This window comes from Myotis nattereri (assembly GCF_964212035.1).
Source record: "Myotis nattereri genome assembly, chromosome: 9".
In the NCBI taxonomy this organism is placed as follows: Eukaryota; Metazoa; Chordata; class Mammalia; order Chiroptera; family Vespertilionidae; genus Myotis; species Myotis nattereri.
Genome location: NC_138084.1, coordinates 66,838,235 through 66,982,413, shown reverse-complemented (window position 1 = coordinate 66,982,413; position 144,179 = coordinate 66,838,235). Strand labels below are relative to the sequence as shown.

At 41.1% G+C, this 144,179-nt stretch overlaps 3 protein-coding genes, 1 long non-coding RNA gene and 1 pseudogene across 6 annotated transcripts; 3 read left to right on the top strand and 2 right to left on the bottom strand.

Annotated features, from left to right (window-relative positions):
* Window positions 1-22,379: 22,379 nt before the first annotated feature.
* TMEM123 (transmembrane protein 123) lies at window positions 22,380-71,525 on the top strand. Its single transcript, XM_081098360.1, has 5 exons — window positions 22,380-22,667; window positions 26,464-26,520; window positions 65,207-65,548; window positions 66,918-67,071; window positions 69,197-71,525. The coding sequence occupies exons 1-5, from the start codon at window positions 22,568-22,570 to the stop codon at window positions 69,219-69,221; spliced, it is 678 nt and encodes a 225-aa protein (XP_080954486.1). The 5' UTR covers window positions 22,380-22,567; the 3' UTR covers window positions 69,222-71,525.
* LOC308524702 (E3 ubiquitin-protein ligase RNF130-like) lies at window positions 35,022-41,026 on the top strand (annotated as a pseudogene). Its single transcript has 2 exons — window positions 35,022-35,028; window positions 40,151-41,026. The product of its transcript is annotated as an E3 ubiquitin-protein ligase RNF130-like (transcript).
* An 18,803-nt stretch (window positions 71,526-90,328) lies between the features above and the next one.
* Window positions 90,329-114,100, bottom strand: BIRC2 (baculoviral IAP repeat containing 2). Of its 2 annotated transcripts, XM_081098753.1 has the most exons (9): window positions 113,711-114,100; window positions 110,428-112,579; window positions 110,233-110,332; window positions 106,157-106,235; window positions 105,270-105,318; window positions 95,299-95,538; window positions 91,463-91,717; window positions 91,145-91,186; window positions 90,329-91,036 (listed from the first exon to the last, which is right to left on the bottom strand). In XM_081098753.1, the coding sequence occupies exons 2-9, from the start codon at window positions 111,320-111,322 to the stop codon at window positions 90,843-90,845; spliced, it is 1,854 nt and encodes a 617-aa protein (XP_080954879.1). In that variant the 5' UTR covers window positions 111,323-112,579; window positions 113,711-114,100; the 3' UTR covers window positions 90,329-90,842. The 2 variants fall into 2 exon arrangements, with proteins under 2 accessions (XP_080954879.1, XP_080954880.1); XM_081098754.1 differs by lacking the exon at window positions 113,711-114,100 and having other exon boundaries at window positions 110,428-113,394.
* On the top strand, window positions 114,092-136,572 carry LOC308524369. The gene is made up of 3 exons (XR_013996403.1): window positions 114,092-114,380; window positions 136,068-136,183; window positions 136,433-136,572. It is a non-coding gene; the product is annotated as an uncharacterized lncRNA (long non-coding RNA).
* BIRC3 (baculoviral IAP repeat containing 3) lies at window positions 125,450-137,478 on the bottom strand. The gene is made up of 8 exons (XM_081098755.1): window positions 135,442-137,478; window positions 135,257-135,356; window positions 133,669-133,747; window positions 132,340-132,388; window positions 130,503-130,745; window positions 126,538-126,792; window positions 126,235-126,276; window positions 125,450-126,119 (listed from the first exon to the last, which is right to left on the bottom strand). Exons 1-8 carry the CDS (start codon window positions 136,289-136,291, stop codon window positions 125,926-125,928), a joined length of 1,812 nt encoding a protein of 603 aa, XP_080954881.1. The 5' UTR covers window positions 136,292-137,478; the 3' UTR covers window positions 125,450-125,925.
* Window positions 137,479-144,179: the final 6,701 nt, after the last annotated feature.

The window sequence follows — 144,179 nt, the reverse complement described above, 5'->3', positions numbered from 1 at the left end:
AAAAATTGACAGGTTTACTTGTTTTTACTTGTGTAAACATGTTTGTGTAATTAAAGTTAAGTGTGGATGAAAAGTTTAATTTCACAGAAAAGTTTTCTGTATGTATTACTGTAATTTTAAATTTATACCAAATATGCATTCACTAGTTACGTCAAACAAATGCACACGGCTGGGGCGTGGCTTAGCCCATGTGGGAATATCCGCGTTTAAAACTGCTGCAGAAAGTCACACCAGGCAACAGCAGCAACATGTGATCACACCGCATTATGCTGGTGGTGATTCTTGTAATATTTATTTATGTCGGCGAAATCACCACAGTGTTTTTTCCAACATATGGCCTATTTGCTAAATTTTGTTAAAAATAACAATGAATTAATAACCCCCCAAAAAAACCCTGTTGATTTAATTTTAAGCAAATCTTGGTTAAAAGCATTTACATTTAACACTCTGTTAATTTTAATAGACATACGGACCAGAAGTTTTGTCTATTAAATCCAATGTCTGCAAAATCGAGGGTTTACTATAATCCAGCTGAAGAGCTGTTTTTCTAACCAAATTTTCTAAAATGGATTTGCCTCTTGGTAATTGGGAACCACCTGGAATATGGACAATACACACATAAATTGTATTTTTATGTTAATTACAAACAATTTGCACAAATTGTTTTGGAGAGAATCTTCCTATGAGAACTTCCCCCTCCAACATTGGTGATCTAAAACAGGAAAATGCATGGTGTCGTCCAGTATTAGAATTGCATCCAAGTGTCACCAGAAGAATGCCCTGGATTTTTTTACCTTGGAGATTGCAGCTAACTACAATAGATCTTTCTTCCCCTGTAATCACCTGCACCTTTGGTACCTCATTTGCCAGGAAGTCAGTCGTTTTCAAAGTGTGGCCTGACTGCATCAGCAACACCTGGGAACTGGTTAGAAAGGCGAATCCTTCAGCCCCACCCAAGACCTAATGAATCGGAAACCCTGGGGTTGGGGCCCAGCACTCCGCGTCTTCCTTAGCCCGTCAGGTGATTCTGATGCGCCTTACAGTTTAAGGATAGACGCTGAATTGTGGGAGCAACTCACCGCACCGTTTCTTTCTTTCAAATGTTTTTGCCACTGGACAGGCCTGTGCCACCTCAGAGAGGGGAGAAAGAGAAAAGTGGCCTCTCAGATCCGGGAGCAGTTCTGGCATTCACAGCTAGGCCCGGTGTAGACCATACTACCACAGAGCATCCTCAGTCCAGGCCATTGTGTGGTGACAAAAAACAAGACCACTCTGTAATCATGTCTGCACACGGACAAAAACAGGAACTGGCCCAAACCACAAAAATAACCGAGATATTTTCCAACCTAGCTAATGAGTGAGTGGCTATTGCTCTTTGCCAAATAAAACTTTACACTCAGTTTATTCCTGCCCGTTTCCAATAAGATTTATCAAAATACCCAACCATGGAATTGCCCTGGCTTCTTGACAATATCCAATCCCAGAAAAAAAAGCCTCGTGACTCAATATTTACCTGACATAAGCTCAACTCCTAAAATAAGTTCTTTCTTTTTAGTTCTTACTAAGATGTTGTAGGGTGTGCGGGCTCCCTTGCTTCAGTGAGTAATAACCCAACTTGCTCAGGAACAGGTGTCCCAGGTGGTCATTGGCACGGGAATCACTGCAGAACCTCCCAGTCAGTGGGGACCAGTGCCTTTCCATAAAAAGCTTGTTCGCAATCCCACCCCAGGAAAGTACAGAAATTGAGAGTTATCACTTAGAAACATCTACAACAATTTGAGAGAGTAATTATGTTTGTTGAATATAAAAATAGACACTAGGCTTGTATTTTGTATACCAGTTGTTTAAATTTTATTTTTCTAGTAATTTGTAATTATCTCTTACAAATGATCTGCAATGGATTTAAAAAAAATAAAGAAATTGCTTGAAATGCACCATCCTAGAGGACTTGTCTAATACTTTTCAACACTTCTCTCACATTAATCTTCTTAAAATTCCGCTTTCAGCTGAAACCGGTTTGGCTCAGTGGATAGAGCGTCGGCCTGCGGACTGAAAGGTCCCAGGTTTGATTCCGGTCAAGGGCATGTACCTGGGTTCCTGGCACATCCCCTGTAGGAGATGTGCAAGAGGCAGCTGATCAATGTTTCTCTCTCATCGATGTTTCTAACTCTCTATCTCTCTCCCTTCCTCTCTGTAAAAAATCAATAAAATATATTTTTAAAAAAAAGAAAAAAAATTCTGCTTTCAACATATAATGTGCTTTCTCAAGTATCTTCAACATTACAACTCTTCTGTTTTCCAGTTGGAGAGGGAGGAAACTAACATATTTTGAGTGTCTACCATATGCTATTCATTGTGCAAATTTAAATACACCAACACCCATGAAATAGTTTTAAATAAATATTAGCACTCTACTTCAAGACCAACTCCACAAAGAGTACATGGTCCCAGTGATCCTGTGGGTGATTTTTTAGTCATCAAGGAACATATAAGCCAAATGTTATTTAGACAAGAATCAAACAGGGCAGGCTTACCCAGTTAACTTTTTTAGAGGCCATCCTAGTAGAACAAACCTGGTCAACATAGCATTTGAAAATTAAAGTGCAATCTCATTAGTAAATATTGGTGCAGAGGTGCTATCCTGGACACATTAGAATTTGTTCTTCCTTTAACATTTATCAGTTACAACAGGTCCTTGAATAATGTCATTTCGTTCAACATCATTTCCTTATATTGATGAGATGCCATAGTAACTTAACTGATTAACATAAATTAGCCTATGGTAACATTGGTTTTGTTATAAGTTGTTTCACTTAAAGTTGCAGGTCCTACCGATGATGTTGAGTGAGGACTCACTGTACTTACTGTTAAGTGTCAGCACCATTCATGGTCCTTTCGGTGGTCCAATTTGTGCCACCTCCCCTTCTTTTGACAATAGTCTTTGTCATGCTTGGCTATAGAAGCAGGTATATGACATAGGTGAAGCCAATCAGAACACCTCACCCCTTTGGCCTCAATGACAAACATAGAAGTTTGCTCATGACCCGTGTAGAATAAATCAGTTTTCCCTAAAATTGTTCCATCTATCAGTACCAGGGAAGTTGCCCTTTGTCCTTTTTTGTGAGTCATTAGGGCATGGTACAGGTTGCCAGTAGCTGTATTCCCCCGTACATGGAGAAAAATCTATCTGACATGGGGCGGCGGGGGGGAGGGGAGGGCGCGGAATCTATCCAAAAGGCAAATAAGAATGAGAACAACTCTGTTTTGTCATTAGTAAAAAAAAAAAAAAAAAAAAAAAAAAGAATGAGAACAAGAGTCCAAGGAAGAAACTCTCCACACTGTGGGATTCCCTGGGACTAAGTCATCCCTGAAGCAAACACCTTCACTTCCCTGTCTAGGACTTGCTTTCATAAACAAAATTCCCTTTTTGGTTTAAGGTAGTTTTTCTTTCCTGTTATGTGCAACCCAAAAGCCCTCAAAAACACAAATCTTCAATAAGTAGAAAGAGCATGGGCTAGAGATTGAGATGAACATAGTTTTTCCACTTAGTCATTGTCCGACCATTAGTTTTCGGCCTCTCCCAGCTTCATTTGCCTTGTTTGCAACCTGGGAATAAAAACGGCCCACAGTTAAGAGTTGGACTATAAGCTTTGGAAGGAAAGGAAATATGTCTATCTTCCTTTTATGTCTTCAGCACTTAGCCAATTACCACAAATGAGGCACTTAATAAATGTTTATTGACTAAAATAACATATGAAAGAATGAATTAAAAGGTTAAATAGAATCGCTGCAATGTTCCTAGTACAGCAGATAGCACGTGATGCTCACCTTTCTCTTTCATGGGAAGATAGAGAAGAATCTATCTCTATCCAGGATTTGTTTGTCAATTACCTCTATTAGAAACTCCGTCTTATTTTTCCACCATGGTTGGCAAACTTGGGCTCGCGAGCCACATGCAGCTCTTTGGCCCCTTGAGTGTGGCTCTTCATAAGCCTTAGGAGTACCCTAATTAAGTTAATAACAATGTACCTGCTTATATAGTTTAAGTTTAAAAAATTTGGCTCTCAAAAGAAATTTCAATCGTTGTACTGTTGATATTTTGCTCTGTTGACTAATGAGTTTGCCGACCACTGCCCTAGTACAATGCCTTGAATGAGGATGCTTAATAAATAATGAATATGTTAAGTCAAGGGAGATATCATGGAAGAGGTAACATTTGAGCTGAACTCCAAGGACAGAAGTGGTAAGATCATCACAGGCAGGGGACAGACACAGCAGAAGCAAAGGCAGAGACATGCAAGAGCCTGACTAATATGGCCAGGGTTCAGGGAACGTGAATGGCGGGGGGGGGGGGGGGGGGAGAGAGAGAGAGAGAGAGAGAGAGAGAGAGAGAGAGAGAGAGAGAGAGAAGAGGCTGCTGCCCAGAGTCAGTTAGAGGGAGGGAGAACCAGACTTTTAAAAGATTCGAGTGACAAAGACTATGGCTGAAGGATTGAAGGCCAGGAGCAATGATTAGGATATAGAATGGATAGGACTTGGTGAATGATTGGCTTCCAGAAGGAAAGGAAGAAATCTAAGAAGACATCAGGATTTCCAGCCCTTTGGTCTCCCAGGTTTGACAGGAGTCTGCTCTTAGACCCCTTGACTCAGGTGAACCCCGGCACCTGGTCACCTGGGTCAAGGATTTGTGTAGAGGAGGAAAAAAGTTTTCCTCAACCCTCTTAGGATCCCTTGTTGGATTTGGAAATTAAACTGACCAACAGATTAACAGGAACAAAGCATACACATTTATTTAATACAAGTTTTACATTACATGAGAGCTTTCATAAGGAAATGAAGGCCAGGAGACATGGTTAAGCCTGAATGTTTTTATGCCCGGCTGGATGAAGAGTGGACAGTCATGGAGAAGTGTGATAGGACAAAGGGCGTGTGGTAAGTGTGGTGAAATGCAGGAAACTCAGCAAGGCCTGCTTATTTGGAGTCTTCTCCCTCCATCCTGAAAATGAGGATGCTCCTCTCCTCGGGATATAGAGAGGGCACCTCTCAGGTATCACGACCTGCTTCAGGGGAGAAGAGCCAGAAGGTCAGAGACCTTCCTGCTTCTGCCATTTTCTCTAACTCCTTCAGCTTGAAATATTCGGTGTGGAAAATGTCTCCACAGTGAAAGCCAACGCTTTGACCTTTTTGTCATCATGCTTTCACTTACTTTTTAGCCTCTGAAAATTCCTAACTTCCTCATCAAATATCAAAGTCTTGTTTTCTAAATGTCTTTTTCCCTTTTACCCAGCATTTTTATGTGTTTTCACTGTTTGGAGTCAACCAAGATATATAAGTTGCGAGGTAGCCAGAGATGTAAGTCTGTGACCAGCAGTTCTATTTACTATACTTTTAATATTTTCATTATTTAGTGTTTTCTTCGTTTTTTCTCTATGTTATTGTAGAATATTTTAATATTTTACTCTATTTGATATTTTTTCTCATATTTTATAATTAAATTGTGTAAGGTTTCCCAGACTTTTTAAAGCTTTCTAATCTTTTATTAGAGCAAAGGAGTGTAGCAATTTTCATAAACTAATCAGTAAAGCAGAGTAGTGAAGAGCATGAGTTCTGGACCCAAACTTTCTGGGTTCAAACACTCATTGCCATTCAGCTGTGTGCCCTGTGTCTTGAACTTCCTCATGTATACAATGGGGGTGATAATAATAGTACCATCCTCGTTGGGGACTGAATTCATTAATATATGTAACATTCTTAGAACATAGCCTGCCACATAGTAAATGCTATATTGTGTTTATACCACTACAATTATAATTGTGATTAAATCATTAAAATGATTATTGCTACCTGGCACCTGTCAGTGACAACATTTATAAATCAGTAAATCTTTCACATAATCCTAGAGGCTTGTGCTTCATTAGCTGGAGAAATGGTATGAAAGCCATGAAACTTAGGGAAACTAGACCTAAGAATTTTATATAAGAAGAGAATTAACACTGAACTTACTCTGCCAGGCACAACAGTAAGGATTTTCTATGAATGATCTGATTTCTTCTTATCACGTCACTATGACATAGGTACTGTCATTAGCCTCATATTACAATTGAAGAAATGAAAGTTCTAAGAAGCTACGGGACTTACTTATGCTCGGAGATGGAGGAAAGAACACATTCAGTTGTTTGGGCGTTATCCTGTGCACCAAAAGTTTGCCAATTTGAGTCCCAGTCAGGGCACATGCCCAGGTTGTGGGCGTACAGGAAGCAGCTGATTGATGTATTGCTCTCACACGGATGTTTCTCTGTCTTTCTACCTCTCACTTCCTCTCTCTCTAAAAAAATCAATAAAAAATCATTTTTTAAAAGGAAAGAACACATTAAAGTCAGGCTGTCAGGCAGCACAGTGAGTATGTTTAACCAGAAAAGTGGGCAATCATGTGTCTCTGGGGTCAGCACACACTTGTGTCACTTGACTTCATGGATTTCATTCCATGTTGCTGTTATTGTGCACAAAAATCATGCATTTGGGGGTCGGGGGGTCCCTCAGCCTGGCCTGCAGTCCGGAAGCCCTTGGGGGATGTCTGACTGCTGCCGAGGCAAGAGAGGCTTCCGCTACCTCCGCTACACTCGCCAGCCATGAGCTTGGCTTCTGGTTGAGTGGTGCTCCCCTTGTGGGAGCGCACTGACCACCAGGGGGCAGCTCCTGCATTGAACATCTGCCCCCTGGTGGTCAGTGCACATCATAGCAACCGGTTGTTCTGCTGTTCGTTCGATTTGGGATGGGATGGCAGCTGCTGCTGTTATTGTTTATGGACATGAAAGACTCCTTAGTGAAATGAATGTTCCCCATTTTACCTAAGAGGAAACTGGGGCTATGTGTGTGACTAGGGCTCCACAATTACAAATGGCAGAGATGAGGCCAGAAGACCTTACCTTCTAACACTTAACAGTGTTCATTCACTGTACCTTCCTTAATCCTGAAGTCAGACTTTTTAAAATTTGGTGTTTTATAAATAAACTCTCTGAATTAATTGCTATGGGGAAATGCAAATTGCTTTTTATTAATATATAGAAACCCGGCAAGTTGAAATGTTTTCACCTAGATAAGGTGGTGACAGTTTACATGTCTAATTTAGTAATAAAACAAGAAAAAGCAACACCAAGTAATTTGCACACAAGTAACTTCAAAGAAGTAACAGGTGTTTAACAGGTGTGGCTCTAGTGATGCCACCATCATTAGGGCCACACCACCTTTCTCATATGTTAGAGAATCGTGTGAGCCAACTGGTATTAAGAAAAAAATGATATTGTAAGGCTCAGTAAAGCTCCGCCTTCTGCTGAAGCATAGTTGTCTTCTGTGAACAGATGGAGCAGAATACAATGTAAATCACATTCCACGCTGCCCTGAATGGGAATGTTAGTTACCACCTTGCCAGTCCCTGTCTCAGCACCAGTGGGCTGCTTGGCAGCCGCTCCCACAAGGCTAGACCTGGTTAACAAGAGTGAAGATCAGCCGAAACCGGTTTGGCTCAGTGGATAAAGCGTCGGCCTGCGGAGTGAAAGGTCCCAGGTTCGATTCCGGTCAAGGGCATGTACCTGGGTTGCGGGCACATCCCCAGTGGGAGATGTGCAGGAGGCGGCTGATCGATGTTTCTCTCCCATCGATGTTTCTAACTCTCTATCTCTCTCTCCCTTCCTCTCTGTAAAAAATCAATAAAATATTTAAAAAAAAAAAAAAAAAAAAGAGTGAAGATCAGATCTGGACATGCTATCTCTGATATTGGGATGCGCATGTGTTCTAGCCAGCTAAGTACCTAAGAACTTCCCCTTACCCCAACCTGTGATAAGCATGACATTCTACAAGGAAGGGAACTTGGCATGTCGCTCTTTGTCTCCCCAGCACCTAGCATGGTCCCAATGCACAGGGGTGGGCGATACCTGTCTTTGGAATGTGGTAACAGTTAGACGAATGAAGGACTCCATGAGTTAATGGATGTCACTGTGACTGAAGGTCAGGGACAGGATGGTTCAGATGTGGCATCTCCCTTCTGTGGTCACAGACAAGGTCTACGTGGAAATATCAGAAGATTTAACTTCACCCCAACTCAGTAGAAACCAGAAGTGAGAATGTGGCTGATAAAAAGAATCATGATATAACCTTGAGACTGAGTTAACAGGAGTATGGTGCTCAGAAGAAATAAGATTAGTACGGGATTTTCACTCCTAAGGTCACACCCCAAGCATTCTGAATGTTGTGCTCAATTCAACAGGAAATTATCTTTCTTTCCAAGATAAAATCTCACCCTTTTGTCCTGTCTCTTCACAGGGTTTTCTTCCACTCATAAACACCCTTTCATCTCATCTTTCATTTCTCCATTATCCTTTTTAGAATTCTCTCCTGTTTCACACCCATCCCCACACTCCCAACTCCTTTCTATTTCCCCAAAACCCCTATTACAATTTATGTTTATGTGTTCTTTATCAAAAGGATATAAACTTCAAAACAAATGAATCAAAGGCAAACAATTTTCATAATTTTTATTGTACATTTCATATCTATTAGATTAAGATTCTCTAAAGGCCAGTAATAGCCCCCTGCCATTTATTTTACTTTGTTTCTTTTAAAAAAATGCATACGGCACCTAGCTAGTTGTTCTGAACAAAAAACAAATGTTGCTTGTTCGATGGTTGACTCAGATATCTATCTACAAGTCACAACAAGAAGAAGCTTACACACTAGCAAGGAACAAGAGCACACACCCACTCTGAGCAGGAGTAGCTTTTGAAACATTGCTCCGTATGATAGATGGGCCGATATGTTTTCTGATAACATATTTTCACTTACATAGCTCAAATAAGAGTTACGCAACTAAGGATATGAACAGATCATTCCCAGAAGAGGAAATACAGATGGCTAATAAAGAAGGCAAAGATATGTCATCTCAGTTAATAAAAAGGGGAAATGAGACACCACCATTTGCCTATCACATTAGCAAAAGCCAAAGAAATAATGTTCAGTGTCAACAATAGTGGGAATGTAAATTTTAAAGAGCACTTCACAAAACTAATCAAAAAATGTAAAACACATATCCCTTGACTAAATAATTCCACTTCTAAGGTTCTACTCTTCAGAATTACTTTTCTCCCATTGCCAGGAGCTTGGCTAAAGGATGCTCACAGTGCCATAAAATTATATTAGTATAAGTTAGAACTAACCTAACTAGCTGTCAAAAGTGAAATGTTTAAATAAATTACATATAAAAAATGAAGCATATCTATATGTGCAGATATGAAAAATGGTCACAAGGCAATGTCAAATTTTTTAAAAAGTTGCTCACATGGCCATAAAAAAGAATGAAATGTTACCATTCGTAACAACATGAATGAACCTAGAGGGCATTATACTGAGTGAAATAAGTCAGACAGAGAAAAACAAATACCATATAATTTCACTTATATGTGTAATCTAAAGAACAAACAAAACAAAAACAGATTCACAGATGCAGAGAACAAACTAAGAATTATCAGATGGAATGGGGGTTAGGGAGTTGGGTGAAAAAGATGAAAATATTAGGAAGTACAAATTGGTAGTTACAAAATAGTCAAGGGGATGTAAAGTGCAGCATAGGGAATATAGTGAATAATATTGTAATAAATATGTATGGTACCAGATGTGTACTAGAAATATTGAGGGAAATATTTTGTAAAGTATATGATTGTCTAAACATTATGCTGTATACCAGAATATAAAATAATATTGAATGTCAAAAATAAAAAATAAAAGAATTGAGTTTAAGTATAAGGTAAAGGTTAGGGTTAGTGTTAGGGTTTGGGTTTAGTTACGGGTTTAGGGTTATGTTTGGTTTAGAGTTACATTTGAGGTTAAGTATAGGGTTGGTTTAGGGTTATGGTTAAGGTTAACATTGAGGTTAAGTACAGGGTGTTAGTGATAGGGTTAGGGTTAGGGTTAGGGTTAGGGTTAGGTTTACTGTTAGGATTTTAGAGATTTAGGTACAGGGTTCAGGTTGGGTTTACAGTTAAGTTTGAAGTTTGGTACAGGGCTAGGGTTAAGGTTAGGATTATGGTTAGGATTGGGTTTAAAGTTGAAGTTAGGGTAAGGGTTAGGGTTATAATTAGGATTGATGTTAGATACAGGGTTAGGGTTATGGGTTATGGTTATGGTTAAGGTTGATTTTAGGATTAGAATTAGGTATGGTTAGGTTTAGAGTTAAAATTAAATTGATGTTAGGTTAAGGATAGGATTAAATTTAGGATTATGGTAAGGGTTAGTGAGTTTTATTTTTTAGGGTTAGATTAGTGTTAAAGTTGGTTTTGAGTTTAAGATTTGTGTTAGGATTAGGATCAGGTTTGAGGTTAAAGTTTAATCTTAGGGGTAAATTTACATTTAGGATTGTGATTAAGATTAGTTTTAGGGTTAGATTTAGGTCTATAGTTAAGGGTCAGATTAGGGATAGGGTTAGGTTTAGTGTTATAATTAAGGTTAAAATTAATGTTAGGGTTTGGAATTAGGCTTGAGGTTAGGTATAGGTTTAGGATTTGTGTTAGTGGTAGGGTTAGAGCTAGGTTTGAAGTTAGGTATAGTGTTAGGCCTAGAAATAACATTTGAGTTAAGGTTAGGGTTGAGGTTAAGTATAGGTTTAGTGTAGGTTTAAGGTCAGAGCTATGAAGGGAAAAAATGATCATAAGAGGTTGTCCCCCAAAAAAACACACAAAAAAATGGTCTTTGCTAAAAGTCATACTGAGCTGTGAGTGCTTCCGGGCATCTTTAGAAGTCAATAACATGGCAGAAAACATCAAGACCAAAATCAGGAAATACCAGACTTCCCTTTAGGACAGCCACTTCCCCAACCAGGACCAGCGCAGGAACTGTTGGCGGAACTTCCTAGACTTCCACCCTGTGAGAAGCCAATGTCCGCTAACAGGGGTGATGTCTCCGGGTGTGAATGGTACTACAGTATGAACAATTCCCTCTGCCCCATATCCTGGGTGCTGGCCTGGGCTGCCTGCCGGGCAGAAAGCACCCTTTCTGGGAAGATCTGAACTGGCTGCACCCCACCTGCCTGTCCTCCACCTTTCTCCCAGGGAGGTGAAGGGGGACCTGGGTACATCCCACTCTGGGATCCAGAATCATAGCTTAACTGATCATAAATACTTGTAGAAAAAGTGTGAAAGAACAAGCAAGCAAGTTGCTTACTTGGCCACAAAAAAAGAATGAAATCATACCATTTGTGACAACATGGATGAACCTAGATGACATTATGTAAAGTGAAATAAGTCAAAGAAAGAGAAATACCATATGATTTCACTCATATATGGGACCTAAAAAAATAAATAAATAAACAATACAGAAACAAACTCATAGATACAGAGAACAAAATGATGGTTTCTAGGTGGGAAGGAGGTTGGGGGGCTGGGTAAAAAAGGTAAAGGGATTAGAAGTACAGATCGGTAGTTAAGAAACAGTCACGGGGCCCCGACCGGTTTGGCTCAGTGGATGGAGCGTCGGCCTGTGGACTGAAGGGTCCCAGGTTCGATTCCAGCCAGGGGCATGTGCCTTGGTTGTGGGCACATCCCCAGTGGGAGGTGTGCAGGAGGCAGCTGATGGATGTTTCTCTCTCATTGATGTTTCTGGCTCTCTATCCCTCTCCCTTCCTCTCTGTGAAAAAAACAATAAAATATATTAAAAAAAAAAAAAAAGAAAGAAACAGTCATGGGGATATAAAGCACAGCATAGGGAATATAGCCAATAATACTGTAATAGCTATTTATGGTGCCCTGTGGGTACTAAATTTAGGGAAGCAATTCATAAGTTATATAAATGTCTGACTGCTATGCAGTACACCTGAAACTAATACAATATTGAATATCAATTGTAATCAATAAAGAAAATATAAACATAAGCCCTGGCCGGGTGGCTCAGTTGGTTGGAGCATCATCCACCAAAAGGTTATGAGTTTGATCCTCCATCAGTGCACATACAGGAGGGAGTGAACCAATCGATGTTTCTCTCTCACATTTCTCTCTCTTTCTCTCTCTCTCTCTCTCTCTCTCTCCCCCCCCCTTCCTCTCCCTCTAAAAATAAATCAATAAACATATCTCGGATGAGAATTTTTTTAAGTATATATAAAAATATAACAGGATAATTAGAAAAAAGAAAATAAAATTTTGTAAAAAAGCAAAGCAGTAAATAGTATGTAATTCAGTTTTGTGGAAGAAAGGACATATCTTATGTTTCTATGTTCATGTAAATACACATACAAATCTCTACATAACTGCATGTATAAAAACAAACATAAAAACAAAAATCCAGGAAAAAAAACAGCCCACTGCTGAGGGTGGTTCTCCCTGGGGAGGTAAAACAGGAAGAACTTTTACCTTTATGTACTTCTGTGTATTGTTTAAATTTTCTTCCAAAATTAATGTAATACTTTTGACTTTTTTAAATAAAAAGATAAACCCAATAAAAGCAAAGGACTTTAAAAGTAGTTATAAGATATTTGGATATGCTAGGAAGCAATGATCAAACTTCAAGAACAACGTACGTGAATAATCTAAGTATTCTTAAGAACGCTATGCTCACATTATTCACACACATTCGTGTAGGATCCAGAAACCTGAAACCTGGTGGAAATGGGTGCAGAGCTTTTATGTGTGTGTACATATTTTGCTTATCCATTCCCCCATAGATGGACATTTGGGTCGTTTCTACCTTTTGGATATTGTCAATAATGCTGTTATGAACATTAGTGTAAAAATATCTGTTTGGGTCTAACTTTTATTCTTTTATTCTTCCCCATACCTAGGAGTAGAATTGCTGGATATGATAATTTTATATTTAATTACATTCCCACCAATAATACATGTAAATCCCTCATTTTTAAGATGAAGAAATGAATGCTAAAACTGGTTAGAGAGCTTGACTATATATCCATTCAAGTCAATTGCCAAGCTGATATCAGAAATAACTATCTTGACTCCCAATACAGCCCTCTTTCCAAGGTTAACTTCACTAAGGTTTAATTCAGATGATCAGGCAGATTGCAGCTATGTCTACACAAAGATGAGGCCATTGGGAATAGATCACTTGATATTTGGAAGAGAGAATATGAATAACTTCTGGATTTTGCTCTCCATCATGGAGAAAATATTGTTGTTGTTTTTTGTTTTTTTCTTCCTCAGGCATAAGCTCTAGAATATTAAATCAGATTTGTTTTTAGCCTCATATTTAATTGTGGAATAGTCATAGAATTTTTTAACCACTGTTACACTAACAATTCTAAAATTAGGGCTTTCAAAAAATATTTGAAAGGCAATAAATATTCATTTTAGAAAAACCGGAAAGTTCAGAAAAGTGGAAAGGATAAAGGGAATTAGATCACCTAGAGAACAATCAACCAGAAAACTAACCATTAATCTTCCAGTACATCTTTCCCAGGCATTTTTTCCTAAGAATTGTGGTTTTGTTTGTTATATATAATTGGAATCATAGAATCATAAAGCTTAAGAAAAGTATTACCACTTGGTGGGGCAAGCTTAAAAAATACTATAAGGAAAATAGATACTGAGTTCTAGGAAAGCCCCTAACACAGTTAGTGCTCCTTCCTACCAACTCACAGCCCACATAATCTTATGACACCCCTTACCTGTCACATGGAAATGTTTTGCTTATATAAGAGCTTCAGTGGCTATTTGGTTTCTTCCTCCACGCCTCATGGATTGCTACAAACCCAATAGGCACTCAGTAAAGACTTTGGGGTGATTTTTTACTGATTTTATGTCATCTTCAAGGTTAACACCCCTCTGGGTCTCCATAAGGAGTAACCCAACCCAGGCCCTCCACGGTGGTCTTGGCAGGGCTTCATATTCTAAGCAATTGGTTCCGTAACCAAAGATGATTTAACAGTCATTTGAATCTTTATTTCCATTACTTGAAGAATAGGAAAGGAAATTCAACTTGTAACCCATAACAGCACTTCTTAAAACAACCCATTCCTCTCACTTCAATATGTCTCAAGTCCACAGCTGACTCAAAGCCCCAGTCTCAAAATCATCACCAAGAATTCTCCCTAAACTTTGTTCTTTGTGGTTCTTGGTTTTGCTTCTCTTTCCCTTCTTTTGCTTTTGCTTTTCTATTCCTATTCCTTCCAGCTAATAAATGACTGCCCTTTGCATCACCTTGGCATTCATTCTGACTTCTTCAGCTCACCCGCCTCTCCTCAGTCTCTGATTCTGCATCATTTTCATTGATGAATGATGAATGGAGTTGGCACACTTAGCCCCTCTCTTGGAAGGGGACACAGGAGTTAGGACTGAGGGGAGAAGAACGGGGAGGAGGCGGAAGAAATCACAAATGCTTTGTAATGTATGGTCCTTTCTTTTATTCTTATTACACAATGAAATTCTCATATATTATTTATGCGGGGCTACGTGGAAGCTCTTTGGGAAAAAATATGTGGCAAATTGTAAAGGTAAATTAATGAAAAAAATTTTAAGGAAGGAGATCATTGCCCCTCTACCTTCTCCTCTTTATGGTGTCATCTGAGGACATAATAGGCCTGATATAAATGACCTTTGTTTTTGTTTTTTTAATATTTCTTTATTGATTTGGGAGAAGAAGAGAGAGATAGAAACATCAGTGATGAGAGAGAAACATCAATCAGCTGCCTCCTGCACATCCCCCACTGGGGAAGTGCCCGCAACCCAGGTACATGCCCTTGACCGGAATCGAACCTGGGACCTTTCAGTCCGCAGGCTGACACTCTATCCACTGAGCCAAGCCGGTTTGGGCTTAATGTATATTTTTTATTGTGATTTTAGAGAGAGAGGAATGGAAAAGGAGAGAAACATCGTTTGGTTGCTTCCTGTACACAAGGGCCTGCAACCTAGGAATGTGCCCTAATTAGAATCGAATGGGGGAGCCACACTGGCCAGGGCAGTCTGACCTTTTGATCTTACAAAGTCATAGTCCTTCTGACCCTTGAAGCTGTAAACACTTAACTCTATTTAGCTCAGACATCTCTCGTGGGTATAATGAGACACACACAAAGTACATTCTCCTATCTCTTATGGAGATAAGTTTTCATTGATCTCTTCTACCCTTTTGTATAAATTTGTGTGAAAGTCTCTCCAGACTCTGTAGTCACTTTTGTGTTACCTTGCATGCATGTTATCACTGATAATGCTTACCCAATTAAAACGATGTTCTTTCTCTTCTATATTGGCACAGAAGGATCTTTTGTTGGAGTCTTTCTGTTTTATTTTCCCAACACTAGGATCATCCTACAAAAATTGTTTCACCTATCTAACTATATTTCTTATTTCCTCTCTCCCCTCAGCTCAGGTAATACACAAAGCCCACTACTCCTGGGTGACGATAGCCTTAGGTAACACCTAGTACTGCTCAGCTACCTCCTTATTCCATGTAGATACCAACAGATGATTATTGAAACTTGTTCTGCTTTGGCTATCTCTGTATACATTCTTGGTAGAGGCTGCTAAAAGGGTCTCAGAAATGACAGAAGGACAGTGGAACAGAGTTTGGAAAGTGTGTGTGTATTCCGCAATGTGGGATGTGGAGTTGCCTCTCATCCATCCAGTTACTCAAGCCACAAACCTAGGAGTCAGCCTTCATATCACTTTCCTTCAACCATCACATCCAGTAATTCCACCTTCAATCCACATCTCAAATCCATTCACTTCTTCCATTCTCGCTACTTCTACCCAAGTTCAAGCTACTATACAACAGCCTCCTCACTGGACTCCCTGTTTCTCTTCTTGTTCCTCACTATAGCCCCTGAGGTAATCTTTTAAAAATATATAAATCATAAGATGTCACTCACTGACTCTTGAACGGCTTTCAATCATATTCAAATAAAAATCCAAACTCCTGACCTTAAAAGCCCCGAACTTCATTTTGTACTTCTCTGCCCTTACTCACCAAGCCTCAGCCACACTGGCTGTCTTTCAGTTCCCGTCAAGTGGCTGAAATGTGCTTCCCCCTGGTTTTTACATGTCTCCTCCTCAAGACTCACTGTAACTGTTACCTTCTTAGAGAGGACGTCCTGGATTAGTTATGCTGTCCTCCATCACATTGCTGTGTTTGCCCTGCACAGCATTTATTTCTAATTGTTTCTTACGTGCATGTTTTCAATGACTCAATTGTTCAAAATTTTGTTGAGTGAATAAGTGGTAAGTTCTACTCCTTTCTCTCCTAGACGGAAGATAAGAAATACTGAGTAGGGAACGAGACTCTAAGAACTTTATTTCAGATTATTTTTAACTTCCTCACAATAGCTGCTTTATCTTTTTTTAATTTCTCTGGCATGATTAGCCATGTAACTCTTTCTGTAGAAAGTACTTATGTTCCGAGGCAGCTAGGAACAACGGCCTGAGGACTTGCAACGTATATGTGAAGGCTTGAAGAAATAACACCCAAGGATGGGATCGGTGGTGGTGACTTTAAACGGGAAAGGAAGGTAGGCTGAATCCATGTAGCCTCCTACAGAAAAGAAAAAAAGAGTCAAAGTAGGAGCTGATAAGTATCCTGGGACTTCACAATGGAAAGGCCGATGGGGCTTCCCTGTGCCCACCCCCAGCCTCTGACTCCATATTCATCTTCTGACTGTTTTCCTAGCACACCATAATCCTGCCTTGGACTCATACTGAAGACACCATCACCACCTCTCACCCAGCCAGATCCTTGGGATTCAGACACAGCTCCCCACTCCCTTTTTGAGAAGTTATTCCTTAAAGACTTTAGTCTACTCAGGGCCCTTTCTTCTCTGGCCTCCTTGTCTCAAGAGAAAAAATTGTGTAGGAGCTCATTGTTCTCTATTCATTTTTGTTTGTCCTTTACTATTACTTGTTTTATTTTTACACTAAAGGCCCGGTGCATGAAATTCATGCAGGGGGAGGGGCGGGGGATTCTCTCCGCCCAGCCTGTGCCCTCTTGCAGTCCGGGAGCCCTCACTCCTTACCACCCGCCTGCTCGCTGCTCCTTACCACTTACTTGCTGCTCCTTAGCGCTGCCAGGGGCAGGAGAGGCTCCCGCCACCAACGCTGCACTTGTCAGCTGTGAGCCTGGCTTCTGGCTGAGCAGTGCTCCCCCTGTGGGAGAGCACTGACCACCAGGGGGCAGCTCCTGTGTTGAGCATCTACCTCCTGGTGGTCAGTGCGCATCATAGCAACCAGTCCTTCTGGTCATTCCGCCATCATGGTCGCTTAGGCTTTTATTTTATAGATTTGCTTTTTTTTTTTTTACTAAATATTTGGTTTTTATATCAATAAAGGTCATAACCACTCTGCTGACATATAATACTGTTATGATACAACAGTTAAACTTGTGAGTCTACAACAGAAGTTGTTGGTAGTTCAACAGGAAACACAGTTGAAAAGTCCATGTTAAAACAAAACTACTGGGACTAATGGGACTAACAGGTCAGAATTGGAAGTAGCAATAAACATATTCCCTCAGCTCCTGAGTATTTCAAGTTTTACAGTACACATAAAAAATTATTTCTTCCAGCCCTAGCCTGTTTTGCTCAATGTTTGGAGTGTCAGCCCTCGGACTAAAGAGTCTCAGGTTCAATTCCAGTCAAGGGCGTGTACCTCCGTTGCAAGATCGATCTAGGCCCCATTTGGGGTGTGTGGGGGAGGCAACCAATCTATGTGTCTCTCTTACATTGATGTTTCTCTCTCTCTGTCTCTCCCCCTCCCTTCCACTTTATTTAAAAATCAATGGAAAAAATATCCTTGGGTGAGGATTAACAACAAAACGATTTCTACCATCAACACTAGAAATTCAAATTGTTGGATGTTTATGCATTTTTCAAGTTACACTGATTCAGATGCTTATATGGGAGTAGGGGTTGGAACGTGTCCCAATTTGAAGTTTACTTTTGCTTTTGTCTTAAGCTAAGAATCCTATATAGTGAACACAAAATAGATATCCATACATTTTTTGATTAATTGAATAGCTTCACACTCTGAGGGAAGAAACAGGAAGTAAAAACTAAAGGAGAGGGGAGAAGATGCAAGAAAAATGGGACCTAGCATGTAGGCAAAGGAAGCAGAGATTGGAAGAGGGGTTGGGGGGGACAATAAATCAGCTTTCAGTGTAAAGACTTACAGTTTATGACACGTTGTCAATCAGCTAAAATGAAACTTGACAGGAAATGGGCAGAAACGAAAACGACCACAGGCCAACTTATGCTCGTATGTTAAATCTTTTCACTGCCTTGCCCTATTTGCGGCTACCTCACAGGCTCAAAGTCAGCCAGGTTATGTTTTGTTCCTCATGCGTATGTTGAGTTATCAACAGACTGATTTATACACAGCTGTGGACATCAAGCCAGATGGGCCTTCCTCTATCACCTCTTTCTTTTTAAATGAATCAAAATTTACTCTGGGGTATAAGTAAGTGGGAAACGATGAAACCTCAGTATCTTTTATACAGCCCTATCAGAAGCAGCTTCTGCCATTCTTCTCTAAAAACCAACTTATTTTTAAAACACTCCCTGGGGGGTCTGCCATTTTTATGAGGCAAATAGCTCTGTCTTATTCCCAGCACCTAGCATAACACCTGGTACAGGTCATGTGTTTAATACATTTTTGGATACTGACTAGTTGAACGAATGAATGAGTCATGGTTCCAACCTTGGATCTACCCTCAGTTGACCTTAAGTCAAAGATACAGACATATGGGAAATATAGGACAGATGAAAAGAGAACATTGTTAAGGGAGTACTAGAAGTTTTCTATTCTGTTTATTTCCATCCAAATTTATAGAAAATTATTTCAATATGATGGGAAGTGTAGACCCTCGAATACAAACATGAAGACCCAGATCCTGGCTCCAATGCGTGTGCTTTTCCATGATCACATCTTTGGACTGTAAGTATCTGTCTTGCCACAGACGGTGAGCTCTGTGAGGACATTTTCCACCACATAGTAAGCACTCAATAATAGTAAATCACCTAATGGAGATTGTAGCCTCCTGGAGGGGAAGACACAGTCAGCTGTATAAAGCCAGGATCCTTAGTTGTGGGAAAGAAAAGCTGACTCCTGCTGGTGTAGTAGAAAAGGAGTGTGTTGAAGATACTGGGTAGCTCTTAGAATTGTCAGAGGGTGTAGAGAATCATGACTAAAGCTAAGCCGCCAAGAACAATGCAAAACAAACAAACCACTGCGGAACGAGTCCAGTGGGGAAACGGTCTCCATTGCAGCTCCCTACCAATGCTGCTTCGGCATCGGCAACCCGGTCTTGCAACCACAGAGAAACTGCCGGTGCTGCTGCCAACGCCGGCCGACTCTGCCGTTACCCATTTTAGGAAACTGGAAGTGCCACACCGAGCCTGTTCCCTCTGGCTGCTCACACCTGCATTTAGGTTTCACATGAGGGACCCGGGCTGGCAGAGCCTCAGTCATATTGCTTAGCCCAATTGCTGGGGGTCTGAGTTCTAAATAAAGGAAAGCTATTCAAACGATGATGGGGATCCATAGATAGGACAGATGTCCACTGTCCCGTAGCAATATGTGATAGGAGCTCAACACGAGTTATGCATTCAGGCATAGGTTTTTGTGCTCGTGGAGCTTATATCCTTGCAGGAGAGACAAACAATAAATATAAATGAGCATAATGATGGGCAGCACTAGTTGCTACAAAGACAAATAAAACTCTTAGGGTATTCAAGGAAAGCTTTTCTGAGATGAGCAGAGACCTGAATGATGCAAGGGAGCAGCAAGCACAAAGGCTCTGGGATGGAAACTGATCCGCAGCCAAGGACCATGTCATGTGGGCCCGTGCAGGCCATGAAGACCCAGACCCTGGCTTTGGACTTGGAAAGGTGGCAGGGGAATGGCCTGATCTGACATTTGTGGAAGGATCACACTGGCTGCTGTGTGAAGAACAGATTAGAAGGGAAGCGGATGGAAGCAGGGAGACCAAACTGACCTAAGTATGAGCAGAGAGGTTAGAGCACAAAAATCTGCCCAGGTATCCCGGCTGGTGTGGCTCAGTGGTTGAGCATCGACCTATGAATCAGGAGGTCACAGTTGGATTCTCAGTCAGGGCACATGCCCAGGTTGCAGGCTCGATCAGTGGGGGGCATGCAGGAGGCAGCCAATTAGTGATTCTCTCTCATCATTGATGTATCTGTCTCTCTCCCTCTCCCTTCTTCTCTGAAATCAATTGTATATATATATATTTTTTCTTTTTTAATCTGCCCAGGTGGTTGGGGAGAAGATAATATAAGAAAGGAGTCTTGGGAGATGAGTGAAAATTGCCCAGGAGAAGAGGTCAGAAGGCCTCTGGGACAAAGGGAAGAACAGGAGCAAAGACATAGGAGCATGGAAAGCCCTGGCATGTTTGCAGAACTTTCAGCAGCCTGGTGAGGTTACAGAGAAGGATCCAGACATGAGGCTGGGAAAGTTGGGGACAGCTAGACCGCCGAGGGCTTCCATGCTGCTTTTTTAACCTTTCATGTCACCAAAGTGAAGTGTTGATGCAGTGATGGGGGCAGAGCCTGAGACAAAACTCCAGCTAGATTTTCCCCCGGGAGCCCAGACCTCTCACGGGAGTTCCTAAGAGGGCAGAAAGGACACAGTGCCTTGCTCTTTTCACCTCTCCTCAGACTAGAGAAAACACGGCCAACCCACAGGTCTATGCGATTATCAAAGTGAAGCTGGGCACACACTCCCACTCCTCTCCGAGGCACAGAAATCAGACAGCAGAGAAGGTCTGAGAGCTTCTCCATCGCGGTCAGTCCCAGGAGAAATTGTCAAGCAGACATCTCGTCCTCCATACTTTCCTATTTTCACTTCTGCGGGCGGGCATCTCATATTCCACTCCAGATCCCAGAGAGATGTACACTGGGTCTTACAGGACGTGTTAGATGTGGGTTGGTGAAGAGAATGGAAGAGGAGGAGGGCTTTTCAGAAAGAGAAAACAACATGTGCCAATGCCAAGAAGCATCGTTGTCCATGGGCAGTCAAACCAAGGCTGGAAGGTCGTTGGAGCCTGGGTTGGGAAATGCTTGGACAAAGTGGTAAGCAGTCACCAGGACAATTTATTCATAAACCAGATCCCCCAATTAAATGGGTGACCGAAAGTTAAATGTGCAGTACTTGCTTTTTGCCCAGGGTGGAAGCCAGGGAGTATTTATGGGTTTGGTTGAATCAGCAGGTGGAAGTTTATAACTTTAGGATAAATTGCCCAAGTTAATCTCCATGTCAGGTCATCTTCATATTGATAGACTTACCTCAGAACAGAAAGTACTATCTTTCGTAACACATTTTTGGGAATTGCAATGCATTGTGCCTTTATTTCATAAACTCTGGGTCAGATACCAAAGATCAGCAACATTTAGAGCTTTGCAAATGAGGGGTTCTCCTTGATTTTAAGTTCCCTGGGTCCTTCTGTCTTCCATCTCAGCTGAGTCCCAAACCAGAACTCAATCTTTGTCTTGCTCCTGTATCAGCCACGGTTGCTACAGGTCCAGTCACAATTCTGAGCGGAAACAAGATGCAGATTTTAGAAGCATTGCAAGTCAAAACAGGTGAGTAGAAATGGCACCAAGGGCTTAACCAAAAACTATTCAAAGCAGGTTATTCCATCTGAACTGGGACAGCTGACACCAAGGCGAGAAGACCAGGTTAGAGTTGTGCAACCTCAGCCTCGGTGGCCATACTGGCCTGCGACACGCTACCAACTCTTCTGTACCCCTCATCCCTGCCCACTCCACTGATCTCTTTTTGCACAAAATGTGTCTTTATTGCACCGATACAGCAAATGCCGGGAACCTGTGGAAGAGGATGGGGTACAATTTGGGGTATCGAGATCATGTGTTTTACATATGAACGTAAGCAATGAATTTGTCCATCACCATCCCCCCTTCCCCGCCCAACTTAGGCTGGGTCCAGAAAGAAAAACGCTGATGGCCAGGACCTCGCAGAGGGCATCCCATCCACTCTGAGCCTCTCCCTTCACCTCCCCGCTTTGCTGCCCTCGCCTGCAACTCCCCACCCCCCACCCCCCGCCCGCTCCCCCGTGCTTCTCGAGAAAGCTGCTCTTCAAAGACATCCTTCCGGGCTCAGCGAAGCCCGGCGGGCTCTGCATCCGGAGCGGCCGCGGCGCCCGCTTTTATCGGGGAGAACAAAACTGCCATTTCCGAAAACAAAGGAAACTGCTCGAGCGTTTCGGGCTCCCGGGTGCACATCAGAGGGGCGGTCGGATGGAGTCCGGGCGCCGAGCACCGCAAACCCCGCCCCCTTCCGGCCCCGCCCCCGCGGCCGCGGCCCCGCCCCCTGCCGGCCCCGCCCCCTGCCGGCCCCGCCCCGCCCCGCCCCGCCCCGTCCCACCGCCCGGGCTCCCTACGCAGCGCGCGCTCCAGCCGGACTCCCGCGCCCTATTTGGTCTTGGGGGGCAGGTGGCGGGAGGGGGGCGTGCGCGGCGGAAGAGGACGCGGGCGGGCTCGCGTGCAGAGGGCCGTTCTCGCTAGCGCCGCCGCCACCTCTGCTGGGGACCCTCGAGGCCGTCGCGTCCCGCCCGGAGAACAATGGGGCTCGGCGCGCGCGGTAGCTGGGCCGTGTTCATCGTGGGGACGCTGCTGGTGCTCGCGCTGCTCAAGGTGGTCGTGGACAGCGAAGACCCGGCGGGTGAGGAGTGGCGGGGGCGCCGGCCGCGTCTCGGGGGCGGGGGGGGAGAGGGCGGGAGGGGGAGAGGCGCGCTTGCCTGCGGGAGTTTCCAAGTTGGGATCAGCTTGTAAGGAAAGTTCTGCGCGTCCGATGCCGAGCGCACGGGGCCAACCTGGAGGTGCCTGGCGAGGTCTCGGGGAAACTGAGGCTCAGGCCGGCTCCCACGTGCCCCGGGGCCGCCTGCTGGAGAACCTGCCCGGTCCTTCCCCCCAGGCTGTTCTGCAGGCGGCGGTGGCGCACCTGGGGGAGTGCGGGTAACCTGTGGAGCTACCCAAGGACGGGCCCTCAGCGGGGGGCTCGAGTTAGTTGTACCAGCCGCTCCCTGGAGCTGAGCTCCAGCCTTTCCCTTGATCTGAGGCTCCCTTTTGGAGGGGGAAGGGGGGGCTGAAAATACGTCCACCGGTTCCTGCGGAAGCAGGTCTACGAGTTCGTTGGGGAACCTTTCAGGAGTCTCCCCGGCGTTTGACGGTCTAACGTAGTAGCAAACAGACGATGTATATTCCCAAGGTCTCACCTTTCAAGTTAAGACTTTGGGGCTCATTGGCTGGTGGGAGGTTTTGGGAAGCGCACCCGGCCCTCGGGGAGCAGGTGAGGCTTATGCCACCCTGGGAAGGGCGCCCCCTGCGCCTTGTGCGGCATTAACCGCCGGGGCGCGCATCAGCTGTGCGGCCGGAAGATCACGGCTGACGATCGCCTGGAGCCCGCGACGCGGTCAGTAGGTCAGAACAAAATAAGTTTTACTTCTCTCTCTTTGAGAAAAGGGGGTTTCCCTTCAGGACCTTAGCCCTTTGGGGACTTGAAAACGTCCTATTTGGATAAGGCCAGGAAACTGGGATTTGCTATGTGTATTACATTTTATTTGTAAACTATTCTAGAAGTAGGGTAATGGTCAGTAAAGTAGGATAAGTTGCTTTAAGGGACTAAAGTGTTTCATGGATTTAAATTATATCCACCTGTTGTATATTTAGCCTGAGATTTGTTTTATCCAGATGAAGAGGCACAGTACCTGCTTTTGCTAGAATAATCTGAGACAATAACTTTTGTTTGTTTTTGCTGAATTTTTTGTTTGTTTTGTTGAATTGTGCATGTGACAATCTGGCTTTGCAGATCATATTTTGAGATCATTTAACAGAAGGATCATGTTCATCCTGATACTAGACATTTTTTCTATTTACCTATGCTAATTGAGGTCCATACCACATCCCATCAAATCCTCACGGTATTATCCCCATTATATAAATGAACAGAGGCTTAGAAAATTATCTAACTTATTCTGAGTAAAACAGCTGATACATGTTTGATTTCAGAGGCCAGAATCCAAACTCTCAACCATTTTGCCTCATTGGGTGATGTTGGCTTTTCAAGTAGATAATGCTTAAATCCACAATATGGCCATTGCCCAAAATATTGTGGGAGAAGATAAAAACATTATTGAAATTCCTCTTTTAAAATATCCTTCACAGTCTGTTGCATAGTTTCAGAAATATCCTCAGTTGGAGGATGTGGGGAGACTGTGAACAAGTTAGCAGCAGGATAGAAGGTGGGAGTGCAATGGGAGACATAAGGGAGGGAGGGCAGGGGAGAGGGGCTGTTACTTAGGGCTCTTGGTGGCAAGTGACAGAAACCCACCTTGAACAGCCTTGGGGCCAAGAAGGGGCTTTATGAACTCTTTAACAAAAAAGTCCAAGGATTAAGGTGACTTCAGAAATGCTGTATTCAAGAGTTCAAATACGTTGCCAGGAGATGGCTCTTTCCAGTTCTTGATTGCATCTATCAAATCTCAGGCAAACCATAGTCAAACTGTCCTCAGACTGCTGGGGAGTGGGGCATCGGGGAGAACATGACACTTCAAATAACGGGGACTTTCTAAAGCGAGTCGCAGGTTTCAAAGGCCACCATAATGGGTACCCAGTTAGGAAATGAAGAAATCCATACTGAGTCCATACCACATAATGAACTTAACTGCCCCCCATCCCCCCCCACCCCCCCCCCGCCACACACACACCCCTCCAATTCGGTGTATTATAACTCAATTGAATACCTGTTCTTTCTGTCAAGTCTTCAGCCTTCTTGTACTTATGGTTATCCATGAAACTCTCAGGATATAAAAACAGTGCCTGCCCACGTAGATACTTCAGACATGTTTATTGAAAAAATGAGAAAAGTTAGTAAAGCTAGGAAGAGTCTGTCTTCTTTCTCAAGCAAAAAATTAAAAATGGGTTACCAGGAACTCATCCTTCGTAAGACTGACAATAGCTGGGAGACAGGAACAGGAGATTCCTGCCGTGGTCCAGACGAAAGATGATGGCACCTGATTAGCGGAGATGAGTGGGTGGGTTCTAGGTCTGTCCTCTCAGGGGGTGCAACTGAAGTCACTTGCTATTGGATTGGGTGGAGGTGGATGGTGGGATGAAGAAGAGGGAGGAATCAAGTTGTGACCTCTTGGTTTGGGGTGGAACAACTGGTAATACATTAACCGGGAAGACAGGGGGAGCGGGTTTGTAGTACAAAAGCAACAGTTCCATTTTGGCACTCACATGCACAGGCTTTGGAATTAAACAGCCTGGTCCGAATCCAGACTCTGCCACTTGCTCAGCTGGGTGGCCTTCTCTGGGCCTCAGTTCCTGTCACTGCAGAACAATATTCCTACCTCGGAATCGTTGGGAGGCTTGGATAAGCTAATGCAAGTCACATGCTCCCCAGGAGGCCTGGCATGTCCTAAGCTCTTCATAACGTGGACATTTGTTTGATACCTACTGCTGAATGGTCTACTGACCTTGATCTTTTTCAAGTTTAATCTTTTGTGTGTGTGGATTATAGTTTATCAAGAGGAAGAAATTTGCATGTGCAGTTAAGATAGATCCTTCAAACTTGTTATTGCCTACCTCTCGTTGTACTCTGAGGGTTTGTTTGTTTTGTTGGGGGAAGGCTACCTTTGTGAAAAGTATACAATAGCACACTTATTCTCTTTCCAGGTGGGGTGTGTGTGTGTAGTCTATACAAAGACTCAAGATGAATAAACCAACTGAAAAAAAATGCTTAACTGGGGCATAGAGTTCTTCTAAACCTTTTCCAGATCTTTTAGGTGCCAGTTAAAAATTAAGAGTCATAACCCCCTGGCAGTGGACAAGGAGACACCTGGTTGGTGGTGTTGTCTGCTCTTATATTTGGTCAGGGGCAAAGCAGACACACAGTCCTTAGCGCATCCTAGCTTGATGCCCGTGTGTATTGGTGGGCAGAGCTGTTTCATGCCTGGGGCACCTAAAAAAATTAAGAATCATACTGAGAAGGCTTTCCATTAAATGTGAAGTTATCTTCTCTAAATTGTATGAAGTTAGGGGTGTTGGTGGTACAAGCCCTTGAAGCACCCATGAATACAAAGGGACCTGATCGTCCACGCCACTCAGAAGAGCAGGGTTGTAGTGACAGAAATCAGTTTCTCTCTCACCCGTCACTGTGTCCTCATGGGGGTGAATGAATTTTGGAAAAGCTATTATGTAATTATCCAGTGGCTGGCACCTACTGTAGTAAGTACTATGTAAGTGTTTGTTCCATAAACTGTATGTTTTCTTCTTGAAAAACCAATAATGCAGTTACAGATTTACTGACAGTGTGTTTCATAGCAACAGTGGCAAAAGTAGGCCTTAGAACTTCTTGTGGAATGATCTACCCTCCCCACACCTCCACCACAATATATTGCCAGTGTTCTTAGTTAAATATTATATGTCCATTAATCACAAGCTTTTTATTTTTATAGGCTCTTCAAGCGGACAACCTTCCACATTTTCCCATACCTCTACTACTCAGCCAACAGGTATGTTAAAAAGGGATTTTTATCTGTCTGGAATACATAAAGTAATATCAGCAGGAAAGTCCGTGAAAGCGGGTATACTGACCTGTTTTAACCATCATTTATTCATGAATCCCTAAAGCCTATCTCAAGGGCTGCCCTTAGTAGGCATCAATAAATGATAGAGTCCACTGGATGAATAATCTTTCTCAGTCTAGCGAAGATGCGAATATATTCTCAAACATGTTAGGATTTCATACTGTTTTAAAGTACATTTTTAGGTGTGAAGGTTTTGCACTCTGCCTATACATATGAAATATGAATATATAAGTCTGCTCGTCTCGCTGGGGAAACAAGTCTCTTTAAGCTGGTCAGCCAGGACAGCCTTAAGTTGCCGTGGCAGACTCTAAGGCAGGGGTCCTCAAACTACGGCCGGCGGGCCACATGCAAATACAAATATTGTATTTGTTCCCGTTTTGTTTTTTTACTTCAAAATAAGATATGTGCAGTGTGCATAGGAATTTGTTCATAGTTTTTTTTTAAAACTATAGTCCGGCCCTCCAGCGGTCTGAGGGACAGTGAACTGGCCCCCTGTTATAAAGTTTGAGGACCCCTGCTCTAAGGAGACCGTCCGACTTCAGTCCTCCCAACCCCCATCTTGCTTCCCTGTTGAAACACTTGTTGAGACATTTTCCCTGTGCTTTTAGTTTGGGACAAATGGATTTCTCCTTGGAATTCTGAGTTCACTAGCTGGGAAGATACAGGAACCAGGTTGATGTCTTAAATATCAGTAGTAAACCATCGGTTTCTTGTAAGCAATATTTAGGTTATCTCTTTTTTTTTTTTAATATATTTTATTGATTTTTCACAGAGAGAAAGGGAGAGGGATAGAGAGTTAGAAACATCAATGAGGGAGAAACACTGATCAGCTGCCTCCTGCACGCCCCCTACTGGGGATGTGCCCACAACCAAGGTACATGCCCTTGACTGGAATCGAACCTGGGACCCTTCAGTCTGCAGGCCGACGCTCTATCCACTGAGCCAAACCGGTCAGGGCTAGGTTATCTCTTTATTATCCTTATTCTTCTGAGTTGACTGAGGTAGAAACTAGGGGAAAGGTACACAGATCCTATCTCTAGACCCTAGCTTTAGTCACCAAATATTTATTGAGTGTCTCTAATGTGCTGACATGTTCTACTAGAAGATGCTAAGGATACAAAATGGACCAAGCCCTGGCTAGTTGGATTTTTGGAGAGGAGTGGAGGGGTGGGGGTGAGGCTTGTTTTTTTCACTGTGGAAAAATAACCTAATATTTATGATGTTAGCCATTTTAAAGTATAGAATTCAGTGGCAATAGGTACATTCACATTGTTGTTCAACTTTGTAGAGTTTCATTCTCGGGGGTGTACCAGTGCTCCAGGGAGTTCATATTGTTCGTTTACCGCTGTGTTTTTTCGTTATCTGTGCCTTTTTTCCTACTGGTTGCTGGCTGAACATAGTCAGGATATACTTTTATTTCAGTTTCAGTAATTCTACGGACTCATTTTAATTGGAGGGGAAGACTAGATAGATTTCCCCAAAATGTAATAATGGTTATTGTTGGGCAGCTGTGGGAGGGTTTTCTTAAAATCGTTTATTAAATTCATAGGTGTCTTTTCCTGTTGACCTTATTAACTCTAATTCTGCACTGCTGAATATCCTGAAAACGGTGGTGTGCCTTAACTTTAAAAACACTTTTCAGCCAAGATATACCACTGCTGACATCAGCTGTGAAGCTGTTAAAGATGAGCACAGTGCTTTGAGGACAGCTGCAGAGTTGGTGGGAGGATTTTGAATGCTCCTCTAGCTCAGGGAAATTTATTGAGAGGGGAAAAAAAGATAGCATGGCCTCAGATTTTTTTTCTAACAAGAGCAGATAATAAGGTTTTATAAGCAATTTTGGTTGTTCAGTGTATAACACTTCCCATAACTGTGATACTATAACAGTTACGGGAAGTGTTTGAATCTTGTTTGAATCTTGAAAACCCTTATGTAACATGTTGAATTTGTCTAGGACATGATGCTTAATATTTTCTATTAGAGTAGCACGGATGTTTCTAATTGTTGAAACACATGTTTTTTGGACATACTGTTTACCAGTTTGTTTGGTGCTATTTCGCCCAGTTTAATTGGCACCAATCCCAGAAGGAAAATAACATCCTCCTTCGGCGAACTCCTGTATGATGTGTATTTCAGGAAAAAGTGGGGGCTGCCAGCAATATTACTTAGCACATGAAGTGCCTGTCACTTCTGTAGGACTTACCACATTGGATTCAGTATATCTTTCTTCTCTACTTTTTTTAGCCTCCATCTGAGTTCCTTGGAAGTGGTATAATGGTTTATTCATCCTAGCTCCTAACACGACGCCTGATACATAGCAGATATGCACACATGTTGGTTGAACTGAATTATGGAACCAGAAACATATTTTACTGGTATAATTGCTGGCTTAACTTTATTAAAGAACCACTGCATACATTTTGCAGACATGACTGGTCCATGCTCTAATCTTATCCATTATTATCTCGTGGTGGGGGGAGAGGAGGTTTCTTCTTGTTTATAGAGTAAGGTAGATACCTGCGGTCAAAGAAACAGGAATTAAGGTTACTCTCCAATGATACCACTGAATTGCACGTAACGGTTCTTTTATTTTTTGCATGACCTCATCGTTATTCGAGAACAACCCTGCTTTTGACATTCTTTTCTGCAGGGACTTGTTCGTGTTTTCACATTATGGAGAAAATGGTTTCCCCTGTTTCATGTAAAGTTAGGCGGTTTATATTTCAGGTCTGTGGGTGGATGAATGTATGCTGTATGGCGCAAGGAAGGCACATGCCCGGGTGACGTTTAGTAACGGGAGTCTGGGCAAGGATGCGAGAGAACGTGGCATGGTTCAGGAGAGCAGGTCTCATCTGTAGCCAGGACAACGGCTCACTGCCATTGGGGATACAGCCTGCCCTGACTACTTAGCACTGATGCTTCCCCAAAAAGAGGAATCTGAGGGGCTCAGGGTGCTTACATCCAGTTTGAAGCTCCTTTCTTGGGCATAGTTTGTACCAAACCAGTTTCAAAGCAGTTTCTCCCTTAATGTTCCATGTGTACATGATTGCCTTTGGCTTGGTAACCCAGCCTTGGTTCAGTCACGTGGGCTGTTCTAATAGGGTGGGCTTTCTCCATAGACCTGGCAGGGCCGTACAAATCTGAGCAGATAAACATGGCTTGGGCTTAGATTTGGGAACAACTTACTCCGATAATTTTGTAGTCCAATTTTTACCCCCAATAGAAACACTAAAAGTCTTATTACTAAAGTGGGAAGAATCCATCATGTACATAACTCCATGTTTCATACCACCCTTTTCTACTTATTTTAGGTAAAATATTTTGTGTATGAAAGAAATATTAAATGGAAACTTGCTGCTCAGTTGTAAGCTGCTGTAACACAAGAACCAGTGGCCTGACTGGTTGCTTTAGATGCAGATGGTGATAGACAGGGAAACAGTCAGACCTATAGATACTGATATTTGTTTTTAAGTAGAGATTGATAAAGGAGAACATTTAACGTTTTAAGGGTTAGAGATAAGGAGCTGAGTAACTGGCACTAGGAAAGAATTTCTCTAACTACTATGAAGAACTTGCTTGCACTTAAACTGCCTCAGCAACTCAAAGACTTGATTGTGCTCAGCTCATGATTTTGAGATTACATGTGAAAATTGCTAGTAATTTTTAACGTCATCAGATGTTGTCTCAAGGAATGTAGAGTAGGAAAATCATGCAATATTATGCTCACTTATTCAGTGAACAGATGTTTGTTTTGACTGCCCACACTGCCAGTCTCGGTTTTAGGCTGAGGCATCCAGTGACAAATAAGACGGATAAATCCCTGCTCACATGAAGTTTATGTCCAGGTGGGGATATCCAGACTATAAGGAGAGCAGCAACAAAGATGGTTTGAGATCATGATTTAAAAAAAATAATAAACAGGCCGAAACCGGTTTGGCTCAGTGGATAGAGCGTCGGCCTGCGGACTGAAAGGTCCCAGGTTCGATTCCGGTCAAGGGCATGTACCTGGGTTGCGGGCATATCCCCAGTGGGAGATGTGCAGGAGGCAGCTGAAAGATGTTTCTCTCTCATCGATGTTTCTAACTCTCTATCTCTCTCCCTTCCTCTCTGTAAAAGTCAATAAAATATATTTTAAAAAAAAAATAAACAGACTAGAATGAATAAATATATCTATATATGAATGTGGTAGAGAATGACCAGGGAGCAGAGGCAGACAGGTCACTGCGCTGGCACACAGCGGTGCGTCTGTACTGCAGTTACGTTATTACATCTAGGAAGTTAGGAAACAGAATCAGTATTTAAGATAGAAGATTTATATTTTGAAACAGGAGAGGCTCCAGAAGAGAAAGCAGGAAACGTAGATTCTGGCAACTTCATTGACTTCTTCGGGTCTTTTCTTCTTGTCTTCTCTTTTCTTTTCTTTTTTTCTTTCTTTCTTTTCTTGGAGGGGGTAGCTCTGAAAGCATTAAAATGCGACGTGTGATTCTAAGCCACTGTGCACCTGCACACTCCCCACATCCCTGGGGCAGCAGGTGTAATAATGAAATGGACTGGTCCTGGTGTGTTTCCCTGAAGCGGGCCTCTGTCCTGAAGTTGCCATTAAGGGCCCAACGAAATGCTTCCAACTCAGGCCAAGACCTGCTGCTGTGCTTAGTATGGTGAGGACTGTAAAGGAGAACATTTAACATTTTAAGTGTTAGAGAGGCAGGCTGAGTAACCAGCCTATTGAATGAGTTCTGGGAAAACCCAGGAAATTGTGAATGTTGGCTTGGGTTTGTGGTGGCGGGCAGGGGGAGGAGGTCTGATAAGCCGGGGTCAGGAGAGAGAGTATATGTGCTGCCAAAGCGAGCACTAGGGTTCGGAAAGATAAACACCCAGTGCGGGGAGTACATGAACTGAGAAAACATGCAAAATTCCCAGAAATACTGAAAAAAGACTGAGCAGCAACAGAAATTAGAGAAAAATAAAAGCTTGAGCCATTCTCAAAATATGTTTTTTCAAAAGCAGGAAAAACAAAAGATGGTATAGATGATGAAACAGCCACCCCTCACTGCCCTCCCAGAAAGTGCGCCTGGGGCAGAAAAGCCCACCCCCCGACTCCTGCCTCCTTTGGTCTTTCGATAAAGCCTGTGACGGGTCCGGCACACACCGGCTGCACAGTAGGTCCTTGTTGAATCTGAATTCCAGTTCGAGTAGGAGAATGGCCCAGCTGGGATTGAATGCATGGCACTCACTTCCTTTTGTATCTTTTCTATTAGACTCCTTTTCAGAGAAAGCTGGCAGGCTAGCTCTGCCCTCTCATGACTTCTCGCAGACTGAAATTCAGACTTACCCTTCGTGTTGAGTAATCCATAAAGATTCCTCGAGTAACTTTCCCACGTGTGTAAAGTTCTTAAGAAGAGACTGTATGATGTACTAGTTAGAGTTAAGCAGTAGTTGGTAGCAGACGTTAACTTTTTGGCTCCTCCTCTTTTTGCTTGTCTGTGTCTTTTTTAATGTGTAGTGTTGCTTAAAATTTATTGTAGAGCCCTAACCTGTTTGGCTCAGTGGATAGAGCGTCAGTCTGCGGACTGAAGGGTCCCAGGTTCGATTCTGGTCAAGGGCATGTACCTTGGTTGCGGGCACATCCCCAGTAGGGGGAGTGCAGGAGGCAGCTGATTGATGTTTCTCTCTCATCAATGTTTCTAACTCTCTATCCCTCTCCCTCCCTCTCTGTAAAATATCAATAAAATATATTTTAAAAAATTTCTTGTAGAATAAAACTAAGACATGTACATGATTTCTAAAAGTCTAAACATTATGTATATAATACTAGTCTTATTTTCCCCATGGAGCCCAGCAATTCTTTTCCCAAATGTACTTAACAGTCAAAAGCCAGACTCCTTTCTGCCCAAAGAGCTGCCATTGTGTTTCTCATCTCACCTGGTGGGACAACCATTCGTATAGTGTCTCAAGACAGAAATGGTTACCAGGTTCACATGCCAAAAAATAATTTAAGCATAATCTGTGTACAGTATGTATGCTTTTTATTACCATAAATGCTAAGCACTGTTCTCTGCCTAGTTGGTCTCACACCTATCCTTCCCCAATGCAGATGCAGCATAACTCGTTCACCCACTTCCTTATTGACGGACATTTAGGTTCTCTGCAGTCTGCTGTTTCAAACAGTGTTACAGTGAGCATCCTTCCTGGCCAATCTTGGTATGCTCTTTTCTAGTAGCGGAATTGCTGAGTGAGTGGTATGTGTATTTTAATTCCATATCCAGGAAGGTTACACCAGTTTACTCCCACTAACTGAGATGTGATTAATAAAGTCTCGTCATTTAGACTTACATTCCTTTAACTATGAGTAAATTTGGGCATATTTTCATACTGATTTTGGGTGGTTTTTTGTTTGTTTGTTTCTTCGTTTTTTAAACAGCTTTATTGGATATAATTCACATACCGTACAATTCACTCCTTTCAGCTGCACAGTTCAGTGGTTTTTAGTATAGTCACAGGTATGTGCAACCACTGTCAACTTTAGGACATTGTCATTACCCCAAAAAGAAACCCAGTGCCCTTTAGCTACCATCCCCTTGTTCCCTACCCCACTTCCACCCTCAGCCCTAAGCAGTACTAATCTACTTTCTGTCCCTATATCTTCCCTTGTTCTGGACTCTCATATGAATGGAGTCATGTAGTATATAGTCTTTTGTGACTGGCTTCTTTCACTTAATATAATGTTTTCAAAGTTTATCCACGTTGTAGCTTGCATCAGTACTTCATTCATTCTCTTTTATGGCTGAATAATATTCCATCATGTGTATATACTACGATTTTGGTTATCTACTCATCCTTGAAGGACATTTGGGTTGGCTCCACCTCTTGGCCAGTTATAAATAATGCTGCTATAAACATTTATTTGGATCTATGTATTTAGCTTTCTTGGGTATATAAGTGGAATTGCTGGCTCATATAGTAACTCTGTGCTTATGAACTGCTGCAGACTGTTGGCTGCAGTTTTTCATTCCTGCAAGGAGAGTCTGAGCATCCTGATTTCTCCACATCCTCACCAGCACTTGTTATTATGTAGCTTTTTTATCCCAGCCATCCTAGTGGGTGTGAAAATGTATCTCATTGTGGTTTTGAGTTGCATTTCTTTGATGACTAAAGAAAGATGTTGAGCATCTTTGCATGGTCATTTTTTGTCGTCTTCTGAGAAATGTCCATTCGGGTCCTTTGCTCGTTTTTTAATTAGGTTGTTTGTCACTTATTAGCTTATTTTGTTAGCTTGTCTGTGTCTTTATTCATTTATTTTCTGAGTATAAATATAGAAATTTTGGAAACTACAGCAAAGCATTTTTTAATCATTATTCAAATTACTTCTACCAGCTATTTTTAGTTGTTTTTTAAGCTCAAACTTGATTACATAGGTACAGTTTCTTAACATGAGAACTAACCTACTCTTACAAAACATTTTCATCATGGTTACATCTTAGGACATGAAAACAACTAGCTGAAAAGTGACAGTTTTAGTGTATCACCCGATTGTTCACTAAGAAACTCCACAATGAATTCGATTCACTAGCTCTAGTATCGTAGCTTCCCTCCAGTGTGTGTACTTTGTTGAGTTTGGGGGAAGATGCGAAGGGAAGACTAAAGGCATTGCTGTTAAGTGACGTTGGGCAAGTTCCTCAGCCTCACCGTGCCTCAGTTCCCTTTGTAAAATTGAGCTGATGAGAGCTGTAGCTATCTTATAGGGAAGGTGAGATGCATGTGAAGCACTTGGCTTTAAAATAGCATTTGGCACAAACAAAAATCAAATGTGCCCCTCTTTGTTCTGCGGCCACAGCGCCCCTTTTTTGGATCGCCTCCCGTTGAGCGCTCTGCTGCAGGGCCTTTGCATAGACAGGCCTACCTTGTTTTATTGCGCTTCATTTATTGTGCTTCACAGGTGTCACTTTATTTTACAAATTGAAGGCAAGACCCTCCACCAGCAAAAAGATGATGGCTCGCTGTATTGTGGTCTGAACCTGAACCCCCAGTGTCTCGGAGACATGCCTGCACTGTGCCCCTAGACAACTGTGTTTTCTTTCTATCTGTTCAGACAAAGCCCCTCCAGCCAGGCCTTCATGCCGAGGGTGGGGTGGGGGGGAGCTGTGGAAGTGGGTGAACAGGGCATTCAGATCTGAGAGGACACAGAGGACCTTGCCTGGCTCACCAGGCCTGTGCTGCGGTCAGTCTTCCTGTTGAGGCGATGCCTGGGTGGTTTGGGCCTTGTGACGTTGGGGCAAGGTGGGAACGTGTGCTCTGCACGGACATCAAGAGGTAATGACGGTCACGTGGAGAGAGGGGTGTTGGGGATTGCTGAAGTCCTTCAGGGAGTTTGGGTTTGATAGAAATGCGGTGGGGAGCCATTGAAGGTTTTAAATACATCAGCCCAAATGGACGGTGAGCCAAGCTGGTAGCCGTGGAGATAAAGAGAGATTTCGCATGGGGAATTGGGTGTGGCTGTGTATTTAAGTTTGAACTCAAATGTTTTATTGTCCCAGTTAAAACTAGACACCTGGCCACCCTATATCTGGGAGATTAGTATTGGGGGAATAAGAGGGAGAAGTTAAGAATGAGAACAGCTGAGCGCTCACAGCAGGCTGGAGGGAGAGAGTGGGTGGATCTACATCTGAAGTAGGAAAGACAAGAAAAGAGTAAGGACAGAAGTGGAGGTTAGATAAAAGTAGAGCGAGAAGAGAATCTCACTTTATATGCTTCCTTGTCTTTGAGAAAGATTGGGTTGGGGGAGCATTGAAATGCTAATATTAGGTGGTTTAACTTCCTGCATGATTCAGACATTAAAGGGGTTTCTTGTGGGATAAATCTTAGCAACTGTCTTCTAGTAGTTGTAGCATTCCATGTTAATTTAAAGATTATTCAAACCTTAGCACTGGGAGAAACCTTACAGCAGTGTTTCTCAGTTTGTTCAATTTGTTGATTTATTTCTGTTTCTAGTCTCTTATGATCCTTATTATTTCTATGGTGTCGGCTATAATGTCTTCTTTTTCATTTATAATTTGTTGATTTGGGTTCTCTCTCTCTCTCTCTCTCATCAGTCTATTTAAAAGTTTGTCAAATTTGTTTATCCTTGCAAAGAATCACCTCTTAGTTTTGTTCATCTTTCCTATTGTTTTCCTGTCCTCTATTTCATTTATCTCTGCTCCGGTCTTTATTATTGCTGTCCTCTGCTCATTTGGGGCTCAGAGTTCTTTTCGAAGGTGTAGAGTTAAGTTGTTTATTTGAGATCTTGTGTCTTAATGAAGGCATTTATTGCTATGAACTTCCATCCTTGTGCCTCTTTTGCTGCCTCCCATACGTGTGGGTATGTTGTTTCCATTTTCATTTGACTTAGATACTTACACATTTCCCCTCCAGTTTGTTGTTTGACCAATGGGATGCTAAGGAGAGCAGTTGTTTAATTTCTATGTATTCTGTGTGTGTCAGCGCCGTGAATATTTGAGTTTTACTCCAGTTATTGATTTCTCATTTCAGAGAAGATAGTTGGTATGATGTCAGTCCTCTGGAATTTGCGAAGACTTGTTTTGTGGCCTAACGTATGGTCTAATCTAGAAAATGTTCCGTGTACGTCTGAGAAGTTGTATTTGCTGTTGCTGATAGGATGTTCTCTTTTTTCCTTAAATCCTTATTGTTGAAAGTATTACAAGGATGTTCTTTATGTTAGAGTGTTCTATATGTCTGTTATGTCTGCTTGGCTTATTGTGCTTAAATCTGCTGTTTCCTTAATGATCCTCTCTGTCAGGATGATCGATCCATGGTTGAAAGCAGGGGATATTAAAGTTTCCAACAAAATTGTATTGCTGTTCATTTCTTTATTTTTTTTTTAGTTCTGTTAATTGTTGCTTTATATATTTTGGATGCTCCAAAGTTGAGTGCATAAATATTTACAATTAGAATTTTTTGATGAATTGTACCCTTTATTATTTTATGATGCCCTTTGTCTCTTTTTATCATTTTTAGTTTAAAATCTGATGTAAATTTGGCTACCCCTGGAGGTTTTTGGATACCATTTGCTTGAAATGTATTTTCCCATTCCTTCATTCTCAGGTTGTGTGTCTTTGAGGCTAAAGTGAGTCTCTTGTAGGCAGCATATCATTGGATCGTGTTCTTATACCTATTCAGCCATCCTACTGAATAGGGAATTTGATTAGAGAATTTTATTTATTTACATTTAAAATGATTATTAACAAGTAAGGACTGACTATTGCCATTTTATTAATATTTTTCTGGCTGTTTTGTATACCCATTGTTCCTTGTTTTGCATCCTGCTGTGTTTCTGTGTGTGTGTGTGTGTGTGAGTGTGTGTGTGTGTGTGTGTGTGTGATGTCTTTTGGTACCTTGTGGTTACCATGAGACTTAACATTATAACACCCTATTTGCAACTGATAACAACTTAACTCCAAAAGAATTCTAAACTTTACACTTTTCTATTCCCTCTCACATTTTAGTCTCTTCATGTTACAGTTAACATATTTTTATATTGTGTAATTAAAAACAGATTATTGTAGCTTGGGTTGTTTTTGGTTTTTTGTGTGTATGTTTTTTTTTGGGGGGGGGGAGTATTTTTACTACATCTGTTTTTAACTTTTAAACTAGAGTTCTAAGTGAATTGTGCACCACCAGTACCATATTACAGAATCTTACTTTGACTATATATTTACCATTGCCAGTGAGTTTTATATTGCCTTCTTATGTTTTTATGAAGTTAATTAGCATTCTTTTACTCAAATAACTTCCTTTAGCATTTCTTATAAGGCAGGTCTAATGGTGACGAGCTCCTTCAGTTCCTGTTTGGGAAAGCCTATCTCTCTAAAGGACAGCTTTGCCAGGTATAGAATTCATGGTTGGCAGGTTTTGTTTTCCCCCCATATTTGGAGTATCACATCCCCTTGTCTCCTTGCCTGAAACATTCCTGTTGAGAAATCCTCTGATAGTCTTATGAGGAGGGGTTCTCTTGTATGTAATTTTTCTCCTTTCTCTTACTGCTTTCAAAATTCTTCCTTTGTTTTTGACTTTTGAAAACTTAGACAGTTATACACCACATGATGACATTTCAGTCAAGAACAGACCACAGTAGGATTAAAATGGAGCTGAAAAAAACCTGTTGCCAAGTGATGTCATAGCTGTCATAGCATCATAGCACAGCACATGATTCACATGTTGGTGGTGATGCTGCTATATAAACAAACCCACTGCACTGCCAGCTGTATAAGAATATAGGACATAGAATTAGGTACAGTACATAATACTTGATAATAATAAACTGTTTCTAGTTTATTTACTGTATTCTACTTATCACTATTTTAGCGTGTACCCTTTCTACTTATAAAAAAAGAAGTTTGTTGTAAAACGTGTGCCAGCAGAAAGGAAGATGGTGGCATAGGTAAACGCCTGTACTTGCTGCCTCCCACAACCACATCAAAATTACAGCTAAAATACAGAACAACCATCATCCAGGACCACTGGAAAGCCGGCTGAATGGAAGTCCTACAACTAGAGAGGTAAAGAAGAAGGCACACTGAGACTGGCAGAGGTGCAGAGGTACAGAGCAGACTGGTCCAGCACCAACACGTGCCACTTCTTTAATCGGGAGGGAGATTGTCTCTGTGGAGGCGTCTGGAGGAGCAAGGGGTCCCAGCCCCACACCATACCCCTAGCCCAGGGTCCCAGAGCTGGGAAGAGAAGTCCCTACGGGCAGTAAAAACTACTGGTCTGTAAAAACCAGTGTGGATTGGGGCTCAGTGACACAGAGGCTGCTGGAGACCCAGCTGTTTCTCTTAAAAGGCCGGCACCACGAACTGAACTTACAGTGTCACGCTTCCTCTGAGTTCCAGCATCAGGGTGAGGCTCTGGGGAACACAGACACATATGAGAAGGAACTGGATTGTCAGGCATTGGGGCAGGAACTTGGGGGGGGGGGGGGGGGGGAGTTTCTCCCAGCCGGAGGTGCTCACAGGGATCATTGTTCCTATGCTGGGCTGACTGGCAGTCATTTCTGTTTGCTCCTCCCTGGTGATTTTCTGAGACCCTGCCTCATCCAATTCACCACCCCACCCAGGCTGTGTGCAGTGGCTTTTGCTTACTCAGCAAAGGAATGGTCTGTCCTTACTAAGGCTAAAATCCCTCAACAAGCTGCAGCTGGGGCAGGGAGCCCCAAACCTATCAATAAAAGGCCCAAGATCCAGCACCAGCATCAGCCTGCCTTGCTTCATAGCTGGGCCTCATCTGGGCACTTCCAAACCTGATACAAATAGGAGGAATCTGAAGATCTCTCTATAGCTCCTGCTGGGTAGCCCCAGGCAGTAACTGACTTTGCACCTCCCTAGAGACCCAAGAGCCATTGTACCCAGTGGTCAGTGTCAGACCATACCAGATTACAACTCTACACATCCATAAGCAACACTTAAGGGGCAGACATAGCGAGCACCAAAGCCCCACTGAAGCATGTCCTGCTCCATAGGGGTGTCTCTTGCACAGCAACTCTCCCACTGTAGTCACAGCTTGTCCTCACAGCAAATTGGCCTGGAGGTCCATTCCTCCCAGTGACACCAACAGCAATCAAGTCTCAACTATAATAACACTCTGTTCACAGCCCACAAAGGGGTACACCTAGAGTGCCCAGCTCATGGGACTGGGGAGGCTAAGCCACTGGGCCTTATAGGACACTTACTACACAAGACCACCCTATCAACTCTAGGAGACATAACAGCTCTACCTAATACATAGAAACAAACACAGGGAAGCAGCCAAAATGTGGAGACAAAGAAACATGTCACAAATGAAACAAATGGAAGAAAGCTACTGGATATAGAGTTCAAAACCATGGTTATAAGATTACTCAAGAATCTTCTAGAAACCTCCAAAAGAATGGAAAAGGACCAGTCAGAAAGTAAGCATACACTGACAGAAATAAAGAATAATATACAAGGATTTAACAGTAGAGTAGAGGATTCTGAGAATCAACAATTTGAAATATGAGGAAGCATAAAACAACCAGAAGAGCAAGAAGAAAAAAGAATCCAAAAATATGAAGATAGTTTAAGGAACCTCTGGGATAGGGGTGGGCAACCCCTGGCACGCGTGCCAAACACGGCATGCCAGTAACTTTTGCTGGCATGCAAAACCCTCTCATAATCTTCCATACAATTATGAATCTTTGTTCTCAGTGATGAATTTTGTTAAGTCTCATAATAGGAACAGCCTGACGGATGAAAGTAGTAGCTCGTGCATATCTCTGACGGTCACAAAATATGAACCTGATGTAAAATCTCTGTCATCAGTGATGCAGCAGCAAAAGTCCCACTGATAATATCAAACAGAGTCAAAGTTTTCTGTCAGACTATCAGTGTACATGTATACATTAAAAAAATTAATGTATGGCGTCCCTGCCTGCGTCCTTGACTGGTGCCCCCCGCTCCGAGGCCCAGCCCCAGGGATGGCAGGGGCCCCGCGCACGGCCCCTGAGCAGCCCCGCGGGGACCACCGCGTGCCACCTGACCCGCAGGCCTCATCGAGGGCCGTAGGCGTGTCCCTGCGGGCGGGCGGCGGGCGTGGGGGAGGGGCGGGAGCGGCCCGGCCCAGCTGGCCGCGCTGGCGCTGCTGGCCTGCAGCCTGTGGCCGGCGGGGGCGGACAACGCGAGCCAGGAGTACTACACGGCGCTCATCAACGTGATGGTGCAGGAGACGCGCCGCGGCGCCCCGCTCACCTTCCACATCGACCGCGGGCGCTATGGGCTCGACTCGCCCAAGCCGAGGTGCGCGGCCAGGTGCTGGCGCCGCTGCCCCTCCACGGCGTTGCTGATCATCTGGGCTGTGATCCTCAAACCCGGTTCTTTGTTCCTCCTAATATCAAACAGTGGATTGCCTTGCTGCAGAGGGGAAATTGCACATTTAAGGAGAAAATATCGCGGACTGCTTTCCACAACGCAGTTGCTGTAGTCATCTACAATAATAAGTCCAAAGAGGAGCCAGTCACCATGACTCACCCAGGCACTGGAGATATTATTGCTGTCATGATTACAGAACTGAGGGGTAAGGATATTTTGAGTTACCTGGAGAAAAACATCTCTGTAAAATGACAATAGCTGTTGGAACGTGAATGCTGCCAAAGAACTTTAGCCGAGGCTCTCTGGTCTTCGTGTCAATATCCTTCATCGTGTTGATGATTATTTCTTCAGCATGGCTCATATTCTACTTCATCCAGAAGATCAGATATACAAATGCTCGCGACAGGAACCAGGAAACAGACCCAGACTTTGATCACTGTGCCGTCTGCATAGAGAGCTATAAGCAGAATGATGTTGTCTGGGTTCTCCCCTGCAAGTTCTTGCACAGCACCGAGAGGCTGCAGAGCTGTGAAAGCAAGTCGCCTTTCCTGTAGACTCCACCCACCCCAGCGTTCTGCTCACTCACGTTAGCAGTGGGGGAGTAGGAAAGGGGGGCTCTATCCCAGGACTGTGGGCGTCGTTCCCTTCATGTGCCATGCATTTCTCATTCTGTATCCCAAAGCATCCGTACAGGAATAAAGGACTGTGCTGAAAAATAAAAAAATAAAAAAAAATGTATTTTTCATCATCATATACTGTGTTTTTGTCCCTCAAATGAATTTTATTATTTCTTCAAGGTTCTTCACATACGTACACCTTAAGAGTTATCAAGTAGGCATAACATGTTCTCAAAAAATTAGGATTGGCACGCAGAAAAATTTTGAGTCAGAGATATTGCTGGTTTTGGCATGCACTCACAAAAAGGTTGCCCACCCCTGCTCTAGGACAACTTCAAATGTATAAACATTTGCATAATGAGAGTGCCAGAAGAAGAGAGAAAGCAAGTTATTGAAAACCTATTTGAAGAAATAATGATAGAAAACTTCCCCTACCTGGTGAAATAAATAGACTTACAAATCCAGGAAGCACAGAGAGTCCCAAACAGGAGGAACCCAAAGAGGACCACACCAAGACACATAATTAAAATGCCAAGGGCTAAAGACAAAGAGAATCTTAAAAGCAGCAAGAGAAAAACAGTTACCTACAAGGGAATGCCCATACCACTGATTTCTCAACAGAAACTATGCAGGCCAGAAGGGAATGGCAAGAAATATTCAAAGTAATGATTATCAAGGACCTACGACCAAGATTATCCAGCGAAGCTATCATTTAGAATTGAGGGTCAGATAAAGAGCTTCACAGATAAGAAAAAGCTAAAGAAGTTCATCACCTCTAAACCAGTATTACATGAAATGCTGAAGGGTATTCTTTAAGAAGAGGATGAAGAAAAAGATAAAAAATATGAACAACAAAATGGCAACAAATACATACCTATCAACAATTGAATCTAAAAATCAAAATAAATAAGAAATCTAAAGAACAGAATAAACTGGTGAATAAAATAGAATCAGAGGCATGGAAATGGAACAGACTGACGATTCGCAGAGGGGAGGGGGGTTAAGGGGGCGGGAAGAGATTAAATAAAGATCTCATATGCATATGTGCATTACCTATGGACACAGACAATAGTGTGGTGAAAGCCTGGGGTGGGGCGGAAACCGGGTGGAGGGAGGCAATGGGGGGGTGGGGAGAGAGGGACATCTGTAATCTCAACAGCAAAGATTGTAAAAAATAAAATGTGTGCCAATAGCTGGCAGCAGCCTTATATATTTCATGTTTACCAAGTCTCTTGGTCACATCATTTGCTCTTGATTTAATCTCATGTTTTATACAGTAACATGCTGAGCAGGCTTGTAGCCCAGGAGCAGTAAGCTATACCATATAGTCTAGGTGAGTAGTCGGCTATAACTTCTAGGTATAGTCTAGGTGAGTAGTCGGCTATAACTTCTAGGTATAGTCTAGGTGAGTAGTCGGCTATAACTTCTAGGTATGTGTAAGTAAATAGCCCTGTAATGGTCACACAATTAATTGCCTGATGACACATTTCTCAGAATGTATTCCCATCGTTAAACAGCACTTGACTGTCATGTGTCTTGGTGTAACCTCTTTCAAGTTTAAACTATTTTGGGTCCTTTGGGTCTCGTGAATCTAGGTATCCATTTCTCCCTCCAGGATTGGATGTTTTCAGCCTTTGTTGCTTTAAATATACTTGGTTGTTGTTTTTTCTTGAATTCCTGGAAAATTATTGCTTGTTTTGATTGTGTTCCGTGAGTCCTGTAGGTTTTCTTCACTCTTTTTCGTTTTGTTTTGTTTTGTTTTTCATTTTACTCCTCTGACTGGATAATTTCAAATGTTCTGTCTTCTAGGTCACTGATTCTTCTGCATGGTCATCTGATTTTGAAGTTATATATTGAATTCTTCACTCGCGTCACTGTATTTTTCAGCTGTAGGGTTTGTGTATATTGTTTTTGATGGTTTATTTTTCTTTGTTGAGCTTTTCTTTTTGTTCATGCATTATTTTCCTGGTTTCATTTAGTTGTCTCTGTGTGTGTTCTTACTGTTTTTACTAAAGTTTTGGAGGATTATTCTGAATTATTTGACAGTTCGTAGATCTCTTTTTCTTTAGAGTCATTTATTCAAATGAACGAATTTTAGCGCTTTGTTTCCTTTGGTGGGGTCATTGTTACAGGCTTTTTGGTGACCTGTGATTCCTTCTGTTGGTATCTGCACATCTGAATAAGCAGTCTCCTCTTTCAGACTTTATAGACTTGCTTTGGCAGAGAAAGTTCTTCATCGATCAACTGAGTTTGGGTTTCTGAACATGTCTTCTGGTAACACCTTTGGGCAGGTGGGGCTTGCTCTCAGGGTCTGTTTTGGGTGAGGTCATTGTCTAGGCTTTGAAGTCAATGGAAGAAGGGTCCTGCTGGCTGGGAACAGTTGGTTAGGATTGCTGACTCAGCTCCCTGCTAAGTGAGGCTGGAGGAGGGGCTCTATGGTTGGTTGGGTTCTTTGGCCAGGGTTTCTTGGTGGTTGGGACTGGGTACTATACTTAGCAGTAGGTAGGGCTAGGAATTAGCTTCTCTGCCCTGGTGGGGCAGCAGGATGGGCCCCAGGGCCTGCACAGCTTGTTTGGGGACCCAAATCAGGCAGTACTGTTTGTAACAGAACCAAGCTTTGACTGCCTATCACCATGAAAACAAAACTCATGAGACAGATGCTGGTGAAAAAGGTTTATTCGAGTGCCAGCACCTCAAGAAGATGGAGGACTATTGTCCAAAGCTCATCTTAGCATCTCAGTGCAAGCAGTGGTTTTTATAGGGAGGGAGAGGAAGAGCAGAACAAAAAAAGCAGGAGGAGGGGCTGTGAACGAGCAGGCAGTGTGTCCTTGCTGGCCCTGATAAGGACTGTTAGTGTCAGCATACTGGAACTAGTCAGTGCTAGCCAGATTCTGCAGTTGGGTGATCTGCGTCAACCAGTCGTGTGTACAAGCAGGAACGAACTGCTGATACCTGCAATATGCTTATAAAGAAACTGTCAATATGTGAGTTCCTTTTATCAGCTTAACATTTATTTAACATTTTATTCTAATTCCATTTTATGGTTGGGCAATGTAGTATAAAGTTTTTATTCACTGTTACATGTTCACTGAATTCCCTGACCAGAAAGGGCCACTGGTTTTGCTTGCAGACAGTGAAATCCACCGGCTGTGTTCTTCGTTCAAATGTCACTGTAAGTGTGGCCGTGGGATGGAATACACAGCTCCCTGTGTGCTCTGTGTAGGTTCCCTGGTTGAGTGGGCTGAAGGCCATATTCAGCTATGGCCAGGGCTGTGCATTAGTTTCCATGTCCAGTCGCAGTGGGAGAACCAACTCCAAGGCAAGTAAGACTCCTGTTTGTGGTCTTGACTCAAGGCAACCTCCTGGCCAAACAGGGCCTCTGGCTTTGCTCTGCAGACTGTCAGCTTTGCCTTTTGGATTTGGCTCTAGCATTGCTGGGCTCTGCAGCTTCTAAGTGTTTCTTGTCAACCTTTCTTGTTGGGCAGGCCTGGGAGCTTCACTCAGCAGGGGACAGGGCTATGACTCAGCTCCCCTGTCTTGGCAAAGGCAGATCAGGCTCTGGGACTGGTAAATCTCTTCATTTTAAGACCTGAGTCAGGCAGACATGCACCCTGCCCAGTTCCCTAGTCACACTGTACCACTGACGTGGTTCCGCAGATGAGCAAAGCTGCTGGTTTGGATTACCACTTGCGCACTGCAGTTAGGAACTCCATCTGCCAAGATCCAAGCACTAGTCATTGCAAGCCCCTCTCCCCTTCCCCTCCACAATCAGATTTCCAGTGGTGGAGTCTCACAGACTCCTGTGAAATCCCCATGGGGTGAGAGGAGTGGGGGCTCCCAAGATGCAACCCACAATGCTGGGGGAGCTGGATGTCCACTCTGGGCTCTCCTTTTACCCTGAGTGAACTTTAGGCCCAGGAGAGACCTCTCAGCCTGGTCCTGTGCCATCCTGGAGGAGAGCGACTTCCTACTCTTAATGTAGTCTGTCTTGGTCTCTGATGCGGGGAGTATTTCAGACACACACCACCCTCTTACCCCTGTGTTCTAGGATTCTCTCAGTGGTGTCTTGTCCATGAATACTTGTTAGTTGATCTTATGAGGGAACAAAGTCAGGAATGTCCTTTGTCACTGAAACGGAATTTTTGGACTGGAACCCGGATTCTCTGTCCGCCGGAATCGAAGAATGAATCCACGGACAGAAGATGGTATAGCAAAGGTGGAGATTTATTGAAGAATAAGTACAGATTCCCACATGGGGAGGGGAAAAGGGTCCCACAGAATGGACTCCCATGTGGGGAGGGGGAAAAGGGTCCCACTGAGTTCCTTTTCCCTGTGGCTTATAAAGGCTGCAGATCCTGGTGCCTTGATATCCCCGCTGATTGGTCACTATTCCCTTAGACTGGTTACTATAGTAACTCCTGTACCCAAAGGTCAAACACCACATGGGACATGTGATGCCCGCCTCCCTCACTGTTTTTTTCTTTCTGGCTTGCTTTCTTCTTCTTTATTTTGTAAATATAGATCTTTTTGGCTACTTCCAGCTCCCTTGTCATATGGAAATGCAACTGTTGCTGCTCCCTGCACTTGGCTTCCTTGTGTTATGGGGATGCACCTGTTGCTGCTTCCTTGTCTTATGGAAATGTAACTGCACCTGGCTTCCTTGTGTTATGGAAATGTACCTTCTCCCAGTCTGTAGCCCAGTGTTTTTCCATGGACCCCAATTCTAAAAATTCCCTAAGCCTGCCTATATCCTCCTACAATTCCCATTTCATCACCATTTGGTGCCATCAGTCCCAGTAACTTCTTAACATATGCAAATATGCAGTCAGTGCTTTTTAAATTATTTTTCATCAACATATACAGGCGTACCTTGGAGATATCGTGGGTTCAGTTCCAGACCACTGCGAGTCACATGAACTCACACTGACTATAGTCAGTACGTATGCAACAGCATTGTCTAAAATAAAAACTACATAACTTAATTTCAAAATACTTTATTGCTTAAAAAATGCTATCCATCATCTGAGCCTTCAGCAAGTCGTAATCTTTTTCTGGTGGAAGGCCCCGCTTCAGTGTTGATGGCTCCTGGCTGATCAGCTTGGTGGTTGCTGAAGGTTGGGGTAGCTGTGGTAATTTCTTAAAATAAGACAACAGTGAGATGTGCTGCGTGGGTGGACTCTTCCTTTCACAGATGATTCCTCTGTAGCATGAGTTGTTTGACAGTAGAATTTCTTTCAAAATTGGAGTCAGTCCTCTCAAACCCTGCCATTACTCTGTCAACTGAATTTATGTACTATTCTAAGTCGTTTGTTGTCATTTCAACAGTCTTCACAGCCTCTTCACCAGGAGGAGATTCCCTCTAAAGAAACCACTTTCTTTGCTCACCCATAAGAAGTGTTAACCAACGAATAGAAGAGGTGTAGGCCATACTGAAGGGGAAAAAAGCATTTATTTGAGCAGAAAGGATTGCAGTCCAGGAGGCGCAGATTTTGGTGGCAACCCAAACTGAACTCCAAAGAGAACAAAGGCAGGGTTCATAACATCACAAGCACAGTGCCATTTAGGTTCTTCATGTAAATGAAGGGTGCTGGCCAGCTTAGCGGGGATTGGTTAGTTCCAGTATGCAAACGAGGGAGGTGAAAACTACAAGGAGGAAGAAAAGTCCCTGTATGCCCACAGGCAGTTGTTCCAGGATGTTTATGGCTCAGCCTTGAGCTGAGTTTAGCAACAGGTTAGCATCTTAGTAGCAGCTCTGAGAACCCAGGCCTCACCTCCTCAGGGCCTCCCAGCTCCGTATTAAGTGACTCTCTTAGCCAAGCCAATTCTATTTTATTTTCTCCATCATCGGAAGCAAATCCTCATCCGTTAAATTTTTATGCTGAGATTGTAGCAACGCCAAGTTCTTTTGGGATCTTATAGAATTCTAATCTGGGAGATGCATATTCAGGTAACAACTCAATTTGCACTCCAACGAGAATAAAGAAAGGCAGGGTTTCTAAAGGCAAAACCACACATTGTGTAATAAAGAAAACTTTTCCTGTTGGCTGTCTAAGGTGATGCCTGGTTAAAAAGGACTGGTTAGGTTCAGGAAGCGAGGTCCTGAGGTGAGCAAGTTCCAGGATGTTCCTCTATGGCAGTGATTTTCAACCTTTTCATCTCATGGCATACATGAACTAAAACTCTGTGGGACACCAAAACATATATTTTGCCTATTTGACAAAAAAAATAGATATAATTTTGATTCATTTATACCAGGCAATTATTGTGTTAGCTGTTTTTCTTTTTTTTTTTTTTTAAAGTCTTAAGGGAAAATATGTCAGTGCCCTGACTAAATAGTCAGATATTGTAACCAGACAACCAAGGGGTCTGGGCTGCCTGTCACTACTTCAGCCAATTAAGCAGAGACAGGCTTGAATCATATATGATGAGCGTTTATTCCAATGATGCCAACATTATGGGAGAGCAGCAGGTCATCCACAAAAATCTGCTCTGCACCCCACCATAAGCCAGCTGCTTATATTGGGGTAAAAAGATAAAGATTACGTGGGAAAGTAGGAATTACAGGCGTGGGGAAGTGGGCATGGGATAATCATTACAGATTACAAGTCATGTGGGCTTGGGGGAGGGGGTGCGTCACGGAGGGCAGGCACCCCGGGACCAGATTATAGGTGATAGGGGCTGGGTAAAGGGCCGGTGCCTCTAGGGCTTGATTGTCTCAGCCATGAGTTTGCAAATCTTTCCATAATGATAGGCAGTTCTCGGGACAGGAGGATGGACTACGTTCTGATGTGAGCTCCCATGTCCCAGGTGTACAACTCCCAGCCAGGTGAAATGTGCTTTCTAATCAGAACAGAACCATCATGGTTAACAGAGCATGATTAATACTTCTTATAATTGGTTTCTGATATTCTGTTTCTGCCCCTAACAGTATGGCATGTTTTAAAAATTCTTGCAGCACAGTGGTTGAAAATCACTGCTCTATGTAAGTGTGAAAGTCCAAGAATTCAAACCTCATTTAGGGCCCCTATGCCAGTGGTCAGCAAACTGCGTCTCGAGAGCCACATGCGGCTCTTTGGCCCCTTGAATGTGGCTCTTCCTAAGCCTTAGGAGTACCCTAATTAAGTTAATAACAATGTACCTACCTATATAGTTTAAGTGTAAACAATTTGGCTCTCAAAAGAAATTTCAGTCGTTGTACTGTTGATATTTGGCTCTGTTGACTAATGAGTTTGCCGACCACTGCTCTATGCAAATGAAAGATACAGAGATTGGATTGGCTCCTTACAGGATGGAGACTTTAGATGATCTCGTTGCCATGGTGAAAAGGAAGTAATGTTCAGGATATGATCTCATACCTGGTTCAAAAGTTCATGGGTGGGATGAGCATAAGGCAACCTCTTCATGACCTCCTGGCTCCATTTTAGTTCCCATGATAAGTGACTCAATCATGACAGTTTCCATTCACAGTTCCTAATGACGTCGAGAATGGTGAATCCTTTCAGAAGGTTTTCAATTCACTTTGCCCAGATCCATCAGAGGAATCATTATCTATGGCAGCGATAGCCTGATGGGGTATATTTCTTGGGTAATAAAACCTGAAAGTCAAAATTACTCCTTGATCCATGGCTGTAGGATGGATGCTGTGTTAGCAGGCATGAAAACAACATGGATGTCATTGTGCATCTCCATCGGAGCTCTGGGCTAACCATGTGCTTTGTCAATGAACAGTAATATTTTGAAAGGAATCTTTTTTTTTTTCTGAGCAGTAGGTCTCCCTGGGGGGCCCGGGGGGGGTGGGGGTGGGGGCTAAAATTTTCAGTAAACCATGTTGTGCCCAGATGGGCTGTTACCCAGGCTCTGTTCCGTTTATAGAGCACAGACAGAGTAGAGCGGTCAGCCTGTCCTTCGAGGCTCTGAAGCCAGGCATGGCTTCTCTCCAGCTATGAAAGTCCTTGAGGGCTGTTGCACCTGCACTGAATAGCTGTTTAGTGTAGCCGCCTTCATTCATTATCTTCTCGAGATCTTCAGGATAACTTGCTGCAGCTTCTCCATCAGCAGTTGCTGCTTCACCTTGCACGTTGGTTTTGGAGATGGCTTCTTTCCTTAAACCTCATGAACCAACGTCTAGCTTCCAGCTTTTCCTCTGCAGCTTCCTCACCTCTCTCTGCCTTCGTAGAACTGAAGAGAGTTGGGGTGTTGCTCTAGATTAGGCTTCTGTCTGGTTTGGTCCTCTGTCCAGATCATTAGAACTTTGTCCATATCAGCAGTAGTCTATTTCAGTTTCTTACCATGTGTGTGCTCACTGGAGTAGCACTTTAATTTCCTGAAAGAACTTTGCCTTTGCGTTCACAGTTAGGCTAACTAGGGCAAGAGGCCTAGTTTTTGGCCTGTCTCAGCTTTTGACATGCCTTCCTCGCTAAGCTTAATCATATCTAGCTTTTGATTTAAAGTGACGTCCCTACTGCAGTAGAATATCCAATAACTGATGGAGATGCCCAGACACAAATCTTTATCCACAACTGGCTATTCGGTTAATAAAAAGTTCTGTGTCGGAGCACCTACATCAGTTATTTTTATATCCATAGTAGTTGGGTTGTCACCAAATCAAATAGAAGTCTTCTCATTGTGAATGTTATAGCCACTCATGGATTTTGAACAGTCAGTGGGGAATCAAAACAGCCTTTTTAACATTAAGCCACATGCTTATTCAATCGTTATCTTCATATTCTACTAAATTTGCTTTCACTGTTAAACAACTGCAACGAAAGGCATACCAAAATCCTTGCATACCTTATTTGTTTGTAACCTTTCTGGGATTTTCTATTATGAAGCCAAAGACACTTTTTATAACTTCCTCGTGATTGTTAAAACTTATATAGCAACCTCATTACATGGGGATAAATTACTATAAAGAAGTTGATCCTAGGTAATTTTCCACTCAAGGGTTTTATTTAGAAAATGCTTTGTTTTATTTTAAAAATACTTATTATACATGCCTTGTCAATCTACTGATTAGTTGCAACGCAGTTGCCCTCCGGCAAAGGAAGTTCCTATACAAATCCAGGGCCTATAGTCAGGGAGGTAATTCTGCTTCACTTTTACACTAATTGGCTGGAGGTAAGTAACTAAGTGTTCCTGGAGAATGGTGGAAATTGATTAGAGATGACAGATAGTAGAAATTTCCTTTACTTTGGGGGAGAAAGTAAAGGAACCCCCACAGGGTTTTATGAAGACTGATTGAGGTAAAACTGTGTAGAGTGTTGCAATGCATAATAAATTTTTTTTTTGGCTATTATAGCTTTTAAAAATTGTTGGCTCCTATTTTGACTGATTTGCATTTTCATCGGCCTTTCTTTCTCTTATACAGTTGGAGGGAAAGGAACTATAATGTGACCTTAAAATCTCTGTGCCTAGCCCTAGCCAGTTAGGCTCGGTGGATAGAGCGTCGGCCTGTGGATGGAAGGGTCCCGGGTTCAATTCTGTTCAAGGGCACATGCCCGGGTTGCTGGCTTGATCCCCAGTGGGGGGCATGTAGGAGGCAATTGATTAATGATTCTCTCTTATCAGTGATGTTTCTATGTCTCTCTCCCTCTCCCTTCTTCTCTGAAATCAATAAAAATATATCTAAAAAACATCTTTGTGCCTTAGTTTACTCCTAGTACTACCTTATAGCGTTGTGTAAGGATGCAATGAGTAAATGTGTGTAAAGAACTTAAAACAGTGCATGATGAAAGGGCGAGTCATCGCGGGGCCTACGTGGGCCGGCCGCCGGGCCCCATGAGGCACAGCCTGACCACACTCCTGGCGGCCTTGGGCACCGACTCCCCAGCCCACGGCGGGAGCCCGGCGCAGGCCACCCGCCCGCCGCCCCCGGACCGGACCCACGGGGCAGCGGCGGCGGGGCAGGGCGCGTGCCCTCGCCCGAGGAGATGGAGGAGGAGGCGATCGGCACCCCCGGGACTAGACGGAGGATGTGGACTTCCTGTCTGGGCTGGAACTGGTCGATCTGCTGGACCCCCGGCAACCGGACTGGCCCCTGGAGCCTGGGCTCAGCTCACCCTTGCGGGGGCGAGGACTGCGCCCTCCATCTTGCCCTGGGTCCTCCATTTTTGGGCAGAGCCATGTGCTCGGCGGGGGCTTCTTCCTGGAGGCCCAGGCCTCTGCTGGCCACGCCCAGGATTTCTCTGGACTAACCAATGATAATCAAGGGACCTGCGCGCTATAGAGATGACCACATCCTGTGGAACAAGACCCGACTCACGCCTGGCCAATTGGCAGGGCCCACAGTCCCCTCCCCTGCCCTTACTATAAAACTCACAATCCCATCAGGCCTCGCTCTCTCTCGGCCACTGGGCTACCGTTGCATCGGTGAGTGTGGTCGGGGAGCCGAACTAGTTCGAAATGAAGGACTCTTTGCTTTTGCATCGGACTCGCTGGCTCCCTGTGGGTTCTTGGGAATCTTGAAATCTGGGCACAACACATGACACGTAATAAGTGCTATGTACATGTTAACTGTTGCTGTTAATAATGATTCAAGTACAGTAGTCAGGAGTGGAGAAATCAGAGTTCTAATAGGTTACTATAGTTGCTTAGATTCAAAGCTACAAAAACCCTGCTGATCTTCCTATTGAAGTTTAGTGATAATTCCATGTAAGCCTCTGATATTTCTTGGCTATATTCACCCAGCAAATGTTCATTTTGAACTTAATGTGTTTTGGGGAGTGTGCCAGGTACTATGGGAGCTGCAGAGAATTAGCTGGACATAGATACTGCCCTTAGGGTGCTTATAATTAAATCGGAAAGTAATAAAAACAAAAACAGCTATTATCAAAGACCAGTATGCTAACTGTAGTAATAAAAGTGCAAAAAACATACGTGAACACTCAAGAAGGAGAGATTACTTTCATTTTGCGAAGTCTTAGAGGAACTAGCATGAACTAGGTCTGAGTGGATGTGACCTTCAGAGGTGGAGTGAGGAAAAACAGGCATGTCATTGGAGAACACACGTGAAGAAAGGTGTGGGGAAGGAAACAGTCTGTGCTGGAAAGCAGGCCCAGGCCATCTTTGTTTGTACGTTTACCCTGTTGTAAAATGATGGTAGTGTAGTGGTGGTAACTATGGTAACCACTGCTGAACATAATGCTGTTGCCAAGCATTAAATAGGTGTTTCTCCCTTGTTATTGAATTCCACAAAATAACCAAATGAATAAATTACTGTTTTCCCTATTTTAGAGTTGAGGAAAAGTTGTACAGAAAGAGACTTTGTAACCATTTAAGGACAGGACTGGTTGACCCTGCCTTTTTTCTTTAAAATATATTTTTATTGATTTCAGAGAGAGGAAGGGAGAGCGAGAGAGGGATAGACGCATCAATGATGAGAGAGAATCATTGATCGTTTGCCTCCTGTACACCCCGTACTGGGGATTGAGCCTACAATCCGGGTGTGTGCCCTGACCTGGAATCGAATCGTGACCTCCTGGTTCATGGGTCAACACTGAACCACTGAGCCGTATGAGCTGGGCTTTTTTTTTTTTTTTTTAATTTTTTTTTGTTAATCCTCACCCGAGGATATTTTTCCATTGATTTTTCTTTTTCAGAGAGAGTGCAAGGGAGGGGGAGAGACAGAGAGAGAAACACATCGATTAGTTGCCTCCTGTACGCACCCTGACCGGGGCCAGGAATTGAGCCTGCACTGAGGTACATGACCTTGTCTGGAATTGAACCCAGGACCCTTCAGTCCTCAGGCCGACATGCTGTCCACTGCGCAAAACTGGCTAGGGCCCTGCCTTTCTTTCTAATGTACCTGGTTACCTCTTCAGAATCTCAAGTGATTGACAGATAGACATATGCTGTTAACTGGAGAGTAGAAACTGACACAAATCAGAACTTTCTGCATTCCCACTTCTCCTCTTTCAACAACGATTTTCTGCCTCCTCCAGCATTTCCCATGGCCTCCTGAGAAGAACATGTGTTTGTCTTGTACCAAGACTTTCTGGAAAGGTTGCTGCTGACCCTACAGTCATGCAGAGTTGGATGTCGTGGAGGGAACACTCATTCTGGCTGTAGCAATGTCATGACCCACATCTATAAGCTTGACCCTCTCTCTTTTTGGTATCAGATAACTGGTGTTATTATATAACCAAGTTTGAATTTTTAGAATGGAATTCTGGGTGTTTTGTGCCCTGGCTCCACTCACTCCCTGGGTTTGCTTCCAAATCAGTAAAATGGCAGTAAAAATACTTCTGTATACCTCAGGGTTTATTGTGGGATAAAATAAAATTCTGTATGTGGAATACTTTGTACACTACTTACTGCTGTATAAATACTGTTTTTTATAGTTACTAGAGGCCTGTTGCATGAAAAGATTCGTGCAATAGGCGTTCCCTTCCCCTGGCTGCCGGCACCGGTTTTCCTCCGGCACCCGGGACCCAGGCCTTCGCTCCGGCCGGAGCCGCCTTTACAGCCCTTGCTGCTCCGGCCAGAGCCGCCTTCAGTCTTCGCTTCATGCCTATGTATGCAAACTAACTGCCATCTCTGTTGGCGGTTAATTTGCATATCTCGCTGATTAGCCAATGGGAGGCGTAGTGAAGGTATGGTCAATTACCATGTTTGTCTGTTATTAGATAGGATAGTCCTATGAGGTAGTTACATCCTCAGAGGCTTCTAGATGCATGGCGGTCTTTGTTTCTACGCTTGAGTGGCTTCAGATGGTTTATTTTAGCTTCTGTCTCCTTTTTCTAACAGACTCAACTGTCATGTCTTTGTACTGGCAATATGCCTCCCTCTGATAGCTCACTCCTCCCTCAATTTACAGTTTTTAATCAGCAGTCAACTAGGAAACCACACAATAGAACTTGGCAGCAATGTGTCTAAAATTAAGGTAATTTTGTTCTTTTACAAAGGGTGAGAGATTTTTTTTTTTTTAATCTTTATTGGTGTGTATCTTTGTTGGAAGTTAATAATATATGCACTGAATCTTTCAAGCAATGAAAAAAATATAAAATAAAATAAAAAAGACTCTGTTCCCTCCCTCCCTTTCCTTCCCCTTCCCCAAACTCCCTAGATATAATCACTGTTTGCTGGTATGAATATACAAAATATGCATATTCCCAACATACAAGTTGACAGTTTTGACTGGACTACGGAATATTGATCTTTTCGTGTTAGCACATTGTTGGTTATGCTACATAACAGGACCCCCGAACTTAGTGGTTTGTTTATTCTCTCACTGTTCCTGTGCACTAGGAGTTAAGTAGTGACTTAGCTGGATACTTAGCTGGGGTCAGATTTGAGGTTGCAGTCATGAAGGCTTGAGTGAGGCTGAAGGACTCCCTTCGGAGGTGAACTAACATAATTATAGGCTGGCTGTTGGCGGCTTCAGTTCTTCCCCTGATGTAGGAGAGGGCTGCTTGCGTATCTTCACAGTAGGGTGGAAGGCTTCCCCAAGAGTGAGCATTCCTGGAGATTCCCAGATGGTGGAGAGACAGACAGAAGCTGGCTTTTTTATGACCTGGCCTCAGAAGTCACGCACCATTACTTTTGCCATATTCTGTTAAAAGCAAGATTCTAAGTTACAAGGGAAGTGGAATTAGACTTCAGCTTTTGAAGGGAGGAATATCAAAGAATTTGTGGGCATATTTTAAAACCCCCACAATATGCATTCTCTTCTGTCTGATTCATTTCCATGTTTGTGTTATGTTTCATAATATGGATGTACCATCATTCCCTTGACCGGGCCCCCATTAGCGGATATTGTTACTCTTCTAAACAGTGCTGCAGTGAATATACATACATACCTTTACCGACTTGAGCTAGCGTTTAGCTAGATTCTTAGAAGTGGAATTGCTGGGTCAGTAGTTGCTAGGGTTTTGAGGGCGGGCACAAGGGGATAGATCTTTTACAACTAAAGAGCCTGAGTGTATACGGCCTTTTGCCTTTCAGCTGTGTTCTGGGTAGATGATTCAGAAAGGTATTTGAGCTAGTCATTGCATGTAATCGGTCTCATAGAAACAGAAAACATTTCAAAACATAATTCTCAGTACTGGAGAAATTTAAATACTATGAGGAATGAATGAACCTAATTCTCAGTATTAAAGAAATTTAAAAACAATGAGGAATGAGTGAAATGCATAGAGGAGTCGATGCTAACTAACATGAATGAAATTCATTAATGCAATGTTGAGTACAAAAAGCAAGAACAGAAAAGTACCTATAACATGATGCTAGTTATATAAAATTTAAACATGTGACAAACAGTACTGTACTGCTTAGAGATAGTGTGAAGTAAAAATAGGAAGAAATTTATAATAAATTCAGGGTAGTAGTTCTTCTGACAGAATTACAATTGGGGAGGAAACACCTTTTGGGGATTTCTTAATTGGCAAAGTTTTTTTATTTCTTAATCACGTTGGTGAGAACACAGATGCTTGTATTATTCTTTGTACCTTTTGTAAGTCTTGAGTATTGCTTAATAAAAATTATATGAAACTCTTAGTATTTAAATTTTTAAAAAAATCTTCCCTGGCCAGTGTGGTTAGAGCATTGGCCCATGCACCAAAGGGTTGCAGGTTCGATTCCTGGTCAAGGGCACATACCTGGGTTGCAGGTTCATCCCCTGCCCCTGTTTGGGGTGCATTTGGGAGGCAACCAGTCGATGTGTTTTCTCACATCTATGTTTCTCTCTCTCTCATCCCCCTCCTGTTCTTCCCTCTTCCCTCCTTCCCTCCCTTCCTCCTTCATTTCTCCCTCCCTCCCTTCCACTCTCTCTGAAAAGCAATGGAAAAAGTATCTTCAACAACAACAAGAAATCTAATAAGCTCTTGTTTTAGCTTCAGCTTTTTATTACGTATGTACATTTGTTTATTGAAGGTGATTTTAGTGCAATGAAGAGAATCAGTGACAAAGTTAGTACCTAAAGCAGATGCAGCAGGCTCTGGAGTGAGGGTGGGTCCTCATCAGGAAAAAATGACCAAAGCAGTGAAAAGATGGTCCGTTCCGGAGAAGTCGGATGGCCTGTGGTAAGGTCTGCTTCCCACCTCATCTGACAGTGAGCGATGTAGGGTATTTACCTTCCCTCCCGAGTCACAGTTGTGAGGAGCAAACCCATTCTTGACTGTGGCACCATATTTAGCATTTAATGATGTATTTTTAGTAATTGCAAAATTTATATTTTTCTGTTGTGCAGAAAAAAAGTACAATACTAAGTATTACATTTTCTAGTGCCTTTGCATGATGAATTAAGAATATTTACTAGTGGATACTACCCTGTCCAGTTGTCATTTCTAGGGATTTCTTTTTGCTGCCATTGGAGCAGACTCCGATTTTGCTGGCTGAATATCTCTTTGTTGTGGTGCTTGGAGCTTGTTAATGACCAAATTCTTGTGTGGCAGCTGCACATTACGCATGGTTATTCTCCATGGTTGGGCCGTGGATCTTCCGCAGCTGACTGACGGCACCACCTGCACAGCCTTTTGAGGCTGCAATTACAGTGTTATTTCAAAATATTTCAGACCTGTTCTCTCACACGTTTTGGCGCTGCTGGGGAAAAGGAAATCTTTCAGGAGATGAGAAGTTGTTACTGTTGTATGGGTGTTTTACAATGCAGGCGGACCGATCGTGTTTTCTGGACGTAGGTCTGTGGAGCATGGAACACCAGGAGTATTTGTTACATGCCCAGCTGAGGTTACTTAGAGTAATTCTGAGAATGTTTATGTTGTTACTTTTTCTACCTAAAATCCACGACCAGCTTATTCTTAGTGAAAGTCAACAGTGGGGCAAGGACACAATCATTCACCCGTCCCAACCAAAGCTTTTCAGCGTGGTGGCCAAACCGCCTACGTTCAAATCTGGCTCGGAATGAATACCGTTTAAATACTGATTAAATAAATAGCATGTGGACAGATAGCTTTAGGGCACGCAGGACCGGGCTTGAGACTTTGTGAGCTTGTTCCTGGTTGGATCTAATGCCACACAGTAAAATACACCGTGTTTTCAGTTAAATTAGTTGCACAAGCTAATAAAAATGAGGACTATACAGCATTAACAAATGATGCTTTCTCTTTGGCTGAACCAAACCAGAAGCCTCGGTGGCAAGGGAGCCTGTCAGTGCAGTTCATAATGGCTCTGTCTCCGGTCAGAGAGCAGGCAGGACACGGGAGGGAGAGAACTGGAGGGACAAACAGGAAGTGCCCGTCACAGTTTGTAAGGCTCGTTGATGGTTTCCTTCACCCCGCAGAAACTTTTTAGTTTGAGTAGTCCCATTTGCTTTTTTCTTTTGTTGTCCTTGGCCAAAGACACCTATTAAAAAAGAAATTGCTAAGATGGATTGATCAGAGTTTATTCCGATGTTTTCTTCTAGTTTTATGGTTTCAGGTCTTATATTTAAGACTTTAATCCATTTTTTGGTTTGTTTTTGTACTAGAGGCCTGGTGCATGAAATTTGTGCACGGGTAGGGTCCCTAGGCCTGGCTGTCGATCAGGGCTGATCTGTGAGGTGATGGGGGGCGGGGGGTGGTGGTGCTGGCACCTGCCTTGGCCAGCCTGACACCAGCCCCACCCCTGGCCGCCACTTGTCACCTCCCTCTGTGGGGCGACTAGCAGGGTGATCAGGGGAGGGGGGAGCCCCCACTGGCACCTGCCCTGGCTGACCTGGGGCCTGCGGGCTGGGGGCAGCTCCTGCATTGAGCATCTGCCCCCTGGTGGTCAGTGCACATCATAGCAGCTGGTTGTTCTCCAGTCGTTCCACCAGTCAATTTGCATTTTAGGTTTTTATTATATAGGATGTGGTATAAGAAAGTGATCCAGTTTTACTTTTTTGCATGTATCTGTACAGTTTTGCCAGCACCACTTATTGAAAAGACTGTCTTTACCCAATTGTCTATCCTCTGCCTACTCTGTCTCAGATTAACTGACCGCATTTATTCTATTTCATTGATCTGCATATGTTTCTGTATATCTGTTTTTATGCCAGTGCTGTACTGTTTTGATTATTGTAGCTTTGTAGTATAGTGAGTGTAGTATCTCCCACTGTGCTCTTTCTCAAGGTTTCTTTGGCTATTTAGGGTCTTCTGTGATCCCATAAAAATTGTAGTATTCAAGTTCTGAGAAGAATGCCATTGGTATTTTGATAAGGATTGCATTGAACCTGTATATTGCTTTAGGTAGTGAGAACATTTTAGCAATATTAGTCTTTCTAATCCATGAGCATGGTATAGCCTTTCATTTATTGGTACACTCTTCAGTTTCTTTCTTCAGTGTTTTATGGTTTTCAGAGTACTGGTCTTTCACCTCTTTGGTTAAATTTATAGGTATTTTTTTGCTTTTTGTATGCAATTGTAAATGGGATTGTTTTCTTAATTTCTACTCATTTCATTACTGGTGTATGGAAAGGCAACAAATTTCTGTATATTTATTTTATATCCTTCAACTTTACTGAATTCAATTTTTTTTTCTAATAGAGTTTTTTTCTGTTTTTTTTGTTGTTGTTGGTTTGTTTGTTAATTAATCCTCACCTGAGGATAATTTTCCATTGATTTTTAGGAAGAGAGAGGGAAAGACAGAGAGAAACATCGATGTGAGAGAGACACATCGATTGGTTGCCTCCTGCATGAACCCTGACCAGGGCCCAGGTCGGGGAGGAGCCTACAACCAAGGTATGTGCCCTTGAATGGAATCGAACCCAGGACCCTTTGGTCCACAAGCCGACACTCTATCCACTGAGCCAAACTGGCTAGGGCAGTTCTGATAGTTTTATTTTTTTTTTCATGAAATCTTTTGGATTTTGTATAGATATAGATACAGATATAGATAGATATATAGATATATAGATATAGATATATAGATATAGTATCAGGTGCTGTGCAAATGGTGAGAGTTTTACCTCCTTCTTTTTCTTCCCTTGTCTGGTTGCTGTGGCTAGGATTTATAATACAGTGGGGCCTTGACTTACGAGTTTAATTTGTTCCGAGACGGAGCTCGTTAACTCAAATTACTCTGTCAACTCAATGCAAAAAATCTGCGGAGAGACAGTTGGTATCTCAAAAAACTCGTTAGTCAGGACACTCGTAAGTCAAGACGCCCCTGTACTATGTTGAATAGAAATGGCGATAGTGGGCATCTTTTTGTATTGTTGATCTTAGAGGAAAAGCTTTCAGCTTTTTACCGTTAGGTATATTAGCTTTGGGTTTGTTATATGTATCCTTTATTATGTTGAGATATCTTCCTTCTATACCCATTTTGTTGAGAGTTTTTATCATAAATTCATGTTGAATTTATTCCAAAAGGTTGTTTTGGGGTGTTTTTTTTTTACATCTATTCACATGCTTTCAATCCTTCATTTTCTTTTTATATATATATATATTTTAATGAATTTTTACAGAGAGGAAAGGAGTGAGATAGAGAGTTAGAAACATCGATGAGAGAGAAACATCGACCAGCTGCCGCCTGCACACTCCCCACTGGGGATGTGCCCGCAACCAAGGTACATGCCCTTGACCAGAATCAAACCTGGGACCCTTCAGTCCGCAGGCCGACGCTCTATCCACTGAGCCAAACCAGTCAGGGCTGCAAGCATTTCTTGCCCTTCAACTTTTGAAAGAGTTCGAGGAGCATTGACATTACTTCTTTGAATGTTTGGTATGTTCTATTTCCATTTTCATTTGCTTCAAGGTATTTCTTTATTTCTTTGTTGACCAATTGGCTGTTCAGGAGCATGCTGTTTAATCTCCACATATTGTTGGATTTTCCAGTTTAATATGTAGTTTCATAACATGTACAGAAAATATGCTAGATATGATTTCAATCTTCTTAAATTTAAGACTTGTTTTGTGACCTAATATATCATCTAGCTTAAAGAATATTCCATGACTACTTGAGAAGAATGTGTATTTTGTTACTTTTGTATGAAATGTTTTATATTTTAAGTCCGTCATCTAACATGGTTTAAGGCCAATATTTCCTTATTGATTTTTTGGTTCGAATGATCTATTCATTGATGCAAGTGGGATATTAATTACCATTACTGAGATTGTATTGCTGTCTATTTCTCTATTTAGGTCTGTTAATATTTGCTTTATATATTTAGGTGCTCCTATGTTGGGTGTATAAATATACACAATTGTTATATCTTTTTGTTGGATTGATCCCTTTATCATTATAGATTTATAAGTGATTAAACCATCACCTTTACAATATAAGGTTATCCTGAATTTTGACTTTACCAGTTGAGATTCATGTGTTTTTCTGTTACTAGTTAGCACCCTTTCATTTCAGCTTAAGGAAATCTTTTAACGCCCTAACCGGTTTGGCTCAGTGGATAGAGCATCGGCCTGCGGACCGAAGGGTCCCAGTCTCGATTGCAGTCAAGGACACATGCCTGGATTTCGGTCTCAGTCCAATGCACAAGAGGCAGCCAATCAATGATTCCCTCTCATCATTGATGTTTCTATCTCTCTCTTTCTCTCCCTTCCTCTCTGAAATCAATAAAAATATATATTTTTTTAAAAAGAAATCTTTTAACATTTCTTGTAAGGCCAGTCTAGCGGTGTAGAACTCCTTTAGCTTTTGCTTTTCTGGAAAACTATCTCTTCGTTAATTCTGAACAGCTTTGCCCGGTAGAGTATTCTGGTTGGAAGTTTTTCTTTCAGCACTTTAAATGTATCATGCCATTTCTTTCTGGCCAGCACCGTTTCTGCTGAAAAATCTGATAGTATTACTGCCAGGGAGAGGGGGTGGGGCGGGGGGGGGGGGAAGTCTGTATAAAACAAGTTGTTTTTCTCTTGGTGCTTTTAAGTTTCTCTCCTTGTGTTTAACCTTTGACATTAATTACAGTGTGTCTTTGAGTTGGTCTCTGGGTTCATCTTTTTTGGACTCTAAGCTTTCTGTGTCTAGATGCCTGTTCCTCCCTGGGCAGGGAAGTTTTTAGCCATTATTTTTTCCAATCATTTTTCTGCCCCTTTCTTCTCTTTCTGAGATCCTTGTAATGCAAATGTTTGGTCCAGCTAGTTTTTGAGGGTTTTTTTTTTTTCCTCAGAGGAAATTCACCATATTGTGGCTATCGATTTGGTGTATCAATGGAAGGAGGTGAGTGTAGTATCTCCCTACACCACCATCTTGAACCAGAACCACTCATCACCTTTTCCCTGGTTAGTAATTTTGTCATATAACTTCTATAGTTTTACTTTCAGTACTTTTCAGCTTTTCTGGATCTTATGTTTGAGATATATCACTTATAAACAGTTCGTGTTTTCTTCTTAATCCAGTCTGATACTCTTTATATTTTAAGTGACCTGTTTAGTACATTTAATATAACTTTAATGTGACTTCTAGACATGCCCTTGAACATTAATAGGATTTCACCAGACTGAGAATGTGTGGGAAACATTTCAGGAGGAATAATTAATATGAAAAAGCAACAAAGAAACATAGAAATGAACTTCATGCCAGGATAAAGGTCAGTAGTTAGACCTCTTGGGGCAGACAGAAGTGGCAGAACATTAAGCAGCAGAGGAGACTTGGGCCGCTCTGTCATGGTGAAGAGTTTAGACAGCTCTTCGGTCTTCCCTATCTATAGTCTCTTACACAGTGTGGGACACATGCTAAAAATGATCGAATTCTTCTAAAATTGCACCTGGTACTTTTGTAGAGCAAAATGAAAATATAAGATGCAGTTCTTGCAATTATTAACCAGTTAATGCCATTGAAAAGACTGAACAAGATATTCATTTTAATGGTACTAGTAATATAATTAAGAGTGCAGAAAAATGAAAAATAAATCGGTCTTCAATAAAAAGGGAGATTTCTGAGGTGAAAATGGAACTGGTCTCTGACACAACATATTGTAATGGTATTGTTTCCTCTTCTTTCTTACCAGCCTAACCCATGAACTCCTTCGTGTAAGGATTACATCTTTTCTGTGTCTTCAGAGCCTGCCAGCATAATTCTTGCAATTACTAAACAAGTGTTGGGAGGGGTGATCATGGCTGGTTCCTGAGTAGTGAGGAGCCAGGCTAACTGGAGTGTGTTCTTAAACATAGCGAATAGTGAATTCTGTGGCGTGGAGAGTGAGGATGGTCAGGATGAGAGGCTTGGAAGGTTTTAAGCAGGAACAGAGAGAAAATAATATCAGTCATGCCAGATGCCCTGTGACTGTGGTTCATGTTCTCTTTGTAATTAGCCAGGGTTACTAAGGGTGGGTATGGAATAGAATGAATGGAACCTATGGCAAAAACATAACAAAGCCTGGACACGGTCTGCGTAGCCCCAGCCAACTCAGGCCTTGTCTCGTGGCAGCCTGACCGCCTTGAAAAGCCTTGCTGCTTTTGACCCTCTCTGCTCAGCGACTTTATTCCATATTCAGTCTGGGAATCTCAGGCTGAATTTCCTTTAACAAATCTGGACGGTGTCCCACGGTTTTTAGTTCTCACTGTCCTTAAGGCAGATAATTACTTTGAAAATACCCCTTTCAGTTCTTTCCAGAGTAAGCAAACCTGTTTATATTAATAAGATTTAGGTTAAGCGGATAATAGTGTAACTAAAATGTGGAAATAAAATGCATTGCTGATATGTTATAACTTATTTAAAGCACCCCAGTTGTTTTTCTGTGTTCATATATATAGCTATTTTCCTTTGGGGGAATATTTTTTAATTTATAAATTTAGGAACTTGTAAAATATATTTGATTTTCAGAAAATGGACAGTTCTCTATGATGATACATTTTTTTAAAGCCTCGTTTTCTTTATTTGAGTCTTTTTTTTTAACCTGGATTTTTTCAATTCTATGGATTTTGGGTCCTCAGGTAATTTGAATTCAGAAGAATTTTTGGGATGAGTCTATTGACATTGTGTGGTGGCCTCTGCTTTCTAAATAACGAGCATTTCAGGGATTGCACTGATATTTAGTTTCTCTATAGGAAAGAGGTTCCCAGTGTTTAAAAATATTCCCAGAGCCATGCACTGAGCTAGTTATTATTTTAATTTCCTCAAGCTGCAGGCTGCTGTGCTTAGAATCACAGACCTCAAAATAACTCTGGCACCAGAAATTTATGGTCCATGCCTTAAATAGCTCAGTATTTTTGACAACTGTAATAGGAAATATAAAGCTACTATGTCATTTTTAAATAACTGAGAAAATTTTTTAAATTGGATATGTATTTTCAACGTTGAACTAAGTGTGTATGTGATGCCCTGCTGAAAACAAATTGTCATCCTTAAGTTTAAACATTTAGGTTCAAGGGGGAAATGACCCTTAGATATTTTTGGACACGCGGTTATAGGAATAAGAAAAGTTATTTCAACACAGCAGAGTTATACAAAGACAGCTGGCATAAATCCAGACTTTGGAAAGGATGAGTACTTTTACTTGGTACTAGGAAAACAACAGGCTGCTACAGAGTGCCCTGGGCCTTGCCGTAAGAAGGAGGAGGTGGCCGGCTGGTGTTAATAAAGTCCTGGGGCATCGCTTTTTTCTTTTTGGATATTTACATCCATGAATTGAAAATATCCCCAATAGCATCCTCTTCAATCTGATGTTATTCAGATAAGGTGTTATTCCAGTGATGACAACCATAGAAATAGGAGATCTGACCATGCCTACTCTCCAGCTTTCTATAGGGAACTGTACAGTGTCGCTCTGTAAGAGAGAGAGATTTAATAAAACAAAGAACATTCATTGTTTGTGTCCTCTAGCAGGCACTGTACTCAAGTGCTCAACACAAATGATCTCAGTTAATTCTTCCAAGTATTTGTGACATTCCTTTTTTAAGTAGATGGGGAAGGAGAGAAATCTCAGGTGGAGCCTGTCTGTGGTAACCCAGCTGAGCTGATCCAGAGCTTGAGCTTGTTGTACACACCGTGCCTGGACAACATCACCAGCATGTGATACAGAGCAGAGCTCAATAAATGGAAGCTCCCGTTCTACCATAGAAAATTGTGTACAGAGAATAGTTCTCTTACCACAAAACAGAAGTGGAGAGCTGATTGGACTGTTTGGAGTATTTTCACCGCAGCGACGAAACATCACTCAGATCCGGGCGTACATTCTTTATCTTGTTCCTCTTTTCCTCCTGAATCCTGCACGATGGGGAAGGATGGTGCACAGATACTTTATTACAGCCCTTTCGTTTTCCTCTGATGGTTAGTTGAAACCAGGGGTTAAGATTGAGAAACTGTCTAACTGAAACCTATAGGTGACTTCAAGTTTTACCTAACCACGTTTTGGGAACGATTTGGCAAGTATTGGCTGGCTTACTTCCACTCACAGTGATTCGTTTCAAAGATCTGTAACGGGAGCCAGCTCAGCACAACCACTAGGGAATACAGCTGCCGAGAGACACATTTGTAAGAAATGAAACACTGAACCTGAGCGTGTTGGTTTCCTAGGGCTGCCACAGCCAAGGCCACAAGCCAGGTGGCTTAAACCACAGAAATGCATTGTCTCGCAGGCTGGAGCTGGACTGTCAGCAGGATGGCCTTCCCCCTGAGGGCCGTGAGTGAATCTCTTCTGTGTCCCTTGCCTAGTTCTGGTGGTGTGCTGGGCATCTTTGGTGGTCCTTGGCTTAAGGAAGCATCCCCTGATCTCTGCCTTCATCATCACATGGTGTTCTTCCTGTGTGAAGATTTCCCCATTTTATAAGGGCACCAGTTTCCTAACCGCCACTTCCCCATTTATAAAGACCATTCTAATGGCATCTTTTTAACTTGATTGCCTGGTAAAGACCCTCTCTCCAAATAAGGTCCTCTCCTAAGGTTAGGAGTTCAGCATATGAATTTGAGGGGGACACAGTTCAACCCGTAACACTAAGCATCAGCAACTATGTGTTGCATGTGCCCCTTTCCTGGCAGCTCCACCCTCCACTTACACTAGCTAAGGTATTATCCAGAGTGTGTCCACTTTCCTGAATGAGTTGTATTTAGTAGCATGTCTCTCGTTTCCAGAGTAATACCAAACTAATAAAACTCGACACTGATTCAAAGTTGGAATTGCTCCTTTCTGCCAGCCCGGCCTACCTCAGGATTGGGAGCCTGCAGGGGGAAAGTTGACATCGTACGCTTCCTTCCTTGCTCTGCCTTTCTGCCCCTCCCTTCTGCTCGTTTAATGTTGTTGTTTTTATATCCTTCCAGGGAATACCACATTCGTGTCTTCCGTCAATAGAAATGAATCTTCCCACAGCACTGTGAAACCATCTACAAATCCAGTTTCCCCAGTGACAAGCACCACCTCGAAATCCTCAGCAAAGCCATCAACTCCAGTTTCTTCCAAAAGCGTGACAGCCACCACCTTGAAACCCACAGCGACTTCTCAGATGACAACACAAGGGGTCTCAGCAAATATGACTTCCACCACCTTAAAGTCTACACCCAAAATAACAACAAGTGTTTCACAACACACATCCCAGATGTCGACATCCACGATGGCCACAACCCACAACAGTTCAGCGACATCTGTTTCTTCATCCGTAACAAGTATGTATTAAAAATGACCTATTTCTCCTGAAAAAATAAATACAGAAATTTAGGCAATGATTTACTATTAAATAAATTAGCTGTAGAGATCAGGGATAGAGTTGACACAGTGCTCTTGTCCCTTTAAAAAAAAAAATGGGTTTCTGCCTTGACGGGTTTGGCTCAGTGGATAGTCGGCCTGCGGACTAAAGGGCCCAGGTTCGATTCTGGTCAAGGGCATGTACCTTGGTTGCAGGCACATCCCTAGTGTGGGGTGTGCAGGAGGCAGCTGATTGATGTTTCTCTCTTATTGATGTTTCTAACTCTCTATCCCTCACCCTTCCTCTCTGTAAAAAATCAATAAAATATATATTTTAAAAAATGGGTTTCTAACATAATCCTACCAAATAAGACCTATCTGTGAATAAGTAATTTATACTAACGGATTTTATATTATGATGTGAAAACTTATCAGACCTTTAACTCTCTGCCTCATTGTAGAAAGGAATTAGGCAGGCTCAGTCTACATGATTTCAAAATCATGGTGAACTTGGTTTTCAATTAATTTGTGCCAAAAAGTTATTTAAGATGGTCTTAGATATAATCATGTATGTCGTATCAGAGTCTCAGCACTTTAATTTTTGCTTTTTTGAAAATATAATGCCTGTGAAACCATGCATTCGAAAACCTTAAGAAGGTCCTCTTTTTAAGTTATCCAGTGTTGAAGTTCTATTTAAAAGCTAGTGATTACACTTATTGGAACAAATAGCAGGCTTTCTAGTTTCTTTTATGTGTTTTTACATATTTTGTTTTCTTTACTACTACAATTTATGTATTGAAATCAACTTTAATATATTGGGCTCTTGTCATGATTAAAAACAAAATAGTTTAGATTCCCAATGTATTTAAAAGAAATTTCACTTAGAAACATTTATTCAGATTGGATCCAGTTTCAGATTATAGCTGTGTTTTCCAGACAGCTTGTTAAGGCATGAACTCTTTCGAGCAGCGGTCGCCAACCAGTGGTCACTGGTGGTCCGTGAGGTCCAAAAGGTTGGCAACCGCTGCTTTAGAGGATTCATGAAATAAAATAAAAACTCCCCAAGTCTTGCTGCCTCTGAGTTTTTGGTAGACCATCCAAGTCCAGTGCTATCAAACACCTTAAGATCCTGGGGTTGCAGGCACTGGAGGTTTTTCATTAAGAGATGTGTTAGATAAACTGAAGAAAGCTAGAGCCCAGCAACTCGCTAGACACACCGGAAAGCAGCATTCTTTGCTTAGATTCCCCCTTCTCCCCAATTCAGTGTTCACTTCTATAGAGATTCAGAAAGTTTTAGTTCGTTATGTTTTTAAAAATCGCTAAAGCCTATTTTGTTTTGTTTTCTTCTAGTCACAGCAACTATAAATTCTAAAGAAAATAAAGGATCAAAATTTGATATTGGCAGCTTTGTCGGTGGTATTGCATTAACACTGGGAATGTTATCTATTCTTTACGTTGGATGCAGAATGTATTATTCAAGAAGAGGCATTCAGTATAGAACCATGTGAGTTTTGATTGCCTAGGACTTTTTAAATTATTATTTCTGTATTTAAATATCATGACAGAATGTCAGTAATAGGGGAATGTTCATCTCTGATATTAGAAATTCGTAGATTTATGAATTATATTCCCATTAATCCTCTATACCCAAAGGAAATTATTTGTGTACCGCTTCTAATTATAATTTTTTACCCCAAAAATTGATATATATACCTATAAAAATACATTTTATTAATGTCATACATTTGTTATCAGAGACCCAAGTTAAGCCAACGCTTTCTGCTTCCTTATAGCTCTACTTGTTAGAAGTACTAGATCAGATTTCATACGGCTATTGGCCTAGCATTCTTGTGTTTGTCAGTAACACTAAAATAACATACTTGGTAAAAACATGGTTTTTGCTTTCGATGACAAAGGCAAAGCACCTGAAGAAATTCTTCTGACAGCCACATCTCCCCTGCTAAATTCCTATATCAAATGAGTTGTTAGCATAATGTATTTTATCATTTTATCTGCAGTAAAACTATTTTTCAGGTGAGTTTTATCAAGTCCTGATCACGAAATCATGTTCACCCTTTGTATAACTGTACAGGTCTTAGGATTTGGGGAGGTATTATCTCTCAGCTTTCAGTATGCCAACAAAGTCCTTCTGGGTTTTTCTTTTGAGTTTTATATGTAAAGTACCAATTCATTCTTCTGATGTTAGTATATATATATATATATATATATATATACCATAGAATAGATGATCATTTCCCAAAATTTGTTCTTCTTAAGTTGTAAGCGTATGCATCCCACGCAGACTTTCCATGTAAGAGACAGTTGGGAAAGACTGATTGAGCCTTGAAATTTGCAATAATTTTTAAAAGCACTTAAGTGTTTCTAGAAATATTTATCATCTGTTTTCTTGATAAATTTAAGCAGTTAAAGAGAAAGCACATTTGATGATAGCAAATCAAAAGCCACTTATTTTTATAGTATCAATATTTATTCATGTAGTTGAGGTTAATAAAATAGTGAAGCAGTTAAATTAAAATGTACTTTTAAGTTGATTTAACTACAAAATACACAATTTTAGCTTTATGGGCTAATTTTCCTCACACATACATGACCACGATTCTGCGTGCCCTGTGGAGTAAGTCAGAGTCCAGAATCCCCACTCCACAAAGGGCACTGTGCTGGCAGAAGCAGAGCTTGACTCTAAAAGGGTCTTATCTTCATGTAGGAACCAGTAGATGATAATACCATATTTAATTGAGTTCAGGTACACCTTCCCCCCACCCCCACCCCCATATTTTAACACCTCTGAAATTAGGATATATCTTACAGTCTATGGGATGAGAAAGCATTGTGTTTTAGTTTAATTGGCTATATTTTTCTTAGTGCTATGTAGAAAAAAAAATAGTGCATTTTAAAGCCAGTAATTAAGTAAGAACTTAATGTTTGTCCCATTAAAGAAATTGAGACCTTTTCTGTACAGTACTAATGAGCATTTCTAGTTTTCATTTATTGGGTAATAATTGATTAAGACATGGATTACAATGTTTGCTCCTATCTTTCTTAAGAGTTGCGTGGAGAGACATGGGGTTTGGGACAGGCAGCCTTAGTTTGAGTCTGGTTGACTGTGGACTAGCAGGGTGCCTTCCCGTGCTGTATAAACGAGGCAGCCCAGTGCACAGTGGTCAAGACCAGAGTTCACGTGCTTGCTTAGCTTCGGATCCTCTGCAGAATGGGATCGTGAATAAAGTAAATAAAAGTATCCTCTGCATGGAGTTACTATGAGGATGAACTGAGTTATGGATGTAATGTCTGTAGTATAACGTCTGGAACATAGTAAATGCTCAAGAAATATGGTGGTTTCCTTTTTTAAAGAAGGTAATAATAGCTAACTGGTGAAAAGTCACACAGCCCTAAGAGGCTGAGCAGAGATGTAAGTTTAGGCTTGTTTGACAACCTGAACCCCGGCTTGAATCCTTAACCACTAGAGCATACCAGGTACTTTGACTTAAAGGAATCACAATTCATTTTGATTCTGAAACTTGAAATTATTTGTTACTTTACTTAAAAATATGAATCTATAAGTAGTTTTGATACAAAACAAAGTAACTTTAACTTTTGATGTATTACAGTGATGAACATGATGCCATCATTTAAGAAAATCTAAGGACCAACAGAAAGAAGATTGATGAACCCTATCGATTAGTTTAAGCCAATATTCTCTTTTTTAAAATAGTATGAACAACAGGTCATGCACATAATGTACAATGTATTACATAAATATTCCTCATGATTACTAAAGGTAAAAAAGGTTTGGTTTGGGTTTTTAATGAACATTTGGAGCGTACAGTTAACACAATGGTTATATTCACTTTTAGAAAATATATAAGACAAGTCCTGTCGCATTTTTCTTGTGGCATTGGTCACATAGGGCCAGTAACTGGAAGACATATGAAATAGGAGCTTGTCACAACACTCAGGGTGTTGACTGTCTTTAGAACTCAGTGCTGCTCAGAGCTGGATATAGTTCACTAATGCCACATAGCAGAAAAGTTACGAGTAAACCAGGTCGTAAGCATGATTTTGGTTTATGTCTCTTTAGAAAGCATCAGTATTTTGTGTTTTAAAGCATAATACTTGGTTTAGAAACAAAATGCACACACCCGAAAAAAAAAAATCAAATAAAAACAGAAACCTTACTGGGGCTTAACCCTGTTAGCCGGTATATTTTTTAAAAACTCCTTTCAAGCTTTCAATAGCAGTTGATATAATTATCTTTTTTCCCTCTGTGATTTCAGCAAGCTGCAGCGTTTAACGTGATAGTGTTTTAAAGACTTTGTAGTGTTAAATAAGTTAGATTATTTGCTACTGTGAGAATAGCCTCACCACTGGAAATTGCTTTTTTTATACCCAGCTATTAATTACATGTTTAGTGAATATTTAAGATATGTAGAGCTTTCAATATATAGAAATGTTTAATGCAGCATAAACACACGTAACTTTAAAATAAAAGTCCCTTACATGATTTCCAAATAACATTTAGCACTCTGTCTAGTCAGGACTGTAGATTAACCTGTTCCTCAAGCCAAGGATTGTAGAGCCCCCCTCAAGCTACTAAACCTATAAGATGAAAATATTATATTTTTCTGCACTGTAAAAAGTTTGGGGAAACTGCATTTTTATATTAAAACACCAATGTATTTTGGAATAATTTTAAAACAGGAATTCCTTATTGGGGTATTTTTCCCACCACTCCTCTTTTGCTGGAGAGGAGGCACTTTTAGATGTATTGTTAGTGGAGAGAAAAAGCATAGTACTGTGGGGACACTAATATTAGCCAACATTTGAGTGTTTTCACTTTTCCAGTTTATATTTCCAGCACTCAAAACTCAGGGTCAAGACAAAAGAGGTATTTAGTCATAAGATAGCATTTCTTAGATTAGTCAAAGTAAATCATACCAATTTCTAACAGTCTAAAAATGAGCTAAGATATCCTAATAAACATGAACCTGCATTTAATAGAAATTAAATATAACTTTTGTGGCCAGCTTTTGCTTTATGGAGAATGCCATATACAAATTTTTATATAAAAGGGTCATTTCTGCTCACTGCAGTATGGCCAACTGATGTGATGAATGTGGATGATAAATATCCAAAGTATGGATATGACAGGGTGTATGCAACACATGCAATATGGAAGAAATATTATGAAAAGCATGTGTTTACATTAGTTTGAGAAAAATGTGGGCTGATAGGTAAGTTGTATGTGACTCACTCATCTTTAATAGTAATAAGGGCCTTTTAAATTTAAGTTGTTTTGTCCCCTTTGTTCTTGATATTTTAGTACTGAAATCAGCCAGAACTTTGTAGACAGGCCTAGAATTTTCTTGAATACTTCTTTCTTTAGCACTTTGAAGATATAAAACCACTTTTTAAGTACTAAATGTTATATGCCTTTAGTTCCCTGTGCTTTGGGTTTGAAATAATTTAGTTGAATTTTCTCTGTATATAAGTTGTATAATTTGTTACTTTTAAATACCAGTACTTCAGTACAGTCAGGTTTTTTTTGATTATGTGCAAAAATTGGGAGAAACGGGGATACAAGCCAATAGTTTGCTTTGGAGCACATTTCCTAATTATTTTCCTAATTATGTTTCCTTAAAGCAAATGTTCAATTTTGTTTGCATTCTTTGAGAATGTATTTAACTTGAAGATAAAAGCAATCCAGATGTATATTAGGCAGAATCCAATCAACGATTTAAAATTTTCATTAATCCATAAAATAAATAAATTCAAATACAGATAAATGAGAGTTGGCAGTATATTACAATGATAATTTTGTATTTTTCAGAAGAAACATTTAAAGTGAATTCCTCTTCCTTTTTATTATAATAACCAGCTTTGGGTATTTCATTGTTACTAAGATCTATTTTTAGAATAAAATTTTGTTCAAGAGTTTTATATGTGTGGTTTTGCTTCATTTTTATCATACTCAAGAGAAATTAACAATAAGAAAAGCCCCAAGTAAAAAATCAGATTGTTGGGGCTAAACTGACACTGTAAATGAAGTTATCTGGACCAGCAGTCGCCAACCAGTGGTCCGCGGACCACTGGTGGTCTGTGAGGTCCAAAAGGTTGGCAACCGCTGGTTTAAGGAAACATTTGGATTCTGGACCATCAACAGCATCGCCTGGAAACTTGTTAGGAGTGCCAATTCTTGAGCCCCAAACTGAAAGTCAACTGAACCTCTGGGGTGGAGCCCAGCAGTCAGTGTTTTAACAATCCTACCAGGTGATTTTGATGAACACCAAAGTTTGAGAAGCACTGCTCAAAAAATTTTCATTTGAAGCCACTTCTGTATTCTGGGTAAATTTTAAAAGGATAATGTTCCTAGCAGAAATAAAAAACTACCATATCCTATATAAATCAACTGCAAATGCATTAATGTATAGTATTCAAGTCGGTTTTTTTTCCTTTAAAACTGGACATAATTTAACTATCTGAGAATAGCAAATGTTATAAGGTAATCAAGGGGAAAGGATACAGTCCTCAGGAAATCCTTTAGCTAATAAAAAAGTACCCTGTTATAATATTTGTACACAATTCCTCCTCCCTCCCCACCCTTGTTTGGTTCACTCTGGGCAGAGTTTACACCCCCACCAACTTTAGAATATGTCTTGCTTTTGACCCAATGGTATGGGAGAAGATGTAATAAAGAGTACATCTGTACAGGGGGGTGGGGAAACACCTTTTAAGTTTCAGCTAACTTTTTAAAAATTAAACTATGTTACGCATACAAAAAAATGCTCAGAATGAATGACATCACCAAGAAAGAAACAACATAGGTTGTTCTTGACTTTGTTCCCCCTCTCACCTCCCCTATTCAACACAGTACTGAAAGTCCTAGCTAGAGCAATCAGGCAAGAAGAAGAAATAAAAGTCATCAGACTTGGAAAGGAAGAAGTAAAATTGTTTCTATTTGCAGATGACATGGTTTTACATATAGTATATCCTGAAGATTCCACCAAAAAAACTATTAGGCGGAATCAAATTCACTAAAGTTGCAGGATGCAAAATTAATGTACAAAAAGCAGTAGCATTTCTATGTACTAACAATTATCTGAAAAAAGATAATGGTTCCATTTATAATAAAAGATAATGGTTCCATCAAAAACAAAATGCATAGGAATAACAGGAGGTGAATGACCTCTACGCTGAAAACCACAATCAACCCCAAATAACCAAAGCAATCCTGAGAAAGGAACAAAGTGGGAGGTATCACACTTCTTGATTTGAAGCTATTATATAAAGCTATATATGCTTGCCAAAGGTGGTGGGTGAATGGTGAAAAAAATCAATTTAACCCTAAATAAAATAGACGCTACAGTAATCAGAATTGTGTGGTACTAGCATAAGAACAGATACACAGACCAATGGGAAAGAATCAAGAGCCCAGAAATAATGCATATAGCATCAACTAATAGACAAGTGAGTCAATACTCAATGGAGTAAAAACAATCGTCAGTAAATAGTACTGAGAAATTGGGTATTCACATATAAAATAATGAAACTAGGCCCCTATCCTACATTACACCTCTCACAAAAATTAAATGGATTAAAGACTTAAAAGTAAGAACAGAAACCATAAAACTCCTAGAGGAAAAAAGCTCCTTGACAATAATGGATCTTGGTAATGAATTTTTGGATGACACCACAAGCAACAAAACAAAAAGTAGGACTACATTAAACCAATATGCATAATAAAAAGAAACATAAAATACAAACACTTTATGTCTACTCTGCTGTTATGTGACCTTACAAATTCATTGGTAGGTTGGTAGTAAAGAGAACATAATTTAACAGACATCTCTAGATACAAATAGCTAACAACTAAGTAAAAATTAGTTGGAGAGCTAAGATTAAGTCCTGTCAGATTTCTACTATGAATAGAAAGTACTCAGCATTCTGGCTCTTTTCTGGCTTCACATCAAGGAATAGATGGGTGGGCTTCTGCCCCAAAATGTCTAGGTTTATCATTTCCAGCTACTCAGGGGCCTTGCCTATTATTATTAATAAAACATAATCACTTTAACCATTACTTAAAAACCAATGAAAGTACCACCTCTTATGGAGAATTTTTCCTATGCCTCCAAGCTTGCTCTCCCTTCTATTTTGTGTTTGCTGCTGTTGCTTCAAAAAGTTGAGAAAGGGGCACATAACAAAAGCCTTCTCAGAACATCTCATCCTGTCCTTTTGCTATGGGATCAGGCAAGAAATTTCTGGAACCCGCAGATGCTCTGTACCCAAAGGATATAAAATAAATATATCCACTGAGATGGAACACTTCTAACTCACTCTGTGAGGCTAGAATTGCCCTGATACCAAAGCCAAACACCACAAGAAAACTGCAAGCCAATATCCCTTATGAATAAAAATGCAAAAATCCTCAAAACATTAGCAAACTGAATCCAATAACATTAAAAGCATTAGGAGCTGGGGAGGGGGGGGGCGGGGGGGGGGGAGCGGTAAATGGGAGGCATCTGTAATACTATCAACAATAAAAAATATACATTAAAAAAATAAAAGCATTGAGGGGAGCTATGGGGGAAAAAGAGGAACAACTGTAATAATCTGAGCAATAAAGATTTAATTTAAAAAAATAGCATTATACACCATAACAAAATGGGATTTATCCCAAGAATGCAAGGAAAGTTCATCATAGCAAAGATCAATGTATATAAAGCAAAGGGGGATATGACCATCTTGGTGCAGAAAACGTATTTGGCAGTATCCAACATCCTTTCATGGTAATACTCAAAAAACTAGAAATAGAAGTGACTTCCCCACAGTGGCAAATGGCATTTATTTAAAACACACACACACACACACACACACACACACACACAGCCCTGGCCAGTTTTCTCAGTGGTTAGAGCACCTGCCCGCAGACCAAAGGGTCACAGGTTTGATTCCTGGTCAAGGGCATGTACCTCAGTTGCAGGTTCTATCCCCTGCCCTGGTCAAGGCACATGTGCGAAGCAACCAATTGATATGTCTCTCTCATTAATGTTTCCTCTCTCTGTCTTTCCCCACCCCTTCCTTCCACTCTCTCTGAAAATCATTGGAAAAATTATCCTTGGGTAAGGATTAACAAAAAAAAAAAGATACAACAAATGTACTGGATGGTAAAAGAAAGATTTCCCTCTAAGATGAGGCACAAGACAAGGAATCCCACTTCTATCGTTGCTCTTCAACTTGCTTATTGTCCCACTTGTTTATTTTTATTTCTTTTGACTTAACTCTAGGTGTTATATTAAAAAAACAAACAAACAAAAAAAAAAAGCCCTAACCCGTTTGGCTCAGTGGATAGAGCGTCGGCCTATGGACTGACGGGTCCCAGGTTCAATTCCGGTCAAGGGCATGTACCTTGGTTGCAGGCACATCCCCAGTGTGGAGTGTGTAGGAGGCAGCTGATCAATGTTTCTCGCTCATTGATGTTTCTAAAAATCAATAAATTTTTTTAAAAAAATCAGAGCCAAGGACAGTGGCACAGAACTTTTCTCCTATTTCTTTTCTTTTAGGAATTTTATAATTTCAGTTTTTATGTTTGCCTTTAATCCATTTTGAGTTATTTTCATATATGGTTTTTTAAAAATATATTTTTATTGATTTCAGAGAGGAAGAGGGAGAGAGAGAAACATCAATGATGAAAGAGAATCACTAATCAGCTGCCTCCTGCAAGCCCCCCACTGGGGATGGAGCCCACAACCCGGACATGTGCACTTGACCGGAATTGAACCTGGGACCTTTCAGTTCGAAGGCTGCTGCTCTATCCACTGAGCCAAACCGGCTAGGGCTGTATATGGTTTTTGATAAAGGTTTAATTTCATTTTTTGCATGTTGCTGTCCAGTTTTCCCAACACTGTTCTTTTCCCATTATGTATTCTTTATTTTTAATTATTTTTTTAATCTTTATTGTTGAGAGTATTACAGGTGTCCCTCTCCCCCCGCCTCATTGTCTCCCTCCACCTGGTTCCTGCCCCAACCAGGCCTTCGCCATCCTATTGTCTGTGTCCGTCTATATATATAAAACCCTAATATGCAAATAGACCAAATGACAGAACAACTGGTCACTATGACGTGTGCTGACCACAGGGGTTGCGCTCGGAACATGGTGGGTGTTGGCTATGGCAGGATGGTGGAGCAGGTGAGTGGGGGCACCAGACCAAGGTGGGGTGCTGGTTGCTGTCATCGGGGCGAGCCTCTGGTGGTTACTGAAAATTCTTTGCTCCTGCGTGCCGCAGTCCTGCCCAGTGCTCACACCTGCTGCCAGGCTTGCCCCCCTCACACCCGCTGCTGGCACCAGAGCCACAACTTGCACCCGTTGCCAGCACCCAGCGCCGGCCCAGATTGCTCGGTGCTGTCAGCGAGTGTGAGTGGCAGCTGCCGGCCCCAATTGCCCCTGAGGGCTTCTCCACCTCCCCCGGTTCCTGAGGGGCGATTGGGCAGCAGCCACCGCTCGCACCCGCTGCTGGTGCCGGCCCCAATCACTCCACACTATCAGCGGGTACCAGTGGGGCTGGCACCTTCAGTGCATGGGAGCAGTGGCAGCGGGAGCAGGGCTGCTGGCAGACAAGGGACCAGGGGCCGCGGCGGGAGGGGCTGGGCAGGGGCATGGAGGATGGGCAAGACCTGCCTTTGTGCCCACCGCAGCCTCGCAGCCCACAGTTCCTTTCAAGGTGCATGAATTCATGAACTGGGCCCCTAGTAGGTATATAAGATCTTTGTTTAATGTCTTCCCATCCCCCCAACACCCCCACCCCTCACCTTTCCTCTGAGGTTTGAAAGTTTAAGAGGTGATCTCCCTCCCTATGAAAAAAGTGGCACACGTGGGTGCCAGTTCAGCCTGTTCTGCATCTCTGCCCTTCCTACCAGTCTCAATGTGCTTTCCTCATTACTTCTCTAGTTGTAAGACTTCCATTCAGCCAGCTTTCAGGCAGTCCTGGATAATGGTTAGTCTGTATTTTAATTGTAATTTTGATGTGGTTGTGGGAGGTGATGACTACAGGCCTTTACCTATGCTGCCATCTTGGTTCTCCTCCCATTATGTATTCTTGACACCCCTGTCAAAAATTATTTGACCATACATGTTTGGGTTTATTTCTAGGCTTTATTCTGTTCCACTGGCCTATACATTTTTATGCCAGTACTATACTGTTTTAATTACTACAGCTTTGTAATATAATTTGAATCAGGAAGTGTGATGCCTCCAACTCTATTCTTTCTCAAAATTGATTTGGCTATTCAAGGTCCTTTGTGGTTCTATACAAATTTTAGAATTGCTTTTTCTATTTCTGTGAAAAACACCATTGGAATTTTTATAGATATTGCATTGAATTTATGTATATTGCTTTGGATAGTATGGCCATTTTAATGATAATTATTCCAAACCATGAGCACAGGATAGCTTTCCATTTATTTTTTTCTTCAATTTCTTTCATCAAGAGCCAATTAATTTTTGACAAGGGTCCCAAGACAATTCAATGTTGAATAGCCAAAAATAGGTTAAAAAATAATCTCTTCCAACAAATATCCAGTAGTCCCAGCACAGACATGCAAAAGAATGGATTTCTATCTTCATTTCACAACATACACAAAAATTAACTCAAAATCAATAACCAAAACATAAAAGCCAAACTATAAAACTCTTAAAATATAGGGGTAAATCTTCATGACCTTGGATTTGGAAATGGATTCCTAGGTATGACACCAAAACCAGAAGCAACCAAAAATAAAAAAATTAAGAGAAATTAGACTTCATCAAAATTAAAAACCAAACTTTTGCACCAAGAGACATTATCTAGAAATGCAAATTATCTATGTATATAATAGCCTAAGCAATCGTTACAACTGGTTGACCCGACGACCAGTCGACAGGTTGCTATGACTACACACTGACCAGCAGGGGTCAGACACTCAATGCAGGAGTTGCCCCCTGGTCGTCAGTGCACTCCCACAGCCAACCTCCCACAGCTGGCCAACCTCCCATGGTCCCTCCCCCCCACTGGCTGGCCCTGATCGGCCCCCATTGCCCCAATCGCTGGCCAGGCCAAGGGATCCCACCTGTACACGAATTCATGCACTAGGCCTCTAGTCCTATATAATAAAAGCCTAATATGCTAAGTGTCCAGTTGTCCGGTCAGCCATTCAACCAATCAAAGCATAATATGCTAATGATATGCTAAGGCTGCTTAACCATTTGCTATGATGTGCACTGACCACCCAGGGGCAGTCGCTTTGACTGGTAGGTTAGCTTGCTGCTGGGATCCGGCTGATCGTTACTGAGCGAGACAGGCCGGACATGCCCTGGAGCCCTCCCACAGTCCTTCCCCAGCTGGCCAACCTCCCACGTCCCTCCCCGGTCCCAACTGTGCACTGGTCGGGTCCCTTGGCGCGGCCTGCACCCTCTTGCAATCCAGGACCCCTCGAGGGATGTCAAAGAGCCAGTTTCTGCCCAACGGCGGAACAACTGGTCGCTATGATGCGCACTGACCACCAGGGGGCAGGCACTCAATGTAGGAGCTGCCCCCTGGTGGTCAGTGCGCTCCCACAGCCAGAAGTCGGGCTCATGGCTGGTGAACGTAGTGGTGGTGGCGCAAGCTTCTCCTGCCTCCGTGGCAGTCGGACATCCCCTGAGGGTTCCTGGACTGAGGGGCCTCCCCACCCCCCCAAGTCCCTGAATTTCATGTACTGGGCCTCCATTTATCTATAAAATGCAAAAAAATATTTGCAAATCATATATTTGAAAAGGGTCTAGGAGTCAGAATATATGGAAAACTACAATTCAACTACAAAAAGACAACCCCAATTTTTAAAATAGACAAAGAGGTAGAATAGACATTTCTCCAAAATTACACAAATGGCCAAAAAAGTATATGAAAAAATGTTCAATGTTATTAGCCATTAGGAAAATGCAAAATGAAAGCACAATGAAAAACTATTTCACATCTACTAAGATGTCTATAATTTAAAATGAGAGAGAAATAAAGTTTTGCAGAGAATGTGGAAATATGGGAATCCTTGTATATTGCTGATCTTACCTAATAATAGACAAACATGTTAATTGACCATCCCTCTGCTATGCTCACCAGCCAATCAGGAGAGCATGCAAATTAGCCCAACAAAGATGGCGGTTAATTTGCATATGTAGGCATGAAGCGGCGGAGCGAGGGCTGAAGGCTCCAGCTGAAACAGCGAGGACTGAAGGCTCTGGCCAGAGTGAAGGCCTGGGTCCCGGGTGCTGGAGGAAAACCAGTGCCAGCAGCCAGGGGAAGGGAAGGCCTATTGCACGAATCTCTTTGTACAATGGACCTTAAGTAGGAATATAAAATGAATGATGCTGCCACTGGTAGTTCCTCAGTACGTTAAACAGATTACCATATGACCCAGCAATTCCACTCCTAGGTATATACCCAAAAGAACTCAAAACAAATACTTGTACAAGAACATTCATTGTAGCACTATTCACAATAGCCAAAAGGTGGAAACTATCCAGGTTCATCAGTGAATGAATGGTTCAACAAAATGGAATATACATTCAATGAAGTACTTATACATGTTACAATGTGATGAACATCATAAACAACATGCTAAGTGAAAGAAGCCGGGCACAAAAGCCACATATTGTATGATTCCTTTTTTATGAATTATCTAAAATAGATAAATCCAGAGACAGAAAGCAAATGGTGTTTGCCAGTATGATCAGGATACAGTATTTTCTTTTAGGATGATTAAATGTCTGGGAACTTGAAATTACAACTGAAATACGGAACAACCATCATTTAGAATTGCTTAAAATCTGGCTAAATGAAATCCTACAACTAGAGAAGTAAAGAAGAAATCACATGGAGACAGGTAGGAGGGGCAGAGGCACAGAGCTGGCTGGTCCGACATCCACGTGTTATGTTTTTGTAATTGGGAGTGATATCTCCAAGGCCTCCTGTGAGAAGCAGGGGGTCCCAGCTGCACATAAGATTGCCAGCCCAGGGTTCCAGAGCTGGGAAGAGAAGTTCTCATAACTTTAGGTTATAAAAACCAGCAGGGATGTGGCTGAGTGACATGGAGGCTGCTGGAGTCCCAAGAGTCCCTCTTAAAGGGTCCAAGCACAAACTTACAGTCTCACTTCCTCTGAGCTCCATTGCTGGGGAATGGCTTTGGGGGAATCCAGGGACATACAGGGAAGAATGGGACTACCTGACATTGGGGCAGGACCTCCCAGCAGGGTGCTCGCAGGGGTCATTATTCTTGTGCTGGGACCTGCCCCATCTCAGAGCTGACTGGCAGCCATATCTGAGTTTCCATTAGCATGCCCCACACTGTTGGCTCCACCCTGGTGACTCCCTAAGATACCACCCTCCACATCCTATTTGCAGCCCCACCCAAGCTGTTTGCTCTTCCATATGAATGGCCTGTCCTACTAAAATCTCTTAAACAAGCAGCAGCTGGAGTCAGTGTGCCTCACACCTCTCAATAAAGGCCCAAGTCCCAGCACTACCACCAGCCCACCTTGCTTCACAGCTGAGCCTCACCTGGGCACTTCCTAGCCCAAAACAAGTAGCAACCATCTTCAGATCTCTCTGTAGCACCTGCTGGGTGGCCCCAGGCAGTGGCTGAGTTTGCACCTCTTGAGAGGCCTCAGAATCAGTGCACCCAGTGGACAGCTTCAGACCACACCAGGTTACAATTCTATGCAACCACAAGCAACACACTCAAGGGGAAGACTCAGTGAGCACTAAAGCCCCACTGAAGCAAGTCCTGCTCCATAGGAGTGCCTCCTGCACAGTAGCTCTTCCACTGTAGTTGCAACTGATTTTCACAGCCAATTGACCTGGAGGTCAATTCTCCCAGTGACACCAACAGCAATCAAAACTCAACTACACGACTATGCACACAGTCCACAGAGCAGCACACCTAGGGCTAAGCCACTGGGCCCTACAGGACACCTAATACAAAAGGCCACTCTACCAATTCCAGGAGACAGAGCAGCTCTAATACATAGAACCAAACATAGGGAAGCAGCCAAAATGCTTGAGACAAAGAAACGTTACAAATGAAAGAAATGGACGCAAGCAAACTACTGGATGCAGAGTTCAAAACAATGTTTATAAGGTTATTCAAGGACCTTTCATTAAGTCCCTTGAGAGCTTCAAGGGATTTAATGAAAGCCTCAAGGGAATTAATGAGAGTGCCAAGAGAATTAGTGAGACTTTCAAGGATCTTAGTGAGAATGTCAAAGACATGAAAAAGGACCAGTTAGAAATTAAGCATACACTAACTGAAATAAAGAAGAATTTACATGGATTCAACAACAGAGTAGAGGATTCTGAGAATCAAATCAATGATTTGAAATATGAGGAGGCAAAAAAACCCACAAAAACACCCAGTCATAAGAGCAAAAAGAAAAAAGATATATGAACATTCACATTATGGGGTTGCCAGAAAGAGAAGAGAGAGATATTGAAAACCTCTTTGAAGAGATAATGACAGAAACCTTTCCCTACCTGGTGAAGGAAATAGACTTACAAGACTAAGAAGTGCTGAGAGTCTTAAACAAGAGGAACCCAAAGAGGCCCACACCAAGATACATCATAATTAAAATGCCAAGGGTTTTGACCCATTTATCCCACTTCTAGGAATATATCCGAAGAAACTAGAAACACCAATCAGAAAGGATATATGCATCCCTATGTTCATAGAAGCACAATTTACAATAGCTAAGATTTGGAAACAGCCTAAGTGCCCATCAGCAGATGAGTGCATTAAAAAACTGTGGTACATCTACACAATGGAATACTACACTGCTGTAAAAAGGAAGGAACTCCTACCATTTGCAACATCATGGATGGACCTGGAGAGCATTATGCTAAGCAAAATAAGTCAGTCAGAGAAAGATAAATATCACATGACCTCACTCATTTGTGGAATATAATGAACAATATAAACTGATGAACAAAAACAGGTCCAGAGATAGAGAAGCATCAATCAGACCATCAAACCTTAGAGGGAAGGTAGGGGAAGGTGGAGGTAAGGGGGAGAGATCAACCAAAGGATTTGTATGCACGCATATAAGCCTAACCAATAGACACAGACACCAGGCAGGTGGGGGTGAGGTGGGAGGGAAAAGGACACATATGTAATACCTTAATAAAGAAAATTTTAAAAAAAAATTTAAAAATGCCAAGGGTTAAATACAAGGAGAAAATCTTAAAAGCAGCAAGAGAAAAACAGTACCCATACCACTGTCAGATTATTTCTCAACAGAAATTTTGCAGGCCAGAAGGGAGTGGCAAGAAATAATAGCAAGGGCCTACAACCAAGATTACTCTACCCAGCAGCATTACCATTTAGAATTGAAGGTAAGATAAAGAGGTTCACAGACCAAAAAAAAAAAGCTAAAGGAGTTCACCACCACCAAACCAGTATTACATGAAATGTTGAAGGTTATTCTTTAATAAGAGGAAGAAGAAAAATAAAAAAATTAAAGATATGAACAATAGAATGACAATAAATATATATCTATCAATTGAATCTAAAAATCAAAATATACAAACAAGGAATCTAATGAAAAAAATAAACTGATGAATAAAATGGAATCAGAGGCATGGCAACATGGAGCAGACTTTTGAACTTCAGAGGGAAGGCGGGGGTGGGGGAGGGGAGAAGATATTAACGAAAGACCTTATACACATATATGCATTACCTATGGACACAGACAATAGGGTGGTGAAGGCCTGGGGCATGGTGGGAACCAGGTGGAGGGGGGCAATGGAGGGAATAGAGGGGGGCAACTGTAATACTTTCAACAATAAATATTTTTTAAAATAATAAATAGTTTGAAAACTTGATAAAAGTTGTGGCTGTAGAATATTGTGCACATTCTAAATTCTACAGAATTGTACATTTTAAAATGGTTCATTTATGTGAAATTCATCTCAGTTTTTAAAAAAGGGTGGGAGAGTGCCCGGCCAGTGTCGCTCAGTGATTGGGAGTCGACCTATGAACCAGGAGATCATGGTTCGATTCCCAGTCAGGGCACCTACCTGGGTTGCAGGCTCGATCCCCAGGGAGGAGCGTGCAGAAAGCAGCAAATCAATGATTCTCTCTCATCATTGATGTTTCTATCTCTCTTCCTCTCTGAAATCAATAAAAATATACATGTTTTTAAAAAGTCAGCCTCATGAAAGACAAAGAAAAGTTGAGGAGCCATTCTAGATTTAAGGAATTAAAGAGACATGCCACTAAAGATATTAGTAATCCTGGATTGGGAAAAAGGGTACAATAAATGAGTATTTCTCATCATTAATGTTTCTCTCTCTCTCCCTCTCCCTTCCTCTCTGAAATCAATGAAAATATATGTTTTTAAAAAGGGTGGGAGCAATAAACTAAAAGCTTTTCTTGGGTTAGTAATAGCACTTCTAGGAAATTAAAGCCAGGGTAGAAGAGAAGGGAGACTTGACAATGAACTACCGAAAATCCCTGTAGAGACCTCCACTCCTAATCATTCTCCTGTCCTAATACATTTTACACCCTGACATCCCCAGTGGCAGCAGGGCCATTGGTCATTTAAGGGAGCTTTAGCCATCATAATCTGCATCTCTTTCTCCATTTTTTGACACACCTAATGTTTTTCCATTATTACGTCTGAAGCTTTATGAATTTAACTTCAAGCCAAATCAACTAGCTTCCCAAACTCTTATATTCAAATTTGATTCTGACACTACATTATTCTTTATTAATAACAGCTATGATCATATAACTCTTCTACTTAAAAACCAGTAGCCAGCTCCCCTTTACCTGAGGAATGATTTCTAGAGAGCAAAGCCCATAATTTGTTGTCCTCTTAAACCTGGTCTCCATCTACCTTTCCACCCTTGTTTCCCCTTATTCACCTTCAGGACCCTACAACTACACATTTTACCAACACTTCATGCATTTTTTCTTCATATTTTTCCCTCTGCTTGGAAAATACTACCCAATACCTCCGTTCTTCAACTCAATCCTCAATACCAAGTGGATTAGAACCCTAGCTAAAGTTATTTGAAAAAAATCCCCATAGCATTTTAATCAATGGTAATTCTTTTCTACTTTGGATTAAAATGTTCTCAGAGCCTCAATATCCGATATCTGTAAAACAGGTGTAAATTATAGGACATCTTCCTGTTCTCTGACAATGCTTATTCTTATGCACGTCTGTGCCTTTACATGTTTCAAATCTATCACTAATCTCCATACCTGCCATGCTTTTTCACTTGTAAAATTAACTCCAGTTATTCCAAAGTATGCTATGCTATGAATTACTTTAGCAACCACAATAGCCTCAACATGGACACGCTTCCTCAAGAAGTGAATTCTGGTGGAAGCAGAGATTGTACATGTAATCAACAGAAATGCTGCATATATTATGTATACCAGGTAAAAATAGAGAAAAATCTTTGAATCTGAGATGTCTATTTTTACAGAAAAATTACTGGGTATTTACCCACTGACATGGAAAGATAAAGAATTTCAAGGCATACTAGCAAGTGAAAAAATAACCTGAATGGCCCTGGCTCGTGTGGCTCAATTGGTTGAGCACTGTGCTAGGCACTGAGAGAGCGCCAGTTTGGCGATGCCTGCATTGCCAGCTCAATCCTCGATAGATGTTTCTCTTATCGATGTTTCTCTCTCTCTCTCTCTACAAAATTAATGAAAATATATTTTAAAAAAGAAAAAGTAACCTGAATAACATTCATATAACCCCATGTTTGTATGCATGCACATGTATGCATGCACACGCACACACACTGTATAGGTAGCAAATTTGATGGTGATTACTACTGGGGAAGAAATTGGAAGTCGTGGTGGGGAGAAATTAAGGAGAACATTTTATTTTATAGACTTATCTTGTTTAAATCTTTTACTACAACAACAAAACACTAAGTGGAACACAATGCTCGGTTCAGTTGATACGAGATGCTTGCTACTTGGTGATCAGACCAATGATACTGTCATTAGCACAGCTTGCTAATAAAAAACACAGTTCTTCTATGCAGTTCCACATTAGAACCCATTAGAACCCTGTGAGGAGTAAGTAGGGCTAAAATTGACCCTCCTAGAAAAGCTGAGGATCAGAGAAAAGGTTTGTTGAAAGCTTTATTATTTATTTATTTATTTTAAATACACTTTTATTGATTTCAGAGAAGGAAGAGGGAGAGATAGAAACATCAATGATGAGAGAGAATCATTAATTGGCTGCCTCCAGCACACCCCACACTGGGGATCAAGCCACCTGACCGCGAATCGAACAGTGACCTCTTGGTTCATAGGTCGACACTCAACCACTGAGCCACAGCAGCCGGCTGGTGAAAGCTTTATTAAATGGTAGAACCAAGCTTAGCAGCAAAGCCTTTAGATTTGAAATTCTGGGCGCTTGTCACTATACCATACTAAGCAACACAGTCCTATGCCTTACAACAAGATAATTACCTACTACACTTTACACAGAGATGCTAAGGATTAAAAGCTCCAGGGATTCACTGGTTAAAACCTGTCTGGACACTCTTATATAAGAAATGTCTATTCAGATTCTCTGATTATTCCTGATTCAGTTTTGGCAGATTTTTGCTTCCAGGAATTTATCCATTTCATCCGGATTGTCCAATTTATTGGCATATATTTGTTTGTAATATTTCCTTACAATCCTTTGTATTTCTTTGATGTCAGTTGTTACTTCTCTTTCATTTCTGATTTTATTTATTTGGGTCCTCTCTTTTTTTCTTGATGAGTCTGGTTAAAGTTTTGTCAATCTTGTTTAAATTTTCAAAGAACCAGCTCTTGGTTTCATTGATCTTTGTATAGTTTTTTAGACTCTGTTTTGTTTATTTATGCTCTAAGCTTTATTATTTCCTTTACTTGCTTTGGGCTTTGCTGTTCTTTTTCAAGTTCCTTTAAGTGTAAAGTTAGATTGTTTATTTGAGAATATTCTAGATAAAGCAGTAAAATTATTTTTATTAAATCTGACCTTGGGCAGATAGTTTAACAGTATGTAACAAAATTGGAAGTACACATAAAGTGCTTATGCTACATATAAAAGTGCCATGTTTCAAACAAAAGCAACTTGTGTGATTGAACTGCAAGCTGAAATAGCTGCTTTGGTCATGAAATAGCAATTTCATTTAAAAGAATAACTGATAAAAAAAAATGTATGGTGCCAGGTGGGTACTAAACTTATTGGGGGACCACTTTCTAAGTTATATAAATGTCTAACCATTATGTTGTACACCTCAAACTAATATATCCAATGTCATCTGTAATTAAAAAATTTTTAAAGTATTTTAACTCAGATAAAATAATACTGACAGAATTAAGTATTTGACAATTATTCTGTTGAAATGAGTCTGAGAAAACAACTGACAGTGTTTGTAGCTAATGATAAAAATTAAGCTTTTCAGCAAAAATTAAAATTTTATAAACTTGTATCTACCACTATCAGCTTGAGAGCTTCCCAATACTTGGACTTGCCCTAATGCTATAAGAACAAATGTGATTTTTAGATACTGAGTAATGAAATGGGTCAGCATGTAGGAGATCTTGCATAATTCAGTAAACAAATACTTTCCAAATGACCAGCACGTTACAAGATTATGCATAAATAAGACCCATTCCAAGTGAAAAATTCACCAGTGGATCTTAATATAGCAGAAAACAAAGAGATCACTGAACAGTAAAAAGATGAGTGGTTGCCAGGGCCTAGTTGGGAGGGAGGGATTAAAAGGTGGAGATAGAGAATTTTTAGAGAATGGAACTATTCTATATATTACAATGAAGGACACATGTCATTATTGTATATCTATCAAAACATCAAGAGTGAACCCAAATGCAAATTGTTAACTTTGGGTTATAATGATGTGTCAATGAAGGTTCATCAACTCTAACAGATGTACTGTTCTGGTGGAGGATGCTAACAGTGGGGGAGGTTGTGCATATGCAGGGACAGAGGGTAGAGGGGAACTCTGTACTTTCTGCTCAATTTTGGAGTGAACTTAAAATTATTCTAAACTATAAAATATAAAAATAAATTTTTAACTTTTAATTAAAAAAATTTTAAAGACCATTAATATGATTTCACATTCCACATTCCAACTACCTTTAAGGAACTACTTGACACTTGTCAAGTTTCGGGGTAGCATCAATAAAGAATAAAAAAAAAGAATATCCACAATTATCTGAAAAATTCTTCCTTTTCCAAATATACACACACTGAGAGACTGAAATTTTCTTCATATACTTCAACCAAAAATACATATTACAAGAGATTACTAAGCTGGACATCAAAGAGCTTTGCCAAAATGTAAAACAAGGCCATTCTTCTCACTAAATATCTTAAATAATTACTTTTCATAAGAAGTGCTACCTTAACATGCAATGTGTAGTGCTTTATTTTTTAAAATATGTAATGAGTTTATTTTTAAATGAATTCATAAGTATTTTTAAATTGTGTTTCATTTCTAACATGGTAAATATCAATATGTACAACTCACATAAACACAAGCTCTTCGGGGTCCTCAAAACTTTTTAGGACTGTAAAAACCAGATCTGACCCAAAACATTTAAGAACTGCTACCATGCACAGTAAATTTATTTTACATATCGTAGGAGATACTGGGTGAAATGTTACACTTCTAGAAAGAAAACTTAGGTCTATCTTCAAAGCAGGCAGCCAGCTGTCCATTGTCAAACAAGTAGAGGGCTTCTTTTTTTCTTAATATATATTTTTTATTGTTGATATTACAGATGCCTCCCATTTTTCTCCCCTTTACCCACCTCCTCCAAGCCCCTACCCACCCACCGCAGGTCTTCACCCCACTATTGCCTGTGTCCATGGGCCCCTTAATTGGTTAGTGGGGAACAGAAGAGAAAACTCTGTTGAGCCCCAGTACCTGTGCTGTCTTCAGACAGAACACTGGAAACACCCAGGTGAAAAGAAGCCTAACAAATGACAAATTACTCAATTCCCCCAATTTATGTTAAGAAGGTAAAGAAATAAAGACACATTATTTCCAAACATAAGTAGGAAAGTAAAAAACTGAAGTGTGGTTTAACAGACTAAAATTGTAAAAGGTGGAAGTTCTGGAGTCATTCCCACCTAGACCATATACAATTTACAGTCCATCTATTATCTCCAGCAATCTACATCATTTCACTAATCCTAAATTCCTACATATACAAAAAAGGGATAACATGTCTTCTAGGATTTTAAGGATTAAATAAGGCAATAAATAAACCTAACAAAACATCTGACATTCATCTATTTGCTCAACATAATGAATACCTGTTATGACACCGATTACTATGAGAGCAAAAAGGATAAGGAATGCAAACCCTACACTCTAATCTAGATACACAGAATTCAGCAAGTGGATAAAATATTACATTACCATTCACTTCTATTTTATGCTATATTTTCACTAAATCCAAAAAACACAAGTTCTTGTACATTATTAAAACTTGAGTAGCTAAATAAAACTAAGTAAGATAAACTCTCAAATCCATAGTACTCAAAAAGTTATAGTTCTTAAGCTGGATGGCAGCCCACGCAATTTTTAAAAATATTAGTACCATGCCAAAGCCGGTTTGGCTCAGCGGACAGAGCATCGGCCTGCGGACTGAAGGGTCCCGGGTTCGATTCCGGTCAAGGGCATGTACCTGGGTTTGCAAGCACTTCCCCAGTGGGGGGTGTGCAGGAGGCAGCTGAGCGATGTTTCTCTCTCATCGATGTTTCTCTCTCTCTCCCTTCCTCTCTGTAAAAAATAAATAAAATATATTAAAAAAATATATATTAGTACCGCTTAATAGGACAATTGTTCCAAAAGCACAAGCTAAGGAGTCAAGTAGATCCCTGTTCAAATTTTACTTTGCAGTTGTTGAAAGGAGAATTAATATGCTCTGAAGTATCTAGCACCTTGTATTAGTTTGCTAAAGCTACCATAACAAAGTACCAGGCTAGGTGGCTTAAACAACAGACATTTATTTTCTCACAGTTCTGGTGACTAGAAGTCCAAGATCAAGATGTTATAAGATTTGGGTCCTTCTGAAGCTTCTCACCTTGACTTGTTGATGGCCATCTTTTTCCAGTATCTTCACATGGGCCTCTGAGTGCGTCTGTGTGCTAATTTCTTCTTATAAGGACAATTTTTATTGGATTAGGGCTCATGTAATCTTATTTTACCTTAATTATCTCTTTAAAGGTACTATCTCCAAATACAGTCACATTCTGAGTTACCAGGAATTAGGGTTTCAACATACGAATTTTGTGTGAGCACAATTCAGCCCCTAACACATCTTGTTTAAAGACTCTAGCTGCTTCTAGCACCATGCCTGGCACACAGTGAATCCTAATATACAGTAGCTATTATTAAGCAAACGGTAGAGAAGTTTCTAAAAGGATTTAATTCCCTCTTTATATTCCTTCTATAATGGCAAGAATAAACTTTCCCTCACTGACATGAAGTCTCATACCTATCAAGTTGGAAATAAAGGCAAGAGAAGAGATTGAAGGATAAATCTTTGCTCTTCCCACTGCAGTCTTTATGTAAAGGGATCTCAAGTAGTTGTAGGGTAAGAAGAAAAAAAATGTACCTTTTAAAATTATACCTCCTTTCCACTTGGCCTCCAAAGTCTGCCATAGACCCAGATCTGGGAAAGGTCTAATATGAATGGGCTCTAAAAGGAGACAGATACTTACGATTATCTATATTCCACCTCTTCATCCCACTAACACCTACGCAACAAAGCAACTATACTAGTTTTTGGAAATCCATTGCAGATTGATCTAATTTTAGTTGAGAATTTTTATATAAATTTTAATTCAAAGTATATCTATACTCGAGGACCGATGCACAAAATTCGTGCACAGGGTTGGGGGGGGAGGGGTCCCTCAGCCCAGCCTGTGCCCTCTTGCAATCTGAGACCCCTTGCTCCTAACCACCCACCTGATCGCTCCTTACTGCTTGGCTTGCCACTCCTTAGCACTGCCATGGAGGCAGGAGAGGTTCCCACCACTGCTACTATGCTCGCCAGCGGTGAGCCCGGCTTCTGGCTGAGCGGTGCTCCAGCTGTGGGAGCGCACTGACCACCAGGGGGCAGCTCCTGTGTTGAGCGTCTGTCCCCTGGTGGTCAGTGCACATCATAGTGACCAGTCGTTCTGCTGTAACAGTTCCTGGGCTTTTATACAGATAGATTATACAAAACACCTAGACAAATAATTTTATCTAAAGGAATTTTAGCCGAAACTGGTTTGGCTCAGTGGATAGAGCGTCGGCCTGTGGACTGAAGGGTCCTGGGTTCGATTCCGGTCAAGGGCATGTGCCTGGGTTGCGGGCATATCCCCAGTGGGGGATGTGCAGGAGGCAGCTGATCGATGTTTCTCTCTCATCGATGTTTCTAACTCTCTCCCTTCCTCTCTGTAAAAAATCAATAAAATATATTTTAAAAAAATAAAAAAAAATAAAGGAATTTTAATTTTAAATTATTTAAATTTTTCTTAGTAATTTCTTTCATGAATTCAACCTTTTATCTAATTTATCTAAATGCTAAGTTAGCATATGAGTGCTTACAATGTGACAGGAACAATGCTTAAATATATTATCCCATTTAATCCTTACAACACTCTGAAGACATATAAAAATTATTTTTTAAGTCAAGAGAAAAAATTTTTGATCATGTAATCTTTTCAAAGAACTTTATTAGGATGTTTTTCACATATTAGGAAAAAGCTTATTTGCCAGTAAAAGAAAGATACTTAACACAAATGAAAAACACCAAAGAGAATTTGGCATCATGACTTGGATAAACTCCAGAGTTCCTGGTTTCCAGTTCTTTTAAACTACACTCTCATGTAGTGCTCAAAGCTTTCAGAAATACCAAATTCAGTTACTCCTGAAATGATACATAATAGCAATGAGACTACTTACTCCTTAATTTCTCCTATATGCACACATGTACACTAATAAAGTCCACCAAACATAAATCTTCCCTTTGTATAAGAGAGATTAAGATTAAATATGATATACAATACTTTATTTTTTTGGAAACCACATTACTGGTATAGAACATTTGGATAGAACATAAATGTTACTAACAAAAGAACCAGTGACTCCTTTTCTACTTCAGATGGCTTCAAATGTTCAACAATTATTTGAAGACTTTCACATACAAGCTAACATATAGCCCATATTTCTTTTATGAGAGAAATGTGCGAACAGTTCCCTTAATTATACCCCTGCAAATAGGGCATTTTCTTAGGGAAGGGGCACATTCCTGGCATACTACTAGATGACCGCACGGGATAAATACAATGGAAACTTCTTTGTCCATGCACACTTTACAAGTTCGTTCTTCTTGCAACCTCCTCAATTGTTCTTCCATAGACAGACCTAGTAACAAAAAACAAAAAACTTTAGCAAAATTGAATTTCTATTTTAGTTCCCATTAAAGAAATAATATGAGTAATAATTCATGTTGATCTTAAGTCTTCGTTTTACCTGAAACATCTTCTGTTGGAATATACTTCATATTCTTTTCCACTAAGGAAAAGAAAAATATATAAAAAACATCATTACCAAATACAGCACTGCTTAACCTACTACCTGTTTTACCTACTATCTACTCAATAACACAGATTCTAAATATATATTATCAGAAAAGATTTAGCCATACTACTTGGGCAATAAAAGACCAGTTTTTTTGACATGTAAAATTATGGAGCATAGTTTGCTAATTGGATTTATTTACTTTTTTGTCAAATACAAAGATGAACATAATCCTAAGGATTTCTAAAATAATTTTACCAAAAAACTCACCAAATAAGTTCTTATATAATGTAGAGTCAATTTCTTTTAGACAATTTTTGAAGATGTTGGCTGCAGCATTTCCTTTAACTAAAACAGTATCAATCAGTTCTCTTGCTTGTAAAGGTATCTGTGTTTTTTGTTTAATTATATCATGTTCTTGTTTATTAATTATATTGGCCTTTAGAAGATTATCCAGGATCGGAAGCACACAAGTCAACTGTTGAAAGAGAGCCATTCTATTCTTCCGAATTAATGACAAATCATCTTCATTTTAGAAAAAAGAAAAAAAAAATCCATTAGATTTTATACTGCTCCAACTAAACCTATACCAACCATAAAAGCAATTTAGGCACTAAATAAATACGAACTTGAAAAAGAAGGGCAAATTTACTTGTTTGCACATTAATGTCTCTCATTTGAAAAACTCCCAGAAGATTTAGCTAAGGCACATTATATAGCATACACACACAGTCTCTGTTTGTGTCCCTTTCTTAAGTCAATACATTTATATATTTAGAAGCCTACTTTTCCTTTATTCTGTTGAAAGCAAGCAGAGAATGTTATAGGATAGTAAAAATTTCCCACTTTTATACTTTCCCACATGGAATTAATAAAACATGCTAACTTCTACTTGCATTATAGCACTTTACTTTTTTAAGTTTTTACATTTTAAGTATAGTTGGTATATAATCTTATATTTGTTATGTTAGTTTTAGGTATACAACATAGTGATTTGACAGTTTTATACCTTAAAATGTGATTACCCCACTACATATGGACAGAGAACATAAAAAGACATTTCTCCAGAGAAGACATACAGATTGCCAACAGACATATGAAAAGATGCTCAACATCACTAATTATCAGGGAAATGCAAGTCAAAACCACATTGATACCACCTCACACCAGTCAGGATGGACATTCCAAAAAGTCAACGAAGAACACGTGTTGGTGAGGATATGGAGAAAAGGGAACCCTTCTGCCCTATTGGTGGGACTGCAAATTGGTGTAGTCCCCATAGAAAACAGTATGGAGAGTCCTCAAAAATTTGAAAAGAGATATAGCATTTGACCCAGTTATTCAACTTCTGGTATTTAGCCAAAGAAAACGAAAACACTAATTCAAAAACTATATATCACTTTTACAAGCACTTTTATATAAATTGTCTTATTTGATACAAAGATTCTGTCAATTAAACAATGTAGGTATGATTGCTTCTCATTTTAAAATACGAAGACTCCGAAAAAAATGAGAACCTGCCCAAGGTTACAGAAATAATTAGCTGCAGACCACGGTCTCCTAGTACTGCTTTCTACTCCATGCATTTGAAGCAGTGCTGTAGGCCTCCTTTATCTGTGGTCTCACTTTCCACTGTTTCAGTTATCCCCAGTCAACCATGGTCCAAAAATAGTGAATGGAAAATTCCAGAAATAAAAAATTTATAAGTTTTAAATTGTGCACCATTCTGAGTAGTATAATAAATCTTACTCTGTCCCAGCTGGGAGGTGAAAAATCCCTTTGTCCAGTATATCCACACTGTATTCGCTACCCACATGTCAGCCACAAGGTTACCAGGTCGACTGTCATGGTATTGCAGTGCTTTCAAGTAACCATTATTTTACTTAATAATGGCACCAAAGTCATTCATATAACTTTTATTATAGTATATTAATTGTTTTATTGTATTATTAGTTAATGCTGTCAATCTCTTATGTGCCTAATTTAAAAATTACACTTTATCATAGGTATATAATGTATAGGAAAGAAACATAGTATATAGGGTTCAGCATTATCTGCATCCACACTGGGGGTCTTGAAACGTAGCCTGCGGATAAGGTGGGGACTACTGCACTGCACTGTTAGAGTCTGAGCTGTAAAGTCAGGACAGATATAGATCCCCATGCTGGCCTAGCCACTTACTAGCTATGTGCCCTAACTTCCAGATTCGTTGGTTTCCTTATCTGTAAAATATAACTGTACCTCCCTCAACAGGGTGTGAGAATTAAATGAGATAATATACGTACAATATTCAGCTTAATATCTGGTACATTGTTAGCTACCAATATTATTTTATAAATGTCTGTTTATATCAATTTTTAAAAAACTGCCTATGAACCAAGTCTAATCTTTTAAGTAAAAGTTTTCTCTTTTAACCTCAAATCAAATAAAATCCATAGTTAAATTTTCTAAATTTATGGAATATGAACATGAATTTCTGAGGTATTTTTCAAAAAGTTTCTTCTTCTACTGTTCCAATCACCATATTTAACTGCCTGTTTCCAGCCTTCAAAAAAATGTACATCTTTTCATTTATGTTTAATGAGAAATAAGTATGAAAAGTGAATTCTATCTTCCTTTTAGAAACAAAGAGAAAAAGGGTTTTCCAATCCAAATACCCCAATTTATAAAGGGTGTCCCAAAATTCACGCCAGAAGTTATTTTGATAGAAAACACGGGTTTATAATTAAAAATTGTAAATTTTTATTGATTCATAAAGTATACAGTATAGAATTATGTATGGAATAGCATATCTGGCAAAATATCCACCCGTTTGGTGTGGATTTGGGGCTGGAGGCATCATCGGACCATTCTTCTTCGAAAATGCAGCTGCTCAGGCAATAATAGTTAATGGTGCTTGCTATCGCGACATGATAATCCAGTTTTTTGTGCCTAAATTGTAAGATATGGATGTGGACAACATGTGGTTTCAACAAGATGGTGCTACATGCCATACAGCCTGAGAAACAATTCAATTACTGCATGAGTCATTTCCTGGTCGTGTAATTTCCCATTTTGGTGATCAGAATTGGCCGCCCAGAGCATGCGATTTAACACCGTTGGGCTTTTTTCTTTGGGGTTTTTTGAAGACTAAGGTTTATGCCAACAAGCCCACGACCACCCACGCCTTGAAGGAGGAAATTGAGCGCTGTATCAACGAAATTCAGCCACATTTATGCAAAATGGTCATGGAAAATTTCAACAAAAGAGTGCGTATGTGCCAGCAAAGCCGTGTAGGCCATTACCTGATATGCTATTCCATACATAACCCTATACTGTATACTTAATGAATCAATAAAAAATTTACAATTTTTAATTATAAACCTGTGTTTTCTATCAAAATACTTCTTGCATGAATTTTGGGATACCCTTTACTATATATGCAACCTTCACCTCTGCTAGCTCTTTAATCCTATTTTTTGTATCCTAGTCTCCACAGCTAGTCTATAAACTCCTTGAGAATGAGCACCATGACTCCTATAGGTGTTCATGTTCAATAAATATTTGTTGAAGAAATGATTACTCAACACTTGTTTTGGGAGTCTGAGACATAACATAATCTGGTGAATACCAAAATCAGTTCCCTATCTTTGGGTTGGACAGGGGCTTCTCACCAAGCCCTAGGATTTTATAATCAGTCCTATTTTTTGTATAAGGACTGCTTTCAGGATTACAGAGTCAAATATCATATTAAGAATATGCTTTGAAGGAACTTAAAAAAAGAGAGAAATAAGACCTGCATTCAACTTTAAAAACTTGCTTTTTCAGAACAACTTAAACTTGTTGTAACAAGTAAACAGAACTCAAGAAGAGTTATGCTAAAATCCTCTGATTAGCATATATCAAGGAATCGTACTGGAAAATAAACGTAGAAAAAAGGTATAGTCAATAGTTAAAGTAATGTAGTCCACAGTCCCCAGTGGAGAAGGGGATGTGCAGTTTGGAAATGGCTGGAGGCTGCTACCAGCAGGTAGTGGATAGACAAGGATACTAACTTCCCCATGACATGTGAGACAATCTTATGAGCCCCACTGGGAAATAATGCAGTTTACTAGAATTCCAAATACCTGATGCCATTTCTTCAGTTTGTCTTTCTTTTTCTTCTTGTCTGTTTTCATCTTCAGCATGAAGAAGTGCTGACACAATATCATTAACTGTTTTGTAATTCTCTCCAGTTGTTAGGATTTTACTCTGAACTGTCTGTTTTACCAAGCTTCTACTGAAGCCCATTTCCAAGGCAGCTTTCACCACTGGCGTATCCATCATGACTGCATCTTCTGAACTTTCTCCAGGTCCAAAATGAACAACTATTTGGAATGACATGTACCAATGTTAAATTCCACAAATATAAAAGTATGTAGGAAAACATCTATGACACAAACTGTACTCTCACATTACTTATATCCTGGTAAGAGAGATACACTAGATGCACTCATTACCTATAACTCCAACAAAAGTTTAATTTGATCAGGATCAAATGGGAGTGTATGATATGCTGTACTTTTTAAGAAATACCACTTTCACTTCCCAGGCTACATTCCAGACCTACTTAAAGAGAAACTAGGGATGGGGCTTATGAATCTGTATGTTTTAAAAATTCCCCAAGTGATTCTGATGTACAGTCATGTTTAGAAACCAATATGCTACACAAATTTAGAAGTGAGAAATGATCTCACTTCAGTCAGGGAAGTTGAGGAAATCAACAAAGACTTCATGGAAAAGTGGCATTAGAGCTCTGACTTGAAGAAACAGAATCTAAAGATATGAATAGATGAAGCAGAGAGAATAACAAGCGAAGATAGGAAGTATAGTAAAATGGAAGGCTGGTTCACCTGAAATATGTCTAAAGATGTAAATAAATATGATAAAAGAAGTAGACAGTCATATGATTTCAGAAGTGACAGATGCTCTGAAGAAAAAGCAGTGTAAGGTGATTAAAACAAACTAGGAGGCAGGAGGACACTTCAAATAAGGTAATCAGGAAAGCATTTTCTGATAACAGGATCAATGCTAGCCAATATGACACATTATGAAAATTACAGTCCTCGCCGGTTTGGCTCAGTGGATAGAGCGTTGGCCTGCGGACAGAAGGGTCCCAGGTTCAATTCCCATCAAGGGCACATGCCTAGGTTGCGGGTTCGGTCCAACGTGCAGGAGGCAGCCAATCAATGATACCCTCTCATCATTGATGTTTCTACCTCTCTCTTTCTCTCCCTTGCTCTCTGAAATCAATAAAAATATATATATTAAAAAAATCTTAAAAAAAAGAAAATTACAAAAACATTAATTCTTCAAGATGCTTTACTGCCATCTGCTGGAAAACTGTTATAATAAACATATAAATATACAATGGCTACCATGTGTGCTGTGCTCCCTTGCTCAAACATATGTGGAAGCCCTGTCTAAAGCGGTAACACCAGAACAAATACTTTAGTGATAAAAAGAAGTAAGCTGTGGGAGTATCTGAAGAAGTCTTTCAGGCAAAGAGAAAAGCAAGTATAAAATCTTAAGTCAAAGTAAAGCGTGATATAAGGTATATTCAAGAAAGAAAGAAGGTGGTGAAAGTCAGGGAGGAGGAGGATGCCCAGATTACAGAGCCTTGCGAGAAGTTTATATTTTCTATGTTTGCCAGAATATTCTAGGAGGGTTTTAAGCAGAAGAGTGATAAAATCTGATTTTTTTTCCCCAAAAAAGATAATTCTAGCAGTTTGGTGATAAACTTAAATGAGGTAAAATGGAATCAGGGAGATCTGTTTGGATATTATAATAGAAGATGATGGCAGTTTGGATTAGGTTGATAGGGATGAAAATGGAGAAAAGTGGTAAGGTTAGGAACATATTATAAAGGTAGAGATGAAAGGACCTCTAATTAAACATATAAGGTAAAGAGAAGAATCAGGAATAATGCCTACGTTAACTTTTTTTTTAAAATCTTCACCCCAAGATATGTTTTGCATTGATTGCAGAGAGAGAAAGGAAGGGAGAAGGGAAACATCAATGTGCGAAACATCGATCAGGTGCCTCCCATACACATCCTGACCAGGGATCGAACCTGAAACCTGGGTATGTGGCCTGAGCAGGAATCAAACCCGAGACCCTTCGGTGCAGGGGACAACACTCTAACCAACTGAGCCACACCAGTCAGGGCAGTTTTTGGAGTCAAATTTGACCTTAGCAAATGGGTGCCATTAACTGAGAGGGGACAACCAGAGTAGGAGCAAATTCACAGGATAAAAGAAGGGAGCAAATGTTATAGCTAAGTAGAGATTTAAATATGTAGTTGGACAAAATAAAATAGCCTGAGTGTTGAGAGTTATTCCATCATGTGAAGGTTTGAAAAAGGAGTAGTCATCACAGGAGATTGTCCATGATCAACCAGGGAAAAACCAAGAATGTGGTGTCTGGGAAGTCAAGAGTCAATGTCTTAAGGAGGATGAAGGACAGTGACGTCAGCAAGACTGCCAAATAAGATGTCTCTCACTCATATTCCCCCACCCCACCCCTACCCCATCAACAACAGGAATCCATCCATGAACTAGAAGTCCCTTTGTGGGAGCTCTGAGATCCAGTTCCACTCCCTCTCAGCTATGTTCCAGAACCAGATTATGAAATCTTCCAATAGTCTAAGACCAAGGAGAACTGTTTTGGGAAAACAGGCTTATACCCAGACAGCTGATTCACTGACCACTATCCCATCTACAGACCCAAAAACATGTTCATACTGCTCAGGTCTTAGCTACAATCCAACTTAACTTGACCCTGTCCCAACCAGACACCAAGAAAATGGAGAGGAGCCATGCCCACCTATGCTTTGGTCTCAGCTGTGGACACTGAAGCTGCCTATGAACCAGATCCAGCCATAGTCCAGGAACCACTGCAGGTAAACCTGTCAAACTGTAAATTCTGAAAGGGCCTTGCAACTAGGTTCCAACCCATCCCAGCTGCAGTCCCAGCTTGCCACAGGGACCCAGCAAGCTATATTCCTAACTGAGCAGCTGGAGATACTCAAAAGGCCTGATACTCAGACCCAGTCTCTCTTAGCCAGTCCACAGTAGTACTGCTAACACATGGACCTGGTGGGAGACACTCATGTCTGCACTTCAGGAGACCCTGAAACAACCCCAACTCTCTACCTACGTTAGAGCGCAATCTAGTCCACCAAGGGACCTGGTAGGAGACATGTCCATCTGTGCTTCCAGGATCAGGTCTACAGACCTCTATCTTCTCTGAAACTGAAAACAGCTCTGGGGCTCAGTTCCAGCCCCGCTCAGCTATGTTCCAGAGCCAGTCCTGTCCATCAAGAGACAAATCCAGTCACCAGACAAGAGCCCCTTCCTCCCCACAAGGACCTGAAGGGAGCCACATTCATCTGTACATCTGGTAACAGGCCCACTTTCTAGAGCCCAACTGTGGACACTGGAGCAGAACCTTGTCCCAGCAACATCCTACTAAACAATGTACTAGAGTCAGTCCTATCCACCAAGAGACCAGACAGGAGCTACACAGCCTTAGCCTGTAGCAACAAGTCCACCAACCATGGATAGCACCACAGACCCAGCGACAGCCTCATAACAACTCCAACCAAGCATGATCGCAATCCAGAGGCAATCCCATGAGCCAGGGGACCCTAGAGAAGAAAGTCTTTACCTGCCAAAAGCAGTCTATAAAGAGTTGTTTGCTCCTTCAAATGCACAGGCACCAAAAAAGGTTATATGTATAGCATGCTAATCAGGCAAGTATCACACCACCAAAGGAAACTAATAAAGTTCCACTAATCAACTCTAAGAAATGGAAAGCTATGGTTCATCTGACAATTATGATTTGTTACCTGACAATGAATTTAAAATAATCAGTTAAAGAAAATGAAATTCAAGAGAACAAAGACAGACAACTAAATGAAATGAGGAAAACAACACATGAACAAAAATTAGTTTAAGAAATAGAAACCATAAGAAAGAACCAAAAAGAAATCCTACAGCTGAAGAATAAGACAGAACTGAAAAATTCAACAACAGACTTGATCATGCAAAAGAATCAGAGAACTGGAAGGCAGATCATTTAAAATTAGCAAGTTAGAGGAACAAAACAAAAAAGAGAGAGAGAGATTAAAAAGAGTAAAGAAAGACTATGTGAATTATGGGACACTACCAAACACATGAACATTCACATCATGGGTGTCCCAGAGGAAGAGAGAAAGGAAGAAAAAACGTACTTAAAGAAATACTGAGTGCTGGCGAGGATGTGGAGAAAAAGGAACCCTCATGCACTGCTGGTGGGAATGCAGACTGATGCAGCCACTGTGGAAAACAGTATGGAGTTTCCTCAAAAAACTAAAAATGGAATTCCCATTTGACCCAGTGATCCCACTTCTAGGAATATATCCCAAGAAATCAGAAACACCAATCAGAAAGGACATATGCATCCCTATATTCATAGAAGCACAATTTACAATAGCTAAGATTTGGAAACAGCCTAAGTGCCCATCAGCAGATAAGTGGATTAAAAAACAGTGATACATCTACACAATGGAATACTATGCTGCTGTAAAAAAGAAGGAACTCCTACCATTCACAACAGCATGAATGGACATGGAGAGCATTCTGCTAAGCGAAATAAGCCAGTTGGAGAAAGATAAATATCACATGATCTTACTCATTTGTGGAATATAATGAACATAAACTGATGAACAAAAATAGATCCAGAGACAGAGAAGCATCAAACAGACCATCAAACTTCAGAGGGAAGGCAGGAGAGGGTGGGAGGTTGTGGGGAGGGGGGTAATTGATCAACCAAAGGACTTGTATGCATGCATATAAGCATAACCAATAGACATGGACACTGGAGTGGTGGAGGCATGTCCTGGAGGGTGGGAGTGGCCAGGGAGAGGTCGATGGGGGAAAAAGGAAATACTTTAAACAATTCTATCTAATAAAAGAGAAACATGGTAATTGGCGTACGACCGCTACCCTTCACATTGGCTAATCAGCAAGATATGCAAATTAACTGCCAGCCAAGATGGCGGCCGGCAGCCAGGCAGCTTGAAACTAACATGAGGCTTGCTTGCTTCAGTGACGGACTCCAGTGTTCCCCGCATGCCTTGCCGGCCTCTGAGCTTGCAGTTTAAGAAATATTGTAACAAATACAGAAGCTAGACAAAACCCCAGAAACCTGCTTTCAGCAAGCCCGGGATCTCAGAGCTGGAGTTGATACAGAGTTTCGATTATAGAACCTAAACAAACCAGATACCTGCTTTCAGCAGCAGAGGCCTCAGAGCTGGAGCCAGAGCTAAAGCTGGCGCAGAATAAAAAAAAAGAAAAAGAAAAAAAGGAGCAGTTGGGAGCTTCAGTCAGCCTGAAAACAGCCCTCAGCCCTCACCCAGACTGGTCAGGCATCCCAGTGGGGACCCCCACCCTGAAGGGTGTGTGACCAGCTGCAAACAGCCATCATCCCCTCATCCAGGCTGGCCAGGCACCCCAGTGGGGACCCCCACCCTGATCCAGGACACCCTTCAGGGCAAACCAGCCAGCCCCACCCATGCACCAGGTCTCTATCCTATATAGTAAAAGGGTAATATGTCTCCCAGCACCGGGATCAGCGGAGCCGCGAGGCCTCCCGGCACCGGGATCAGCGTGACAGGGGGCAGCGCCCAAACCCCCTGATCGCCCTGAGGCTCTGTGTGCGACAGGGGCCGGGGCCACAACCTCCCTATCCACCCTGCTCTGTTCCTGACAGGGGAAGGCGCCCCAACCCCCTGATCAGCCCTGCTCTGTGCCTGATAGGGGGGAGCTCCCCAACCCCCTGATCACCCTGCGGCTCTGTGTGTGACAGGGTGCGGGCCCAAACACCCTCCCCCCCCCACGGGCCCTGCTCTGTGTGTGATGGGGTAGAGCCATAACCTTCCCATCGGCCCTGCCCTGAGTGTGACAGTGGCGGTGCCCCAACCCCCCAATCGGCCCTACCCTGAGCATGACTGAGGGTGGCATCGCAACCTCCCAATCTGCCCTGCTCTGTGCATGACAGGGGGCGGCGCCACAACTCCCCAATCAGCCCTGCTCTGAGCCCGACCAGGGGCTGCACCTAGGGATTGGGCCTGCCCTCTGCCACCCAGGAGCAGGCCTAAGCCAGCAGGTCGTTATCTCCTGAGGGGTCCCAGACTGCGCGAGGGCACAGGCCGAACTGAGGGACCCCCCCCCCTCCCCAGCCCGAGTGCACAGATTTTTGTGCACCTGGCCTCTAGTAAAGAATAAAAAAAAATACTGAATTTTTAAAAAAAGAATGTTTCTTTCTCTCTCTTCCTCTCCTTTCCTCTCTGAAATCAATAAAAATATATTATTAATAATAATAATTACTTCGAATGTAAACGGACAATTCTCTGATCAAGATACAGAATGGTTGAATAGCTTTAAAAAAACAGGATCCAACAATATGCTACCTATCAGAGACTCACTTCACCTTTAAAGAAACAGATAGGCTGAGAGTGAAGGTGTATGTAAAAAGATATTCATGCAAACGGTAACTAAAAGAGATGAGGGGTAGCTATCCTATCTAATAATAGACAAACATGGTAATTAACCGTACCTCCGACACACTTCCCATTGGCTAATCAGGGCGATATGCAAATTAACTAACAATCAAGATGGCGGTCAGCAGCCAGGCAGCTGAAGCGAACAGGAGGCTTGCTTGCTCCAGTGATGGAGGAAGCCAAGGTTCCCCGCCTGCCGCTGCCGGCCTCTGAGCTGCACTCTAAGAAACAATGTTGCAATTATAGAAGCTAAACAAACCCCAGAAACCTGCTTTCAGCCAGCCGGGCCTCAGAGCTGGAGCTACAACAGTGTTTCAATTATAGAAGCCAAACAAACCCAGATACCTGCTTTCAGCAGCTGAGGTCTCAGAACTGGAGCCGAGCCTCAGAGCTAAAGCCGGCTCTCAGGTCCAGTGACAGCCATAGGGGGTAAATAAATCCCAGAAGAAAAAAAAAAGAAGAAAAGGAGAGGTTGGGAGCTTAGGTCACCCGCCAGCCTGAAAACGGCCCTCAGCCCCTCACCCAGACTGGCCAGGCATCCCAGTGGGGACCCCCACCCTGAAGGGGGTGTGACCAGCTGCAAACAGCCATCATCCCCTCATCCAGGCTGGCCAGGCACCCAAGCGGGACCCCCACCCTGATCCAGGACACCCTTCAGGGCAAACCAGCTGGCCCCCACCCGTGCACCAGGCCTCTATCCTATATAGTAAAAGGGTAACATGCAAACTGACCCTAACAGCAGAAGGACTGGGAATGAATGGTCACTATGACACACACTGACCACCAGGGGGCAGACGCTCAATGCAGGAGCTGCCCTCTGGTGGTGAGGGTGCTCTCACATGGGAGGAGCTCTGCTCAGTCACAAGCCAGGCTGATGGCTGCCAGTACAGCGGTGGTGGTGGGAGCCTCTCCTGCCTCAGCAGGGCTAAGGATATCCAAGTGCAGTTTAGGCCTGCTCCCTGCTGGCAAGTGGACATCCCCTGAGGGCTGCCAGGCTGCCAGAGGGATGTCTGATTGCCATCTTAGGCCCAATCCCCCGGGAAGTGGGCCTAAGCCAGCAGGTGCTCATCCCCTGAGGGGTCCCAGACTGTGAGAGGGCACAGGTCGGGCTGAAGGACCCTCCCCCTCCACCCCCTCAGTGCACAAATTTTTGTGCAGTGGGCCTCTAGTACTTATATAAAATAAAATAAGACTTTCAGTTAAAATCAGTAACAAGACAAAGAAGTCACTATAGAGGGGTCAATTCATCAAGAAGCTATAATAATTGTAAATATATGTGTACCAAACATTGGCGTACATAAATATTTAAAGCAAACTAAAGAGAGAAATAATAATAGCAGGGGACTTCAATACCCACTTTCAACATTGGATAGGTCATCCAGACAGAAAATTAACAAAAAAATAGTGAACCTGAGTAACACTATACAGCAAGTGGCCCTAACAGACATACACAGAACACTCCATCCAATAGCACCAAAAACATTCTTCTCAAACTCACATGGAACATTTTTCATGATAGATCATGTGTCAGGCCACAAAACAAGCTTTAACAAATTTAAGAATACTGAAATCATATCAAGTATCTTTTCTAAACACAATGGTATAAAACTAGAAATCAGTAACAGGAAGAAAATGGAAAAATTCACAAATACAGGGAAATTAATAAACAACCAATGAATCAGGGAAATTGGAAAATATCTTGAAACAAACAAAAACACAACATACCCAAAACTTAGAGGATGCAGCAAAAGCAGTTCTAAGAGGGAAGTTTATAGCAATAAATGCCTGCATTAAAAAGTCTCAAGCCCAGCCGGCATGGCTTAGTGGTTGAGCATCAACCTGTGAACAGGAGGCCCTGGTTCGATTCCCAGTCAGGGCACATGCCCGGGTTGTGGGCTGAGGTGTGCTGGAGGCAGCCGGTCAGTGATTCTCTCTCATCATTGATGTTTCTGTCTCTCTCTTCCCCTCCCTTCCTCTCTGAAATCAATAAAAATATATTTTTAAAAAAGTCTCAAATAAACAAACCAATTTGAAACATCATGAAATCAGTAAAAGAAAATAAGCCCTACTTTGCAGAAAGAAGGAAGTAACAAAGATTAGAGCAGAAATAAATGATATAGAGACTATAAAGAAAATAGAAAAAAAGAAACTAAGAGTTGGTTTTTTGGAAAGGTAAACAAAGTGGAAAAACCACAGCTAAGCTCATACAGAAAAAAAGAGAAGACTTCAATTATAAACAAAAGAGAACATTACAAAAGAAATACCAGAAACGCAAAGGATCCACAGAGACTGCTATGAACAATTAACGCTAACAAACTGGATAGTCTAGAGGAAATTGATCAATTCCTAGAAACATACAACTTACTAACAATGAATCATAAAGAAATAGAAAATGTGAACAGACCAAGAACAACTAAAATGACTGAAGCAGTAATCAAAAACCTCCCAACAAAGAAAGACTGAGACCAGATGGTTTCACTGGTGAATTCCACCAAAGATTTAAAAAAGATTAACACCAATCCTTCTCAAACTCCTCCAAAAAGTTAAAGAGGGAAAACCCCAAATTCATTTATGAGGCTAGCATTACACTGATACCAAAGCCAGATAAGGACACTAAATGAAAGAAAACTACAGGCCAATATTCTTGATGAATACAGATGCAAATGTTCTCAACAAAATACTAGCAAGCAATTAAACAATACATTAAAAGAATCTTAGTTCTGATAAAATGGAATTTATATAAGGATGCAAGTATGGTTCAAACATCTACAAATCAATAAACATGATAAACCACTTTAACAAAATAAATAATAAAAAACATGATCCTCTCAATAGAGTCAGAAAAAGCATTTGAGAAAATTCAACCCCTTTCATGATAAAAAGCTCTCCTGACAAATACCAAACATCTAGCCCAGCCAGTGTGGCTCAGTGGTTGAATCAGGAGGTAAAGATTTCGATTCCTGGTCAGGGCACATGTGCGGGTTGTGGACTCAGTCCCCAGTGGGGGAGGGAAGAGGGGCAGGAGGCAGCTGATCAATAATTCTCGCTCATCATTGATGTTTCTATCCCTCTCTCCCTCTCCCTCCCTCCCTCTCTCTGAAATAAACAAAAACATATTAAAAAATGAACAAACAAACAAAAACCTAACATCTAGCCTAATTCCTAAATGAGATGTGAACTAGGTCTTTTCAAATATGCTAGCTTATAGCGAACAACTTTTCCTCCTTGGAGGGCTTATTATTTGCACATATCCATGGTATTCCTTGAGCTATTTGTTACTGTTGTTTTTCTTTTACATGTGTCTTATCTCCCCACTTGGAATGTCAGTACTTTAAGAAAGATTAGCATACTTCAAAAAATCCTCTGACAATATCATGAATCTTAGTATACTCATTATTTATAATTAGCTTCTAGCTTTTTTTCCCTATGACCTCAGAAATCCTTTGTTTACATACTTTCATTCCCAGCATTCTTATAAAATTTCCCATTCCATATTTGAAGTATTTTCATACATACTGGGTGGATCAGCATTTTCATCTCCAGGAGTGTCTGAAGTTGACAACAGCTATGAAACAGAAGAAAAATTAATGGGTAAAATACAAAAATTTCAAACAGCCTGCACAAAGCAACATTAAGGTAAGTTTTCTGTAAGTAGTGTACAGACTCTTTGAAAACTAGAAAATTTACATAATACTTCACTTTGCTTGCCCTGAGCAGTGTGGCTCAGTTGGTTGGAGCACTGTCCCATGCACCAAAACATCACTGGTGCGATTCCCAGTTAGGGTGCATACCCAGGTCACAGGTTCAATCCCCTGTTGGGGTACATGTGGGGGGCAAACAACAGATGTTTCACTCTTACATCGATGTGTCTCTCTCTCTATCTCCCCCTTCCTCTCTCTCTAATATCTGTAACGTATTAAAAAATAATTCTTCACTTTGCTTTGTTTTACCTTAATCATCATAAAAATGTCCTTTAAACTTCACCTACTTCCAAATTAGAATTCAAGTGTATCTCTAGTTTCAGAAAAATATGAAAAAGTATTAATGATTTCTCATTTCTTTTAGAAAGTCATATTTCAACTGGACCACTCTCAGAGGTTCCAAACTCCTGACAATTCTATATTCTTTTCTGGAAAAGATGGAGGAGACATTAAAGATTCTCCTCCAACTTACTACAAATTGTACAGTAGTTTGTGGAGTGATTTTCAAAAAACTGAAAACAAAAGACAACCTTTTTTATAACCCCTTAACAAGGTAGTTAAAAAAGTAAAAATTAAAGGTATTAATATGAATACAAAACCTGTAACTATACCTGAAAAACAAATGTAAAGATTACTTCTAAAATATTTTTGCAATTATTATTTAGGAGAACTCAATGATGTCAATTATAAAAATGTATTTACCTGTTCAAGAAGATGAGGATATCTGGCTTGAATCTCATCAACAAACCCCTGTCCTTTCATGCGTATCAAGAACTCACACCTAAAACATACAGATAAAATTTTTTTAAGTTGTTTTAGATCAAAAATATAACCTGATCATTCTAGAAAAGTGGCTTTCATACATTTTGTACCCCATAACTGAAACACTTTACATCACAATGTAGCATACATACATACCTAACAGAAACAAGATTCTCAAACATTAGACTCTTACTATGCGCTGATGCATTCTGGTATTTTCTATTTAGATCCATTGACAACAATAAAAGGGTCTAGGATCTACAAAGGAACACGAACTGAGGCTTGAATAATGCTGTTATAGACAATTTGGGGATTTAACATAGTTTCAGAAACTGTAGTACAGTATTCCCAAAATGTGATCTTTCATAATATAATCTAGTGTCCATTCCTCCATTACATTTAAAGCACAAACCCACCCTCCAAAAAAATACTGAATCAAATATTTTCATCTATAATGTGACAGTGTTTTCCAAGTACTCATTTTCAAATTACTAAGATTTCTAAAAGGTGTCCCAGGAAGTTCACATAAAATCTGTTTCCATTTCATAACTTTTGTTTTTCAACAAATAGTGCTAGATAACTAGAACAATATACTTCAACCTATGCCCATACTATATATAAAAATAAACAAAATAAATCATTAATGTAAATGTAAAACAGAAGAAAACATTAAGAGAAAATCTTTTTGTCCTCATGTTAGGTACCAAATTCTCAGATAAGAAACCAACAGCATAATCCACAAGAGAAAATTGATAAACTGACATCATCAAAATTAAAAATGTCTGCTCATCACTGTTAAGAAAATGAAAATCCACAGACTGCAAGTTTGCAAAACACATCTGATAAAGCACTGTATCCAGAGTATATTATGAACTAGCAAAACTTAATTTAAAAAAAGAAAACATAAAAATGGGCAAAAGATTTGAATAGACACTTCACCAAAGAAGATGTATAGATGGTAAATAATCAAATAAGAAGCTCGTCATCATTAATCAATAGGAAATGCTATTGAAATGTCACTATGTCCATATCTATTAGAATGGCTGACATAAAAAGACGGACAATACCAAGTGTTGTTAAGGATGTGGAACACCCGGAGGTCTCATACCATGCCAGTGGAAACTTAACATTTAACAATTTAGCAGTTTCTTATAGAGTTAAAACAAAACTTGCCATACAACTCATCAATCACACTTGGACATGTTTACCCAAGAAAAATGAAAACATGTGTCCACAAATGTTCTATTAATATTTAGAGTGGCTTCATTCATTATTGCTCCAAACTAGAAACAACTCAAATGTCCTTCAGCTGGTGAGTGGGTGGAATGAGTAAAGATCATATGCATGCTCTGTTATCAACCAAGTAACAGAACTAGTTGTTACTGTGTTTTGATCTTTGTATAGTTTTAAATTATTTTCATTCTGGAACTGATTAATTTATATTCAAAACGATTAAAGATAGGAAGTATAGTCCTAGCCGGTTTGCCTCAGTGGATAGAGCATCAGCCTGTGGACTGATTTTGTCATTTTTGTGTAAAGTTAAAAAAAATTTAACTTTACATTTGATTTCGGTCAAGGGCACGTACCTTGGTTGCAAGTTTAATCCCCGGCCCTGGTTGGGGCACATGTGGGAGGCAACCAATCAATGTATCTCATATTGATGTTTCTCTCTGTCTCTCTCTCTCCCTCCCACTCTCTCTAAAAATCAATGGAAAAATATCCTCGGGTGAGAATTAACCAAAAAAAATAAATTAAAAAAATAAAAATAGGAAGTATAATAAATTTTCCCCATATCTTCCCCTTCTCCAATGAACTCCATGAGGACAATTTTAGGGTGTCTTATTCACTGTTATGTCCCCAGCACCTAAAGAGTATCCATTAAGCACCCAAATATTTGATAAATAAATAAGTAAACTGTTAAAATATAGTGATAACAATTACTTATTTGGGGTTTTCATTTACTAAGATCAAAGATTACCCACAATGGAAATTTGCTGTTTTCAGAAGTGTTTACAAAAAAGCATCACTAAGTTCTTTCTGTTATTTAACTATTTAAAGCAAAACACAAGTTACAGAAATAAACCAAGACTTTGTTTTGTTTTATAAAGGATAAAATGTAGCAATTCAAACACTGGAATTAGAAAGCTGTTTATGTCTTTTTCATACAGTATATTCAAATTTCAAGTTATATGTACACAATCCCAGAGCCGAATATAATTAGGTTATTTAAATATCTGAAAATAAAACATGCTTTTTCTACATAAATTATTTAAACAAAGTATATGTCACTTTTCAGAGTTGGAAAGTCAAAATTTATCTTGACATATTATGAATATTAAAGATAAAATTTTAAAACACAACTTTTAACAATGTATTGAGCCATACTAAAATATTTCTCCAATTTTTTTTTAACTCTACACAAAAATGACAAAAGGACTTTTTAATTTCCTGAAGGGATTCCAAAGATGTCTTATATTGTGAAAGGCACTCACAGGTCAAAACATTATCTATATTATACAACTTGAGGCCCGGTGCATGAAATTCGTGCACAAAATTCATATGTGTGTGTGTGTGGGGGGGGGGGGGGTTCTCAGCCTGGCCTGCAACCTCTCCAGTCCGGGACCCCTCGGGGGATGTCCAACTGCCGGTTTAGGCCCAATCCCGCCAAACCAGCAATCGGACATTCGCAATCTGGGACCGTTGGCTCCTAACCACTCACCTGCCTGCCTGCCTGATCGCCCAAGCCACTCTGCCTGCTTGCCTGATGCCCCTAACTGCTCCCCTGCCAGCCTGATCGCCCTCACTGCTCTCCCCTGCCAACCTGATAGCCCTAACTGCTCTCCCCTGCTGGCCTGGTCACCCTAACTGCTCTGCCCTGCTGGCCTGGTCACCCTAACTGCTCTGCCCTGCTGGCCTGATCACCCTAACTGCTCTCCCCTGCCGGCCTGATTGCCCTAACTGCTCTCCCCTGCCAGCGTGATCGCCCCTAACCACCTCTGCCTTGGCCCTGCCACCATGGCTTTGTCCAGAAGGATGTCCAGTCTAATTAGCGTATTACCCTTTTATTAGTATAGATTCCATTTATAAGAGGTACCTACAGTCAAATTCATAGAGACAGAAAGTAGAAAGGTGGTTGCCAGAGGTTAGGGGGCCAGGTAAATGCCAAGTTAGTGTAATGAGTACAACTTTCAGTTTAAGAAGATAAAAAAGTTCTGAAAATAGATGGTGGTAATGACTAAGAAACAATGTGAATGTTCTTAATGCCACAGAAATGTATACTTAAAAATGGTTAAAATTAGATACATTTTATGTTATGTATATTTTACCACAATTTTTAAAAAAATCATCTAGTCCAACTCCCTCATTTTACAGAAGAGAAGCTCAAAGGCATCACGCAATTTGTTCAAGTTCACATAGCTACTCAATAATACAAACAGAATTAATTTCTAATTCTATTTCCACTAACGCCTCTAAATTCTTTCTAAAAATAGGAGATACTGCTAGAGACAGTGACCAAAGGAGATATGTGACATATCACAAGACAAAATTGTGCAGAAAAAAATTATTTACAATTATAATCAGACTTAACAATCAGATTTTATTATATGCATTATTATGAAATATTTTATTCATAAATCTATTTTATGTCACTTGTTTTCCTTTTCCCTTCTTACATTTTTCTAACTTATGTTCTTTTTGTTCTATTTTATATATCTTTAATCCTTAAGTCTCCTTTAAAGCAAAATAGGAAATAAACAAATGAAATGTATGGCTGCCATAATTGTAAATGAGTCAAGTTGAACTATACCATGAATACATGACTTACAAAAGAAAAATGCACAGAACATTCTACAACTTTTTCAATAAAAATTATAAAGTTCAAATTGCAAGTTTTAAAAGGCTCATTCCCCAACAGCATAAGAGCAGCTTTGTTATAGTGAGATGTAAATTTAACCATGCCAGGATTCCTACTTCTTTAAGCAGTTTTGTGCAGGAATACCTTTAACAACAATTACCTTGGAAACCACTTGGCATGTTCTACCCAGGGGTCATCTCCAGATTCCCAACACCGTAAGCCACCATCACAGCAAAAGCATTTGACATCATCGTTTCGACCTAAGGAAACAAAAGACTAACATTAAATACACACGTGTTCTCAAATGTCAATCAAAATGAACTAGATAAAATGTAGAGCTGTGTAAGTTTCTTACCCACATAATAGAAACCAGCACTTGCAAGCTGCTCAGGTTGAACTGGAACATTAGGAGGCCAGCACATAAATGTTCTCAATCGGGCTGCATGTGTCTGCATGCTCAAATTTGAAATGCTAAACCTCAAGGTATCTAGAGAATTCTCCAAAAATGGGCAGTTGGGGAAATGTCTTCGGTGTTCTGACATAGCATCATCCTTTGGTTCCCAGTTACTTAGTTTCCCACCACAAGCAAAGCAAGCTACCCTATCTCCAGGTCCTATGTAATAAAAACCAGCTCTTGCCAATTCTGATGGTGACAAAAAGGTTAATGGCCACAGGTGGTAAGTAAGCAATCTGGCTTGTTCAGTGCTCATTGCATAACTGTAGGGGTTAGTCCTCAATGAGGAGAGGTCTTCAACGGCTCTAGAATGAATAGGGTTTGATGAAAGGTTGGGATAAGAACCACTGAACGATCCCCGTTGTTCCAAAGTAGGAGACAATGAATGTGTAACACTGTTTCTCACTGGAGAAGTCGTCTTAAAGGTGGACTCCAAACCAGTAACAGAAACCAGATTCTGAATAAAGCTACAGCTAGGGTAGAGCTGTTTGTGTTTTTCAATAGGACTGTCTCCTTGTTTCCAGTTATCCAGCATCAGGCCACAGCAGAAGCATTTGACCTTGTCATTCACACCCGTGTAATAAAAACCAGCGCGAGCAAGACTCCTTTCTGAGACAGGAACACCAGTGGGGAAAGTCGAGTACGTAGACATTCTGTAGAGTTCACATGAAAAGTCATATTTCATTTTGTGTTTGTTGTCAATTGTCCAATTTGACAAGATAGTACTATCTTCCATTATAGTCTTTTTTTGATATGAGGGACCTGGGACAAGTCGTTGGGAGGTAGTTTTGTGCATGAGTGATTTTACTTTTTGATGGGCAAAAACTTTCACATGAAATTTCTCATCTCTTCATACCAAATTAGGTTTTTACTACAAAAAAGAATCAAATGATAGGCGCCTACTTAAAATTTACTACACCTAGTTTAGTGGATTTACACCTACGTTTACACTCGGGTAGGATGAATATCCCCTCTAAATTACCAAGATACTCTGTAGTACTCTTTGGTATTATATTAACTCTTTTAGGCAACTCAGGTGCTGTTATGTCATTATTTAGTGTAATACTAATATAATGACCTGAAAGCAGTCAATACGCTTCTGAAAATATTTAAAACTAATTGACTTTGAAAGGAGGTTTATATTTCCAAAGTTCTAAACAACTACAGAATACCTAAATTTGCTTTTGGTTGTAAACTACAAAGCCTGGATATCAAGCCAATTACTGATGATGCTATAAAAGGAAAAAAACTTTATGCAGACTTCTTTCTCTACAAGCACTTTAATATAATTTCCAAAAATAAAAAATACAAAATCTTATTTTAGTCTAGTAAACAAGAATTAAAGTCTTCATATGGCCACATTATCTAAAGGCTAATTTACAAAACTTACTATCATAGTATTTACTTAAGTGGATTATATTAGTTTCAGATAGCTTTTGGGGACATCAATACCCACAAGCTTTGTTGAATTTATTCCTGTTATACTGTTTATGATGTCAAATGAAATGAATTTTGCTTAAAGCTCACAAACTGCTAATTTTTCCTCCTTTGTTAATTACTGTCTATATGTTTCCATTTCCTGCAGCATCATTATTGTGTTGTTTTTCTTCCTAACTTTGCATACCACTTTATTATTATGCTTGACCAACTGAAGGTATTTTCTCTATTAACTTAACTAATTTAACCATAAAGTTCCCACAGGAGAAACTTTTTACTTTGCATTTAAAAATTAACCTGTCTTTCATTTAAGGATCATGCACCTATATCATTCATTTCATAATTACAGATAAATAAATTTATCAAGGTAACAGCTTGTCCTTTGTAGTATCATAAATGCCTAATAAAATATTGTATTACATAATGTACCAGTAATTAACTTTACTATTCTTTCTGAAAACCCTTCACATTTAGAAAATATAATTCATACACAAAATTACACTCCACAGAGTTCAAGCTATATCCCTTTATAAAGTTTCTGGGTCTCCATAATGGGATTTATTACTGCAGCGGAAAAAAACGAGGGGAAAAAAGTAGTCTCTTCAAAGCTGTAAATCTGGAAAAAAAAAAAAAAGCTATTTTAGGAAACTATTTTCATAGTCAAGAGCATTTATACACTACTATTCAATGAAGTCCATAAAGTCTAAAAATGATTTACACTTTAGAAAATACATGTTAATTCACAAGCAATTTATCACAAAAACTTTCTAACTGGGAAAAGTTAATTAACTAAAATAAATGCAATACAGATAGGCCCCTTAGCACTAAGTACATATATCTATATTTTAAACGTACAACTTTAAAGACAGATGGACATTTACTTAGATCAAAATATTCTCTCCTCGGTCTCCTCCCCTTTTCTGGAGACAACTTTCAATCGTTTAAGAATTTCCCTGGCAAAACCCATCAGCAACAGTGCGGCAGTAATTAGGCAGGAACGTTTTATTTTTAATGCCCAGTCTCTGCAGGTCGAGGCACACTGACCAGTAAGCGCGAGATGCATCAGGAATTCACTAACACAAACCTTTATAAACCCCACCACCCCCTCCCAACTCTAAAGCGACCGCCACAGACGGCGCCCCGAAACCAGCACGGAGCACAGCGGCCGGCGGACCGGGACCCCTCGCACGGAAGCTTCCGTTCCAGCAGGACTCGGTCTCACACCTCTAAACGATACACTCTTCCCCGCGGGCACCGTGACAGTGATTTCTGACCTCTTTTGTGCAAACTGCAGCTGGGTGGGGGGTTGACTGGAAGGAAAAAGGGCAACGATGGGCTTCACCCACTGAGTTCCCGGAGCCGCGCTCACAGCGCACAAAAGGCCAGCAACGCGGCGGGCGCAGCCGGGACGATGTCAAACGTATCCTCTCGCCGCCCACAAATGCCTCGGTTCCAACAGATTTAAAAGGTTACGTTTAAAACCCTGCAAACGCGCTGGGAGAAAACTTCCGGAAAAGTGGGCGGCGGCCGGAGCAGGCAGGCAAACAGGCCGATGTTTAAAAGCTATTTTCGACTGCGGGTCGTGGAGTCCGCGCTTCCGAATGAAACGAGAGCCCGGGCGGGAGCAGGGAGCGCCCCGGACGCGCCGCCGCCGGGCTGTCTGCCCTCGGGCCGGGCCGCCGCGGCTCGGCGACGTGGGCCCCGCGCCCCAACCCGCCTCGCGCGGTCCCCCCACCGCCGCGCTCACCTCGGTGCCGGCGGCGCCCACGGAGACGGCGCGGCTGCCCCTCGGCCTCCACGCGACGCGCAGTCCGACCAGCTCCGGTAGGCGCTCCCGAAGCCCCCACCCCCGCCCAGGCCGGGCCCACACCGACGCACGGTGACGTCAGCGCGCCCGGCGGGTTGCGTCACCGCCGCGCCGGGCGCCGGGGAGTCTGCGGTCGGAGGGCGGGAGTCGGCGCGCGTTCCTCTGCGGTCAGTGGGTCAGCCGGCGGCATGCGGTGTGGGCAGCGTGCCCGGCGGCCGGCGTTGCGATCTCCACCTCGAGGTTGGAGCGCTTTGGACCTTTCCTGCTCGCTTTGTCCCTCACGTCCTCCCGGGGGGACGTGACACACCGTGAGCCGGAGCGTTTGAACCCGGGAAATCCTGCGGGAACGCCCCGGCGCTGGCGGTCGTGCGTGTCGTCGCGTCACCGCGCAGTTATGTGACCGGCTCCCGGCCAGATGCCTCCGGGGTGACGCCTGCGCTCGCGAGGGGCTGCCGCTGAGAATAGTCAGCCGGGGGGCATTTCTGCTCCGATGAAGTCAACGGTTGTCACCGTTTCCCGCAGTTGGAGCCGTTTTCATCCACATGCAACAGCTCGCCGTGGAAATGGAAGCAGGCGGGAGCGTTGGGAAGTGAACAACGTCAGGTTAATGGTGAAGGCTTGATCTCATCATCGTTTGGGGATAATATTATAATCATACCTATTTTATAATGAACCGGTTCGGTGCCTTTTATTTTTAAACTTTTGTTCGTTTTTAAACTGTTGGTTTTCTGTTCCAGAGATTGCACTAACAAAAGCGTGTCCTTATTTCAAAAGCTCCTCTCTAGCCACGAGACAGTATTTCAGGCAAGGGTTTACTCCCAAGTTTTCATGAATATGGCTAGAAAGGAATAAATATATATAATATATATATGTGTGTGTGCATATATATATATATATATATATATATATATATGAATGAACCACAAAGGATCCCACTTACTGAAGTTTTAAATGGTTAGCTGGGCCCTAACCGGTTTGGCTCAGTGGATAGAGCGCCGGCCTGCGGACTCAAGGGTCCCAGGTTCGATTCCCGTGAAGGGCATGTACCTTGGTTGCTGGCACATCCCCAGTAGGAGGTGGCAACTGATTGATGTTTCTAACTCTCTATCCCTTTCCCTTCCTCTCTGTAAAAAAGGAGTAAAATATGTTATAAAAAATAAAATTAAATAGTTAGCTGGTAGAATATTGGAAATAAGAAATCTTGGTGTTGCTAGTCCTGGGCATTTTGTCCCACCCCCGCCCCCACCCCCATTTAATGCCAGAAACCGTGCCATAGGGTACATGTTTGTCATACTGCAGCGAGCGCATTCCTTCATGTAGGTCCTGTGTGAGGACGCTCTTTGCCAGTGATATCAGACCCCTTCTTTCAGGGGAACTCCGGGGGCAAACATTTCAGAAACTTCCAAATAGCAAGCCACTGAGTTAGGCCGCCGGGAATTCCAAGATCCTGAGCCATTTCCCATTTTCTGTCCCTGCCATTTCTGTCTGCCAGTCAGTCCCAGAACAGAAGGTTTTCTGTCCCAATGGTAATAGTAAAAAGAAAAGTATGTGTAAGTTTGTGACACAAAGAAAAGAAATGCCATGGCTCCCAGTGACTTAAAAACTTCCAAATATGGCACGTGAGCTTTGGTATTTAGTTCAGTATTTAGTTCAAGTCACTGTTTCTGGGAAAGTTACAGAATCTTCCTTATCTATGGGGGAAATGTATATATAGCAAGAATTGTTCATTCTGAATGCAAGGGTATTTCTCTTTTTCAGTTCTTGTCCAAAAAAAGATAATGAACATACTTCAGTATAGGGGAAAATTCAAATTTCAAACACTCAAAAGCCTTAGGTATTTCCCCCAAAAAAGTATGTAATAACATTCAGTTATAATAAATACTACTTTGTAACTTTAATCTTGTATAAACTGTAATCTAGTGTTAAATTTATTCAGTTAATCTTTTTTTAAAAATAATTTTTATTTCTTAAAGTATTACAAAGAGTATTACATATGTCTCCTTTTTTCCCCCCCTTGACATTCCCCCGACCTCCCCTAACCCCAGTGTCTTGTGTCCATTGGTTATTCTTATATGCATGCATATAAGTCCTTTGGCTGATCTCTTAACCTCCCCCCCAAACCCTCCCCAGGCTTCCCACTGTAGTTTGATAGTCTGTTCAATGCTGCTCTGCCTCTGCATCTATTTTTGTTCATCAGTTTATATTGGTCTTTATTATCCGTTTCAAACTCACTGGGGCCGTGCCCACCTCACCAGGGCCGCCCCAACCTCACCGGGGCCATTTCGAACCACCGGGGCCGTTTCGGCCTTACCGGGGCCTTCCCGACCTCACCAGGGCGGTTTCGGCCTCACCGGGGCTGTTTCAACCTCATCGGGGTTGTCCCGACCTCACTGGGGCCATTTCGACCACACTGGGGTCGTCCCGACCTCACCGGGGCCGTCCCAAACTCACCGGAGCCGTCCCAACCTCACCGGGGCCGTCTCTCGACCTCACCAGGGCCATTTCGACCTCACCGGGGCCGTCCCAACCTCACTGGGGCCGTTTCAACCTCACCGGGGCCATCCCGACCTCACCAGGCCGTTTCAACCTCACCGGGGCCGTCTCGACCTCACCAGGGCCATCCCGACCTCACCGGCGTTGTCCCCACCTCACTGGGGCCATTTCAACCTCACTGGGGCCGTCTCAACCTCACCGGGGCCATTTCAACCTCACCAGGGCTGTCCCAACCTCACCAGCACCGTTTCGACCTCACAGGGGCCATTCTGACCTCACCGGGGCCATTTCGGCCTCACCAGGGCTGTCCCAACCTCACCAGCACCGTTTCGACCTCACAGGGGCCATTCTGACCTCACCGGGGCCATTTCGGCCTCACCGGGGCTGTTGCAACCTCACCGGCACCGTTTCAATCTCAACGGTGCTGTCCCGACCTCACCGGGGCCATCTCGACCTCTCCTGGGGCATCCCGACCCCACCGGGCTGTCCTGGCCTCACCAGGCAACACGAAGTTTGGCATTCTGTCTTTTTTGGGCGGCTCCTTGCTGGACAAAATCTCCAGGCGTTCTTGGTGGCTGAATATCTGGTATGCTTGCTTGGATTTCGTTTTCTACTAAGTGCACAGACTGCTTGTCTGCCGTCTCCCAGCGTCCCATGTGAGACTGGAACTGGTGGATATGCTTGTGTGTTTGCTGGTACAGTGGTTCCATGTCGCCTGCTCCGGCTTCCTCCAAACTTGGTTCTGCTTCTTGAGTGTGTCCCTTATGGGTGTGAGGAGTTGAAATCTGCAGGTTGTTGGCTGGGGCTCTGTACTTGGTGTCTCTGCACATCCTACTCAGTCTCAGTGCTCTTCTTTCTTTCCTTCCAGTTGTAGAGCTTCCACTGGGCCAGCTTTCCCATGGCTCCGAATGATAGCTGTTTGTCCTATAGTTGGTAGTTTCGATGTTGCTGTGGGAGGCAGCACGCACAGGTCTGTACCTTACGCCACCATCTTGGTTCTCCTGGGTCTGCTTCTTGAGTGTGTCTCTTATGGGTGCGAGGAGTTGAAGTCTGTAATTTGTTGGGTTATGCTTCAAAAGCGCAGGTGGGTCTTTTTGTGCCTCTGGCACGGCTTGGATGGGGATGTAAATTGAGTAGGGCGGGGTCTCGGAGTCACCAGGGTAGAGCAAATAGCAATGGTGTCTCCGAGGCTCCTCACCTCTCTGGGACTCCGGGACTTCGCGTCCTCCAGTGCCGGCGAGCAGCTGTGCGACAGAGCCTCCCTCGCTTTCCGACTGTTGCAAGGCTGTGCCGCCTCTCCCCGTAGGGTCTGGTGCCTCATGATCCCGCCCCGAACCAGCTCAGTGGATTCGAGAGTTTGTAAAAGCGCAGGCGTTTCCTCTTGTGCCTCTGGCACAGCTTGGATGGGAATGTAAATTGAGTAGGGCGGGGTCTCAGGGAGTCGCCAGGGTGGAGCAAATAGCAATGGCAGTGTCTCCATGGCTCCTCGCCTTTCTGGGACTCCGGGACTTCGCATCCCCCATTGCCAGCGAGCAGCTGCGCTCCAGAGCCTCCCTCGCTTTCCGACCGCTGCAAGGCTGTGCCGCCTCTCCCTGTGGGGTCTGGGGCCTCAGAGACCCGCCCTGAACAAACCCAGTGGATTCGAAAGTTCATAACCCCTTCCGATTGAAAAAAACCATGCATCCAGTTGCAGCCCGCCTGGCGCACGACTCTGAATCTCTGTTCTTGGCGCCTCTGTAGCTCCTACTCAGTCTCACTGCACTTCTTTCTTTCCTTCCAGTTGTAGAACTTCCACTGGGCCAACTTCCCCATGGTTCTGAATGGTAGTTGTTTATCTTATAGTTGGTAGTTTCAATGATGTTGTGGCAGCACACACAGGTCTACACCTTACGCCACCATCTTGGTTCTCCCTACTCAGTTAATCTTTTTCCTATTTTCAGTGTAGAGTTGCTGGTGATTTTATTTTATTTTTAATATATTTTTATTGATTTCAGAGAGGAAGGGAGAGGGAGAGAAAGAAACATCAGTGATGAGAGAGAATCATTGATTGGCTGCCTCTTGCATGCCCCCTACTGGGGATCAAGCCTGCAACCCAGGCACATGCCCTTGACCAGAATCAAACCCAGGACCCTTCGGTCTGCAGGCTGATGCTCTATCCACTGAGCCAAACCAGCTAGAACGAGTTGCTGGTGATTTTAAAAAATAATGTGAATATTTCTGTTGAAGTTGCCATTCTAATATTTTTCACATTTATGTAGAAAAGATATTTACAGGATTCAAGACAATTTTAAGGGAAAAAATAAGATTGAAGGGATTTGTCTACCAGATAATGAGTTGTATAATAAAGCCTCAGTAATTAAGACAGTATTGTAGTAGCACAAGAATGGACAAATAAAAGAACAAGATAAGGAGCCCCCAATAGTGTGTGTTGTGTGTGTGTGTGTGTGTGTGTGTGTGTGTGTCTAGGTAGGTAGGTAGGTAGATATAAAGATATAGAATATACTATCTAATAAAGAGGGAATATGCTAATTGACCCTCACACTGTCGCAAAGATGGGGACGCCCACAGCCAATAGGAGGTAATATGCTAATTGCTGCCCCACCCTCAAAAGCAGCGCCCACAGCCACAAGATGGCCGGCAGGGGAGGGCAGTTAGGGGCGACCAGGCCTGCAGGGGAGGGCAGTTGGGGATGACCGGGCCAGCAGGGGAGGGCAGTTGGGGGCACCTGGGCCAGCAGGGGAGGGCAGTTGGGGTGACCGGGCCAGCAGGGGAGGGCAGTTGGGGGCGCCCAGGCCGGCAGGGGAGGGTAATTGTGGGTGTCCGGGCTGGCAGGGGAGCAGTTAGGTGTCAATCAGGCTGGCAGGGGAGTGGTTGGGAGCCAGCAGTCCCAGATTGTGAGAGGGATGTCCAACTGCTGGTTTAGGCCCGATCCTTGCAGTCGGGCCTAAACCGGCAGTCGGACATCCTCCAAGGAGTCCCAGATTGAAGAGGGTGCAGGCTGGGCTGAGGGACACACCCCCCCCCCCCCCACCGCCAGTGCACGAATTTTGTGCACTGGGCCTCTAGTATGTATACATCCATGTAATACATATATATGAATTTGATATATGACATTGATATTAGTGATAAGAATATTAACTATTCAATAAGTAATGCTAAATGAATGAATATTTTAATAGAAAAGTTAGATCTTGCCCAGCCATCGTGGCTCAGTGGTTGAGAATCAACTTATGAACCAGGAGGTCATGGTACAATTCCCAGTCAGGGCACATGCCCAGGTTGTGGGCTTGATCAGTGTGGGGAGTGCAGGAGGCAGCCAATCAATGATTCTCTCTCATCATTGATGTTTCTTATCTGTCTCTTCCTCTCCCTTCCTCTCTGAAATCAATAAAAATATATTTGTTTAAAAAGCTAGATCTTGTCCTGACCCGTTTGGCTCAGTGGATAGAGTGTCGGCCTGCGGACTCAAGGGTCCCAGATTTGATTCCAGTCAAGGGCATGTACCTTGGTTGTGGGCACATCCCCAGTAGGGGGTGTGCAGGAGGCAGCTGATCGATGTTTCTCTCTCATCGATGTTTCTTTTTTTGTTGTTTTTTTTTAATATATTTTATTGATTTTTTACAGAGAAGAAGGCAGAGAGATAGAGAGTTAGAAACATCGATCAGCTGCCTCCTGCACATCCCCTACTGGGGATGTGCCCGCAACCCAGGTACATGCCCTTGACCGGAATCGAACCTGGGACCTTTCAGTCCACAGGCCAACGCTCTATCCACTGAGCCAAACCGGTTTTGGCTCTCATCGATGTTTCTAACTCTCTATCCCTGTCCCTTCCTCTCTGTAAAAAATCAATAAAGTATATTTTTTTAAAAAAAAGAATCACCTGGGAATCTTTAAAAAAAAAAAGCTAGATCTTGACCTAAACTATTAAAGACATTCCTGGTAGATTAAAAACTCTAAAAGTGAATAGTTATTATTATGAATCTGATTTAAATGTATTTTGTGAATTGTAATCCATTATAGTTATTGTCATTATTGGTGCTCAGGTATTTTTAATCTTAGGCTAATAGGAATATACACATTAGTTTCTGAGTCCTTTGACATGGTCCTAATAGTCTTTGATTGATTTCCAGGCTGATTTTGTACATTTCTATAATGTACCATTTATTCAGGGTGTCCTGGTTCCTTTAATGGGAAATGGTATTTAAAGACTATAATCTGAATGTTTGTGGCGCTAATTGTTATTGAGTTGTATTTTTTTTATAACCTGATCCATGGACAGAGCTGGGTAATGTGGTCTTATTTTGTGTAGATGTACCAATAATATATTCAACTAGAACCATATGTATTCAACTACTTCCCTAATAGATATACTTCTGAGTGGTTTCCAATCTGTTACTATTACAAATAGTGCTGTAATGAATAGTTATGGACATAAATCTTATTTTAGGACATATTCCCCAGAAGTTAGTTGTTAGATCTAATGATAAATTCATAACTTTGCTAGATATGGTCAAATATCGGTGATGTTAGCATTTTGTAATCCACCTAGCAATGTATGTAAATTCCATTTTAGCTCCACAGTTTCACCAGGGAAGTAGGTTATCAAACGTTTGGATTTTTGTCAGTCTGTTAGATAAATAGTATTTCAATATGGCTTTTCTTGCATAAAACCAGGGAAAAATAAAAGGTAATTTTTATTTGGAGAAAATAAAACATGCATTTAAGGACAAAGTTTTTATCCGCTTAGAAGCTGTCAGAATAATGCCGTCATAACATTTTTCATTCTCACATACAGGTCTGTATGCATATGTGAAATAGATGTACATATACATTAACTGTCCCAGAATGCATAATGCTCTGCCTTGAGGCTATCAATAGGTAGACATTGATTTTATGTATTTATTTAAATATATTTTATTGATTTTTTACAGAGAGGAAGGGAGAGGCATAGAGAGTTAGAAACATCAATGAGAGAGAAACATCAATCAGCTGCCTCCTGCACACCCCCTACTAAGGATGTGCCCGCAACCAAGGTACATGCCCTTGACTGGAATCGAACCTGGGACCCTTTAGTCTGCAGGCCGACGCTCTATCCACTGAGCCAAACTGGTTAGGGCTAGACATTTATTTTAAATGGATGTCCTTACCTTTATCATGAACAAAGAAAAACCACTTTCACATAAAGACTTGGAAAGGGGGTGGGAGGAAATGCCCTTGCCATATTTAACAATCCTTAAGACAGTGAGAAATTTTGTAGGTGGGAGGTGGTACTAGGCTTTTTCCCCTTTACATCTCTTTTTCCTTTCTCCCTACTGAAGAAAAAAACTAGGTAATATAGTAAATGTATTCAGAATATATATTTTTTACTTTACTTTTTTATATTTCAATTACATTGGACATACAATATTATATTAGTTTCAGGTGTATAATCCAGTGATTAGACATTTTATAATTTACTAAGTGGTCATCCTGATAAATCTCATACTCACCTGACACCGAAATAGTTATTACAGTATTATTAACTCTGCGCACTATGACTATTCTGTAACTACCAATTCTGCATCTCCACCCCTCATACCAGTCTCATGTGGCTGCTTCTTTATATCCTTAGTTATAGGACTTCTGTTCAGCCAGGTTTCAGGCGGTTCTGAATGATGGTTGTTCTGTAGCTTAGTTGTAATTTTGATGTGGTTGTGGAAGGAAATGCCACCATTTGACTAGAAATTCCTATTTCAGTATAGTTTTAATTTCTTTGCTCTATTATGAATGACATCAAAAATCATTTCATATGCATCAATTGCATATGTAAAGTTTTATTTAAATAAGTATAAAGAATGTTAGGATTGATTGTGTGGTATTGTTAAAGAAGAAATTATTCTGACACTTAAGATGTCAACAAGTAAGGAAAAGGTAAGGTTATTCAGGACAGAGAGATAAGGCTCAGTTCTGAATACAGCAGACAGCTGAGGATGTTTATATAGCCAACCAGTAGAATAAGGGGGTCAGTGGATGTAAGATTACATAGTAGGGATATCAAGTGCAGGGGGCAGGGGGCATCCTTGCTAAACTTCTATTTTTTTCTCTTGTTAATATGTATTTTATTACAGTGATCTCAGCCAAGCACTCAGAAGGGTTTGGGGGAAATTATTTTTTCCTCCCTTACATCAGTATATATACTGTAGGGAAGGAAAAATCTCTACCTCTGCCCATCTTAGGTTCTCTAGCTGGAGTGCTGAAAATTAAACTGGTCAAAGCTAGATCCTCAGGTGAGGATTAACAAAATAAAAAACTTTTTGCCCATGTGGCTCAATGGTTGAGCATTGACCCATGAACCAAGAGGTCCCTGGGTCGATTCCCAGTCAGGGCATATGCCCAGGTTGTGAACTCAATCCCCAGTAGGGGGCGTGCAGGAGCCAGTCAGTCAGTGATTCTCTGTCTTCATTGATGTTTCTATCTCTCTCTCCCTTCCCCTTCCTCTCTCTGAAATCAATAAAACATATTTAAAAAACAACAAAACACGAATAGTATTTACTTAATATTTGAGCATTCTCAGCAATATATATATATATATATATATATATATATATATATATATATAAACTTTTTAAATCCTCACCACAGTCCTGAGATGTTGCTATATTATCCTCACTCCACAGATATGCACACAGTCATAAATATGTTAATTTTCCCAAGATTACTCAGCCCTAATCTGAACCCAAAGCGTGCACTTTTAATCCCTGTGCTGTACTGCCTTTTCAAAATTGCAGTGAGTCTAAAATAAGATATTGTATATAGACACCTCATACATGCATGTTTAATAAATGTCAGTTTATTATTAAAATTCTAATGTCTACATATTGCCTTTTTAAAATGTTCTTTCCTAAATTGAAATACCTTGCTTCATTATTCAGAAAACAGTTCCAAGTCCCACCATCTACATAAATCTTTTTTTTAACTGGGTTAAACTTAAAAATTCCCTTTGATATCTAAATTTGGCCCTTGATTCTCTATCAATGATTATGCCTTAATAATTTACTAACAGTGGTAATTAAGGTAGAAGAAATCTCTACCAGCCCCACTCACAGAAAGTCATTCATTCATTTATTCAATAAGGGCCTATTTGGGGACTCTTTCCCCCTCCCCACATAGGAGTCTGTGCTGTGAGATCTTTCCCCTTCCCCTTGTGGGAGTCTATACTTGTTCTTCAATAAATTTCCACTTTTACTATAAAAAAATTTTTAAAAAAATAAGGGCCTATTCTATGCCAGGCTCTGTGTCACATGCTAGACATATACTGGTGAACAAAACATGGTTCTCTTTCTCATGGAATATTTAATGATAGAATAAGACATTAAGCAAGTGTATAGCCACAAACTCTGATGTGTTATGAGTAACAAAAAGGCCATTTGAAAGAGAGTCTAAGGCAGCCGTGGGCAAACTATGGCCCGTGGGCCAGATCCGGCCCGTTTGAAATGAATAAAACTATTGAAAAAAAAGACCGTACCCTTTTATGTAATGATGGTTACTTTGAATTTATATTAGTTCACACAAACACTCCATCCATGCTTTTGTTCCGGCCCTCCGGTCCAGTTTAAGAACCCATTGTGGCCCTCGAGTCAAAAAGTTTGCCCACCCCTGGTCTAAGGGATGTAATTTAAGTGGGAGAAGTCAGAGAAAGCTTCTCTGAGGAAGTAACATCCAGGCTAAGTGAGACCTGAAGAATGAGTAGGATTTTGCTAGGGAAAGAGTGACTGAAAGAACATTCCAGTCAAAAACCCTGAAGCAGAAGAGCTTGTCATGTTTAGAAACTAAAGAAGCCAAGATAGCTGGGAAATAGTGAGCAAGGGGAAAGTGACAGAAAATGAGATTAAATACTATACAGGGCCATGTCAAAATCTGATAAGGAGCGGGTATATAGTTTTGCCTGGAATTTAGTAACATCCACACTGTCTGCTATGATGTACAAGATGTCAGAAGCCGGTCAATGTGGTTGAATGACATTGCTTGTGGCCACAAAGGAACTTAGCTAATACTGTCAAGTAACATAAGGAAATGAATAAAAAGAGTGGGTGGAAGTTATAATGAGCATGACCTAAGAATGACATTAAGCCTGCTGCAAAGTTATGAATTATAACATATACTAGAGACCCGGTGCACAAATTCATGCATGGGTGGGGTCCAGTGCACGAAATTCATGCACATTAAAAGGGAATTAATTAGAGGAAATATTTTAATATTGCGATTTCTCTATAAATAGAAGTGTTAGAGATGAAAGAAAATTAGTAAAATGTATATGAAAATCTCCCTTCTGTCAGAGTCTGTAGTGTGTGACGGGACCCAAAGTCAAGTCCCCGCCCACCCGCGCACACCTCAAAATCGCACGAGACTCAGACCCAGCTGGCCCCACCCACCTCAAGCCCCACAGGGTGGGGGCTTAGCCTCAGGTCCCCCAGCCACGACTCCAGGTGCGGCTTCAGGTCTCCTGGCCCAGCCTCAGGTAACCCCGTGCAGGGGCGGGGGGTGCAGCCTCAGGTCCCCTGGCCTATCCTATGTAATAAAGATCTAATATGCAAATGGTCATCACGCCCTCGTGCCCTCAGCCGAATTCGTGCACCAGTGGGGTCCCTTGGCCTGTCCTGCGGGATGGGGCCCAAACCAGTGCAGGCCAGACTGAGGGACTCCACTGGTGCACAGTTGGGGCTGGGGAGGGATGTGGGAGGTTAGCCAGCCTGGGAGGGACAGCAGGAGGGCTCCAGGGCGTGTCTGGCCCATCTTATTCAGTACTGATTGGCTGGACCCCAGCAGCAAGGGGTGGGGAACATCTTAAAGAAAGGGACCTAAACTATCCTATATAATAAATCAAATTTGCTAATATGCAAATCAAACGGCAGAATGACTGGTTGCTATGACGTGCACTAACCACCAGGGGGCAGACGCTCAATGCAGGAGCTGCCTCCAGCGGCCAGTGTGCTCCCACAGGAGGAGCGCCACTAAGCCATCAGTCGGACATCCCCAGAGGGCTCCTGGACTGCGAGAGGGTGCAGGCCGGGCTGAGGGACCCCCTCACCAAGTGCACAAATTTTGTGCACTGGGCCTCTAGTAATTCAATATTGAAGAGGTTTTAAGTTGGTCAGGAAGGAGCCTAGGAATGCCTAAATTATCCGATATCATAGAAATAAAAATATTAAGAATAAGAGTAATTCTGATTGCTTTATTAAAACATTTCTCACATAGTTCTTTACAAAAACACCATGTCTATACAAAGTCAACAAATATCAAAACCTTCCATGTATAGGACACTTATCAAAAAAGACAGAGGATCCATGTTCTTGGTTCTTAATACAACTCCAAAATATTTAAAATTCTGACAGGTTAATTAACAAATCTTAAATTTTACTTACAATTTCAATAGTGCTGAAATTTTGATTTAGTATTGTACTTGTAGTGCTATCCCTATTTTTTGTTCACAAGAAAAGAAGTATTTCATTTTCTTGCTATCTGAAATATGTTTATATGGTTTAGCTGTATGTTTGCATAAATATACTTGTGTAAAACAAAATTTTCCGAGTTGTAAATAAATTTAAAAAGTAAGGAAACTAAAGCAATATAAAAGTTAAAATTACAATACGTTTAACCCATAATGCCAAAATTTTGGATCATCTTCATGAAAGAAATGTACGAACTGTACCCTTGATTGTACCTCTACAAATAGGACATTTTCTTAGGGAAGGGGCACAATCTTTGCATACTACTAGATGGCCGCACGGGATAAACACTATGGAAACTTCTTTGTCCATGCACACTTTGCATGTTCTTTCTTCTTGCAGTCTCCTCAGTTGTTCTTCTATTGGTAAGTCTAAGAAGAGAAATAAATGTTTAATAAAAGGCAATTTGGTGCTTCTCTCCCAATGAAAAGCCAAGAAAATAAAAATAATGTTTCCTACTGGCTTAAATCATTAATACTATTTTACCTGAAACATTTTCTGTGGGAACATACTTTATGTCCTGTTGCACTAAGGAGGAAAAGAAAAAAGCATTACTAGGGCAAGTAAGGTCAGTATTTAGTCACAGAATATATATTTTTAAAGTAACAGTTTAGACTCCAGCCAAATGCTAGAAATAATTGTCATCATGTCAAGGCAACAAAAGTCTTTAGTCTTTTGTGCAATTAATAGTTTATATATTTGATTGGATTTTTTCAATAATCGCAATTATTAATAAGCATATTTTCCATGGATCTAGAAAGTTCTCAAAAGTAATTTTCTAGCACTCACCAAATAGACGCTGGTATAACGTGGGGTCATTTTCTTGTAGAGAGTTTCTGAATATGGTGGCTGCAAAATTTCCTTTTACTATAATAGTATCAATCAGTTCTCTTGCTTGCAGAGTTGTCTGCGTCTTCAGTCTAATAATATCATGTTCTTGTTCATGAATCACTCCCGCCATTAGCAGACTATCCAGGATTGGAACCACACAAGTCAAATGTTGAGAAAGTGCCATCCTATTCTTCCGGAGATATGACAGGTCATCTTTGTGAAAAAGAACACAAACATGTTCAATCTCTGTTCACAAACTTCCTTCCACACCTACACATATAACTGAATGAAAAAAAAAATGACCGTAATTCATAATCCGGCATTAAAGGTGATTGCTAGGTTTGGGGGTCCCCAGCCCCCTATGCCTAATAACAATGTTACGGACTAACACTTACTGAGCACTGTGGTAAGCCCTGAGAGTGTATTTATGCATTTCATCTTCACAACAGCCCCCTGAGGTAGATACTAGTATTTTAATTTAACAGATGAGAAAACAGGCACAATGTGGCAAGTAAATTACTTGAGGACACACAACTAGCAAAAGTCAAACCAAGGCAGTCTGGCATCATAATCTGTGCTCTCAACCATTTGGCAATACTGCTATAAAATACAATTTAGAACCTAATAAAATTGAAATTTCTATTTAACCTAGTCAAACTGGGGGGAAAAATAAGATAGTTAAAATGATAGAGTATTTTTCTTAAATTACATTTACGCATAAAATTCCTTTAAATTTCCATTGTAGGATGAAATTTTTAGTTATTTTCCTAAATTAGACATGATATTGCCATTACCTAAATATTGTGCAGTAAAAGGGGAATGAGGTTCAGAGCATTTTGAAAACTAAATGCTACTTGTCAATGACACATTCCTGTCATTTAGGATCACTGTATTCTCTGGGATCTAGATTTTTTTATCTACTGGTGAAATGTTTCCTATTTTGAAGCTCTGAAATTTTATTATCTTTTATTCTAAATTTAATAATTATCATATACTTTTACCATGATCCATAAAACCATTTCTATGAAGTAACTAGTAACAGAAGTTAGGTTGTCTAAAGAAGTATTTGGGAGAGATTTCCAGATTTTAGAAGCACTGACTTTGTCAAGTAAAAGGACACAAAAATAGAACAATGTAATAAATAATAAAATATAGGGTTTAGTAAAAAAGTCAAGGTTAGAGATATACATTTTCAAGATAATTGAAGCTCTGAGAATACATAAAAGCTCTGAGAATAAACCTAGAACAGTATCTGGCACAAGATCAATGCTCCAAAAATATAGATTGAACAAATGAACAACCAAGCCTTAGTAATTTAAAGAGCAATGGGAACAAAGAAGTAATAGAGGGGGAGAAGAATTAGAACTTAATGTATTCTGTTAAATTATCTATGTTAGAGAAATAGTGATATATTAAAAATTAAGATATAATTTACAACTTGATGTTGAAGTATATTAGTTTTTCAATCTAAGATTAATGTTTCTAATTTCATGTTATTTAACCTAATGTAATCAATTTTCTGAAGTTCTTAAGATGTCTAAAATTGGATTGCTAGTGGCTGTATGAAAAGTCTCATTTCAAAGTCATAGACTATATTCTGGCTTCTAAGGTGAAAATACTTTAAAGCAGCAGTTCTCAACCTGTGGGTCGCGACCCCTTTGGCGGTTGAACGACCCTTTCACAGGGGTCGCCTAAGACCATCCTGCATATCAGATATTTGCATTACGATTCATAACAGTAGCAACATTACAGTTATGAAGTAGCAATGAAAATAATTTTATAGTTGGGTCACAACATGAGGAACTGTATTTAAAGGGCCAGAAAGTTGAGAACCACTGCTTTAGAGGCATTTTATTCTCTTATTCTGAAAAAATATCCTTAATTTCCTCTTTATTTACACACCTGTCAAGAAATTACCCACTGTTCTCAGAAAATTTTAAAATAATCAGTAACCTAAATGGAGGTATTTTCATTCACTCACTCAAAGAACATTTCTTGAATGCAGACACTATGTGGGTAGTGTGGATATAATGTTGTGCCTGAGAAGGGATATTTTTGACAATGCATATTATTGTATACTAGAGGCCCGATGCATGAAATTCGTGCACAGGTAGGGTCCCTAGGCCTGGCCAGTGAATAGGGCCGATCGGGGCCTTCTGGCTGCCAGCGGGGGCCTTCCTTCTTTCCGCACTGCCCCCTGGTGGTCAGCGCGCATCATAGCAAGTGATAGAACTCCCAGTTGAACTCCCGCAGGGACACTTTGCATATTACTAGCCTTTTATATATATAGATTGTTGAATTGGGGTTATAGCTGGAGACTTTGTTGATTTTCTTCAGAGGAAACATGAGTATTTTATAGCTGGATGGCTTTAGACTCATGGAGTCTATAAACAACTGTGGAGATGAATGTTCTCTTCTTTGAGCAATTGTTCACTGATGACCAATAGCCAAACTGAGAAGACTACAGGAAGGACTTGCAGCCTGATCTTCACTTCATAATGAAAAAGAGAAATTGTGTAGGGTGGGCAAAGATGAACTTGGACTATTTTGCTGCTGAATTGGTGTGTAAGACTATAACTCACACTTTGGTAAATAAATAATGCTGTATTACTATAGTCTGATATGTTTGCCTGGGTTGGCCAGAAGGCAAAGCCACCTTAGTGGGCAAGAGTAGGTTTACTCAGGAATGGAGGAAACAATCTCACTGTCAATCATCCTGGGAAGAACTAGATCCCAGGTGGCCTTGGGAATAAGAATAAGGGGCAACCTCTTTTCTTCTTCTGGGCTTAGTGGATATTTGGGGACCTGAGCCTTGATTAGGGAAAACATGCTTTCCTGGTCATTAGTATAAACTGGCCAGAGCTATGCAGAGATAAACCAAAAGCTAGGAAGAGAGATTTGTGAGGATGAGCCATTTGTGCCATAGTGCTCTTGTGTTAGCCCTAAATCTCCAGGAAGAGCTTGTTAAAAGTTGCAGTCTGTTTTTAGTTCTGCTTGGGGAAGAGTGCCAAAGGAGAGGTCATCTCTTTGTCTAGGCCACAGTGATGGGAGCAATGAGAGCAACCAGTTGAGACCGGACATGCTCTGAGGAAGAGTTTTGGTAAAAGGCAATATTGTAAAGGCAACAGAGTAGCAGACAAAGCTAGTATGGAAGGACATGGGTAAGTTATCTCAAGAGAATGTGAAACAGTACCTATCTTAGGACTCCCCTAAATACTAGACGGACACTAGGAAGGGAAACTCAGCTCTTGTACAGGCAGGTAGGAGACTTCATCATAATTTGTACATTAATTTATAGTCATAGGCTAAAACATACTGTTATGCCGATATTAAAATTAGTAATTGTTACTGACCCATCCCAATTTAAAGCAAGCAACTGGCCTGGGGTTAAAAGCATGCCAAGAATTACATGCACAATCAACTACCCAGAATCCTAGCTAATAAAAAAAGATATGTAAATTAACCATCACTCTGCAACAAAGATGGCGGTGCCCATAGTGGCAGCGTCACCCCGGCAATGCGAGCCCAGCGTCTGCGCCCAATTGCGAAGAGAGAAGGGAGGGGAGGGGCCCCGGCCACACAGAGGGAGGGGTGGGGCCTTGGGCCAGAGGCCGGGGTGAGGGATGCTGGCGTCATTGCAGGCCAGACTGAGGGACTCCCCCACTACACCATGCACAAATTTCGTGCACAAGGCCTTCAGTAAAAATATAAATTAAGAAAAAGCAGGAGAAAAATGATCTCATTAAGTATATTCATTTTAATTTACTAAGCAATTAAAATATATTTTAATGTGAAGAAATTTTTCAGAATACTAATTATAAGAAAAATCTGATTGAATTGACTGTGAGTATATTTTCAATAACTTATATGCAGCAACATCAAATTCTTATGGAAATAGAGACTGTACTAACAAATATGTGTACCTGATTCTTCTTCCTCAGTTGCTCTTTCTTTCTCCTCTTCCCTTATTTCATCTTCAGCATAAAGTAAATCTAATACAAGATCACTGACGATTTTATAATTCTCCCCAGTTGTTAGAATTTTACTCTGAACTGTCTGTTTTACCAGCCTTCTACTGAAGCCCATGTCCAAGGCAGCTGTAACCACAGGTGTATTCATCATGACTGCATCTTCCGAATGGTTTTCTCCAGGTCCATAATGAATAACTATATGGAATAAAGAATTTAACACATATTGGGATAATCTGTATTTTTTAAATTAAAAGTTACTACAATTTCAAAAACATAAAGCCCAAGAAACATAAAGGTACTATTTTGTATTAACTTCGTTAAATTTAAAGTAATGATAAGTACGTTCAGTCACTAGAATAAGAATATGGAATATTGTATTCAGATACAAAATATGCATTACCCGGCATAACTATGAGTGTGAGAAGGCGGTGGAATGCTGGGGATCACCCCCAGCAGAACAGAGGTCCTTTTTTCCCATGTTGAATGGACAAATGAGCTTTCTAAATCAAATATGTTCCACATATTCCCGAAAGCGGCCATTGTCACCGCTCACCTTTATTACTGCAATGGTCTCTTTCAGTATTGCTCCCGTCTAGCTCATTCTCCACACTGCAGCCAGGGTGACATTTTCAAAACAGCAATCTGACTGTGTCACACTCCCTGAATTCCACCAACGATTCTGCTGTCCTTAGGATTGTGGCGTGTAAGGTCACACACCATCTCTGGACCCTGTTTACTTCTTCATCCTCACCGCTCGCCACTTGTTCATTTGCACAGTACACTCTTGCCCAGGAGCTGCAAACGGGTGGGTTTCTCACCATTTCCTCATTTGTAGTCTGTACTCTAGTCCAGAAGTCACAAATTCTGCCTGCAGTGCTGACTACTCTTACTGCTGACCTGATTCATTCATTTATCTGTTTGCAAGCCCTACTTCTGGCCATACGGAGTTTTGTTCAGTTCTTCAAATGTGCCTGTTCTCTTTTGTCACTGAAGTCTTTCTGCCTGGAATATTCTTTCTTCCCTTTGTCACTTGGTTAACTCCCTGTGATTCTATGATAAGACCAATACTTCCTCTCATCTGAAGCCTTTTCTGATCTTTCCTCAGGCACTCTCAGAGCACACTTAACCTTTCCCACCACATCCCTCTCTCCTATCTATGTATTTGTCTGTCTCCCTTTGCCTAGTAGCTCATGAGAACAGGAGTTATGTTTATCCTGTTGTCTAGCCTAACCTCAGAAGAGCAGATACACAATAAATATTCACTGACTTTAATTGAACACTAGATAGTAGAATAGAAGTGCTTGTTCCAATATAGGCTCTATCACCTTTTAGGTTTAAGGTGATGGACAGATCACATAACCTCTCTGAGCCTCGGAGTCCCTATTTGACAATAAATAATATTTTCTACCCTCTCCATTTCATGGAAAGAATATGTGAGCAAGCTAATGTTACAGTGCGTCTGTTCCCACCCTGGTCTGAGAACAAGGGTTAGGCTGGATGTATGTAGTTTGTTAAAACAACAGATGCTCAAGCCGTGCCCTTAGATAACTATGATTTAATTCAGTAGGTTTGAAATGGAGACTAGAAATCTGTAATATTTTTTAAAGTTCCTTAGGCAATTATGATATGCCCTAAAGTTTGAGAAATACCAGCTTAATGTATTTGAAAATGTACTGTAAATTATAAATCATACCACAAATATATGTATATTATAACTATTATCAAATTTCTATCATAACAGTACCAAGTGGTTCTATTTAAATGTGGCAATTATTATCATTGTACATACTTGGTAACTCTGCATTTTCATCTTCTGGATTCTCTGAAGTAGATAATAGCTACAGGGGGAAAAAGGTATATAATTAAAATATAAATCTTATCCTGTCCATTGCAACAAAAATAAATCAAGAGGCCTATTTTATTCAACTTACTGACTTATTTATTGGCAAAATAATTTTTATATCAAAAGCACTATTTTCAGCAGTAATTTCCTAAGCCATAAACTAATAGCATTTCTTTGGGTATGTGTGTGTATATATTAACATATAAATCCTATTTTTATTAAGGCAGCAGAAGGGCTAGATCTTTTCAAGTGATCTATGACAATCATTGTTTGCCTTTCATCCCAAATATCAGACATTTCCTGGATCACCCTTTGGGATAAGTTGGACCCTATATCAGTTCCATTTGCTATGCTTAGAAAGTGTTTGGTCCTCAACACTACCATATAAATTCTTTTTTAAAAATATATTTTTATTGATTTCAGAGAGGAAGGGAGAGGGAGTGGGAGAGAGAGACAGAAACATCAATGATGAGAGAGAATCACTGACTGGCTGCTTCCCGCATGCCTCACACTGGGGATGGAGCCTGCAACCTGGGCATGTGCTCTGACCGAGAATCAAACCAGGACTCGAACCGGGACGTCTTAGTTCATAGGTCGATGCTCAACCACTGAGCCACACTGGCTGGGCTATATAAATTCTTATTTGCTTTTCCAGGAAAATTAGAAAGAGGAATACAATTCTCTTTCTCAAATCTTTTTAAGAAAAATTAATATAGTAAACCATTATAATTCTACCATCCCCTCCACCCATTTTTTCCCCTCAAATTTTATTGCAACTTCCTTGGAAAAATGCTTAGAGAGAAATACAACTTAAATATTATTTTTCAGGAGGTTTCTAATTCTGAATCTGTTTTTATCCTAAAAATAGTACTCTAAGATCATGCTGGGTGTTCTAAAAAAAACTTTTTTTTTTTTTTTAATTCTTACCCAAGGACATCTTTTCCATTTATTTTTAGAGAGTGGGCGGGATGGAGAGAGGGGAAGAAAGAAGAAGAGAGAGGAGGATAAAAGGAGAGAGAGAGAGAGAGAAATATCGATGTCGATCGATGGAGGCAGGGATCGAACTTGCAACTTAGGTACATGCCCTTCCCTGGGAATCCAACTGGAGACCCTTAGGTGGGCGGGTGGGCACTCTAACCACTGAGCACACCGGCCAGGGCAGAAAATGTATTTTTAAAGCAAGTCTTGCCTTTGTAGTAAAATACTACTCTCTAATTATTATAAAATATTTTATCTGTGGTTAACCAACGATTAAAAAACTAATGAAGCCCCTACCTGTTCAAGTAGATGAGGATAACTGGCTTGAACGCGACTGATGAACTCTTGTCCTTTAACTCGTATCAAGTACTCACACCTAAAATGCAAACAGAATTAAGTTTGAGGAGTTATTTGAATCTGGCCGTTTGTAGACTGCTACACATTTTAAATTAACACAGATATGCATATAACCATTTGACTAATCATGCAGCATAGGAGAAGTGTTAAGAGACACTGCAGTCAAAGGCGAGATGATGTAAGCAAGAAGGCTGTAACTGGCAATACTGTTCATAAATTAGCTTTATATGCTTAAAAGATGAAACTATACAAAGGGGGACAAGAAGAAAGAATGAGGAAGCTAAACATTTTCTATTAAGTCAGATATTCACAAGTTTGACATTTCCTAGATAATACACATCCACTGTCAAATTTAAGTACAAAATTAATTCATGACACTACCAAAGCAAATTTACCGTTCTTTTTACATATTCACAAAAAGCAGCACTTTTTAAGACATCTATGTAAAGTATTCTTTATCCCTTCATAATTTTTGAAATCTGAAATATTTGGGGAGCACAATGTTGCTGCAAATGAAGATACAGTTTTATATTTTAAAAAAGCGTATGTAATGAAAAGTTAGGATATCAAGTTTAGTAATCACCATTAAATATACTAAAAGTTTTGACCATGAAAAATATAATTATAGCCACCTGATTTTAATAAAAAAAAAGGAGAGTGTAAACAAGTCTGGAATAATCAAAAGTATAAGACATGACAATAAAAAGCTAGGTAGTGATCAAAAAGCTAGCTGTGATGGGTATTCTGCTCTGTTTCTTTTTACCCATAGTACTTATTACCTTCCAACATGCTACATAACTTCTTTATTAAGGAGTTATGTAGCATGTAAAATCAGTATGAAACCATAAGTCTTGGTTTTGTCCCACTGAGTATTTTAAGTGCCTGGAACAATGCCTGGCAATAGATGGTTGATTAATATTATTGATGTTGAATGAATGAAAATATGTCCAAGATATAAAATTGATTGAAAAAAAGCCTCAAAACAATATATATAATATATAATTCATGTAGAAAAATTATATACATTTATCTATATACAGAGTGTCCCAAAACACTTCAACAGTTGATAGCTCAATTTTGAAAATGAAATGTGTTTTAATAAACACTGCTTTTATAATTATTCAAAGTGTATACATTTTGGGGGGACACCCTATATGTACATATGCGTAAAGAGATTTTGGAGGATGTTCACTAAAATGGTAGCTGTAGCCATCTTTAGGTTGTGAGTTCTGGGCATTTTAAATTTTTTGTCTCTGTACTTGTTTATAACATGTGATTTTGGTTTTATAATGAGCATATATTAAAATATATACTAATTATACAGAAAATCCTAAATTTATTTCTTCTTTGTCTTAAATTTCCATCAAAATATTTTAAGTAATTATTTTTCTAAGCAATGCATCCTAAATTTATTCACAAATGTATGTTTGAAACAAAGAATCAACTAATGGCTGACTACAAGGTAAACACATAGAACCCATCTCATAATAATCACACACATTTACAAAGAGAATTTCAAAACCATTACCTTGGAAACCATTTGGCATGTTGTACCCATGGGTCATCTCCAGATTCCCAACACCTCAGTCCACCATCACAGCAAAAGCATTTGACATCATCATTGTGACCTAAAATTGATGTTGGACCAAAACTTATAATTTGCCCACTGAAATGCATAAAACATTTTGAATTTTTTTAGATTAAGTTTCTTACCCATATAATAAAAACCTGCACTTGCAAGCTGCTTAGGATGAACTCCAACACTCGAGGGCCAGTTACAGAATGTTCTGAAACGGGCGGCCTGCGTCTGCATGCTCAGATTAGAAACACTGTATCTTGAAGTGTCTTGAGGCCGACTTTCTAAAAACGGGCAGTGGGGGAAATGTCTCAGGTGTTCCGACATAGCATCATCCTTTGGTTCCCAGTTGCTCAGTTTCCCACCACAGGCAAAGCAAGCCACTCTGTCTCCAGGTCCTATGTAGTAAAAACCTGCTTTTGCCAGATCGGTTGGCGACAGGAAGGTCAATGGCCACGTCTGGAAAGTAAGTAACCTGGCGTGTTCCGTATTCATTATACAGTGGTTGGGACTTCTCAGGGCAGACACATCGTGATTTGGTTCGGAGTTCACAGGACTTGAGGGGAAGCTGGAATAAGAGCCACTGAAATAACCACTGTTTTCCGAACTTGGAAATACTGAATGTGTGGAATTTGTTCCCGAAGAAGGCAAATTAAGCGGAGAGGTGGCTCCCGAAATGTTACCTGAGTTTAGTTTCTGAAGAAAGCCACAGCTAGGGTACAACTTTTTATGCTTTTCAATTGGTTTGTCTCCTTGTTTCCAGTTATCCAGCATCAGGCCACAGCAGAAGCATTTGACCTTGTCATTCACACCCGTGTAATAAAAACCAGCGCGAGCAAGACTCCTTTCGGACACAAGAACACCAGCGGGGAAAGTCGAGTACGTAGACATTCGGTATAGTTCACAGGAAAAGTCATATTTCATTTCAGACATGTTGGCGCTTTTCATCAGCTTTGATAAGAATTCGCTGTTTTCTACGAGGTTCATAAAGAAATGGATGGGGAGGAAAAGGGACTAGCCTTTCTCTAGGGAGGTAGTTTTGTGCATGGCTTTGATTTTTCTAGTTTTAGTTCTAGGTTGAACACCTAGAACGGAAATATTTTGTTCTTTTTTCTCCTCTGTCTTCAGGGTTTCAGCACAGCGAGATCAAAATCCTGCATTGACACATCTTAAGGAACAATTATGCATAACAGCACCTTTGTATGAGCATACAGTGTAAGCATGACGCCCTATAGTGCCTTGTGATGAAAATGCAGAGCCTTCTTCAGTGTAGAGAGCTTTGGGTCAGCAAGATGCCATTTCGTGTCGGGCACTTCACCAGCCAGGTCAGTGCACTAGAAGAACGCTTCAGTGACGTCCAGCCAGCCTAACGGTAAAACGTCTGACTCACACAGCTAGCTTGCTCCCGTGGTGGAAAGTTATGCTTGCTAAGTGCTCTACAGAAAATAAATATTCTAACTATGTTTGTTTTGCTTTATTTAGATTGTGAAATTTGGTGGGTGGGGCGGTAGAAAGCATAAGAGAAAAAGAATGCATACCATAGCTCACTGATTCTAAGATGCATGTTTTAATATCTGTTATAGAGAGGTATCTTAAAATTAATGCCATATCATATTTTAATTAGCAGCATTTTTATTTCTTAGAGGTACATAAAATTATGGTATACCTTATAACTGATGACATCTTAGATTCAATGACATATAGTATATCCCAAATCTTGCTCAGATTAAGTAATTTTTCTTCCTACAATCATTTTAATAAGGAGAACAAAGCAATCCAAACTTTTCTTCCAGATAGAGCTTAAGTCATAACAGAATTAACTGATACATCTTAAGGCATGGTTTTAAAATTTATTAAAGAATAATCATCGCTCATAAATAGTCAGGAACCTGGTTGCTTTGCAATAGCGATACCATTAGATCTTACTTGGCAAATTAGACATTCTATTTTATTTGCTCAATGGGTCTCCTAAATTCAGCTTCATGCTGTTGAGAGCCAACATCAAGTCTTCTACTCTGATAGTGGATTTAGTTTTAAGACAACCAAAAGTGCCAAGTCTATAGGCTAAGATGGATAGCCAAATACAAATATGGCGTGGTCAGAAAATATTCCACAGATAGCATACCTTGAACTGGAATTTATCAAGACAAACTAATAATAAATTTACTTTGTCATATCCACTCCTTTTGAACAGCAGAGACCGAAAAACTCAGAATATCTCAATTATGACTAGCTACGAGTGAATAGGTTCTGCATCAATAATATCAGCATCACCAATAAACAAATGATCATGGTTTTTCTAGCAGTGATTTGTAAGCATGGTTTCCTGTTGGGATCTTTCTTTTCTTTCTTTTGTTTTTGTTTTTGTTTTTGTTTCTGTTTTTATACTGGGATTTTCCACTGCAGACTTTAATGCTTTATTTCCAGGTGGCAACACACACACAAAAAAAACATATCTCAAAGGTGAGTTATTGTATCTAATTTTAGTTTTTCACTGGTCAAAAATTTTACACATTGTTATAACACCTTCTTGGGGCTTATTATTGTCTCTGTGTAAATTTTACTTCTGAATAAGGTTGTTCCTTTATCAAAATGTAACCATCTAGCCATCATTCTTATTCTTATCAATCTCAGAGATAACAGCCCATTTGAACAAACTAAAATACCAATAGTCTTATTAATGGTTAGATAATTTATTCACCAATCATCAAGTTCATCTTTCCTCCTTTGTCTAAATTTCTTGTACTTATCAAAAAGTTTTGTTCTTGACATTTCTTTGTCATTGTAGAAGTCTTTAAACATGTCAAAGGTCTTGCGTGCATATTTCTCTAATTTAACAGAGGGTTGAATATTAACTCTTTGTTCTAGATAACTGTCATTCATTTCTAAATCTTTAACAAACATAGGTACTTTTTTTCTATTCTACACAGCAGCCAGATTGCTCAGCCAGTTTTGAAGAGTACTTCAACAATGTGTCCCAAGTAAAAGCACTTCTCCACAGTCAAATTAAAAAAACTCAATATTACTTTATAGTTATACCTCACATAACTAGATCATATTTTTAAAATGATAACATTCTTTGGATGCCACAAACTCTAATTAACTACTTAATTTGTTTATTCATGCACAAAACTACCTCCCAGAGATTAGACTAAGTCCCTTTAAGGATTTTAGGTCTCCATGATGAGCTGTTTTGAGTTACAGAAAAAAAATGGAAAAAATCTAAAAGAAGTAAAACAGTTTGCTTCCTTTGTAAAACCTGTTTAAAAAGAGAGAGAGAAAGAGAGTTTTAAAAGTCAAATAATTCATAGAAGTAATACAATTATATTTTTAAAAAATATTTTCCCCAAAATAGAGCACTAGTATTTACTGATTGTCCACTGTGTACAAGTTGCTGTACTACACATGGCAGAGGCCAAGAAATCCCAGACAAAAACCAGAGAGCTCAAACGGGGAGCCAGTAGAGGTATTATGTTTGGCTTATACAGAATTAACTATAATATTTTACTAATTTTTAAACTTTTTTATTTTAAAATTAACTTATATTTAGAGAAACCTTACAAAAATAACAGTTCCCACATACTGTGTACTCAACTTCCCCAAAGGTAACATCTTACATAACCATAGTACAATTATAGGAACCAGGAAATTAGCATTGATACAATGTTGTTAGTTAATCTGTATGCCTTATTTGAATGTCACCAGTTTTCTAAATAAGTACATTTTTGGACCACAGTATTTTTATTTTTTAATTTTTCATATCTTTTTAATGATTAGAGAGAGAGAAACATCAAGGTGACAGTGAAACATCGATCAGTTGCCTCCCACCCACACCTCAACTGAGGATCAAACCGGCAACCTGGGCACGTGCCCTGACCAGGAATTGGACCAGCAACCTTTACGGGACAATGCTCAACCAACTGAGCCACACTGGCCTGGGTGGGACCACAGTATTTTTAAATGTTTTAGTTAATTACCAACATTTTCTAAAAGTAAGAGACTTCCCATAACATTCCCTAGTTTAGAATGTTAGAAAAATGAGAAGATCTGGCCACATGGGGTCTACATTCCTGCATGGCAACAGCCAGCCAGCTCTGAGCAGGACTGCACCTTGAGGAGAGGGCACGTGCTCTCCGGTTTGGTGCCGTACGTTCACTCCTTGGTATGGAGACTGACTGTCAGATGCTATTTGTCACTGAGCTGGCTCTACTGATTTCTTATAGTAGAATTATGAGGAAAGTGCAACTGTAGCTATCAAAAGTAACACAATGAAAGGGCGACAAAGAGGAACACATGTTTAGAGAAAAATGAGAATACCATATTTCTTGTGGAAAGGAAGAACATTCCTTCATGTTTACATATGTGTTTTTGTTTAAAAGAGATACCCACAGTTTTGTTCATTTATACCACTTGCCTGGCCCCTGTGTGTTTGAGACTGCAAATCCCTTACACGAGGGGTGGGGAACATCTGGCCCATGGGCTGTCTAAGGCCCTTGAAATCGTTGGGTCTCGCCCTGCCAAGGCATTGGGGGTGAGTTAATTAAATGTTTGATCAGATATAGTGGCTAATTTTTAAATTGATGATTTGGTATGGCCTGTGAATGATGTTATCCAAATGGCCCTTGGCAGAAAAAAAAGTCCCCTACCCCTGCCTTACCCAGACCTTACCTAAAGAAGCTTTGGTGTGGAAAGAAGGCATATGTTTATGGAAAATTACAATATATACACACAAACATGCCAAGATGCCAACCCTGGATCAGTTCAAACTGTCTTAACCATTTCCAACACCTAGACTCCCAAAATGCTACTGGGGAAGATCTGCAGCCTTGCAGACTGGGACCCAGCATGACTTCAGGCACCACCGTGGCTGGCCTGTCACCATTCCTAGCAATTCTACTTACCCCTGGTCAGCTCCTATCCCACTGCCCTGCGCAACTCTCCTAAACCTTCAACGTTCTCACATTTCTCCTCCCTGCTCTCCATCTTGCTTTCAGTAGGTAGCTCTGCCTTCTATTGTCACGACCTACTTGCTACCTCAGATAACAAGGCTTGCCCCTTGACATGCCCACCCCCCCCCCCGACCCTCCGCCTCAGAAATCTTGCTCTTAGCCTCATCCCCCTCATTCGTTCAACTCTCACTCTCTACTGGCTCTTTCCCTTCAATATAACAAGCATGCTTAAGTCTGTCCCAGCTTTCAAATAAAAACAAATGAAAAAATCCTCTTTCAACCCCCACTTTCCACTCTAGCAACTATCCTGTTAACTCACCTTTCCACAGCCAAGTGAATTGAACAAGTGTCTCTGGTTAAGGTCTCCCACTATAATTAGCTTTAGCCAGCACCACTTAAAACTAACCTCCATATTTATAAAACCAGCTTCTTTGCCAAAACCAATGGAAACTGTGTTTTACCCTGGAGCCCACTTCCTCTTAAAATACTCTGTTCCCTTGCATTCTGATACCACTCTATTGGATTTCCTCTTTCCTTCTCGGTTTGGCTCAAGTCCCCAACCTCTTCTCTTTTTACTCTTGTCATTTCCCGTGAGCAACCTCTCTGAGCCCGGGGCTGCTGGCGGTCTCCCCGCTCTTGGGCACTCAGTGTATCCATATCTCCGACAGTGTAGGATATATTAGCCTTTTTTTTTTTTTTTTTTTTTTTTTTGCTGCCTCTCCCGAAACTATGAGCTCCTTCAAATCAGAACTATGTTTCAACTTTGTACCAGCTCTCCCAACCACAATATCCACCCAGCCTGGCATATAATGCAGACACTAAGACTTTTTGTTGAAGAAATGAATGTTAGCAAACGTGACCGAGTCCCCCCCTAACCACAATACCCTCATTTGCATAGTATGAAGGATATCAATGTTATATTAATGACCACAAAAGTCTGCACAGTGATGGTTCAATGCCAGGCTTTGGAGTCAAACATCTTGGGTTTCCAATACCATTCAGTTTCACCCCACCAGGGTGTGTAACCTTGGGCAAGTAAATCTCCCTGAGCCTGAGCTTCCTCCGTGTCAATAGAGCTAATGATGGTAATTGCTGCTTAAGATGGTGGGGACACCTGTAAAGTCTTCAGAGGAGGTGCAACACCTAAGGTTAGCAATAAATAACACCAACTAAGTTAATACTATTGCTAGCATAAGGCAAATGCCACTAAAATTAAGAGCACTACAGAATTTCCATACTGATCACCAGGAAAACTATCCAATATCGGCTTCCTGCCACCACCTGGGAACATTCCTCCATTTATTCATTAAATATTTTACTCTGACCTGACGATGCAAAGCTCTGCTTCGGGCTCTGCTCTGAGGCTTGTCTGGCGTATATACTCAGAGACCTGGGGATACCTCTTGGCGAGCAAAGTAAACCAAATGGCAACGCTTCCCCAGTCCACTGGCTCGCCCCACAAGTACAACAGAGCGGAGCACCGGCGGGAGGCGGGCGGAAAGTGAGCGCGGGTGAAGGCGGCAGCGCGGGCGCCGGCACCCCTCGCGCCCAGGAACCTGCGGCCCGCGCCCAGCGCCTCCCGGGGGTGGACAGCGAAGGGAAGGACGCCCGGCCCGCGGGGACTCACTCCTTGGCTCGTTCCTGGCCCGCCCACCTGGAGCGGACCTCCGGGCCCTGCAGCGGTGTTTGAGGCCCGCGCCGCCCCGCTGGCCCTCGGCCACCTCCGCGGCCCCGCGCGTCTCTAAGCGGAGCAACCCCGCGTCCCCAACCCGGGGGAGCGGGGAGGGGGTGGCGGCGGGGGGTGGGGGGGAAATGGGAAGAGCGTTCATGCACATGCGCAGCACAGCCTCGCTGCAGCCCTCGTCACCCACCTGCTGCCCAGGCCGAGGTGCGCGGCGAAACCTGGGATCTTCTCGGGGACACCTGTCGGCCGGAGGTTCCGTGCGGGCCGGGTCCCAGGCCGGCTTTTAATGCTCCCCGCCCTCCACGCCCACCGCGGGCCGCGCGGCGCGCTCTCCACGCCCCCCAGCGGCGGGTGCTTTCCTGCAGGACTTAGGGGAACTCCAGGGCGGTAACCACAGACTTCCCCCGGCGCGGGGATTTCCATGACCTAAAAGCACGCCTATTTCTTAACCTTAGCGTATTCGCGGGGCATTTACTGAAAGAGCCTTTGCTTCGTGGCTCGTGGGTCAGAGGAAATATTGATCACCCGTGGAGAGGAGGTGATCATTGGTCAGCCTGACTGGAAAAGGTCCATCTCGCATGTCTATTTAAAAAAAAAAAAATTGTGAAACCTTCATGATCATTTTTAACTTTTTGTTCTGATTGAGAAAGTAAGGCACGGATGGAAATGCAGTGGCATGCAAAAAGGTCGCACGATTCTCCTTTTCAGTTTATTTTTACTCTTTTAAAGACTGAGATCACCTTATTAGTTTCCTGCGTTGAAACTTTTTTTGGTTGGTTGGTTGGTTGGTTGTTTTTATACCTGGGGTAGAGTTGTCTATAAAAAAAGGCCACCTTTGGGCGTACCAGGGGCATCTCTAAGTGAAGGTGATATTCTCCGGGAAACTTGAAGTCCGAGTCCCACTGCGCTGCCATGTTTTTCTCCATCTCCCTTGTCCAAGCAGGAGGTTGACGCAACTTTTTCTAGGACACTGTGTGCCAGGAAGAGCTCATGCCCTGGGAGAGCGCACCTGATGTTCCTGTCTTCCCGGAGATCAAAGGTGATCAGGAAACAGAAGCAGAACCACAATGCAATTCGTGAAGTTATTAAGAGGGACGCCCATTTCATTCACCGCAGCTAGGGTCAGCTCGTTAGTTCCAGTTGGAATTTTATCAGAAAGATTAAGTTGGTCTATGAAGATGTAGGGATTTCAATCCACCTTTGAGCCACCTTTGAGATGAAGGAAACATTGTGTGGTCCTTATACGCTGTTGATCATGTACCCACCAGACGTATTTTGAAAAACTCTATTTCCCTGGAACATTTTTAAGTTGATATTAAAACATAAAAGTTGTCATAATTGCCGAAACCGGTTTGGCTCAGTGGATAGAGTGTCGGCTTGTGGACTGAAAGGTCCCAGGTTCGATTCCGGTCAAGGGCATGTACCTGGGTTGCAGGCACATTCCCAGTAGGAGATGTGCAGGAGGCAGCTGATCGATGTTTCTCTCTCATCGATGTTTCTAACTATCTCTCTCCCTTCTTCTCTGTAAAAAATCAATAAAATATATTTAAAAAAATTAAAAGAAAAAGTTGTCATAATTGCTAAGCAACTACAAAATGTAGACATAGGTATTTTAGAATAAAATTGATCCCGATCTTTCTTACACGTATTCAATGGACTACAAATACCATAGGCATTTGATACCTACTGCCACCCCTTCGATAATTAACATCTCAGTTCATCTTTAATAATTGAAAATTTTAAACAATAATTTAAAATATATAAATAAAAGCAAATACTGTAAAAAATAATTGCAAATTTATATCATTGCCTTTTGACCTTGAACCTTCTACTTCTCCTACAGTATATTAATATATATCCATAATGGACATCTTTATGATCACTCTGGCACATACTTCTGAAACAATATGTGTTTAAATTAAATTTGATATTTTTTCCCTATGATCTAAACCTCTAAGTGTTAAAGAAAAATTTCTCCTTGATTGCATTATCGTGTATATTACTTTTGGTACTTATTACACAATTGGTCAAAACAATATAAATATATTATAAATGTTGATAATTAATAAAGATAAGATGTAAAATTCTATTATAAATGCAATCTTAATGGGGTTGCAGGTTATATTTTAACAATTTATTCACGTGTGTGTTCATGGATATTACCTATTACTAGATTATGATAGGGTTCACCATAGATTCTGTTCCCTTTTCTCACTTCTAAAGATTATAAGTGTGGAAAAAT

What these genes read in the sequence shown, in the direction of transcription:
- BIRC3 (XM_081098755.1), bottom strand. Translation starts at nt 136,291, where the DNA reads ATGAACCTCGTAGAAAACAGCGAATTCTTATCAAAGCTGATGAAAAGC. An exon ending in TGCAGGTTTTTATTATATGG is followed by an intron (nt 135,357 to 135,441) that starts GTAAGAAACTTA and finishes CATCAATTTTAG; the next exon opens with GTCACAATGATGATGTCAAA. An exon ending in GTTATACCAGCGTCTATTTG is followed by an intron (nt 126,277 to 126,537) that starts GTGAGTGCTAGA and finishes TTTCCTCCTTAG; the next exon opens with TGCAACAGGACATAAAGTAT.
- BIRC2 (XM_081098753.1), bottom strand. Translation starts at nt 111,322, where the DNA reads ATGCACAAAACTACCTCCCAACGACTTGTCCCAGGTCCCTCATATCAA. An exon ending in CATGCCAAGTGGTTTCCAAG is followed by an intron (nt 106,236 to 110,232) that starts GTAATTGTTGTT and finishes TGTATGTTTTAG; the next exon opens with GTGTGAGTTCTTGATACGCA. An exon ending in TCCAACAGAAGATGTTTCAG is followed by an intron (nt 91,037 to 91,144) that starts GTAAAACGAAGA and finishes TTTTGTTACTAG; the next exon opens with GTCTGTCTATGGAAGAACAA.
- TMEM123 (XM_081098360.1), top strand. Translation starts at nt 22,568, where the DNA reads ATGGGGCTCGGCGCGCGCGGTAGCTGGGCCGTGTTCATCGTGGGGACG. An exon ending in CTCTACTACTCAGCCAACAG is followed by an intron (nt 26,521 to 65,206) that starts GTATGTTAAAAA and finishes ATATCCTTCCAG; the next exon opens with GGAATACCACATTCGTGTCT. An exon ending in GGCATTCAGTATAGAACCAT is followed by an intron (nt 67,072 to 69,196) that starts GTGAGTTTTGAT and finishes GATGTATTACAG; the next exon opens with TGATGAACATGATGCCATCA.